The 144,179-nt window shown below is 28.4% G+C and overlaps 4 protein-coding genes and 2 non-coding genes across 16 annotated transcripts; 2 read left to right on the plus strand and 4 right to left on the minus strand.

Annotated features, from left to right (window-relative positions):
* Positions 1–12,692: 12,692 nt before the first annotated feature.
* On the minus strand, positions 12,693–15,093 carry link. The gene is made up of 2 exons (XM_075312669.1): positions 14,879–15,093; positions 12,693–14,423 (listed from the first exon to the last, which is right to left on the minus strand). The coding sequence occupies exons 1-2, from the start codon at positions 14,888–14,890 to the stop codon at positions 12,852–12,854; spliced, it is 1,584 nt and encodes a 527-aa protein (XP_075168784.1). The 5' UTR covers positions 14,891–15,093; the 3' UTR covers positions 12,693–12,851.
* A 3,855-nt stretch (positions 15,094–18,948) lies between these two features.
* Positions 18,949–21,889, minus strand: Roe1 (grpE protein homolog, mitochondrial Roe1). The gene is made up of 4 exons (XM_075311124.1): positions 21,706–21,889; positions 21,173–21,509; positions 20,013–20,165; positions 18,949–19,947 (listed from the first exon to the last, which is right to left on the minus strand). Exons 1-4 carry the CDS (start codon positions 21,780–21,782, stop codon positions 19,837–19,839), a joined length of 678 nt encoding a protein of 225 aa, XP_075167239.1. The 5' UTR covers positions 21,783–21,889; the 3' UTR covers positions 18,949–19,836.
* A 20,903-nt stretch (positions 21,890–42,792) lies between these two features.
* Positions 42,793–120,647, plus strand: Nadk1b (NAD kinase 1b). 10 transcript variants are annotated; one of them, XM_075313715.1, is made up of 6 exons: positions 44,517–44,534; positions 49,117–49,474; positions 113,220–113,537; positions 113,599–113,995; positions 114,062–114,319; positions 118,459–120,647. In XM_075313715.1, exons 2-6 carry the CDS (start codon positions 49,173–49,175, stop codon positions 118,750–118,752), a joined length of 1,569 nt encoding a protein of 522 aa, XP_075169830.1. In that variant the 5' UTR covers positions 44,517–44,534; positions 49,117–49,172; the 3' UTR covers positions 118,753–120,647. The 10 variants fall into 10 exon arrangements, with proteins under 10 accessions (XP_075169832.1, XP_075169830.1, XP_075169829.1 ...); XM_075313711.1 differs by lacking the exons at positions 44,517–44,534; positions 49,117–49,474 and adding exons at positions 61,820–62,105; positions 90,959–91,393; XM_075313713.1 differs by lacking the exons at positions 44,517–44,534; positions 49,117–49,474 and adding exons at positions 62,193–62,210; positions 90,959–91,393.
* TRNAD-GUC (transfer RNA aspartic acid (anticodon GUC)) lies at positions 91,575–91,646 on the minus strand. Its single transcript has one exon. It is a non-coding gene; the product is annotated as a tRNA-Asp (tRNA).
* On the minus strand, positions 96,404–96,475 carry TRNAD-GUC (transfer RNA aspartic acid (anticodon GUC)). The gene has a single exon. It is a non-coding gene; the product is annotated as a tRNA-Asp (tRNA).
* Positions 120,648–141,830: 21,183 nt separating the features above from the next.
* LOC142241023 (uncharacterized) lies at positions 141,831–144,011 on the plus strand. 2 transcript variants are annotated; one of them, XM_075312768.1, is made up of 3 exons: positions 141,831–141,966; positions 142,032–143,668; positions 143,737–143,872. In XM_075312768.1, the coding sequence occupies exons 1-3, from the start codon at positions 141,939–141,941 to the stop codon at positions 143,740–143,742; spliced, it is 1,671 nt and encodes a 556-aa protein (XP_075168883.1). In that variant the 5' UTR covers positions 141,831–141,938; the 3' UTR covers positions 143,743–143,872. The 2 variants fall into 2 exon arrangements, with proteins under 2 accessions (XP_075168883.1, XP_075168882.1); XM_075312767.1 differs by having other exon boundaries at positions 142,032–144,011.
* The last annotated feature ends 168 nt before the right edge of the window (positions 144,012–144,179 follow it).

Raw genomic sequence — 144,179 nt, forward strand, 5'->3', positions numbered from 1 at the left:
ACACCTTGTTGTAAAGTTTTTTCATTATATACATAAAAGTTATCGTAAACTTTAAATCTACTATTACCATACAAATTTGTTAGATAAACTGTCAGTAAATTATTGGGAATATTATCATTTGACTCGTTTATCCTTTTTATGTTATTATAATATTCTAAAGTTATTATGATATTACTAAATTAAAATAGTAGATGTGAATAGCTTTGTGCACTGAAAAAATATTGTCGTCTCCTTAAAATACGAACGCGAATTTTGGTTATAATAGCATTTGTGAATTTCTTTTATATAAACTGTTTTCCTTGTCCAAAAGACGATAAAGTCGTTTTATCCTTATAATTAAGTGATTCAACTTAAAAATGGGTATGTTTTCATGAAAGAAGGAAGAATTAATGAAATAGTCTTTAAATGTGAGGAGTTTTTGCATCTTAACCACAAACCAAAATATCGTTCAAAAATAGAAGATGTTTTTCAACACTTTATTTTAAAAACGTATATATACAATAATTTCTACTTGAAGTCGAGTCTGAATTTGGAAATTTAAGATGGCATTAGCGCGTTTTTAAAGCACTTTGATAGCTCATGAAGAAAAGGAAAATGTTTTTACTGGGAAATGTAAACTATAGGTATTTTCTACAATTTAAATAAAAGTAATGTATTTCGAATTTTTCACAATTTCAAATCCAAACTAAAATTTTATTTAAAAAAATGACAAATCATTTTTTACCAAATCCAAAGCATGCTTAGATCATTTAATATTTTAAAATAACAAGTAAATAAAATAGAGGTAGAGAGAGGAGGTAGCTCCCACAAAACGAAGGACTTCCAGTAAAAAATTTGTGATAGTAATCAAAATGTATCGAATACGCAAACAGAGCTAATATGCCTTAGATATTGTTACAGTCTCACAGAAAAAGAATTAAAATGAAAATAATATGCATTGTAAGTGAAATAAAGCCTTTAAGTTTGTTAAATTTCAATAAAAAATGTGACTTTTGATACAAAAAAATTAGCTTTTTTTCTAGCTATTTTTTAGCATTTTTTAGCTTTTTTTAGCTATTTTTTTGGGCAAATCTAGCGGTTTTTGGTGAAACAATTCTGGCAACGCTGGTGTACCCCAAACTTTTTATTCCATTTTTTCTCTCTGTAAAACTATGAAATTTTATTAAACAACAGGAAAAATGATTTTTTATATAATTTTTCTTCAATTTGACAAAAATTATTAACAAAAAATATTTTTGTTAAAATTTTCTAATATAAACCTACATTTTCTTTCATGGTGGATTCACTTTTTTCTGGGTGTGTGGGCAATTGAGTGTAATGAGTGCGCCATCTATTGGAAAAATAATGATGCTGCTAATAATGGTGGCTTTTTTCAAAATTTGTAATAGGCGATTTTGCGATATTTTAAAATCGTGATTTCCACAGACGGACGGACGGACGGGCAGACGGACGGACGGACATAGCTAGATCGACTCAAAATTTCACCACGACCCAGAATATATATACTTTATGGGGTCTTAGACCAACATTTCTATGTGTTACAAACGGAATTACAAAGCTAACATAACCCCATCCAGTGGTGGAGGGTATATATAGCGCTTTATTTTGTTTCACCTGTGCCATCCTGTGCCACATATAGGATATCATTTAGTCGACTTCACTCGTCTTTAGCTAATTTCTTGTCTACATCCCCATAGATTTCTAGGGTTTACAATATTCGAAATAAATTAATAGCTCTTAAATAAAAAAAAAACAAACTTAACTAAAACATATGAGCAAAGAAAATCATTCGCCCCCATTCGGGCCCATAAATTAATAAACCATCATACGAGTATGCTCATAATACATAAATCTATACAAGTACAAGTATGGTATATTCATAAATAAATTCATGGACATTCACATAAATTTAACAAATATTACGATCGAGAAATCCTTCAAGTATATAACGCTGAGAGCCTAATACTACGGCCTCCACTAAGGTCATTCAAATTGAATTTTGTATGAGAAACCTTCAAGTAATTTGAAATAGAGTTCAATGAACCCTCCTCCCTCCTAGCAACCAACAAATGGGTTTCAATCATATTTAATTACGTACAAACACAGACTATATTTATGTGACCATAGAGCAGCAACAAACATAAATTTATTTTAGTTTTTATATACATATGTGAGGAAAAAAACAACAAACAACTCAGGCGTTGTATATAAAAACAAAAATGTTTATTTGTTCTTAAAACACCTATCCATCCATGCTGTTGGCCTATTTAAATGTAGAATGAAATTCTCTCAATTTTATTATTTTGGGTTTTTTTGCAATAGTTAAGGACCAAAAGACTAACAACTAATGTCTAGTTCTCAAAGACTAGGATGTATATAAATGGTATGTTAGAGAAAAAGATCTATTTCCATGATTCATGTTTTTTATTCATTTACTGTGTTCTCGTCTATCCATATATATCCCCAGAAGTTAATTAACTTAACAAATAGTCAATTTTAAATGTATAACAAATCAACAGGCAAACAGCAACTCAAGATCAACGGTCACGCATTGACCAAAAAGCAAGAGCCTATAAAATTTTGTGGGTTTTTCTTTCAAAATTCCCCCGAAAAAAACTTTTATCTAATCGCACGCATTTAAGTCTTCAACCAAAAAATAGGGTCAGGTCATTAAAATGTGCGTGCGTATGAGATTAGTGCGTTTGGACTAACACAGTGGGTTGAAGAAAATTATATTTTTGTTATGAAAAAAATTGAGGCCATTCACATTAGGCTCGAAATCTACTAAAAGTGGATTCGATATCCTTTTTTAATAAGGCAAATGACATTTGAAATCTGGGTAATATGGATTTTGGAAGTGTAATTTGAATGAGGTATAATGTTAACGGTAAAATCAAAATTTCGATTATTTTAATCGAAAATTTAAAGAGGACTTATTGTAATCATAGAAATCGATGAATTTTTATCGAAAATTTGACACGGACTCATTGTAATCATAGAAATCGGTGATTCGAACTTTGATGTTGGTCAAAATTGACTAAATGAATTTTTATAGTGATAAATAGAATTTTAATGAAAAACTGGAATTTTATTTTAAATGCAATGTAGCCTCTTCAAAAAAATCAAAATTGGTAACGTAAAACGTCTCAGAAGTCGAAAAAGACAAAATTCAAAATTTTCAATCTTCGAAAAATTATAAATTCCAAATTTGTAAAAAAAAATTGAAAAACTCCAATTTTCTATTCTTATTTAAGACAAAGTATCCCAGTCTAATTTAGAGCAAATTATCCGCCTATTAGAACATTAATGAAAATACGGAAAGTTCGTATTGAAATTCAAATGTGATGTAGCTCTTTTTACGAAAGATCAAAATGGGCGACCTTAAACGTTGTAAATGTGTAAAACAAACGTTAAAAGTCGACTTTCCCAAATTTCGAAAAAGTCAAAAGTCGATATTTCGCAAATGTGACGAAAAGACGAAAAATTTACTTTTCTAAATTATCAAAAAAAAATATAATAATGTTGGCAAAGGATAAACATCGACATTTCAAACTTCGCAAAAGTGACGAAAAGGCGAAAAATTTACTTTTCTAAATTTTCAAAAAAAAAAAAAAAAAAATAATGTTGGCAAAAGAGAAACATCGACATTTCAAACTTCGCAAAAGCTACGAAAAGTCGAAAAATTTACTTTTCTAAATTTTCAAAAAAAAAAAATAATGTTGGCAAAGGATAAACATTACATACCCAAATTTCGAAACAGCCAAAAGCCAATTTTTCAATAATTCCAAAAGTCGCATCTTAACAAATTAAAAACAAGTTAAAGTCAATTTTCCTAAATTTTGAAAGATACAAAAGTCGACTTTTTCAATAGCCGTAAAAGTCGAAAAATTGTAAGTTCCAAATTTGTTTGCAAGAAACGAAAGTCAACATTTTTATACCCTGCGCCACACTATGGAACAGGGTATTATAAGTTAGTGCATATGTTTGCAACACCCAGAAGGAGACGAGATAGACACGTGGTGTCTTTCGCAAAAATGCTCAGGGTGGGCTCCTGAGTCGATATGGCCATGTCCGTCTGTCCGTGAACACATTTTTGTAATCAAAGTCTAGGTCGCAGTTTTAGTCCAATCAACTTCAAATTTGGCACAAGTATGTGTTTCGGCTCAGAACAGAACCCTGTTGATTTTGGAAGAAATCGGTTCACATTTAGATATAGCTCCCATATATATATTTCGCCCGATATGGACTTATATGGCCCCAGAAGCCAGAGTTTTACCCTAATTTGCTTAAAATTTTGCACAAGAAGAACAATTAGTACTATAGTCAAGTGTGCCAAATTTTATTGAAATCTGTTCAGATTTAGATATAGCTCCCATATATATCTTTCGCCCGATTTACAGTCATATGACCACAGTAGTCAATCTTTTACTCCGATTTAATTAAAATTTTGCACAGGGAGTAGAATTAGCATTGTAGCTATGCGTGCCAAATTTGGTTGAAATCGGTTCAGATTTAGATATAGCTCCCATACATAGCTTTCGCCCGATTTACACTCATATGACAACAGATGCCAATTTTTTGCTCCGATTTAGTTGAAATTTTGCACAGGGAGTAGAATTAGTATTGTAGCTATGCGTACCAAATTTGGTTGAAATCGGTTCAGATTTAGATATATTTCCCATATATAGAGGCCAATTTTTAACTCCGATTTAGTTGAAATTTTGCACAGGGAGTAGAATTAGCATTGTAGCTATGCGTACCAAATTTGGTTGAAATCGGTTCAGATTTAGATATAGCTCCCATATATATGTTTGTCTGATTTCGACAAAAATGGTCAAAATACCAACATTTTCCTTGTGAAATCGCCACTGCTTAGTCGAAAAGTTGTAAAAATTACTCTAATTTTCCTAAACTTCTAATACATATATATCGAGCGATAAATTATAAATAAACTTTTGCGAAGTTTCCTTAAAATTGCTTCAGATTTAAAGGTTTCCCATATTTTGTTACTAACATTGTGTTCCACCCTAGTGCATTAGCCGACTTAAATTTTGAGTCTCTAGATTTTGTAGAAGTCTATCAAATTCTGTCCAGACCGAGTGATATTTAAATGTATGTATTTGGGACAAACATTTATATAGCACCCAAAACATTTGACGGATGTGATATGTTATCGAAAATTTAGATCAACAAGGTGGTGCAGGGTATAATATAGTCGGCCCCGCCCGACTTTATACTTTCCTTACTTGTTTAAATGTGAAAAAGGGAAAAGTCGACTTTTTTAAATTTTTAAAAAGTCGTAAAGTGATTCTTTTTTAAGGCTGAAGATCGACTTTGCCATTTGGAATTACAGCAAACTTCTCATGTACGAACCGAATGTTTTTGTTCAATTTAAATACCAAAAAACATCCGATTTTCCATCAGGAGAGTGCGAAATCATCGACTTCTCCATTTTGGGCGTTTTAATGCTCGATCTCAATAATTGAAGATCGACTTTGACATTTGAAAATCCGAAACGAATGCTTAGGTTCGATTTAAATGCCAAAACGCGTGATTTTCCTTTATAAATGCAGTTGTTTTCGACGTCCATGTCGAACGAAGCATTCGTTTCGGATATGAGAAATAGCCTGTAATTCGAAAAGTAAAAATCTAGAGCCCACTCCTGCTTTTTGTAATTATGTGGATTTTTGGATTTTTTATTTTAGAAAAACATATGGGGATAAGCTATGAATATTTGTAAATAAAGCCCGGTGCTAAGTTCGTGTTTCACAAGTGGAAATTTAAATGGAAATACTAATAAATACAGGACTTGGCAAAACCTATGATACCTTGAAGAGAATTGTCGAAATTATTAATACCATAAGTTTTTTTCCTCTTAATAATATAGTAAAGAAAGTAACTGTGAAATTGTTTGATTTTCACTTGTGAAACCCGATCTTAGTACCAGCCTTAAAATATATTTTTTATTAGGGGAAATCGTTTCAATTTCTTCCCTGGTTATTTTACTTATTTATAGTAAATTATATGCCACTGTGCACGCTTACACTGTGTATTGTTATCAATATGTGATAATGAATGGCTGCGTTTGCCTACATGATAAAAAACGAATTCCAAAATTGTTTTGTCAAGTGGTTCCAAAAAAATGCGTACATTTGTTAGTGTAAATTTGACATTTTAGTGTCTTTTTCAAAAAAAAAAAAGTTGACACAAGCTACACGCACTTTTGTGTGACCACGAATATCGCTATTGAATATTATGATAGCCCATCAAAACCTACCACCATTTGTTTATACAAAAAATTATAGTTTTATTTCCTCTCCTAGGGTTTGATTGTTATTAACAAAACTATTATTTTAAACAATATTATTTTAATAATTCCCCAACACAAAAAAACGCCAAACGCAGAAAGCACAAATAAAGGCCTTAAATGATTAGTTTTGATTTTGTTTAATTTAAACATTAACTAAAAAATTAAAATAAACAACTAGTGTCATAACATTAGGATATCAGAATTTCGTAAATGTTAAAAAGAAAATAATTTCTTTCAAATACTAAAGAAATATTTTGATTCGTACTAAATTTAGTTATAGATGTGAACAGTGGATCCATGGGATCTAGCTCGATTGACTCCAACACAATATGTGGTTTTTGTTTTTTTGATTTTAACCAGACGCCCCCATTTCGTGTACGAGGATCCCCCATTTTTACCAGGTTTTCAGAAAATCTAGGAAATATACTTTTTTGTTATCTCAACTCATGTTACATTTCCAAGGGAAAGGTCATTTACACTTGTGGTGCACGTGTGTGTGTGTGCTTGTGGATTGGAAACACTTGATAATGACTGCATTCCTCCAGAAATCTCGTTCGTAGTTCCGTTTTGTGTTATAAAAATGCTAAGACGATCGACCCTTTTAATTGTGTGATCGTAAACCACCAAAAAGAAATAGAGAATAGGCAGAGAAAGAAAACACTATGAATTCATTGGTTATACTGTAGTTACATTTTCATAGTAGGCTTATAATTTTTCGAAATACTAATGCCCTTTCCTCTGTAGAAATTTCGATGCATTATGCGCATGGAATTTATTACGAGGCGGGAGGAGTTCGATATGTACTTTGGCTACAAAACAAAGAACTATAATTTTTGAAACGTGGAAATTATTTTTCAAAATACAGTGAAACCCCTCAGAAGTGGATAATCACGGTTACCGATATTTTGTCTACATTTGGCAGCTATCCAGTTATGAGTTAGGTTAGGTTAGGTTGGGTGGCAGCCCGATGTATCAGGCTCACTTAGACTATTCAGTCCATTGTGATACCACATTGGTGAACTTCTCCCTTATCACTGAGTGCTGCCCGATTCCACGTTAAGCTCAATGACAAGGGACCTCCTTTTTATAGCCGAGTCCGAACGGCGTTCCACATTGCAGTGAAACCACTTAGAGAAGTTTTGCAACCCTCAGAAATGTCACCAGCATTACTGAGGTGGGATAATCCACCGCTGAAAAACTTTTTGGTGTTCGGTCCAAGCAGGAATCGAAACCACGACCTTGTGTGTGCAAGGCGGGCATGCTAACCATTGCACCACGGTGGCTCCCTGGTAGTAAACGTGTCACAAAAATTATTCCCTTTTGAGAGGTATTCGCTTTATAGAGAGTCCAAGTGTGAGATATTTCCCTATAATCCCATTTTAATTCAACAAACATGGCCCAGATATGGCCAAACTTTTTTAATCCATTTGAAACCTCTCATTTTCTGGTAACCTGTTAAATAGGTCTATAATCTCCTCATTCGATACTTTTTCAGTTGCAGAATAAAAAAAGGAATCCCTGGATGATAAACGAACTGATGCAACATTGACAAAAATGACCCAGCAATGTACCAACTTTTTTAACCCCTCTGAAAAAAATCATCTTCTCGAAGCCTTCGTGACGGATATTATCTCCTCATTCATTCATTTTTTTAAATAGAAAATAAAATCAAATCCCTCAGATGACATACAAGCACCTTTGACAAACTTTCCTAAACTCTTTTAACCCGTCTGAAAACAAAAAGGAGCCTAGTAAATAGGCCTCATTCAATCCTCTGTTAGTTGGAATACAATACGAAGTCCCTGTGGGCCAAATCAGTGGTTGACACAAGAACTGCCGCATCATTGACAAGCATAGCCCAATTATACTCAAACTTGTTTAATCCGTCCCGTTTTCTCTTAGCCTGCGAAATAGGCCTTCGTCGGATATGATCTCTCCCATTCAATACTGATTTTAAGTTAGATAATAAAAATGCGACACCATTGACTGCACTATGCGACACCATTGACTGCACTATCCGACCAAATTAATCGTGGCTGTGGGGTAGGTATGAGCCGGGAAGGAATCACAGTAAAAGAAAATTTCCCTTTTTTTAAGTGGGATTATTTTTCTTCAATTCAAGTCGTTCCGAATCAGTCTAATAATTTAGCGTAAAACATTCCTGGGATCGTTTTCACTTCCGTGCAGACAGTCAAAGTGGATTTCAAAAACCAATGCCATTCACCTTTTTGACCTTCTTCGAAGCATATTCGCCGGGTGTCGTCCCCTTTTTGCTCGGATTGAGGTCAAATAGCTTCAATCAATGCTCTAATATGGTCTAACAGTTGAACCGAATGCTCTCTTATGTCCATAATTTCGAGCATGGTATGACCCAAGAGATTTTTTAAAATGCTGACTATCTCAGATATCTTGAGCGTATTAAACCGGCGGTCTGGGAAATGGTCATCTTTGTGAGACATTTTTTTATTTTGGTTTTTAATGATCTCCATCTACAAATTTTTGGCAAATATGTGTGTTATTTTTAAGGCTCGCTTAGATCATTCAGTCCATTGTAAAACCACATCACAATGGACTGAATAGTCTAAGTGAGCCTGAATCTTAATCGGGCTGCCACTTTAACATAACCTAACCATTGTAAAACCACAAGTGGTGAAGTTTTCTCTTATCAATGAATAATGCACGCTTCTTTGTTTGGCTCAATGACAAAAGACCTTATTTTTTTCTACCGAATGCGATCAGCGTTTCACATTACTGTTGAACCGCTTAGAGAAGCTTTGAAACTCTCAGAAACGTCACCAGCATTACCGCTTTAAAACTTTTTGGTGTTTGGTTGAATTTGGAATTGAACCCATGACCCTTGATGTGCAAGGCGGACATTCTAACCTTTGCATCACGGTGGCTCTCGTGTCCTTTATGGAATCAAATCAATAGATCAGTTATATGCGAATTATTTCAGAGAATCCTTGAACTTGAAGTGTACGCATATAAAAAGTTTCATTGCCGCAAACTTCTGTGGGCGAAAAGTGAGGTAAATTTGTTTGTAAAATGAAAGATCTCTTTTTAGTCCCTTTCCGTTTTAATTTCCTCAACCGACTCAAAAAAAACGCTGAAAATAGCCAAGACCCACGCGGAGCCAAATCAGATGAATACGGTAACAATCGGTATTGGTTGAATTCTCGACGAAGTTGTCTAGAAAAACAAGTGCATTGTGAGATGGTGCATTAATCGCCATTCAAAAACCAACAAAACCAATATATTTCAGGCTCACTTAGACTATTCAGTCCATTGTGATACCACAGTGGTGAACTTGGACTGAATAGTTTAAGTGAGCCTGAAATATCGGGCTGCCACTATACCTAGGTTAGGTTTGGTTAGGTGGCAGACCGATATTTCAGGCTCACTTAGTTTATTCCGTCCAAGTTCACCACTATTCAGTCCATTGTGATACCACAGTGCTCTACTTCTATCTTATAATCGAGTACTGCCCGATTCTATGTTCAGCTCAATGACAAGGGGCCTCCGAGTCCGAACGGCGTTCCACATTGCAGTTAAACCACTTAGAGAAGCTTCGAAAAACTTAGAAATTTCACCAGCATTACTGAGGAGGGATAATCCACCGCTGAAAAACTTTTTGGGTGTTCGGTCGAAGCAAGGAATCGAACCCACGACCTTGTGTATGCAAGGCGGGAATGATAACCATTGCACCATTGCCATAAACTTCTGTGGGCTAAAAGTGAAGTAAATTTGTTTGTAAAATTTAAAAAAATATATATATATTTTTTTAGTCCCTTTCCGGTTCATCTTTTATCTCCTCAACCGTCTCGAAAAAACGTTGAGAATAGCCAAGACCCACACGGAGCCAAATCAGATGAATACTGTGACAATCAGTATTGGTTGAATTGTCAAGAAAATCAAGTGCGTTGTGAGATAGTGCAATATCGCCATTCCAAAACCAACAAAACCATAATTCCGGCCCTTTTAAATGAATTTTTCACGAAATCGACGCATAACTCGCCGAATCCGCATTGCGAAACCGCGAATGCGATTCAGATTATCTGAGACTTAGACGAGCATTGCTACCTTTGCGTAGTTTGGTTGGCATTGGGACCATGGATGAGTCTCATATGAATCTCGATTGGAGTGCCATCTCCAAACCCAAGTTTCCAAATTGGGATTAGTCATGTACATCCAAAATGCTTGTATTTTGATTTATAAAATTCACATTCATGTCTGCAAAAAAGTGATGAACATTCCCCAATCCGTTCGGATTGGATTCCCAGAAACACATTGTCTTCTCTTTGAAGTTAGCCTTTGGTGGCAAGAAGGAAGACCATATAGAGGAATCAAGGTGGTTTCATTGTTGCCGGAAGATTGGGAAGATCAAACTGTAATGTTTTCTTAAAGTTATAAACAAATCTTATTTGTTTATGAGCTAATGAAAAACCGCAGCTTATGAAAAACTGCGCGTTTTTGATGAGGACGTTAACTATGAACCACCTCTGAATCAAGTTAAATATGGCATTGCACTAAAACGCCTACTATGTTTTTGTAAAATTTATTAATGCAAAGCCAAAAATTTTACAAAATATACTCTCGAATATGATGATTTTGTACTTACATTTAGATTTAGATGGAGGCATGAAGGCGGCAACGATGAAGTCAATCAGATGAAAATGTTCACTTTGGATATCATATTGGAAAATACGAACGCGCGCGTTTATAATCTTAATTATAAGATTTTTCCGTTCCATTACTCGATACTTGAATATTATTTACACACCGAATTATTACGCCAACGTTAAAATACTTCGTATTTATAGTTGAAGTTCCGAGCACGGTTAAAAACACCTTTGTCATGCTATTATATAATTATCAAAAACAACTAATTCTAACTGTAAATTCCAAAGTACTTAAAAAAGTACCATTAATTCATTTATATCAACCCTGTTAATAGCCGTCAGCTGTCGGCGGCAAGACAAACTATTTTAGAAGAAGAAGAAAAACTGACATAAGTCATTTCCGTTTGGCTTCTTTCAACAACTAGCACTTGGGAAAAGTGGTTGTGTCTCGTTGCGATTTTAAGTAAAAAATACTGTCCAATGCACGCTCATTTGTTTAAACAATTGTGCCAGAACATTTGAGTGCTATTTAATGGACAAAGATTAAAATTGAAATTAGTAAAAGGAGCTCAATGGACGACGGCATCCATACATGGTGTCTTTTTTCCTGGGTTTCGTTTCGACATTTACTATGTATGGTACATGTGGACAAATAGTGATCGCCATTTTTTTAAGTTGTAATTAAATTTTATAAATTACATCTAATGCACGTGGCGAAAGATTAAATGTAGTATTTAATAACGTGTTTGTGTAATAAACTCGCACTAACATGTTTTGAGGTACTACTACAATTTGGATTATAGCCCATTCACGTTAGGCTCGAAATCTTACTAAAAGTGGATATGAAATCTGTGTAAAAAGTGGATTTTGGAAATGTAATGTGAACGAGTTATTCAATTTATCAAGACCACGTGATTTTTTTAGAAAGTTACTATTACCGTCTAATGCACGCTCATTTGTTTAATGTTTTCCCCAGAACTTTTGAGTGCTATTTTGTGGACGAAGATTAATTTTGGAATTAGTAAAAGGAACTTATCGGAAGAATTCATCCATACATGGTGTATTTTCCTGAGTTTCATTTCAACAATTGAAAAATATTACCCAAGCACAAAAGCATTGGAGAAATGCTCAGATTCAACACATTTTCAAACCATTCATGTTTGTTGAGAAAGTCGATTTCTTTATGTTTCGAGCCTATTTAGAGGTCGTATTGAAAGCAAGCAAAATTTTAAGTTAGGGTCAGTTTAATGTATGTTGAGGATGGAGAAAATGTCATCCTTGTTTTTATTTGGTTATCTATACAGAATATGCGCATTTTTATACCCTGCGTCACACTGTGAACAGGGTATTTTAAGTTAGTTCATATGTTTGCAACACCCAGAAGGAGTCGAGATAGGCATATGGTGTCTTTGGCAATATTGCTCAGGGCTGGTCCCTGAGTCGATTTAGCCATGTCCGCCCGTCCGTCTGTCTGTGAACACATTTTTGTGATCAAAGTCTAGGTCGTAATTTTAGTCCAAACGACTTCAAATTTGACATAAATATGTGTTTTGGGTCACAATAGAACCCTATTGATTTTGGAAGAAATCGGTGCAGTTTTAGATATAGCTCTACTATATATAGCTTTCGCCCGATTTCTAGTAATATGGCCCCAGAAGCCAGAATTTATATCCGATGTGGTTTAAATTTTACACAAGCACATACACGGCACACTTGCAGAATTTGATTGAAATCGCTTCAGATTTAGATATAGGTCCCTTTCATGCATCTTTGTTTTTTTTTCTTTTGTACAAACATTTTTTTTGTTTTATTAAAAATTCTTAATTTCTATTCCTATGCCTTAATTAAATCACTAATAAATCTTATTTAATATAGTATAGGTATAAACTTAAGGTTATATCCCAATATGCGATCTCCCATTTTTATTTCAAAGTTGTAGTTGAACTTAACAGTTTCTTTAAATCTTCATCTTGTTCTATAGCTTTTTGCACGGCCATCATAACTTGAGCCTCTAGGGGAGATGCACGATCATAACCTATGGGAAAACGACTAACTTTGTTAGCCAATTCCAACAGTTTAGGTTTGCTTGCTAGAAAATCTTCAATTTTCTTTGGTGGAATTTTTGTAACACGAGCCAATTGTTTGACATGAGGTATAAGCATTTTTGGAGTATTTAAATGGACTACTGTTGAAGATTCCAAAGAGCTAGAGCTAGTAGTGGTTGATGATGGCTGCTCGGATGGGGTGGCTGGAGTTGTAGTGGTACTCGTTGAATTTGCTCGCCTTATAGGCACTGGATAATTATATGGTATTGGATCTCTTACCAAAATTGGCAATTCTGTAGAAATTTCAGGTTCTTGAGTTTCATTGGTGATTTCGATTTTTTTACCTTGTATTGTCATGCGATTTAAGTCATCGGAATCATTGAGTTGATTGTTATTCTCTTCAGAAATTTTATTTGTCTTACGGTCAGTTGTTTTCTTTTGCCATAAATTATTTAAATGCATAAAATTGACTAAACGTTCCATAAGGCCAGGTTTGGCATTGGAAATTTCTTTTAATTTCTTAATAATTTTTGGAGTTTTCCGATTTTTTATATTAACAGAAGATGTCAAGATTTCTTCTTTAGCTTCAGTCTTATCATCATTTGCATTTAGTTCTTCATAGTCACCATTGGAATCTTCATCTGCTGTGGTTATGACTACTAAACCTTCATCATTGATCCTTAAGGGTTCTTCGATATCTCCCAAATCAGCAATCTCTTCATCATCATCATCGCCCTCTTCATCGTCATAGGTTTTATCAGCATTATCTGTATAATCGGTAGATTCAATATAAGCCTTCATTAATGCCACACCCTGTTCATTGGCTGTTAGCTTCTTAATATAATTCAAAGTTTCATGGGGACTATTGGTACCCAATAATTGACCCAATTCAGAAATACTTGGTATTTCATCTAGACTCTTGAGTCCCAATTTATTTTGGGCTATATCCAAAAGTTCTCGAGGAAATTCATCATCTGTCACAAAGGGTACGGTATCTATTCCAAATTTGGATTTGGTATTAAAGTTATTTATTGGGGTGGAAGTGATTTTGGGTTTGACCGTAGTGGTGGTGGTAGTAGTCGTCGATGTTGTTGTTGTTGTAGTGCTAGTAGTTGTACTAGGTTTTGTTGTTGTGGATTTTGTCATTTGGAATTTTGCTTTGGACCATGTATTAATGGATATAATTTGTCCTGGTGGCGGTGGTGGAATTATATGATATCTAGGAAAATGTTGCCACAATGGAAATGGTGGAGGCGCCAATCTTAATTTAGTAGGAAAATTAACTGAATTTGTTTGTTGCTGCATGGGCGTTGATGGCGTTGTTGGTGGAGACGGCGGTGGCATTAACTTATCAGTATCCACAATAATTGCACTATCCTGACCAAAAAATTTAGGCACAAATCCATAACGTCCTTCTGTTATTTTTAATATTAAAAATAAACAAAAAATCTGAAAATAAAAATTTCAAATGTTTAGTAATGGCGAGAAAATATTGGTCTAAGACGCTATCAATAAATAATTCTTGATCTGAGACGGACTCAGCCATGTTCCCTATCTTCCAGATGAAAGGGTATATCAGCTTGAAACTATGCCCACAACCAAACCCCCGATTTAATTTCTTGTGTGTCTCTAAATTCGGAACCAGATCTACCAACTCAAACCAAAAATGAGGAACGTTAAATTATACCCATCTTAACCATTAACTTTCTCAAGCGCTATGGAGACGGCTTTCCTTCCTTCAACTTGAAATTCGATACCAGATGTTTTTTAAAATGATGAAAATATGAATCAAATAGTTTTCTTTCATTTAATTTAGCATTTCATATTAATTCACTCCCAAAACTCGTTTATTTTTTTTAAATTTTTGTTGTTGTTAATTTTTCAAGCACTTTTCTGTTATTCACCTTTTGAAACATTTTCACCACAATTTTTTTGGCGTATTGAAAAAAATTTCTAATAATTTTATTCCTTTAAATATTCTGCAAATGTAATCTTTTCTTAGTACATAGCTATCGTCTAAGATGTTGGCTGGTTGAAGGACTACTGAATAAATTTTCCAAAATTTGTCTATGCTACTTTAAGCTAAGTTTTTTTTTTTGTTAGAACTACGTTGGCGGGCTTCAATAAATGAACTAACTGAACGGACAGACAAATCCTATATTGGCTGCCTCTCACACATAATGACCTGCATTTTAGGGTTGTGCCCTGCCACAGATACCGTTTCTTTTCTTTTATTAATGAATCCGGATTTTTTTGTTTCCCTCTCATTTGTCTTTACTTTGTTGTAGACACCGTCGTTTTTGTAGAAAGAATTTTCTTTAGAAAATTACTATGGCCATTTTAACACATCTTTTACACATTAATTTTATTACCTCGGTATTCAGTTTGGGTCTATTGAATTTGTGACTCATACTCATACGTTTACTCTTCAAAATTCATCTCAGGTCGATCTCCCATTGTTTTTCCAGTTAATAATCTTGTAAAACTTCAGGTAGGTCCCGTCAATAGAAATGACCATTACTTGGGTCGTGTAATCCAATGCACAGTGGTTTGGAAGAGCATGACATCAATAAATAAAAACTAGCTTGCAAACAAGGACATAGGCCGAACCTCTAAAAATATTAAGAAAATCGTTTCAGAATGATAAACAGGATTAATCTAAGAAAATTTTGTCAAAATTTTATTTCTATGAAAAATTTTGTCAAAATTTTATTTCTATAGAAAATTTTGTCACAATTTTATTTCTATAGAAAATTTTGTCAAAATTTTATTTTTATAGAAAATTTTGTCAAAATTTTATTTCTATGGAAAATTTTGTCAAAATTTTATTTCTATAGAAAATTTTGTTAAAATTTTATTTCTATAGAAAATTTTGTCACAATTTTATTTCTATAGAAAATTTTGTCAAAATTTTATTTTTATAGAAAATTTTGTCAAAATTTTATTTCTATGGAAAATTTTGTCAAAATTTTATTTCTATAGAAAATTTTGTCAAAATTTTATTTGTATAGAAAATGTTGTCAAAATTTTATTTCTATAGAAATTTGTTTCAAAATTTTACTTCAATAGAAAATTTTTTCAAAATTTTATATCTATAGAAAATTTTGTTGAAATTTTATTTGTCAAAGTTTTATTTCTATAGAAAATTTTGTTAAAATTTTATTTCTATGGAAAATTTTTCTCAAAATGTTATTTCTATGGAAAATTTTGTCAAAATTTTACTTCTATAGAAAATTTTGTCAAAATATTATTTCAATAGAAAATTTTGTCAAAATTTCATTTCTATAGAAAATTGTGTCAAAATTTTATTTCTGTAGAAAATTTTGTCAATATTTTATTGCTATAAAAAATTTTGTCAAACTTTTATTTATTTATTTATTTATTTATTTAATCAACCAATGCCCTTCTGGACAATATGTTGATAGAATTCAATCAATAGAGCTCTAGTATTCCAAATAAAAACTTAACCTTATAATTAAAATAAAAATTATTGCTATAGAAAATTGTCAAAATTTTATTTCTATAGAATATTTTGTCAAAATTTTATTTCTGTAGACAATTTTGTCAAAATTTTATTTCTAATGAAAGTTTTATCAAAACATTTTTTTTATACTGAAAATTTTATCAAAATTTTTTTCTAATGAAAATTTTGTCAAAATTTTATTTCTATAGAAAATTTTGTTAAAATTTTATTTCTATAGAAAATTTTGTCAAAGTTTTATTTCTATAGAAAATTTTGTTAAAATTTTATTTCTATGGAAAAATTTTCTCAAAATTTTATTTCTATGGAAAATTTTGTCAAAATTTTACTTCTATAGAAAATTTTGTCAAAATATTATTTCAATAGAAAATTTTGTCAAAATTTCATTTCTATAGAAAATTGTGTCAAAATTTTATTTCTGTAGAAAATTTTGTCAATATTGTATTGCTATAAAACATTTTGTCAAACTTTTATTTATTTATTTTTTTAATCAACCAATGCCCTTCTGGACAATATGTTGATAGAATTCAATCAATAGAGCTCTAGTATTCCAAATAAAAACTTAACCTTATGATTAAAATAAAAATTATTGCTATAGAAAATTGTCAAAATTTTATTTCTATAGAAAATTTTGTCAAAATTTTATTTCTGTAGACAATTTTGTCAAAATTTTATTTCTAATGAAAATTTTATCAAATTTTTTTTCTACTGAAGATTTTATCAAAATTTTTTTCTAATGAAAATTTTGTCAAAATTTTATTTCTATAGAAAATTTTGTCAAAATTTTATTTCTATAGAAAATTTAGTCAAAATCTTATTTGTATAGAATATTTTGTCAAAATTTTATTTCTATAGAAAATTTTGTAAAAATTTTATTTCTATAGAAAATTTTGTCAAAGTTTTATTTCTATAGAAAATTTTGTTAAAATTTTATTTCTATGGAAAATTTTGTTAAAATTTTATTTCTATGGAAAATTTTTCTCAAAATTTTATTTCTATAGAAAATTTTGTCAAAATATTATTTCAATAGAAATTTTTGTCAAAATTTCATTTCTATAGAAAATTTTGTCAAAATTGTATTGCTATAGAAAATTTTATCAAAATTTTATTGCTATAGCAAATTGTGTCAAAATTTTATTTCTATAGAAAATTTTGTCAATATTTTATTGCTATAAAAAATTTTGTCAATATTTTATTGCTATAAAAATTTTTGTCAAACTTTTATTTATTTATTTATTTAACCAACCTACGCCCTTCTGGACAACATGTTGATAGAATTCAATCAATAGAGCTCTAGTATTCCAAATAAAAACTTAACCTTATAATTAAAACAAAAATTATTGCTATAGAAAATTGTCAAAATTTTATTTCTATAGAAAATTTAGTCAAAATGTTATTTTTATAGAAAATTTAGTCAAAATGTTATTTCTATAGAAATTTTTGTCAAAATTTTATTTCTATAGAAAATTTTGTTAAAATTTTATTTCTATGGAAAATTTTTCTCAAAATGTTATTTCTATGGAAAATTTTGTCAAAATTTTACTTCTATAGAAAATTTTGTCAAAATATTATTTCAATAGAAAATTTTGTCAAAATTTCATTTCTATAGAAAATTGTGTCAAAATTTTATTTCTGTAGAAAATTTTGTCAATATTTTATTGCTATAAAAAATTTTGTCAATATTTTATTGCTATAAAAATTTTTGTCAAACTTTTATTTATTTATTTATTTAATCAACCTACGCCCTTTTGGGCAACATGTTGATAGAATTCAATCAATAGAGCTCTAGTATTCCAAATAAAAACGTAACCTTATAATTAAAACAAAAATTATTGCTATAGAAAATTTTCAAAATTTTATTTCTATAGAAAATTTAGTCAAAATGTTATTTTTATAGAAAATTTAGTCACAATGTTATTTCTATAGAATTTTTTGTCAAAATTTCATTTCTACAGAAAATTTTGTCAAAATTTTATTTCTACAGAAAATTTTGTCAAAATTTAGTTTCTACAGAAAATTTTGTCAAAATTTTATTTCTATAAAAGTTTTAAAATTTTTTTTTATAGAAAATTTTGTCAAAATTTCATTTCTATAGAAAATTTTGTCAAAATTTCATTTCTATAGAAATTTTTATTTTATAGAAAATTTTGAAGGGCCTCATCGAAAATACTAGCAAACAGTAAAAAATCTACCATTTTTGGTCCAATTCTGCCAACTGTGGTAACCGTGAATAGGATACGAAACTATTTTTAAATCTTAATTCGTAAAATCTAAAAACAGATCTTAATTTTTCCCTACAGCCCACGGTCTTTTGCTATCCAAATTTACGCCATGTTTGTACATGACCCATTGTGGTTTGTTTCGTTTTTTTTTTATGGTTCTTCAATTTCTACGCTCCATCTGTTGTTTCGTTTTTCAAAATGATACGAGGATATTCTTCAAAGATCTTCTTTGCACGCAACAAAGCTAGTTCAAAAAATAAATGCCGACGCCTACTATTTTACACAAATGCCTGATTGTTTATTTCATACCATTTACATCTCAGATTACACTATGATTGGTTCTTGTGTGTTTTAAGAGTTCTTGGGTTAAACCATATTTGCTGGTAAGTAGTTTACTTTCCTAGTATACATCGGTATATTTATTACTTGTATGTATTGTGTATTGAGTAGAAATTGGGAGATTAGTCAGGTAGGTAGGTAGTAGCTTCAGGGTTAATGGATTTCCATTTAATTGCTTTAAAATAGTCATAAGAGTTCAGATTTCATTTCTAAAGAAAGAAAAATGAAAACATACATAGACAACAAACGGGACATTGATGATCAATTTGGATAAATTTTAGTGGTGGCAAAAGAATATGTTACTCAAAATACATTTTATGTTTGTTAAACAAACAATAAGGTTTTTATTCAGTTGTTGTGAATGTTCGTTTTTTTTTTTTAACAAAATATCTAAATTCTTAAGTTATGGTTTTTTTTTTATAAAAAGAAGTTTTTTCTCCAATTATACGCTGTTACAAACTCGAAGCCTTCTTTTTTGGGCAAATAATTTAAATTCCAATAAATCAAGCTCTAATCTGTTATACGTTTAGAATTCTAGAAAACCTCTTTCTATACTCAAAAAATATATATTAAACTATTTACATATAAAGCTTAGATTAATGAAAATTGTAAAACAAAAACTTAAAATATAAACAAGGATAATCAATTTTGAAATAATAAAAAACCATTGAAAATCCTTTTAGAAACAAAAAATGTAAAAAAAAGTTTGGAGAAATAGTTATTAACATCAAAGTTCCATGTTGTAATCGGATTTTAATTTGCATTGCAAATTACATTATTTTGTTTATGTCCCTGAACCAGTCGTAATGATTTTTGACTTTTACGAAGATTTGGATACACCAACCAAAGCAGGTCGTATGACACGATCATGTAGTTTATAACCTAATTTGGTAACTTCAATGACTGTATCAGGATCCACAGAGGCATCAACCTGAAAGACAAAATAATTAAAATTTATTTTTTGTGCGTCCTTAAACGACATATCCATTTAATTACCTTTTGGAACAAGGCTTCATGCATATTAGGATTGAATTTTTCATTTAAAGGATTCATAGCTTCTAAACCATGGCGTTTAAAGACTTGCAGTAATGAGGCATTTGTCATTGTCAGGCCCTCGTATAAGTTCTTCAAATGGGGATTATTTTCCAGCTGAGAAATTATTAATTAAATAAAAATTTAATACGATGGTTAAGTGATTGATGATTTTGGAGTATAGAAATAATTTAAATAAAATTCATGGTTCATGTTAACTGGTATCATATAAAGGTGGGTATTAAGTTTATGTTTATCAGCTAAAATCGAAAATAAAACTGTAAAAACAGAATAAATTTATATCGTTTTGTTGCAAATTTTATTATGACCAATACAACAACGTTTATTTATTATGTTTATGTTATTTTCTGGAAAATAAATTATTAGGGAAAATGACAACTTAATACAGGCCGTAAGCCAAAAAAAATTGATTTACGGCCATTTTCATGTAGCTCCGTTAGGCTTTAACCGCCAGTTAGCAGAAAGTAATTTTAACTGAAAATTTTCAGCTGTTACGTTCCTAACTGACATTTGGAATATATAGGCAAGATGAGAGATATGTCCATAGTACTTTTTAAATTTTTGTTAGCTAACGTAGCACTGGTTAGGTTGGATATAGTGACATCCCGATATTTCAGGCTCACTTAAGCTATGGTCACACTAGGCAAATATTTCACCAAAACGAGTGTCAAACATTTTTCTAGAACCATTTTCCAAATATCTGAATACGGTTTTAGAAAAATAATCCCACCATGATGTTATATATCCATTATGAGCTAAATATGTTTTCTGGTTCGGATGTGGCGATGGATTCTTTTTTGATTTCTGTCAAATATTTGCCCAGTGTGACCATAGCATTAGACTATTCAGTCGATTGTGATACCACAGTGGTAAACTTCTCTCTTGTCATTGAGTGCTGACTGTGACGTAGCACTAACGTAGTTTCATGAAAATGGAGGGTTAAACTTAGTTATTCGGTAATACTCCTACTCTTGTAAATAAACTAAAATAAAATAATATCCATAGTGAACACATCCAACTATGGATATTATCAAATATTTAATTGTTATATAAACCAATTATGAAACGTTCAAAACTAGTTTCCAATAATCGAAATTACTCACTTGATCTTGAGGTACTGCTTTTGTGGCTTGACCCAAAGTATCGGCTACTTCTAGTAAATCCTTGCAAAACGATTGTATACCAAATACCTTGGCATCTGCAATTTGTTTATTGAGACGGACTCTTAAATTCTCACTGTCCGCCAAGGAACGACGATATTTATCCATAAGTTCATCATTTTTCTCTTTCAGCGTAGTAACTTCTTTATTTGTAGCTTCCAAATCTTCGGTGAGTTTCTTAATTTGGTCAGCAGGATTTGCTGCATCCGACGTTGATGTCTCTTGTTCTGAAGCCGGTTTCTCATTACTATACTGTCTGGCGGTGGAAATAGACAAGAGGCTGTAAATATAAATAAACTATTAATTAGAGTATTCCAAACCATCTATATTCGTATTACATTTAAGTATTAGGAAAACATGAATTTATGCGGGTTACTTTATTACGTCACATTCATTCATGTTCAATGTTATCGCAAGTAAGTTGCCCTTTTGATTTACGCAAAATTTGTCTAGTCTTTTGAAATCAAACGACTTACTTCTTCCATTGAGATTTGGTGCTTAACATTGAGATTAGTCGGCTACTATGTAAATGAACTATTTGTTTTGTTGCCATGTTTGTACTTTTCTATTGAAATTTCACTAAAACTTTGGTTTTATTTGATAATTTGTGGTATAAAACCAATCTGAAGTTCTCTTCCTCCACAATCTTCTTTCAATGTGATTTCTTGACATAAGAACGATTGGGGGTTTTGACAATTCTAATGGATGAATCTAAATGCTAGCGTATATGCGTGGCGTAAATGTCTAAAGCGGCGATGTACGCAAACACATTGTGATAATGGACGTATTTTATTTCTTGATTGATTAAAAATCTTGCAATAAACTCAATAATCTTTCAAAAACATTAAATGAAATGGTTAGATTCGGGTCGCCGCTTAATACAAAGGCAAAAAATAGCATGTGTAGTACATTATCTTAAATGACTGCTTTCGAACCACTTAGAAAACTTTTAAAACATAAATATTACCAGCAGTACTTATAGGGAAAAAGCACAGCTGAAAAAACATTTTGGTGTTCGGTCAAAACTGCGTTAACACCACCGACATTGGATATGCAAGGAGAGCATGTTAACCAAAGAACTACTACCCTGTAAGCATTTCAGAGATCCATTTCATCCTCATCGCTACCACAGACTCGTAATTGACACTACAACAATCGCCAACTGTGATGGGGGAATCGTATTAAAAGGTACGAAATGTACATGAATGTATTTTGCCATCACTATTGTTACAAGAGCCATTTTATATTTTGTGAAACACCAAGCGCAGCTAGCTCATTATAATTTATTTAAATAAAAATTAAGTGCTGAAAACATACCCAGCAAAAAAATTGGAAGTTCTTCTAAAGACGCAAATTTAAAAGCACTTCCAAAAATGTCCTTTATTTTAACTACACAGGAAGTTCTTTTAATACAATTTTTTATAACTCGCACTTTTTATATGTTTAATAGATATATATTTTTTTTTTTTTGTTTCAAATAGGTTAAGAACAGAGCAAGAATTCAAAAAATTGTACAAATTATTCAAATTTTGTCGAAAAAAATGCTAAATTCATTCTAGAAATATGGCAAATTTGTGAAAATATTTTTTTGGGTCAAACGTTTCAGACAAGCGTTAGAATGCATTAAAAATCATAAAAATTATTTATTTGGCAAAATATTAAACATTTTTTTAATTCACATCTAAAACACTGAATTCGTATCACACCTTAAGAAGTGATACAAATTCAGTGCAACGGCTGTTGAAATGGTACACATCCGTCCTATGACAAGCCCATGTTAAATTCATCGCTTCTGCGCCAATTTTGCACCACTTCTGGATCCAGAAAGAACATTTTCACTACTTTTTTGGAGACCCTTTTTTTCCTGGGTAGTTATTACGTTTAAAATTGTGAAAGGTGAATAATTTTCGACTTTCCAAATGGAATAAAATAATAGGGTTTCCTTAAGAAGTGATACAAATTCAGTGCAACGGCTGTTGAAATGGTGGACATCCGTCCTATGAAAAGCCCATGTTAAATTTATCGCTTCTGCGCCAATTTTGCACCACTTCCGGATCCACAAAAGAAAAATGTTTACTACTTTTTTGGCAACGCTTTTTTGTTTGATGGGTAGTTATTACGTTTAAAATTGTGAAAGGTGAATAATTTTCGACTGTCCAAATGGAATAAAATGATAGATTTTCAGATATTTTTTTTTAGACCCGCTGCCTCCTTCAAGAAAGACGCTGGAGCATCAGCCGAATATTAGCAGAATTGCAACTCATAAATCAACATAATTCCTTTGTTAAGACATTATGTTCAATGTGTTTTTATTCGTATAACCCCCCTTTTTAATGAAACTCCGTTAGTGCTCCCTCCCTGCCAACATTTTTTGAATTTGCGCTTCTAAGAATTCCCGCTTCTGAGAATTCCCACCACGTCGAAAACAATCGCCGTCACTATTGAGAAGTTGTACCACGCCAAGTTACTACAAAAAGTATTGCATGAGTGCAATTATTAGGTGCCTTTTTTTAATAAATTTAGAACGACGCCACTAAGAGCCCCTACAACAATCAGAAAAAGTGAATTTTAAGATAAGATTAGGATTTTAGATGTTTAAGGTGGGTATTAAGTTCGAGTTTAGCCGCTAAAAACGTCATTTTTTCACGAATACTTTTCTTTAATAATCCATTTTAAGGAATACAAACTTTGTGAAAATTTGCTTTGGGCTTTTCCCCATCAAGTTATAATAAAATTTGCAACAAATATGTATAATTTCATGCATTTTTCTTACTGATTTAGTTTTCACTTTAGCGATTTTAGCGGCTAAAGGTGGGTATCAAGTTCGACTTTTTTCACTAAAGTGAAAACTAAAACAGTAAAAAAGGCATAAAATTATACATATTTGTTGCAGATTTTGTTATAACTTGATGGGGAATATCCCAAAGCAAATTTTCAAAAAGTTTGTATTCCTTAAAAAGTATTATTAGAGAAAAGTAATCGTGAAAAAATGGCGATTTTAGCGGCTAAACTCGAAGTTAAAGCTCACCTTAAACTCGAACTTAATACTCACCTTTATTATTCAATTTAATAAACATCTAAACAATCGTATTTTACTTGACCACAATGATTCTTGTACAACTATCTTAAAATGCACTTTGTCTAACAGTTTGAAGGGACTCTTATTGGCGTCGTTCTAAATTTATCTAAAAGACACCGAATAATTACACTCATGCGATGCTTTTTTTGTAGTAGCTTGGCGTGGTACAACTTCTCAATAGTGAGGTCACTTTTGCGACGAGTTTTGGATATCGTATACGACTGTTTTCGACGTGTTGGGGATTCTCAGAAGTGTCGCCAAATCCGAAAAATGTTGGCAGGGTATTTATCCTACCGATAAAACGGCTGATCTCATTCAGAATTTATACTAACCGGTATATAATACATCCTCCGGTTAAATATCGGAGGATTGCAAACCGGCCATAAGCGTAATAATGTTTTTAGTGCCGATTTTTTGATTTTCGTTAAATAATTTATAGGAAGTTGTTTACTCGAAGTAGCTTTTCTAACAATAGTGATGACAAAATACTTTCACACGTATTTGGTATATTTCCCATCGCCGTTGACGATCGTAATAGCACTAACTTTAAGAGTACATGGTAGCGATGAGGATTAGATAGAACTTTGAAATATTAACAGATGAGTGAATTATCTCGCATTAATTCTGAATTCCCACACCCAGAGAAATGGTTGGTTGCAATTCGATAATTACAATGAGGAAATGATGTCAGTAACTTATTTTTTGTTACAAGAACAATGTTTTAATTATTTTCCCTGTTATACATCCAACACGACCATAAAAACTTTCACAGGATCAAAACGAAATTCCCATAACCATTCAATTGGTTACCGATACCAATGCCGATAAATTTGGTTTTATGCTGCATAAAATTGTTGAGCTAACCACCAGCATAGTGAGACCTACATCATGGGAATCAACAAATGGCTGGTACAACCAAAAGTTGAGTATACTAATAGAATCTTAGTTCAATTATAGGACGGGCGTAAGGTAGTTGTTGCAACAAATAAATATTTATATCAACATAGACATGGTAAATGGTATGACGCTACAAAATTTGCAAAACGGGGAACAGCATTTACTTGATAATAGTCCGCAATACATTGAATAAAGTTTATCCCATAGAAAAGAAGTTGCCTTCAGGTAAATATCGCACCGATTTATAAAAAAAGGAATATTGCAAAAGTTTCCATAAAAATTGCAGGCTTCATACACCAACAAACACAAATACTTTTTACGGCAAGCGAGCTTTTTATACCCTCCACCATAGGATGGGGGTATATTAACTTTGTCATTCCGTTTGTAACACATCGAAATATTGCTCTAAGACCCCATAAAGTATATATATTCTGGGTCGTGGTGAAATTCTGAGTCGATCTAAGCATGTCCGTCCGTCTGTCCGTCTGTCCGTCCGTCCGTCTGTCCGGCTGTCCGTCCGTCTGTGGAAATCACGCTAACTTCCGAACGAAACAAGCTATCGACTTGAAACTTGGCACAAGTAGTTGTTATTGATGTAGGTCGGATGGTATTGAAAATGGGCCATATCGGACCACGTTTACGTATAGCCCCCATATAAACCGATCCCCAAATTTGGCTTGGGGAGCCTCCCGGAGCAGCAAAATTAATCCGATACGGTTGAAATTTGGTACGTGGTCTAAGTATACGGTCTCTAACAACCATGCAAAAATTGGTCCATATCGGTCCATAATTATATATAGCCCCCATATAAACCGATCCCCAGATTTGACCTCCGGAGCCTCTTGGAGGGGCAAAATTCATCCGATCCGATTGAAATTTGGTACCTGATGTTAGTATATGGTCTCTAACAACCATGCAAAAATTGGTCCATATCGGTCCATAATTATATATAGCCCCCATATAAACCGATCCCCAGATTTGACCTCCGGAGACTTTTGGAGGGGCAAAATTCATCCAATCCGGTTGAAATTTGGTACCTGATGGTAGTATACGGCCTCTAACAACGATGCAAAAATTGGTCTATATCGGTCCATAATTATATATAGCTCCCATATAAACCCCCAGATTTGACCACCGGAGCCTCTTGGAGGAGCAAAATTCATCCGATCCGGTTGAAATTTAGTACGTGGTCTTAGTATACGGTTTTTAACAACCATGCAAAAATTGGTCCATATCGGTCTATAATTATATATAGCCCCCATATAAACCGATCCCCAGATTTGACCTCCGGAGCCTCTTGGAGGGGCAAAATTCATCCGAACCGGTTGAAATTTGGTACCTGATGTTAGTTTACTGCCTCTAATAACCATGCAAAAATTGGTCCATATCGGTCCATAATTATATATAGCCCCCATATAAACCGATCCCCAGATTTGACCTCCGGAGCCTCTTGGAAGAGCAAAATTCATCCGATCCAGTTGAAATTTGGTACATGGTGTTAGTATATGGTCTCTAACAACCATGCAAAAATTGGTCCATATCGGTCCATAATTATATATAGTTCCCATATAAACCGTCCCCAGATTTGACGTCCGGAACCTCTTGGAGGAGCAAAAGTCATCCGATACGGTTGAAATTTGGTACATTTTGTCAATATATGGCCTCTAACAGCCATGTAAAAATTGGTCCATATCGGTCTTTAGTTATATATATCCGATGACTTATTACACAAAAATTGGTCCATATAAAATAATCTACCAAAACTTTATTTCCATAGAAAATTTTGTCAAATTTTATTACTGTAGAAAGTTTTGTCAAAATTTCATTTCTATAGAAAGTTTTGTCAAAAGTTTATTTCTATACAAATGTTTGTCAAAATTTTATTTCCATAGAAAATTTTGTCAAAATTTTATTTCTATAGAAATTTTGTAATCTACCAAAACTTTATTTCCATAGAAAATTTTGTCAAATTTTATTACTATAGAAAGTTTTGTTAAAATTTCATTTCTATAGAAAGTTTTGTCAAAAGTTTATTCTATAGAAATGTTTGTCAAAATTTTATTTCTATAGAGAATTTGGTAAAAAATTTATTTCTGTAGAAAATTTTGTCAACATTTTATTTCTATACTAAGTTTTGTCAAAATTTCATTTCTATACAAAATTTTGTCAACATTTTATTTCTATACAAATTTTTGTCAAAATTGTATTGCTATAGAAAATTTTGTCAACATTTATTTTACTTCCATAGAAAATTTTGTCAACATTTTATTTCTATAGAAAATTTTGTCAAGTTTTTATTTCTATAGAAAATTTTGTCAAATTTTTATTTCTATAGAAAATTTTGTCAAAATTTTATTTCTATAGAAAATTTTGTCAAGGTTTCATTTCTATAGAAAATTTTGTCAAAATTTTATTTCTATAGAAAATTTTGTCAAACTAGATTATATACGTATTTAATCGGCCTTTTTTTGTTTAATATATACCCCGTATGGGCTAACTTACAATTTAGAAGACAGTGTTAAAAAGTTTTACTATACCTTGCCATCGGCAAGTGTTATCGCAACCCAAGTAATTCGATTGTGGATGACAGCCTTTAGTAGAAGTTCCTACGCAATCCATGGTGGAGGGTACATAAGATTCGGCCTGGCCGAACTTACGGCCGTATATACTTGTTTTTATTGTATTAAGAATACAGGACGAGTGTAAGTCGATTTGTATTTATATCTAGAGGCTTAAGGAAGAAATTTCTGGCAAGTATATATTGAATTAGGTTCTTTAGTTCGACCACATAATTGCAACCTAATAACCATCTGTCATTGGTATACAAACATTACCTATAAAAAATGTAAATTTTAATGTAAATTGATCTCACATATATGTAGATCAAAAGCCTTTGTTGTTAGCACCTTTTGTATTTATCTTCGTAGTTTATTATGATTGTAAATCTTGTATTAAATTAATAAAATCTCAATATAATCTGCCCTTTCATTTGATATTGGAATTTGGTTAGGATAATAGTAAAGAAAATCGAGGGCGGTTGCACCAACAAACGAAACAATTAATATGAAATTGCGACAACCAATGCAAAGTTGATCCAACATACTACCATGTAGTTACAATTGCCAAATGTTAGTTGTGCTGACAGATATCATTGATAGTTGATGGAACCACCTGCTTTCGGTTGGCAAATAATTCGGTTGAGGCAACGAATTTGTTTTCTGGGTGCAAATGTATATTTCTCTATTGGATAAATTTCCTAGATATTATATAAAAGAAATGCATTATTTTAAAAATCATTAGAACTTGAAATAAGTTAAAGAGATTCAAACAATAAAAAGAATTCATTTACGACTCAACATGAGTTGTAACACTCAATCTCGGTAATTTATTGTTTTACATAAAATATTTATGCATCAGCTCTTTAGAGTACCTTGGTTTGCCATGATTCTATCATAAATAAAACACGTCACAACTAGACACGATTTAGTGTCACTTCTTAAGAAAATTCAATTAAGATTTCGATCAAACAAAGGTGATTACAACAAAACGATATTAACATATTGTTGTTGATCTTAAACATTTCTGAATAGATTCATGATCTCCAATGTTTTTTTTCCCAAGTTACATAATCGCCAATAGTTAATTTATTATGGCATATTTCAAAGTAATTATGAAAACAAATGAACTCAAATGAACAATCATTAATCTTCAGTGCGAAAAATTGTTAATAAAATGAATTACACCAAATTTATATTAAATAATTGGCATTAGGGAAAAACCCCCAAATTCGTCAACAATTTATAGAAATAGTTTTTGCAATGAAGTTGCTACTTGTCAACGTTGATTAATTTTGGGAAGTAACTATTCCAAAATTGTACTCAAAAAATTGCAAAATGCAATTCATAGATCTTGAGTATCGTTGTCTAGCAGTTGCTTAGATACATAGAGTTGTTGTTGCTTTTGACTGCAGCATAGAGTTTAAGTGAATGTGCGTTTGAATGTTCTTGTTTTTTGTTCTGGTATATAAATGTTGATCCAATGAGTGTCACGTTCAAGTTTAATTTTATTTAATTGTTTTAGCTTGTAGTTGATATTGCTTAACATCAACACTAGGCTACTCATGAATTTACTGTGGAGCTACAATTCACAAAAAAGTTAGATTTATAGGAAAAAAACAATCAAAAGGACATTTTTTCTTTACCAATTTTCAAAAATTTTCTATAAAAATAAAATTTTGAAAATTTTTTTATGGAAACAAAATTTTGACAAAATTTTCTATGGAAATAAAATGTTGACAAAATTTTCTATGGAAATAAAATTTTAACAAAATTATCTGTAGAAATAAAATTTTAACAAAATTTTGTACAGAAATAAAATTGCGCCAAAATTTTGTAAACTTTAAAAAATTGTATATAGATACAAAAAAATTTTTAGAAAGAAAATTTTGTAAAAATGTTGTGTAGGAAGAAAATTTCTTTATTACATTCCAAAGGGTGATACGGTCAAAATTTGGTCAAGGGAAAACGCGTGTAAATCGGTGAAATCGTTTATTTAAAAAATCAAATTAAATTTTTTTCCAAGTTCAATTAGTATAAAATTCAGGAAAAATATTCAGTTAGGCTTTCGCTTTTCCAAATCCGAATTGCCGGGCCTCACGCTTGACACCTGCCATCAGATTTTGTACAGCCACCTTGTCCACCTTCTTTGCCGCAGAAAGCCAGTTTGCCTTGAACTGCTGCTCGTCCTTAGCATTTTTTTTGGTCTTCTTTAGGTTCCGCTTGACAATAGCCCAGTATTTCTCAATTGGGCGGAGCTCTGGCGTGTTGGGAGGGTTCTTGTCCTTGGGAACCTCCTGCACGTTGTTGGCGGCGTACACCTCCATGGCCTTTTTACCGTAATGACAAGATGCCAAATCCGGCCAAAACTGTACGGAACAACCGTGTTTCTTCAGGAAAGGCAGCAGACGTTTATTCAAACACTCTTTCACGTAAATTTCTTGGTTGACAGTCCCGAAGCTATGAAAATGCTGCTTTTCAAGCCTAAGGTACAGATGGCTTGCCAAACCAGATATTTCTTTACGAACTTTGACAGTTTTATGTGCTTGAAAATATCTGCCACCTTTCCCCTTCCTTTTGCCGTATAAAACTCCTGTCCCGGAAGCTGCTTGTAGTCGGCTTTGACGTAGGTTTCGTCGTCCATTACCACGCAGTCAAAGTTCGTCAGCATCGTCGTGTACAGTCTCCGGGATCGCGCTTTGGTTGTCGTATTTTGTTTATCATCGCGATTTGGAGTGACTACCTTCTTGTAAGTCGATAGTCCGGCTCGTTTTTTGGCTCGATGCACGGTTGTAGACGATACACCCAGCTTATTTGCGGCATCTCGAAGAGAGAGGTTAGGGTTTCGCTTGAAACTACCGGCAACTCTCTTTGTCGTCTCAGCGGCTTCCGGTTTTCGATTTCCCCCCGATCCAGACTTCCTGGCTGTCGACAAACGTTCCCCAAACACTTTAATTACATTTGTAACGGTTGATTTGGCAACTTTTAGCGATTTTGCCAGCTTTGCGTGCGAGTAGCTCGGATTTTCGCGATGCGCGAGCAAAATTTTGTTACGCTGCTCTTCTTGCTTGGACGGCATTTTGACAACTGAAGAGTGAATTCCAAAATCAAAATAGGAGCAACATTCTACACACACACACCTTCAAAATGAGGGGTGTTCAAGTTTTTTAAATGCAAAATTGAAAGAAATACGTCAAGTTTATATTGACCGTACCACCCTTTACAACTTCTCAAGTTTTGGATATCGTATACGACTGTTTTCAACGTGTTGGGGAATCTCAGAAGTGACGTCAAATTCAAAAAGTGTTGGAGTCTTCCGTAGCGATGGGGATAAAATCGAACTTTCAAATCCTGGCAGAGTAGAAACCATTTAATTCGATACAATATTTTTAATATTTAAATGAAATAGTGTAGTCCAGTGTTTCTAAGTTGAGTTATCAAATTTTTCTAAGCTATAACAATTTCGTTTTTTTGGTTTTTCTCATGCTGTAATAAATTAAAGTAAATTTACAATTTTATCGTCCAATTGTCTAATGTCATTTTTGGTTTCTGATTTTTGCTGAGGCGCAAAGCGGCTGACTCGCTGACACTATGTAGTTAACCTTAATAGAAATTTTGCGTAAAATTCAATTAATCGAACTCTAATGTCAGTATTAGGTGTATAGACTATAAACTATTTTATATTTTTGCGAACTAACATTAGATGGGCGTTTTTTCTAACCTACATGAAAACATTTTTTTTTTTTAATATTATGTTACGCACTCAAGTGTAGTGATTAAGCTATTATGGAAATTGGAAGGTTAATAATTTGAAGCTAGCTACACCCAATTTTGTTAGAAGTGAACTGTCTATAAGCGAGTATTTGTTTATGGGTATTTCTTAAAGTAAAGGCCGGTATGCACCTCTAGCGAAATTTTCGGTAGCAAAAATTTATTTAAGTCTACAACAAAAAAACAGGGCTGTGTACACAAATTGTAAAGCAGCTAATCGCTTTTAAAAATTGTTAATATATGTTCCAAATATTCCTCAAATAAATTGTTTATTATTTACAGACCTTTTAAAACTCTTACGCACACAATGATTGTAATAAATTAAATGTTTGCTGCCAAAATATGCTTTTGACAACCCTGTTATTTTCATTAGAGGTGCGTACCAGCTTACGAAATTGAACGCTACCGAAAATTTCGTTAGCATAAATAGCAATGCATTTCTTATGGGAATGAAATTTTTCGCTAGAGGTGCATACCGGCCTTAATCAAAAATTCGGGCGGATTTACTTTGCGGTTAACGGTGTCTCGTCAAATAAAAATCTATTACAATTTCTTGGCAGTAAAAGGAATAGTGTTGCCACTGTTTCCTAATTTTTAAGACTCACCGGCAGTTATTGCTGTTGCTACCTTGGCATCATTTCAAAGTTCATTTTTATCTCCTTCACTACCTTATTTATTCCCATCACTACTCTTATGTGACACTATAACAATCGTCATGGGGAAATGTACCAAAACCAATTTTAAATTATTTTGTCATCACTATTGTTAGAAGAGCCATTTTGATATTCTTTAGTGATCTGTGGCAAAAACTGCCAATAGTTTGGTGAGGCTCTTATTGTCGTCGTTCTAAATTTATCTAAAAAGGCACTTAATAATTACACTTATGCGATACTTTTTTGTAGTAACTGGGCGTGGTGCAACTTTTCAATAGTGACGGCACTTTTGTGACGAGATTTGGATATGGCATACGACTGTTTTCGATGTGGTGGGGATTCTCAGAAACGCCATCAAATTAAACAAATGTTTGCAGGGTCTTGATCGAGGCAGCAGTTTGGTAAAATATTTGAAAAAATTTAATTTTATTCCATTTGGAATGTCGACAATTTTTCACCAACATACCTTTCACAATTTTAAGCATAATAACAATGTTTTCAGCAATGATTTTTTGGTCTTTTTCGTAAAAATTTATAAGAAGGTATTTACTCTTGGCGTTTCTCAAAATATCAAAATGGCTCTTCTAGAAATAGTGTTGGCAAAATACCTTAAATTTTTTTGGTACAATTTCCCATCACAGTTGGCGATTGTTATAGTGCCATTTAAGAGTCTATGGTAGCGATGGGGATAAAATCGAACTTTGAAATACTGGCAGGGTACTTGACATTCTAATGTCCTTAAATATTTTTGGGGGACTAAAATTGCCCAAGGAACAATTATTTCAAGGTAAGATTTTGCATAAATTGTCATTGATGCAAAATCTTAAAAAATTATTAACCAATTCATTACTGTTCCACACGCCTTATAAATATTATAATCACAAAAATCCTTGATTATTGTATAACACGCCTAGTGGAGATATATAATTAAAAGCATTCTCTTTTTAGATAGGAAGAAAATCTACTGAAAATATTTTTTTTTAAGGAATGTGCGGAATATCTTAAAATCATACAATGCATTATGAAACAACCTGTTTGTCACCATAAAAAAAAAAATTATATGAATAATTCACAACTTCATTGAGGCTAGTTATCAAAACAGCTGAATTGTCAATTTGTACAATTTTTCACTTCCCAAATTGCTCAGATTGAGAATTTTCAAAACAGCATATTGTCTATGATTATTGATTATCCCCGTTTGTCATCAGGTCCATCCCATGGCGGTACATGATTTCTATATTGCATATCATTGAGGTAGAGTAAGGTCTGTTGCATGATTAATAGCCATTGATATTCATACATGCATAATACCTCTCCCACCGGACCTTAATATTCCTTATTCTCTGGGTTATTTTTCAATCAATATTGTCCAGGTTGAAATGTAAATTGATTTTGGAGAGCAGAAACCGTATCTATGGCCACCACATAGATGCTAGAGTACTTGCATCTTATGCTTACAGTAGTTTTGAATATGTTTCAGTATGCACATCTGAATATTTACATAAACATATTTACATACCTTTCGATACTTTGATATGAAATATACGAAAATGTTGAAGACAACAACCCAGCGAAAATTCTCAAAATATGTAAATTTTTGTATTCAGAAATATTCTGGTGTTTTGTTTATTCTGTGATACCCTATAGAAGGAAAGTGATGTTCTTCTCTTTATCCAATTACCTAAAAAATTTGTTTTTTTTTTTTTACCTTAAATGAATACACTCATAGAAAAAAGACTGCTAAAAACCGCACTCGGTGTCTGCTCAGGGTCTTGCGAACAACAAATTGTAAAATATGTATGTTTTAAAATGTTATCAAACGTATATTTAAGAACCAAAAATACATATTTTTAACAGGTTGGCTGATAAGTCCCCGGTCTGACACATAGATGGCGTCGCTAGTATTAAATGCATATTATTTTTATATAGTACCCACCTTCAAATGATTCGTGTCAAAATTTGACGTCTGTAAGTCAATTAGTTTGTGAGATAGAGCGTCTTTTGTGAAGCAACTTTTGTTATTGTGAAAAAAATGGAAAAAAGGAATTTCGTGTTTTGATAAAATACTGTTTTCTGAAGGGAAAAAATACGGTGGAAGCAAAAAATTGGCTTGATAATGAGTTTCCGGACTCTGCCCCAGGGAAATCAACAATAATTGATTGGTATGCAAAATTCAAGCGTGGTGAAATGAGCACGGAGGACGGTGAACGCAGTGGAAGCCCGAAAGAGGTGGTTACCGACGAAAACATCAAAAAAATCAAATCAAAATGATTTTGAATGACCGTAAAATGAATTTGATCGAGATAACAGAGGCCTTAAAGATATCAATGGAACGTGTTGGTCATATCATTTATCTATATTTGGATATGCGGAAGCTCTGTGGAAAATGGGTGCCGCGCGAGCTCACATTTGACCAAAAAAAACAACGAATTGATGATTCTGAGCGGTTTTTGCAGCTGTTAACACGTAATACACCCGAGTTTTTCCGTCGATATGTGACAATGGATGAAACATGGCACCATCACTACACTCCTGAGTCCAATCGACAGTCGGCTAAGTGGTGAACCATCTCCGAAGCGTGGAAAGACTCAAAAGTCCGCTGGCAAAGTAATGGCCTCTGTTTTTTGGGATGCGCATGGAATAATTTTTATCGATTATCTTGAGAAGGGAAAAACCATCAACAGTGACTATTAAATGGTGTTATTGGAGCTTTTGAAGGTCGAAATCGGGGCAAAACGGTCCCATATGAAGAAGAAAAAAGTGTTGTTCCACCAAGACAACGCACCGTGCCACAAGTCATTGAGAACGATGGCAAAAATTCATGAATTGGGCTTCGAATTGCTTCCCCACCCACCGTATTCTCCAGATCTGGCCCCCAGCGACTTTTTCTTGTTCTCAGACCTCAAAAGGATGCTCGCAGGGAAAAATGAAAAATTGGCTGCAATGAAGAGGTGATCGCCGAAACTGAGGCCTATTTTGAGGCAAAACCGAAGGAGTACTACCAAAATAGTATCAAAAAATTGGAAGGTCGTTATAATCGTTATATCACTCTTGAAGGGAGCTATGTTGAATAATAAAAACGAATTTTGACAAAAAAATGTGTTTTTCTTTGTCAGACCGGGGACTTATCAGCCAACCTGTTAATTATTCTTGCACTTAAATATCTTTAAGAGCCATGCTTGCTTTTTCAGCAAACAATGACTGCTTTCCCTTTTAGCATATTTTCTGCAGATTTTTCTGCTGTGTCTACGGAAAAATGTATCGCCTACCGCCTATCTCTAAGCTTACGCTGGATGTCCAATGCAACAAAGTAAAGCGTTTTTTATTTTCTTTAAATTTTTGTTCAAAAGTAAAAACGTCGGAAATAACATCAAATTATAGAATAAGTTTAGATTTATTCGAATTGACTACCTTTGGTACGAATTATAGCCTTCAAACGGTATTTTGGCCCATTCCCAACGACGCTCCCGCCTGTGATGATCGAACCTATGATATTTTTAAGTGCTAACCTTACTTGCCAAAATGCCCCTAGAGCAAAAGTCCAGCGGATTGAAATACGAGGATTTTTATGGCCTTTCCTGGCCTTGGTTGCCGTGTACTGAGTACGATAGTGCTGAGTCCTGTTAGTGTGTCCTTGGTCTGTGACCGAAATGTTTGTTTGTACAGGTCTTTAGAACATTTTCCGGATAATATTCGGAATTTATTGTGACCCAACGGTCGATGAATACGGGGTGTGAGCGGGGTGTGACCATCAATCGTAAGGGCGGTCAGTGTTATCAGTATTAGGGATTTTTCTCAAAATTGGAGATATTTTTTCGTGAATGGTGTGTCCTTGGTCTGCGGCCGAAATGTTTGTTTACCCAGGGCTTCAACACTGTCTTTAGAAAATTTTTCGTATAATATTTGAAATTTATTTTGATCCAACGGTCGATGAATACGAGCGGGGATTTACCATCAGTCGTTATGGCGGTCAGTGTTGCCAGTATTGGGGATTTTTCCACGAATTGGGGATATGTTTTCGTGAGTGCAGACGAAATTTCTGAGTTGGGGATTTGGTGGGGAATTTCCATAAATTTGAGTTTTTTTGTGAGGATTTTTTAGAGAAATCTGTAATATTTAACAAAAATTTTATTTTTCTCGGAAATTTTGTCAAAATTCTATTTCTATAGACAATCTTACCAAATTTTTTTTTCTACTGAAAATTTTGTCATAATTTTATTTCTATAAAGAAAATTTTGTTAAAAATTTTTTTCTATAGAAAATTTTATATCTATATAGAAAAATTTGTCAAATTTTTATTTCTATGTAGAAAAATTTTGTCAACATTTTATTTCCATAGAAAATTTAGTCAAAATTTTATTTCTATAGATTTTTTTTTCTATGTAAAAAATTTTGTAAAAATTTTATTTCTATGTTCAAAAATTTTGTCAACATTTTATATCCATAGAAAATTTTGTCAAAATTTTATTTCTGTAGAAAATTTTATCAAAATTTTTGACAAAATTTTCTATATAGAAAATTTTGTCAAAACTCTATTTCTATACAGAACATTTCCTTAAAATTTTATTTCTATATAGAAAATTTTCTAAAAATTTTATTTCTATAGAAAATTTTGTCAAAATTTTATTTCTATATAGAAAAATTTTGTCAAATTTTTTTTCTATAAGGAAAATTATGTCAGAATTTTATTTCTATAGAAACCTGTGTCAAATTTTTTTTATAGAAAATTTTGTCATAATTTTATTTCTATAGAAAATTTTGACAAAATTTTATTTCTATAGAAAATGTAGTCAACATTTTATTTCTACAGTAAATTTAGTCAAAATGATTTTTCTATATAGGAATTTTTGACAAAATTTTATTTCCGTAGAAAATTTTGTCAAAACTTTATTTCTATACAGAACATTTCCTTAAAATTTCATTTCTATATAGAAAATTTTGTCAAAATTTTATTTCTATATAGAAAAATTTTGTCAAATTTTTTTTCCTATAAGGAAAATTTTGTCAAAATTTTATTTCTATAGAAACCTGTGTCAAATTTTTTTATAGAAAATTTTGTCATAATTTTATATCTATTGAAAATTTTGTCAAAATTTTATTTCTATAGAAAATGTAGTCAAAATTTTATTTCTAAAGAAAATTTGTCAAAATTTTATTTTTATAGAAAATTTTGTCAAAACTTTATTTCTATACAGAACATATCCTTAAAATTTTATTTCTATATATAACTTGTGTCAATTTTTTTTATAGAAAATTTTGTCATAATTTTATTTCTATAGAAAATTTTGTCAAAATTTTATTTCTATAGAAAATTTAGTCAAAATGATTTGTCTATATAGGAATTTTTGTCAAAACTTTATTTCCATAGAAACTTTTGTCAAAATTTTATTTTTATAGAAAATTTTGCCAAAATTTTACTTTTATAGAAAATTTTGTCAAAACTTTATTTCTATACAGAACATTTCCTTAAAATTTTATTTCTATATAGAAAATTTTGTCAAAATTTTATTTCTATATAGAAAAATTTTGTCAAATTTTTTTTCTATAAAGAAAATTTTGTCAAAATTTTATTCCTATAGAAACTTGTGTCAATTTTTTTTTATAGAAAATTTTGTCATAATTTTATTTCTATAGAAAATTTTGTCAAAATTTTATTTCTATAGAAAATGTAGTCAAAATTTTATTTCTATAGAAAATTTAGTCAAAATGATTTTTCTATATAGGAATTTTTGTCAAAATTTTATTTCCATAGAAACTTTTGTCAAAATTTTATTTTTATAGAAAATTTTGCCAAAATTTTATTTCTATATAAAATGTTATTTCTATGTAGAAAATTTCGCCAAAATTTTATTTCTAAACAAAAAAAATTGTTAAAATTTTATATTTATAAAAACAATAGAAAATCTAAATTTTCTGGTAGAATTCTATCAACTTTGACAACGTGTCTACCACTCAAATTTACTACTTGAATATTTATAAGTAAGTTTTCGTTCATAAGTACAAGCTGACCGAAGTTCCATTTTCATATCTCCAGTATTTGGAAGATGATCACCAGTCTCTTCACAATGGACTGAATAGTCTAAGTGAGCCTGAATCTTAATCGGGCTGCCACTTTAACCTAACCTAACCAGTCTCTTTGTGTTGTGGTTCGAAATCTTGATCTTATTGCAGCTTGCTGGATTTGACAAAATTTTAATTTTTAAATTATTATTACTCTGCAGTAGCGTTTTTCTTTATTTATTTATTTTTTTCAACAAAAAAAAAACTTGTCAAAAATGTAACCCCAACATCATATTTTGGGGACAACATCATATTTTGGGGACAAGACCCAAAAAAAGACTGGCAACACTGATGGCGGTGCACAACATTACCATCGACGACGCTGGACTTCAGCTGACCTCTTTGGCAACTAAACCCGATCATTTTGTTTGTTCACTAACTGCTCAATTTGGAATGGCTTATCATCGGATAAACCCCAATTGGGTAACTGGCCACTTTCATGCAAGCGAATGGGAGCCACCGTGGTGCAATGGTTAGCATGCCCGCCTTGCATACACAAGTTCGTGGGTTCGATTCCTGCTTCGACCGAACACCAAAAAGTTTTTCATTGGTGGATTATCCCACCTCAGTTATGAGTGTTTCAAAGCTTCTCTATGTGGTTTCACTGCAATGTGGAACGCCGTTCGGACTCGGCTATAAAAAGGAGATCCCTTGTCATTGAGCTTAACATGGAATCGGGCAGCACCCAGTGATAAGAGAGAAATTAACCACTATGGTAATACAATGGACTGAATAGTCTAAGTGAGCCCGATACATCGGGCTGCCACCTAACCTAACCTATGGGTAGAGGAAATTTCGTTAGAGGTTCATATAGACCTTAAGTATTAATCGGAGGATGAGAAGTTGGCCATTATGATTGTAGGGTATCTTTGCAATTGGTGCATATTTCCCCTTTACATATTGACCAAGCTATTGTTGACCGAGTACTCGTATCGAACTACCGATGGAGAATTCTATTTAACAAATATTGTTACTTATGGTTGTTGTTACTTATCTTGTTGCACATATAGCTCTCTACATATGACTTTATACAGAGATTTTTCTGAAGTATGTATGTTAGTTGTATTTTTCTTTTTTATTGTATTTAAAATTATTTGTGTTGTTGTATATGAGAATTTTGGTATTGTGCTTGTTATTGTTGCTACTGCTGTTTTATGTTTTATTTTTTTGCAACTATATAACGCTTTGCTTGCTTTTGTCGTCATTCTTATTTAATATATTTTACTTTTTAATTTTTGAGAGTTGTTGTATTTTTTTCGTCAGAAAAACATTTTCAGTTCTCATGCATTTTGTAGACGCATCAGTTGAAAATTGACTTTGGACGTGAAAAGATATCAAAAAGCATCTACGCTACGTGTGCGATAAACGATGGACGATACGTCATAATAGTAATAATCAAAAAATAAAATGCATTTAATATAAATAAAAATAAACACTGTTTAAATAAATGGGATAGTCCACAATATCTAGATAATGCATTTGGAATCTGTATGTATGAGAATTATATGATCGGTCGTCGTCGTCGGTTCGTTGGTAATTGGGCTAAAGTGTAGTCATAATTTATGTGCATTCAAAGGTGAAATTGTAAACAAATATGTGTTTATGTTTGTGAAAATTTTTTTATATTAAAAAAAAACATAAAAAATAAATATTGATTTAATTATTAACATATTCAAAATATTTTATGAATCAAAATTAAAATTGTGAATTTTATAATAACAAAAACTCTTTTTTGGATAATAATTAAAATCGAATTAATAATAATAAAATTAAAATTATGTATTGCGCTATAGATAGGTTAGGTGGCAGCCCCATGTATCAGGCTCACTTAGACTATTCAGTCCATTGTGATACCACATTAGTGAAGTTCTCTCTTATCACTGAGTGCTGCCCTATTCCATGTTAAGCTCAATGACAAGGGACCTCCTTTTTATAGCCGAGTCCGAACGGCGTTCCACATTGCAGTGAAACCACATAGAGAAGCTTTGAAACCCTCAGATATGTCACCAGCATTACTGAGGTGAGATAATCCACCGCTGAAAAACTTTTTGGTGTTCGGTCGAAGCAGGAATAGAACACACGACCTTGTGTATGCATGGCGGGAATGCTAACCATTGCACCACGGTGGCTCCCTGCGCTATAGATGAAATGACTTTTAATTGGATATCAAAATAGTTTGACCCACAATGGACTAGATAAATTTTAATTGAATAAAAACTTATATTTTCTGAAAAAAAAATTATAAAAAATAAAATCAATTAAACCTAGGAATTTGCATTGATTCTCTGTTACTAGCATACTTTCCTAGCGCTCTCCTTATATCATGTCACTGGCAGGAAGTTTTACTGTACGCTTACGTATTGCTGACATAGGAAGTGTTCAGATTAGTCAGCGTAGGAAGCAGAGAATGAAGCAGAGAATCGGCGGCGGCTGACACTAACTTTTTGCCTTCGGCGGCGGCGGCTTGACGGCTAAGCCTATATAAATTTGTCCATTCGTCGGCGGACAATTATCCATTATAAAATCAATTTGAAGCAGAGAATGAAGCCGAACCATTTTTGCCGGCGGCGGCTGACACTAATGTTTTGCCTCAGGCGGCGGCGGCTTGATGGCTAAGCCGATATACATTCGATATATTCGGCGGCGGCTTCGGCTGGAAGAAACTGGTCGGCGGCTAAAATCGGCGGCGCGACTCGGCATCTTCATTCTCTGATTTGAAGTTATTCGAATGGTAATGAGATTAGTTGTACAACCAATCTTAAAATCAAATTTACATTTAGTGAAAATTTTCCGAGCTAAATTTTTGCAAAACTGTTATAGCAGTTTCAAATTGATCGATTGCGGGTCGAAGATTCAAAATTTTGGCAAAAATACGGCAATTATAATTAAATAGAAATAAAATTTTGCAAAAATTTTCTATAGGAATACAATTTTGACAAAATTTTCTATAGAAATAAAATTTTGACAAATTTTCTATAAAAATAAAATTTTGACAACATTTTCTATAAAAATAAAATTTTGCAAAAATTTTCTATAGAAATAACAATATTTTCCATAGAAATACAATTTTGACAAAATTTTCTATAGGAATAAAAATTTTGACAAAAATTTCTCAAGAAATAAAATTTTGACAATATTTTCTATAGAAATAACATTTTTACAAAATTTTCTATAGAAATAAAATTTATAAAAAAATTTCTATAGACAAAATTTTTCTATGACAAAATTTTGACACAATTTTCTATAGAAATAAAATTTTTACAAAATTTTCTATATAAATAAAATTTTGACAAAATTTTCTATATAAATAAAATTTTGACAAAATTTTCCATAGAAATAAAATTTTTACAAAATTTTCTATATAAATAAAATTTTGACAAAATTTTCTGTATAAATAAAATTTTGACAAAATTTTCCATAGAAATAAAATTTTCCAAACATTTTCTATAGAAATAAAATTTTTACATTGTTTTCTATAGAAATAAAATTTTTACAAAATTTTCTATAAAAATGAAATTTTGCAAAAATTTTCTATAGAAACAAAATGTTGAAAAAATTTTCTATATAAATAAAATTTTGACAAAATTTTCCATAGAAATAAAATTTTGACAAAATTTTCCATAGAAATAAAATTTTCCAAAAATTTTCAATAGAAATAAAATTTTCCAAAAATTTTCTATAGAAATAAAATTTTCCAAAAATTTTCTATAGAAATAAAATGTTGACAAAATTTTTTATAGATATAAAATTTTGACAAAATTTTCTATAGAAATAAAATTTTGATTGCTTTCTTAGTCTTCCATACCGTAACCCCGTATTATGTGCCGAGTAATGCGGAATATGGGCTTATAAGACTCAGTTTCTAGTCCCAGCTTGATCAAAATTATGCTTGTATTTCTAAGATATTCGATAGCCATTATCAAATTCAGCTCTAATGCTGCCCGATTTTCTCCGCTACCCATCATTCAATTCAGTTCGCGATTGCTTCGGAGCTCTCGTCCCAGCTTCAAGCGGGTAATTGAATTAAGAAATCATTACTTATTTTTTCTTTGTGTGTAGGCCCAACCACTTTCCGATGTTGGACCTATTGTGGCTTTATTCCATGCTTATAGATGCGCATTTCTGACGAAACTGCTGATTGTTTTCGGTTAATATAGTTCCGTTCATAGTGTCAGGTCTACTGCAATAAAAACGAACTTAAGACGACCCATTTACCAAATGATAAAAATATATATAGTAAATCGTAGGTTCAGTCCCATTTTGGGTTTAATTCAATGGTTCTCACAGATATGTCTCAAAAGATCGCTTGTTGGAGTGTTAGTGAGAGATACAGGTGAATCCCCGAACAGTTTGTATGTAAGGCCACGGTGACTCTAGGTATGTTTATATATATTTCGGATCTAATAACAACATCCTATCTATTACTTCAGTCGAGAATAAATGAGTCTAATAAAAATGTACTAATTTGTGATAAACTTTGAAGCGAAGCGAACAAAAAGTAAAGTTAAATTTAAAAAACCTAAAACAGAAAAAAACTTCAGTAAATCCAATAATTTAAAAATGAAGGAAGAAGATTTAATGTTAGCACGTACCATGGTGGCTGAATCACAGGAAGGATCACCGGGAACATCACCAGTTCCTTTGAGGCGTAATCGTGTACAGGATATACTGGAGAGGAGAAGCCAATTTCGGTAAGTAAATATGAAAATATAAATATCTTTTAACGTTAACAGCTGTTTTCTCATATGGAAAAAGAAATGCAAAAAAAACAGATTTTCGTTTATAAATTCACCTGTTTGTGGACGTTCAAGTCAAACGTAATTATTCTATTGGATATGAGAAACTGGCTGTAATTTTTTTTATAACAATTAAAATGTATTTGTAGAAGGGAAAACATAATTAGGAGGTTTCATAAATAATGTCAAAAAATTTTGTTTTCAATCCAAATACCCATTTGTTTGATTCCGAGTGAAATATTGAGAAATAAAGACAGTTTCTTGATATTTCTGATTTTGTAACCATGAGATCATAGACGATGCTGAGACAGAAAGAAGAGTTCGCTTGCCGACAGCCGTTATGATTGTGTTTGTACTTCATATCATATTATTAAGAAATTCATCCAGAACCATTTATCGACAAATCTCATTCACGCAAAATTTCCAATTTTTAATGTTTTACTATTGTGGTATATATGTGTTTGCTGCTTTCAGCATTCTTGTGTGCACTACTATATATAGCACTTCGGTGTTTAATTTTAAAATTCCATTGTTTACATTCATTGTAATGCAAATTTTTTTGGAACAATTTCCTGTGTGTATAAAATTTGTTTTTAGTTTTATGAATGAACTGAAGAAATGACGACAAAACGTGTGGAGAACAAATTTTGTAAAACGAAAATAAGACACACAAAAATACAAATATAAAATACGTAATAAATATTTTATAGTCGATGGAAACACTTATAAGTAAGTCAAATAGAGGGGGAGAAAAAATTTATAGAAATGCTCGCTTTGTCATTTGTTTTTAATCTTCAAATAAGACTTGGTGAATAAACTTAATACCAGTACAAGTTGAAGCTTTTACAATGCAGTAATAATTCCCCCTTTTTAATGGACCTCATGTGTGGTAATTGTAACTATTTTTTTAATATATAATAAAAAATCTATAAAAATCTATATCAAGAAAATCCTAAACATTCAAAACGTTACATCCGTTATTTAGTGCTCGTTGAACACAACTAATAAAATACACCGACGACATCTGGTATATTTGCTAGACACTACTCACTGCGCCATCTATGAATACAAGAGGAAACTATTTAGCTGCCTTTGACAGTTACTCTTTATCTTCTCTCACGCTCTCTCAATTGGACTTTCAATAGAGATGGGATTTTGTTTTAAGCATACAGGAAATAAACAGCAAGTTAAATCTAAATAAGACAATTATGAATAAGCATGAATAAGAAATTTATATTTTATTATTATATTTTTTCATTTAATAGATATATGGAAAAAATAGACAATTGTTAAATACAAAAATATATTGAAAAAATTACTTTTTTGATATCCCATATTATATTTATACCATGATCACTCAGCAAAGAAATGTAAACAAATTGTACCATGTTTTGTGTACCACTATCATAGATGTCATCTCTGATTTTTTGTGTTTCTTGTCGTTTTCGTCGTGTTTATGTGGTCTCTGCGTTCCGTTGGCATTAAATAATTGGTAAAACGGTAATACGGAAACGGAAAAGATAATTTCAAGTAATTAGTGAGCCTATATTCAATGTAAAGTGTTGAAACAATACAAAGAGTTCGATAGATCGAGATACATAAAGTGTTCAGTGCTTAAAGATTCCGCTGAGTGCCATGAAGAAGTTTTGTGAAATTAACAACCACAACAACAAACTATTTCATCAGTGATGGCATTTTGTTGTTTTGTAGTACGAATAGTGTGAGAGTTAATGGCATAAAACCAACCATAAGTGTACGTTAAAACATTATTTCAAGGGCAAATTTGCATTTTTACTAAAAAACTAAGAAACTGGTTGTTGTAGCTTGAAGAATTTTGATATTTTATAAGAAGGCGAAGAGAATAAGAGTAAAGTAATTCTGTTATTTTTATTAGAAACAATTTATTTCTAAAAATAACTCTTTGATAATATACAGCAAAAAATATTGACAAGTGAAATGTTCAGAATATCATCTTGCTAATATATAGTGAAGCTAAATCCTCAAGATTTTTCTAAAATCTCAACCTTTAGATTACAACAAAAATTTTATTTTAGAAAAAGCAACCGGTTAACCGATTATTTGGTGTAGGTAAATTCGTTAAAAAAAAATCCGATTATCCATTGCGCATATACAACGATGAAAAGGAGGTCAAACGGGATTTTTAATAAAACCGTTTATTAATAAAAACAACTATCTGATACAAAGGTATCAAATAACCGTTTGCATTTAATCGGTTTTTCACCTAAACTCTAAATTAAAGATGCAAAAATTGTTTATAATTAGATTTTTATCCAACTGTGCTAAATCTTGGAAGGAAAAAAAATGTTAAAGCATTGATTGCATACAATTTCGTATTCTAAAATTAATTCAGATGAAAATGTAACCTTGGGGAAAACAGGATTTCGTCCAGAAAACAAAACATATTAGCCACCATAACACTTCTATATATCCGTGAAAGTAAAGTTTGTGCAGATATATCCACTATGTGTGGATAATATTCCAGATCATATATCCTTGGATAGGTAATCGGTTCATTTGAACCGGTTTTAAAAATGGTTATTTAATTACCCTTGAGGCTCGACTAAACGGTATCTAATCGGCTAATGTTTTTTGTCATTAAAAAAATTCTGTTTTTGAGTTGCTCCAAATTTCCCATCGATACGATTTTTTTAGAAAATTTCCTATATAAACGAAATTTTCAGAAAATTTCATATAGAAATTAAATTTTCAAAAACAAAAAGAATTATAATAATAAATAAATGAATATATACTGTAGGTTAATGAAATTGTTATAAAATTACCTATAGATAAAGGAAAGAATTTTTCAGAAAATTTGCTATATAAGTGAAATTTTCGGGAATTTTCCTATAAAAACAAAATTTTCAGAAAATTTTCTATAGAAATTAAATTAAAAAAAAAAAAAACTAAGTAGAAACCCCTAACTAGATATTTTGTAAGTTAATGAAGTTATGAAGTTTTCCTATAGATAAAAAAACGAATTTTCCTACGTAAAAGTAATTTTCAGAAAATTTACTATACAAATGATATTTTCAAAAAGAAAAAAAAATAAACTAAGGATATATGAAAATTTTAGGAAATTTCCTATTCTCTCTTTATTTACATATTTTGTAAGTTAATGAAATTCCTTTAAGTTTTCCTATAGATAAAAGACCGAATTTTTCAGAAATTTTCATATATAAAAGTAATTTTCAGAAAATTAAAAAAAAAATACTATAGATAAATGAAAATTTTAGGAAATTTTCTAGTTTGTGTCTTTTTCTATTTAAAGAAATTTCCTCTTTTGGCTACAAATACTTTTTCTTGGGGGAGGTAACCTGTTAACCGATTATTCGTTTCTAAAGTGTAAGTAAATAATGGTTTATAAATCCGATTATCCGTACTCTTTACGCTTGAATAATCGGTATTCCGATTATGTGCCTCACCGGCTAATTTTTATTTCGATATAACAGTTTTTTTCTGCAAATTTCCTATATTAGCGAATTTTTCAGAAAATTTTATATACGATTATCCGGTCACTTTACGCATGAATAACCGGTCACCAGGTTACGCCCACACACCGGCTAATGTTTGTTTCGACATACAACTTAATTCTCTATGGGCCCAAATAATTTTTTTTAGATGCTCCAATTTTTCCATAGAACGATTTCATCAGAAAGTTTTCTAGTTAAAACCGAATTTTTCAGAAAATTTCCTATACAAAAGATGTTTAAAAAAAATCCTATAAAAAAGAAATTTTTATAAATTTCCTATAGTAATAAAATTGAAAAAATGTTCTATAAAAAAAATCAGATAATTTTCTGTAGCTAAATTACAATTTTCAAAAATTTCTTAAATAAAAATAAAATTTTATATTTACTGTTTGAAGAAATTTCCTCTCTTGGGTACAATTACCTTTTCTTGGGGGAAGTAACCTGGTAACCGGTTATTCGTTTATATACGATTATCCGTGCACTTTTCGCATGAATAACTGGTCACCAGGTTACGTCCACACACCGGCTAATGTTTGTTTCGACATACAATTTAATTCTCTATGGGCCCAAATAATTTTTTGTAGATGCTCCAATTTTTCCATAGAACGATTTCTTCGGAAAGTTTTCTAGTTAAAACCGAATTTTTCAGAAAATTTCCTATACAAAAGATGTTTAAAAAAAATCCTATAAAAAAGTAATTTTTATAAATTTACTATAGTAATAAAATTGAAAAAATTTCCTATAGACAAAAGAAAATTTCAGGTAATTTTCTGTGATAAATTACAATTTTCAAAAATTTCTTAAATAAAAATAAAATTTTCTATTTACTGTTTGAAGAAATTTCCTGTCTTGGATACAATTACCTTTTCTTGGGGGAAGTAACCTGGTAACCGGTTATTCGTTTATATACTATTATCCGTACACTTTACGCATGAATAACCGGTTACCAGGTTACGTCCACACACCGGCTAATGTTTATTTCGACATACAATTTAATTCTCTATGGGCCCAAATTTCCCATAGAACGATTTCTTCGGAAAGTTTTCTAGTTAAAACCGAATTTTTCAGAAAATTTCCTATACAAAAGTTATTTTTAAAAAAAATTCCTATAAAAAAGTAATTTTTATAAATTTCCTATAGTAATGAAATTGAAAAAATGTCCTATACATAAAAAAAAATTCAGATAATTTTCTGTAGCAAAATTAAAATTTTCAAAAAAATTCTTAAAAAAATAAAATTTTCTATTTACTGTTTGAAGAAATTTCCTCTCTTGGATACAATTACCTTTTCTTGGGGGAAGTAACCTGGTAACCGGTTATTCGTTTGTAAAGTGTAAGTAAATAATTTTGTAACACGGCTGAACAAGAAGGTTAAATCATGGGCCCATATGATTACAATTTTTTTATTTCGACAAAATTTTAAGATGTCAAAATCATATGTTTATGGTGATTGCAGCTCTCCAAATGACACTGCATAGCAAATGCATCTCAAACAAACTCGCGCATTCATAGCTGGAGAATTGTTCAAAGATGACTTGAGTATCTTGATGACATATGCCAGACCCAAAATACCACGCACATCAGTTTTTAAACTGCATCATAAACAGTTTTTGTTAATAGATGGCGAAGATCCATTTGACTGACTTCCATTCTTAACTTTGGTGGGTATTATATTACATATTGAAATTTGTTGTTTTTGTTATCGTGATTCAACCTCCTTATTCAGCCATGTTTTGTAATATCCGATTATCCTCTACGGATATACTGTTCGAAATGTTTTTGTTTTAAACGTACCGAATAACCGGTTGGATCCACAAACCGGTTACTTTTTATTTCGACATACAATTTAATAATCTATGGCCAAAAAATATTTTTGAGTTGATCCATATTTCCCAATTTCAAATTTCACAAAATTTTCTGAAAATTTCTCTTATATATAATAAGAGAAATTTTCAGAAAATTTTTTTTTAAATTAAATTTTGCAAAAAAATATATAGAAGAATCAGAAAATTACATTGAGAAAAAAATTTCGAAATATTTCTTATAATAAAAGAAAATTTTCGAAAATTTCCTGTTGAAATGAAATATTCAGAAAATTTCCTATAGTAAAAAAAATTTTCAGAAAATTAGCAATATAAATAAAATTTTCAGATACTTTCTGAAGGCCAAGCCTCTCACACAAGAAAGAAAATTTTCGAAAATTTTCTGTTGAAATGAAATATTCAGAAAATTTCCTATAGTAAATAAAATTTTCAGAAAATTACCAATATAAATAAAATTTTCAGATATTTCCTCTCTTGGTCTCTCACACTCACAGTTATAGTTAAATATTACCGTTAATACATATACCATATTTTGAGGCATATTATCACTGTATGTCAACCCTAATTTATTATATGGCCAATATACATCAGTCGTGTGTTGTGGTTGGTTGCGGAAACAATAACAATGGTGGTGCAGTGATTGATACATTAAAAAATCTTTGGAACATTTGATTAAAAATTAAATTCACTTCACGAGCATAATTCTGACAAGAAACAAGTGTATACAAAAAAATATTTAAAAAGAAATTATAGAAATATCTATTGCCATAGATATTTAATAAATTTTCTTGGATTTTGCTAAATTTAATGTGTACCTTGATAGCTCTTTAGTGTACAAAATAAAAAAGAATTCGTGATAATTAATTAATAAATATAAGTATGTCAAAATCACAAGTGAATGGTTTACAAAACGTAAGACGTAAAACTAGTGGCGGAATCAACAATTTGCCAATTACCACTACCATCAGCCAAACAGCTAACACCACGAATCATTCCATAAAAGCTATGGGCGGTGGTGGTGGTGGTGCTCCTCCTACAGCTGCTTTAGAATGCACCCCTAATGCTGCAGTAAAAGACCATTTAGGTATAAATCGTATAACTGCCGGCGGAAATGCATCCTCAGCTCCAGGTCCGGGTGGTACGAGTTCGTCGCCTGATGTTGAAGCAATGCGTGAATGGTGGTAAGTGAATTTCACAATGAATGATGCAAATTTATTTGCATTTTAGATTTGGTACATAATCATATTGAGTAGATTTTTCTACAAGTTGCATATAAATTAAAGAAAATCTTGCATATATAAGTAAAATTTACAGAATTTCCCCTATATATTAAAATTTTCAGAAAATTTCTTATAAAAATACATTATTCTGAAAAAACTAAAAAGTTTTTTTTAATTTAAATTAGAAAAAAAAGAAACATCATAAAAATTGGATTTTCAAAGTAAGAATCAAAATTTTCCAAAGAAATAGAATTTTTAAAAATTTTTATGTAAATATAATTTTCTGAAAATTTTGCTACAATAATTTAATTTTCAGGAAATTAAAAAAACAAAATACAAATTGTCTCTGGTATATGGAGATACACCAAAATTTCACAAATCGCATAAAAATTGCGTGTTTTATATTTCCAAGAACACAAAACGAGAGACCGGATATATGGCATAAAACTGATGAATATTTCCGGATATTGATCTATATGGTGTTATAGCAGAATATAGACTAATGCCAGCTAGGGTTGGTATAGTTTTTTAAAGTTCGAATTACCTCTATATTTCCGAAAAATCGGATAAAAATTAAATCGCGGAGTATAATAAAACCTGGACCGATATTGCGCATCTTCGAACTTGACCTGTTTGCAGACCAAACAAAAAAAAAACAAGTCTGAGCTATATTTCCGCTAAATAGCCCGTTTGGTGGGGGGTATAAAAAATGAAAAAAAAAAAAATAAAGAATATTTCTCTTTTGTTGGAAAGTAACAATAAAATGTCAACCATTTATGATAATTGATTTATAAAGAGGTTAAAATAAATTCTATGCTGCCTTTCTTTGTAATTGACATGTATTAAATATAAGCTAACACATGTGTTCTTTACTTTATAATTTTTTATTTATAATTTCTTATCGCTACAAAATGTTCCAGTCTTAATTTATACAGTGGAACACATTTATAATGCACCACGATTATAAGGGACATGTTTACAGGTTCCAAAGATTTTTCTAGAATTTTCCATACAAATGACGAATATGGTTGTAACGAAAAATATCATCAACAGAAAAATAAAAAGAAATTGTTTTCAAAGTAATTTAATTTCCACAGGACTAGACACTACGGTTATAACGAACTACGCATATAATGAACTAAAAATCGTTTTTATAACAGGAAATTTAAATTAATATTGATCAACCGTGTAGTCTGTGTAAGCATATTTAATTCAGTTGACGAGGGAAGTATTTTCAGCAAATTTCCTATAGAAACGAAATTTTCAAAAAAAAAAGTTGCTATAGAAATGACATTTTCACCTAAATTTCCTTTAAAAATGAAATTTCAAGAAAATTTCCTATAGTAATTAAATTTCCATAAAATAAATATTTCTAAATTATTCCTTTGGAAGTGAATTTTTTTTCAGAATTTGCAAAAAATTGCCAATAGAAATTAAATTTTCCGAAAATTTCCTATGCAAATGAAACATTCAGAAAATTTCCTATAGAAATAAAAGTTTTTGAAAAAGTAAAAAAAAATCCTTTTGAAATGGAATTTTCAAAAAATGTCTTCTAGAAATAGAATTTTCAGAAAATTTCCTATAAAAATAACATTTTCCGAAATTTTCCTGTAGAAATGAAATTTCCAAATGAAATGAAAGTTTTAGAAATGTTCCTATGGAAATGAAATTTTTAGAAAATTTCCTATAGAAATGAAATTTTCAGAAAATTTATATAGAAGAAAACTTCCTACAGAAATGTATATTTCAAAATTTTTCCTTTGTAAGTGGAATTTTTTCAGAATTTGCAAAAAAATGCATTAAGAAATTAAATTTTCCGAAAATGTTTATAGCAATTAAATTTTCCGAAAATTTTTGTAGAAATGAAATTTTCCGAAAATTTCCCATAGAAATTACAAAATTCCCTAAAGAATGTTTTTTTTTTTGACAAAAATTTCCTATAGAAATGAAATTTTGACAAAATTTCTTATATAAATAAAATTTTGACATAAATTCCTATAACATGAAATTTTGACAAAATTTCCTATAGAAATAAAATTTTGACAAAATTTTCTATAAAATGAAATTTTGACAAAATTTCCAATAGAAATTCAATTTTGACAACCTTTTCTAAAAATTAAATTTTGATAAACGTTCTTATAGAAATGAAATTTTGACAAAATTTCCTATAGAAAATAAATTTTGACAAAATTTCCTATAAAAAATAAATTTTGACAAATTTCCTAAAAAAAATAAATTTTGACAAAATTACCTATAAAAAATAAATTTTGACAAAAATTCCTATAAAAAATAAATTTTGACAAAATTTCCTATAAAAAAGAAATTTTGACTAAATTTCTTATAAAAATGAAATATTGACAAAATTTCCTATAGGAGTGAAATTTTCAGAAAATTTCCTATAAAAATGAAATTTTGACTAAATTTCATATAAAAATGAAATTTTGACAAAATTTCCTAGTGAAATTTGAGTGAAATTTTCAGAAAACGTCCAATAGAAATGAAATTTTCAGAAAATTTCATATAGAAATGAAATTTTCAGAAAATTTCATATAGAAATGAAATTTTCAGAAAATTTTCTTAAGAAGTGAATTTTCAGAAAATTTCCTATAAAAATGAAATTTTGACAAAATTTCCTATAGGAGAGAAATTTTCAGAAAATTTCCTATAAAAATTAAATTTTGACAAAATTTCCTACAAAAATGAAATTTTTACAAAATTTCCTATAGGAGTAAAATTTTCAGAAAACTTCCAATAGAAATGAAATTTTCAGAAAATTTCATATAGAAATGAAATTTTCAGAAAATTTTCTTTAGAAGTGAATTTTCAGAAAATTTTCTATAGAAATAAAATTTTGACAACATTTTCTATAGAAATAAAATTTTGATACCATTTTCTATAGGAGTGAAATTTTCAGAAAATTTCCAATAGAAATAAAATTTTCAGAAAATTTCCAATAGAAATAAAATTTTCAGAAAATTTCCAATAGAAATGAGATTTTCAGAAAATTTTCTATAGAAATGAAATTTTCAGAAAATTTTCTTTAGAAGTGAATTTCCAGAAAATTTTCTATAGAAATGCAATTTTCAGAAAATTTTCTATAGAAATGCAATTTTCAGAAAATTTTCTATAGAAATGCAATTTTCAGAAAATTTTCTATAGAAATGAAATTTTCAGAAAATTTTCTATAGAAATGAAATTTTCAGAAAATTTTCTATAGAAATGAAATTGTGACAAAATTTCCTATAAAAATAAAATGTTGACAAAATTTCGTAAAAATGAAAATTTTCAACAAAAAAAATCCTATAGAAATGAAATTTTCCGAAAAAAGTCATAAAAAAATTAAATTTTATATTTTTTCTTTTTCTTAAATTATTATACTCATCTCCCTGTTGCTTTGTCGGCAAATCAGTAACAATGTCATATCATCAGTGGCACTTATTAACATTGATTTGAATTGATTATATGACGTTTTTTGTCTGGCTATTCTTTAAATGGTGTCTAACCTATTGTGTTGATGCCGTGGAGCATCATTGCGAATTGTTGATGATATGGTTCTTTCATGTAGGCCTTCCGCCTTTCGCACTTAACATTAGATATAACGTTTTGTTTTTCTTTGAGATCTTCAATAATAGCGACAATTTGCAAAAAAAAGAATATTTTTATTGCTTTCAGTTGATCCCAATGACCGTTCAATTTTCAACAGTTTTTCAAATACCCCTTAATGATAATTTCTTGCCAACTCAGCAAAAATTGTGATTTGAATTTAATTTATACTTGATTTTCTAGTTCCATATTATATAAATAAAATTTCTTAATAAATGGGAATGCATGTAATTCTGTGACAGATCAATGATTTTCCTTTTTTTCCTTCATTTCTTTCTTTAAGTTTTACAACCTTAAAAGTCACGCTTAGATTTTGGAATAAATATAAATACATTTTCTACAATACCTTCATTTAGAATCCTATTTTATTTTAATTCAATAGTTAATGAAATCATTTACTTTTTTATTTATTTATTTTTTTGCCTGTAAATAGCGATTGTATGGCCCAATGATTTTAGAAATGTTTTATTTTTTGTTTTACCTCAACACCCCAATTGATATTTATTTATGCTTGAGAAATTGCAGTCACGTTTGGAGAGGTTTTATTGCCATTCATTGAATGCATCATCGATATCGTCATTTTGCCACGACTCTCAAGAACGGTTGCCACTCATGCCAAAAATAATCTACAAAAGTTTGAAGAAAAATGTACCAAAAATCTACCAACCTTAAAAAAATCAAAATTTTATTTCTATAGAAAATTTTGTCAATATTTTATTTCTATAGAAAATTTTGTCAAAATTTTATTTCTATAGAAAACTTAGTCAAAATTTTATTTCTATAGAAAATTTTTTCAAAATTTTATATCTATAGAAAATTTCATTAAAATTTTAATTCTATAGAAAATTTTATTTCTATAGAAAATTTTGTCAAAATTTTATTTCTATAGAAAATTTTGTCAAAATTTTATTTCTATAGAAAATTTGGTCAAAATTGTATTTCTATAGAAAATTTTGTCAAAATGTTATTTCTATAGAAAATTTTGTCAAAATTGTATTTCTATAGAAAATTTTGTCAAAATGTTATTTCTATAGAAAATTTTGTCAAATTTTAATTCTATAGAAAATTTTGCCAAAATTTTATTTCTATAGAAAATTTTGTCAAAATTATATTTATATAGAAAATTTCATCAAAATTGTATTTCTATAGAAAATTTTGCCAAAATTTTATTTCTATAGAAAATTTCATCAAAATTTTATTTCTATAGAAAATTTTGTCAAAATTTTATTTCTAAAGAAAATTTTGTCAACAATTTTATTTCTCTGGAAAACGTTGTCAAAATTTTATTTCTATAGAAAATTTTGTCAAAATTTTATTTCTATAGAAAATTTTGTCAAAATTTTATTTCTATAGAAAATTTTGTCAAAATTTTATTTCTATAGAAAATTTTTTCAAAATTTTATTTCTAAAGAAAATTTTGTCAACAATGTTATTTCTATGGAAAATTTTGTCAAAATTTTATTTCTATAGAAAATTTTGTCAAAATTTTATTTCTATAGAAAATTTTGTCAAAATTTTATTTCTATAGAAACTTTTGTCAAAATTTTATTTCTATTGAAAATTTTGTCAAAATTTTATTTCAATAGAAAATTTTGTCAAAATTTTATTTCTATAGAAAATTTTGTCAAAATTTTATTTCTATAGAAAATTTTGTCAAAATTTTATTTCTATAGAAAATTTTGTCCAAATTTTATTTCAATAGAAAATTTTCTCAAAATTTTATTTCTGTAGAAAAGTTGGTCAAAATTGTATTTCTATAGAAAATTTTGTCAAAATTTTATTTCTATAGAAAATTTTGTCAACAATTTTATTTCTATGGAAATTTTTGTCAAAATTTTATTTCTATAGAAAATGTTGTCAACATTTTATTTCTATAGAAAATTTTGTCAACATTTTATTTCTATAGAAAATTGTGTCAACATTTTGTTTCTATAGAAGATTTTGTCATAATTTTATTTGTATTAAAAATTTTGTCAAAATTTTATTTCTATTTTGTCACAAGTTTATTTCTATAGAAATTGATGTACTTCTTATTTGGAGAGGTATATTTTGGAAAATCTACAAAAAAAATCTACCAATCTACCATTTTTGGTAGAATTCTTCCAAATTTGGCAACCGTGTTCTCAATAACATCGAAGTTATATCAATAATTTTATTCATTCAATAACAATTTAGGCAAAGGTTTATAACACAAAATAAATTTAAGCAACATTTTAGAAAGAAGGGGAATGTAATAAAAGTAGACCTAAATAAAATTTTTAGAATTAGCCAAAAAAGTTAAATGTTTTATTTGTTACATAATACATGAAAAAATAATATTTTGATTAATTTTTTTTATTAAACCTAAATTATAAAAACAAAAAAAACTAATCAAAGATAGAGAATTGAAAAGCGATTACAAGCCAATAAATTTTGGATATAAAAAACAGAAATAAAGAGATTGAAAATGGATAAAGTTTTATTTATAATACATATTAAATATTTTATAAAAAAAAACAAACAAGAAGAGTAGAACATTTTTATTTTAAGTGATATTTAAAATTTCTTTAAATATTATTATAATTTTATATACACCCAGAGGAGGAATATGATCACCTCAAACATGTTTTAAGAGCAAAATGTTATTTTCGCAACCATGTTATTTTGTAGGAAATCATGTACCTGATTTCGGCAAGCAGGTTATATTTGACGAGAAAATATCATTTTAGTGACAAACATATTACATGGTCACCATATAAAAATAACATTTTGCTCTTGAAACATGTTTGAGGTGATCATATTCCTTCTCTGCGTGTACCCTTGTTGGCTAAGAAAGTGAAGGGAATAAATAACATTTTGATCAATACAAAATATTGACAAAATATTCAATAAAAAATTATTAAGAATTTAAAAAAATATCTACCTAAAGGCTACACTAAATATTTAAATTGACAATGTGAACATGTAAATATAAGCACCATGGAAATGATCCAAATACAAAATACATTCTCAATACCCGACATGACATCAACTTATTAAAAAGTAAGAATTTCCTCGCATTTTAATTACAACAGTTTTAATTTGTTTCTATTTTTTTCCAGACAGTTGTTTTAATTTAATGTACGCCTTTTAAAAATATTGTATAATTCCGAATAAATTATTGATATTTTCACTTTTCAGTAGACTCTATGGACAAACCTAACAGGGTTAAAGTTCAAACAGCATAACCAACACGAAGAAATTTATTTCCTTTTAAAATGGAACGACTTGTTGTAAGGTGTGTCTTCCATTATTTCCTCTAAGCGTTTATTAACCTTCGTCTCTATACAATTTTCATAGTATTTCCATTACATTGATTTGTTGTTAAATGACCTAGAAACCAAGTTATTTTCCACATTTACTTAGCCAATAGAGCCACAAGCACAAGCCATTAATAAATAATTGAAAAAAAAAATACTATGTACTATAACTACAAATTATATTCATATAGTAACATTTAATATGTATTGAAGACCTATAATTTTTTTTTTTAAATTTTATATAATTTTTACAGTATATATACACAGAGAGAAGAGTCATTGAATATTATTATTATTCTTTATAAATAAATGTAAAAATATACCTTACTATTGATGACAAAATATAACTGAAGACAAAAATGCAACGTTCTTAAAGATACGATTTCAGGATATCAAAATCCTTTGGTGAATAAACCCTTCTCCGCTCCACTAAGAAAGCGACGAAAATCAGCTTGTTTTCACAGTTACTTTTTGAATCAATTAGTATTTCTCTGAAAAAAGAAAACACTTTTTTTGAAACAATTAGTTTTAACCAACCAATACTTTGGAATTGTTCCATCTAAATATTGCCAAGATTTTATAAACATATAATTGTCTTTATCTATAGTATAGACTTTTTTTATTTAAAGCTTGGTGGAAAACGTGGACATAGTTCCCATGTACCATATCATCAAGAAAAAGTACCTGAAAATGTACCATTTCATCAATAAAAAGCCCCTTTTATCTAAAAATTTCTTCGTTAAAATTATGGTTTTTATAGGTTGTCTTACAATTTTTTTAATAGTCCTCTCTATTATCCCCCAATTCAGATCTCACATTTGCATCCCTATTAAATATTATAGTTTTCATTTCAATGAAAATGATATTAGATTTAATTACGTACATGATCTATTTAATTTACTTAAATGCAAAAATTTAATCAACTTTTAAATGCAGTGAACCAACAAAAGGTTTTCAATCGAAAGTGATTGTCAAGTAAGGCGAATAAAATAAAATATAAGTTCTACTGAATATAATTACTTTCATTCGATTCGAAATGCTGTACGCAAATATTTCATAAAAGCAGGGTGAGTTATTTACTTATCTTTAAAAATAAATCAGTCAAGAGAAGACAACTATTATACATTATTTATATAAAGGGTGATTTGTTAAGAGCTTGATAACTTTTTAAAAAAAAAAACGCATAAAATTTGCAAAATCTCATCGGTTCTTTATTTGAAACGTTAGATTGGTCCATGACATTTACTTTTTGAAGATAATTTCATTTAAATGTTGACCGCGGCTGCGTCTTAGGTGGTCCATTCGGAAAGTCCAATTTTGGGCAACTTTTTCGAGCATTTCGGCCGGAATAGCCCGAATTTCTTCGGAAATGTTGTCTTCCAAAGCTGGAATAGTTGCTGGCTTATTTCTGTAGACTTTAGACTTGACGTAGCCCCACAAAAAATAGTCTAAAGGCGTCAAATCGCATGATCTTGGTGGCCAACTTACCGGTCCGTTTCTTGAGATGAATTGTTCTCCGAAGTTTTCCCTCAAAATGGCCATAGAATCGCGAGCTGTGTGGCATGTAGCGCCATCTTGTTGAAACCACATGTCAACCAAGTTCAGTTCTTCCATTTTTGGCAACAAAAAGTTTGTTAGCATCGAACGATAGCGATCGCCATTCACCGTAACGTTGCGTCCAACAGCATCTTTGAAAAAATACGGTCCAATGATTCCACCAGCGTACAAACCACACCAAACAGTGCATTTTTCGGGATGCATGGGCAGTTCTTGAACGGCTTCTGGTTGCTCTTCACTCCAAATGCGGCAATTTTGCTTATTTACGTAGCCATTCAACCAGAAATGAGCCTCATCGCTGAACAAAATTTGTCGATAAAAAAGCGGATTTTCTGCCACTGATTTTGGTAATAAAATTCAATGATTTGCAAGCGTTGCTCGTTAGTAAGTCTATTCATGATGAAATGTCAAAGCATACTGAGCATCTTTCTCTTTGACACCATGTCTGAAATCCCACGTGATCTGTCAAATACTAATGCATGAAAATCCTAACCTCAAAAGAATCACCCTTTATATAGAGCGAAAATGAAGAAGTAATTGTGAAAATGGCGTTGAACTCAGTATGAGCCCGTGATTCCATTTAAATATATTTGTCCGTCCATCCGCTTGAGAAATTAGATGAATTTTTATACCCGAGTAAAAATTGAGAGATCTACATTTGATACGATTTGATATGAGTAGATACGAAAAATTTTAAGATCTAATCGTATATGGTACAATTACAATTAGATTCGATCATATCTCAATATTGAACTAGATCTAATGTCTTAGATATAATAATATATTTCCCTATATATTTCTGGATCTGATGTTAGATCTCGTCAAATATGCAATTACATATAACTATATCCAATTCTATCTCATAGTATCTGGGTATATCTGCTCAGATCTAAGGGGGGCAATTTTGAGCTCTTATAATTAGTATCCTGTGTAAAAATTGGGGGATCTAATTAGATATGATACGATATCAAAATTGGCCACTTTAGATCTAAGCAGATTTACCTCGATATGATGAGACAGAATTAGATATAAATATATATAATTCAACATATGACGAGATCTAACATCAGATAGAACTATATATAGGGATAGATATAATTATATTTAAGACATTAGATCTAGGCCAATATTGAGATCGGATCAGATCTAATTCCATAGTAATCAGATATGATTAGATCTTACCATTTTTCGGATCTGCTCATATCTAATTGTATCAAATTAGATCTCTCAATTTTTACTCGAGATTTTCATTTTCATGATCATTTCGGATGATCATAAAGAGGAGAATTCTCTAAAATCCCGAATTTGTTCCAATTCCTTGTTTCTAATTCCACACAGGCAGCCATATAATGTGGGTTTAACCTTTTCGAGGTAATTAAGCGAATATGGATAAATGCCTCATTAGGGTATTAATCACGAATTATACCAAAAATGGTAGAGTTTTACTGTTTGGTAGATTGGTAGAATTTTGACAAAATTTTCTATAGAAATAAAATGTTGACAAAATTTTCTATAGAAATAAAATTTTGACAAAATGTTCTATAGAACTAAAATTTTGACAAAATTTTCTATAGAAATAAAATTTTGACAAAATTTTTTATAGAAATAAAATTTTGACAACATTTTCTATAGATATAAAATTTTGACAAAATTTTCTATAGAAATAAAATTTTGACAAAATTTGCTATAGAAATAAAATTTTGACAAAATTTTCTATAGAAATAAAATTTTGACAAAATTTTCTATAGAAACAAAATGTTCACAAAATTTACTATAGAAATAAAATTTTGACAAATTTTTTTTTGGAAATAAAATTTTGACAAAATTTTCCTTAGGAATAAAATTTTGACAAAATTTTCCTTAGGAATAAAATTTTCCTTAAGAATAAAATTTTGACAAAATTTTCTATAGAAACAAAATGTTCACAAAATTTACTATAGAAATAAAATTTTGACAAAATTTTTTTTGGAAATAAAATTTTGACTAAATTTTCCTTAGAAATAAAATTTTGAGAAAATTTTCTATAGAAATAAAATGTTGACAAAATTTCCTATAGAAATAAAATGTTGACAAAATTTTCTATAGAAATAAAATGTTGACAAAATTTTCTATAGAAATAAAATTTTGATAAAATTTTCTATAGAAATAAAATTTTGATAAAATTTTCTATAGAAATAAAATGTTGACAAATTTTTCTATAGAAATAAAATTTTGACAAAATTTTCTATAGAAATAATATTTTGACAAAATTTTCTATAGAAATAAAATTTTGACAAAATTTTCTATAGAAATAAAATTTTGACAAAATTTTCTATAGAAATAAACTTTTGACAAAATTTTGTATAGAATAAAATTTTGATAAAATTTTCTATAGAAATAAAATTTTGACAAAATTTTCTATAGAAATAATATTTTGACAAAATTTTCTATAGAAATAAAATTTTGACAAAATTTTCTATAGAAATAAAATTTTGACAAAATTTTCTATAGAAATAAACTTTTGACAAAATTTTGTATAGAAAAAAATTTTGACAAAATTTTCTATAGAAATAAAATTTTGACAAAATTTTCCTTAGGAATAAAATTTTGACTAAATTTTTCTATAGAAATAAAATTTTGACAAAATTTTCTATAGAAATAATATTTTGACAAAATTTTCTATAGAAATAAAATTTTGACAAAATTTTCTATAGAAATAAAATTTTGACAAAATTTTCTATAGAAATAAACTTTTGACAAAATTTTCTATAGAAATAAAATGTTGACAAATTTTTCTTTAGAAATAAAATTTTGACAAAATTTTCTTTTAATATAAAAAAAAAGTTGCAAAATAAGATCAATTGTTTGATATTTTTTGGTAAAATTTTCTTGGTAGATTTTTTTGGCTTGAGTAGCACCCGCGGTAATAACCCAAAGGATTAGAAATTTTCAGTTAGGTAATTAAGCGGGAATAACTGTAGATCTTCTTTTGCAATAAACAAAGCTTTTAATTAAGGATGTAAAACCTTCAAAGTATATTTTGGCCTATTCTTGATGTTTTAATCCTAAATATAACAAAAACATATTTTAATTAGAATGAAAATTCTACTTAATTTTTTTAGTTTTCTTCTTAATTTTCGTTACATTTTCTGTCTTAATAAGCACGTTTCATCTTCCTTATTAAGTTTTTGTTTGTTTCATTGTATGAATTAGTGTTAGCGTCGAAGATGACCTTAGGTGCCTCAAGGAAAAAGTTCCGAGATACTCAAAGGTCTTTAAATTCTCTCATGCCATCACATGTCTAAAACTTTTATTGTTGAAAATGCAACAAACAAAAGCAAAATATTTTATTATATTTTTGAGATATTTGCATCATCTGATTTCTTAAAATTTTGTCTGATTTCAATCTTATATGAATAGAACCACTGTTCTGTTGACAGCCGACACTTATTTAACATTTGCAATTGAAGCATACAATTTTTCCTATCTGTTATTGTAACTGAGAGAACAAATGTACGTACATACATACATACGTACGTACACATCTGTAGAGGGCTTCTCTGTTATTATTTTCTTTTAGTAATGGCTTTTTGCTTTGTTTTTTGTTGACATCGGCCATTGTGACCCAGCTGCAAGATGTTTTAGTTCGTGTCGTTGTTTCTTGGTCGCTTTGTTTGTGTTTTTCATTAATTTAATATTTATTCTCCGATTGTCGTGGCGGTCGTGTCTCAACAACGTTTAGGTTTGTGGCTTCGCTTCAATTCGTGAGTCGTGTGTGAAGTGCAAAACTTTTTAACTTTTATTTTCAAAATCCACTCACATATGTAAGAGAGCGCTGAAAATCGGTTTACTACACACACACATTATACAGCTGATGTCAGTCGGTTTTGGACACTTTGACGTATTGGTCGATTAGTTTATTGTGCTTGTTTATACTGGAATGGTGATAATCGAACGGTCGGTCGGTCGGCTTTGTACTCGTTTGTTTAGAGATCTAGCCGCGGCGCCGTTAAGTATCACAACAGTTTGGAATTCAGTTGGAATCTTAATTCTGATCTCGTATTAATAAGAGTCGAACTCTTGATTGTCGTTGACGACGGTAACAGTGCGGTTGTTATTGTTTTGACGAAATTAAGATTCGTATCGTTTATCGTCGAGAATCATTGAAACAAGTGGTGAGAATTTTATTCGGTGGTGTTTACTCCTATAGTCTATGGATCTATCGTGCAACGTGTAACTTGCTTTGGAAATAAACCAACGTTTACTTTTGAAATCAAATCGTGTGTTTAATATTTCTCATTAAAACAGTCTCTTTAGACCGTTTGCCCAATCGAATGACCTAACGGCTAATTGATTTTTTTGTTGTTATTTTTTGGGCAAAATTTAAAAATCGCGTGTTATTTGTGATCATCAAAAAATAAAATATATATTCCCTATTATTTTCTTTTTGTTGTTGTTGTGCCAAGAGTGTTCGCCTAGATTAAACAAAGCACCAATAATAATAACAATAACAACAACAACAACGACAAAAAAGAGTAAAACTAATCACAAAAACAATTTCGTAGATTTTGTTGTTATATTTTTTCCTCTGTTTTGAGGTGTTTGCATGTCATCGTTCGATTTTCGTCATTTTGTGTATGATTTTTTTGTTATCTTTGTATTCGATTGGTGGTGTTATGTTTTTTTGTGTTAACATTCGTACAATTTTTTTTGGACAGAAACTAGTTAGTCTCAGTTAAAAAGAAACAAATGCAAAAAAAAAAATAAAAATAAAATAATACACCACACATGGAAAGTATACGTTGAGTTTTTTTGCATTAAATATAAAAACATAAGTTTAATAAATATATTGACTTACTAAAAAAGGTTAGGGAACACAATTTTTTTTGATATACAGAGCAATCTTTCAGAGGTTAAGACTAGAAGTGCCCATATGTAATGGGTACTTTTAGCTAAATGTGGTATCACAATGGACTGAATAGTCTAAGTGAGCCTGAAATTTAATCGGGCTGCCACAAAAAAAAATTTATACAAAAAAAAATATATATTGATCTAATATGCAAGATTATAAACCTATATTTTAAGGCACGCAATTTACGCAATATTAAGGGCGATTTCTTTTTAAATAATGAAATTTTAATAAAAAGAATGTTTATAATCATTGCCTCAAAATTTTTTTTCATCAAATTTAGAACACGAATCTTAGAAATTTGCGTCCCTCCATTAAAGTCGTATGTCTTTGAAGTGAGAAAAACATTTTTGATCTAACGAAATCGTCTTAGGAGTAATTAAGGTATGAAATCTTTAGATTTATAATAAAAACGCTACAAATATAGGCTAAGATTTATTTTGAGATTTTTGCATTTTTGGTATAAAGATTTTTTAGAATTAAGAAAATATTGTTTTGTTTTTGAAATATATTTGGATTTTTATACTGACATTTTTTTGTACGCAGTGCTGCCATTTTGGTCCGTTCGAACCAAAATTGGTCCAAAAGATTTTTAATTTCTCGGTCGGTCCATTTTGGTCCACTTTTCAAAAATTTTTTCGAATTCATTAATTTTTCCTACACTCAAAAAAAAGTTTACTTGGATCCAAAGATTTTGACCTTCCTTTAAAGATTTTGGTATTAATTCCGAGCCAAAGATGCGGCTTCTTTAAAATAAAGACATTTTTTAGCCACATATTAAATCTAGGATCACTAAACTTGAAATTAGAATAGAGATTTCATTTGTCGAATTTTCATTTCTTTTCGCGGTATATTAATATGGCTATTTACGTGCAATCAAATGACACTTTAAAACACCAAATTATAACGGATACTTCAAAGGAAACAAGTAAGGAAAGTCTAAAGTCGGGCGGGGCCGACTATATTATACCCTGCACCACTTTGTTGATCTAAATTTTCGATACCATATCACATCCGTCAAATGTGTTGGGGGCTATATATAAAGGTTTGTCCCAAATACATACATTTAAATATCACTCGATTTGGACAGAATTTGATAGACTTTTACAAAATCTATAGACTCAAAATTTATGTTGGCTAATGCACTAGGGTGGAACACAATTTTAGTAAAAAAATATGGGAAACCTTTAAATCTGAAGCAATTTTAAGGAAACTTCGCAAAAGTTTATTTATGATTTATCGCTCGATATATATGTATTAGAAGTTTAGGAAAATTAGAGTCATTTTTACAACTCTTCGACTAAGCAGTGGCGATTTAACAAGGAAAATTTTGGTATTTTGACCATTTTCGTCGAAATCAGAAAAACATATAAAGGGTGATTTGTTAAGAGCTTGATAACTTTTTTAAAAAAAAAAAACGCATAAAATTTGCAAAATCTCATCGGTTCTTTATTTGAAACGTTAGATTGGTCCATGACATTTACTTTTTGAAGATAATTTCATTTAAATGTTGACCGCGGCTGCGTCTTAGGTGGTCCATTCGGAAAGTCCAATTTTGGGCAACTTTTTCGAGCATTTCGGCCGGAATAGCCCGAATTTCTTCGGAAATGTTGTCTTCCAAAGCTGGAATAGTTGCTGGCTTATTTCTGTAGACTTTAGACTTGACGTAGCCCCACAAAAAATAGTCTAAAGGCGTCAAATCGCATGATCTTGGTGGCCAACTTACCGGTCCATTTCTTGAGATGAATTGTTCTCCGAAGTTTTCCCTCAAAATGGCCATAGAATCGCGAGCTGTGTGGCATGTAGCGCCATCTTGTTGAAACCACATGTCAACCAAGTTCAGTTCTTCCATTTTTGGCAACAAAAAGTTTGTTAGCATCGAACGATAGCGATCGCCATTCACCGTAACGTTGCGTCCAACAGCATCTTTGAAAAAATACGGTCCAATGATTCCACCAGCGTACAAACCACACCAAACAGTGCATTTTTCGGGATGCATGGGCAGTTCTTGAACGGCTTCTGGTTGCTCTTCACTCCAAATGCGGCAATTTTGCTTATTTACGTAGCCATTCAACCAGAAATGAGCCTCATCGCTGAACAAAATTTGTCGATAAAAAAGCGGATTTTCTGCCACTGATTTTGGTAATAAAATTCAATGATTTGCAAGCGTTGCTCGTTAGTAAGTCTATGAAATGTCAAAGCATACTGAGCATCTTTCTCTTTGACACCATGTCTGAAATCCCACGTGATCTGTCAAATACTAATGCATGAAAATCCTAACCTCAAAAGAATCACCCTTTATATGGGAGCTATATCTAAATCTGAACCGATTTCAAATTTGGCACACATGACTATATTACTAATTGTACTCCTAGTGCAAAATTTCAACCAAATTGGACCAAAACTCTGGCTTCTGGGACCATATAAGTTCATATCGGGCGAAAAATATATATGGAAGCTATATCTAAATCTGAACCGATTTCAATCAAATTTGGCACACATGACTATACTACCAATTGTACTCCTTGTGCAAAATTTCAACCTAATCGGGATAAAACTCTGGCTTCTGGGTCCATATAAGTGCCTATCGGGCGAAAGATATATATGGGAGCTATATCTAAATCTGAATCGATTTCAACCAAATTTGGCACGCAAAGCTACAATGCTAAATCTACTACCTGTGCAAAATTTCAACCAAATTCGGCCAAAAATCTGGCTTCTGGGCCATATAAGTCCATATCGGGCGAAAGATATATATGGGAGCTATATCTAAATCTGAACCGATTTCAAGCAAATTTTGCACACTTGACTATACGACTAAGTGTTATGTTTGTACAAAATTTCATGCAAATCGGTATAAAACTCTGGCTGCTGGGTCCATATTAGTGCATATCGGGCGAAAGATATATATGGGAGCTATATCTAAATCTGAACCGATTTCTTCCAAAATCAATAGGGTTCTATTCTGACCCAAATTAGGAACATGTGCCAAATTTGAAGGCGATTGGACTTAAATTGCTACCTAGACTTTGATCACAAAAATGTGTTCACAGACAGACGGACGGACTGACAGACGGACGGACTGACAGACGGACGGACTGACAGACGGACGGACTGACAGACGGACGGACTGACAGACGGACGGACTGACAGACGGACAAGGTTATATCGACTCAGAGACCCACCCTTAGCATTATTGCCAAAGACACCATGTGTCTATCTCGTTTCCTTCTGGGTGTTAGAAACATATGCACTAACTTATAATACCCTGTTCCACAGTGTGGCGCAGGGTATAAAAATGTTTTCTTAATTGTAAAAAAAAATTTAAACCAAAAATGCTAAATCCTCAAAAAAGTCTTAGCCTATCTTAAATTTTAAGAAACAACTTTTCAGTTAATTTAATGGCAATTTCTTTAAATAAAAAATCAGTTTCTTTACTTTGAGGAAAATTTGCCTTAGGTCAAAGACATTCGACGTAAATTTCCAAAATATCTGTCCTAAATTTAATAAAAAAAAGATTTTTGATGCAATGATTATAAACTTTATTTTAATTAAAATTGCATTATTTTAAAGAAAATTGCCCTTCATATTTTGTAAATTGTTCGACCTAAAATTTAAGTTGCGTAATCTTTAGTATCACGTACATTTTTTTCAGTGTAGTGTTTCAATTTTTAATTACTTAGACAATAGTATGTTCAAAACTATGGGATTAGAAGTCAAAATGACGACTTTATGATGTGATTGCAACCCCTAGGTTAGGTTAGGTTAGAGTGGCAGCCCGATTAAGATTCAGGCTCACTTAGACTATTCAGTCCATTGTGATACCACATTAACTAAAAGTACCTATTACATATAGGCACTTCTAGTTTTAACCGCTGAACATTCTCGATTATTTTCTTCTGTTGAACCAACCAGATTGTTCCAAAAACATTAGCAGACTGCTTAAGTTAACGTTTTCCAGGTCCGCCAGTAATCTGAAGCTATATGCCCCTAAAATTTGCTTACGCCTTACACAAAATGCAGGACACTCACACAAGAGGTGTTTTATTGATTCCTTTTCCTCCGCATCATGACAGCTCATACAATAGTCATTATACTTCGCACCAATAGTTTTCGCCTATCAGGCAGCGACCCGTTATAGCAGATATCAGAAGTGATATCTGGCGTCTCGAGAACACTTGCATATCTAGTGTGCGGTTTAAGTTTAAATGGGGCCATATTTGCTTGGTGTCGTTACAACCCTTGCAATTCTCCCATCGAACATTTGCCATCATTTGCCTTCTCACGCAGTAAGAGCTTGCAGGTAGCCAGAGGCATACCAACAGATTCTAGTTCCCCTGGAATATGTAAGGTAGTTCCTAGCCTTGCTAGCTCATCTGCTTCGCAGTTCCCCGGTATGTTCCTATGTCCAGGCACCCATATTAGGTGAATATTGTGCTGCTCAACCATCTCATTGAGAGATTTGCGGCAGTCGATGGCCGTTTTCGAGTTGAGGAACACAGAGTCCAAGGATTTTATTGCAGGTTGACTGTCTGAATTTGGAATTTGGTCCGCTGGAAGGAATATTGGCCCGATTTTTTACAAAAAATTGGTTCAAAATAAAATTTCATTGTGGCAACGCTATTTGTACGTAACAAGAATGTATCGTAATTCTAATTATATTGGTCCTAGATTTAAAGCTAGATAGGACCCTAAAAAGGTCTTTATTTTAAAGATGCCAAAACTTTGGCTCAGAATCAGTAAAGTAAAAACAAAATCTTTGGAACCGGGCATGCATTTTTTTCAGTGCAGACAAGGAATATAATCACCTCCTAGAGCAAAATGTTATTTTTGTGGGAAAATTTTTGCCGCTAAAATTTTGATTTTTCACAAAACATAAAATGGTTGCTGAAATCAAATACATTATGTCCGAGAAAATAATATGGTTGTGATAAAAATGTTACATGTTCACCGTCCTAAAATAACATTTTGCTCTTGGAGGCATTCATATTCCTTCTTTGGGTGTAAAATTATGCTCCGAAACGAGTTTTGGGGTCGTCATATTCCTTCTCTGCGTATATAATCCATCAAATCTTTTTACAACCTAATGAATTTTGCCCTAATTAAATTGACAAACCTATTTTTCATGCGCTGGTTAAGGTTTTAAGAAATGGTTGGTAATGGTTTTAAATTTCAAAAACTTTTCTCCAGCACTGTAGTCTCATGCATTTGTTTTTATTTTGCACACAATTTATATGCCGTTTGGTATAGTTTTGATGTTGTTGATATTTTCGCCTTTTTGGCGGTTATTTAATACAACCATCATCAGTTTAGTCTCGCCGCCATAGTCCATATTCAAGTTGTGTACACAAAAAAAAAAACGCTTGCTAGTTGTGATCTACGTTTTTTTTGTTTTTTCCTCTCGTGTATTTTATGACAATTTTTATTTAGTTTTAAAAGTGACTGGGTGTCGATCGATTTGTATGGGCTTTTCTACAGTTTTTGAATTTTGGAGATTTTGTTGTCTCAATATTTTTAAGTCTTTCTTAAATAACAAGATTTTTGCTAAATATTAATTTCGAGTGTTTGTCTCTAGTATCTCAAGTTTATCACCGGTTGTGAGGCAAAACAAAGGAACAAAAAGCAGTTCGAAAATTAGTATTTATAGTAAAACTAGAAGTATCTAGATTTTTTGTTTGTTTGTTTGGTGATTGCAAAATATGCGTTTTATTTCTGTTCTTATGGAATATTTTGTTATGATTTTGTTCTTGGTAGGGTCATTGAGGTTTTGTTGGATTTCTAAACATGTGCTAGAAATAAATATTTGTTTTATTTTGTATTATTTCCTAAGACTAAAACAGAAATATGTAAAAAATAAATTTACATAAATTTATTTATATATTTTTATGTTTGTCTGATATCAAGGGAGGCTGGTTTCATGTCCACATTAATTTATGTATATATTTATTTTTAACTAAGCAAGTATTTTACGCAATTTACCATTCAAATAAATCATACAGTCCCATATTTTTTTTAACTAATATTGCCACTCAATATCGATTTAGAAGGAAACTTATTTAAATTGATTTTTGTACCCCTATAGAGTAAAAAAGAAGATTATATTTTCAAATTAATACTTACGAAATACATGTAAAAATAGCGTAAGAAACAAAAGATAACAGTATATTAAATCAAAATTAAATCTTATGAAAACAAACAAATTTTTTTAATTAAATTAAAAATCATTTAACCTAAATTAAATTTAAATGTTAAAATTAAATCTTATGAAAGCAAAGGAATTTTATATTATATTTTCAAATGAAATACATAAAAAAAAGTATAAAATTAGCGTAAGTATAATAAGATAACATTAAATTGAGTATATTAAATCAAAATTAAATCTTACACACAAAGAAAATTTCATTAAAAGTCAACCAACGAAAAATTTTCATTGATATAACGAAACATTTTCATTAATACAATGAAAATATTCGTTAATAGTACGAAACGCTACGTTGATTGACAGAAAATTCGTTATAATAACGAAAAATTTCGTTGTATTAACGAATTTGTTTCGTTGGCTGACTTTTAACGACACATTTCGTTAATATAACGAAACTTTTTCTATTAGTGTATGAAAACAAACGAATTGTTTTTAATTAAATTAAAAATCATTTAACCTAAATTAAATTTAAATCCTAAAATTAAATCTTATCAAATCAAAGGAAGTTTTTTGTAATTAAATTAAAAATCATTTAGCTCAAATTAAACATGCCTTTTGGTATCAAATTTAATTTATTTCCTCCTCCTTATTATTTAAAATATTTCCATTCATTTTATACAAATATTTTATATTTATATTTATTTTTAATTTTTTTTTCATTTTATTTTATATTTATTACATCCTCAAATGACTTAAAGGTTATGGAGGTTTCAAACTTATTTCTTCTTCTTTATTAATTCATATTTATTTTTAATTTCCAAATACTTGGTGACGTATGAGCGTTTTTAATTCCCATAATTTTAATGATTATTTTATTTATATAAATCATACAACACATTGTACCATATTAATTATCATTCTATTAATCTCAGGTATATTAAAGCTCGTTCTAAAGCAATTGAAATTAAAAAATATTGAGGTTTTGTCTATAAATATTGCGAATATTCACATGTGATAACCATGCAATAACAATTTGTTATTTTTTTTTTAATTACAAAAAAAAAATTATTAAGATTTTTAATTGCTTGCTAATGAAAATTAGAAATGTTAATTCTTAGAATTTATTTATATGAAACGTGATGTTAGCTAATGACATTTAGTAACGTTTTTGAAAACGTGATATAAAAATTAGATAAAAATTATAATTTGATTATTTTTAGTTCGAATTGGAAATTGTTATACTCAACTATTTTTTCAATAGCGAAAATTTGAAAAATATCGTATTAAGAAATCAAAAATATAAAACATATTATGAGTTTTGTTTGTTTTAAAGTTAGTAAAGTCTCTATTCATAATGAAATTATAAAAAGCCCTCTTTGGTCAAGGAATGGGTTAAAACACATTATATTTTTTTTAATGTAAGGGAAAATAAATCCGTATATGAAAATTCGTTTCAGCGCCACCTATATGTGAAAAAATGAGTTATATACGAATACAATTTTTTTTTTGCGATATAATCATCCGTAGAAATTGGCATAAATTGGCCAAACGGGAAGAGATAGAAAAGCCAAATTTTAACCAAAGATAAACTGAAACGATAGCTTTCGATTGGAATGAAAACCTTTTGCCAGAAATCTTCCGAATCGGAGTAATGTTGCATATACGAAACAGAGAGAAAAGTGACCACTGTGGCCAAATGGAAAAAGATGGGGTTCCAGATTTATATGTGAAAGATAGATCTTTTAGTGCTCTATCCGATGGTAAAAACGGATACAGCAAAATGTGTTTGGGAGTCTCAATATATGGCTTGGAAAAAAGTGGACGCACTTCACCTCAAGAGAAAAGTGACCACTGTGGCCAAATGGAAAAAGATGGGGTTCCAGATTTATATGTGAAAGATAGATCTTTTAGTGCTCTATCCGATGGTAAAAACGGATATAGCAAAATGTGTTTGGGAGTCTCAATATATGGCTTGGAAAAAAGTGGACGCACTTCACCTCAAGAGAAAAGTAACCACTGTGGCCAAATGGAAAAAGATGGGGTTCCAGATTTATATGTGAAAGATAGATCTTTTAGTGCTCTATCCGATGGTAAAAACGGATATAGCAAAATGTGTTTGGGAGTCTCAATATATGGCTTGGAAAAAAGTGGACGCACTTCACCTCAAGAGAAAAGTGACCACTGTGGCCAAATGGAAAAAGATGGGGTTCCAGATTTATATGTGAAAGATAGATCTTTTAGTGCTCTATCCGATGGTAAAAACGGATACAGCAAAATGTGTTTGGGAGTCTCAATATATGGCTTGGAAAAAAGTGGACGCACTTCACCTCAAGAGAAAAGTGACCACTGTGGCCAAATGGAAAAAGATGGGGTTCCAGATTTATATGTGAAAGATAGATCTTTTAGTGCTCTATCCGATGGTAAAAACGGATACAGCAAAATGTGTTTGGGAGTCTCAATATATGGCTTGGAAAAAAGTGGAAGCACTTCACCTCAAGAGAAAAGTGACCACTGTGGCCAAATGGAAAAAGATGGGGTTCCAGATTTATATGTGAAAGATAGATCTTTTAGTGCTCTATCCGATGGTAAAAACGGATACAGCAAAATGTGTTTGGGAGTCTCAATATATGGCTTGGAAAAAAGTGGACGCACTGCTCCTGGAGAGAAAAGTGACCACTGTGGCCAAATGGAAAAAGATGGGGTTCCATATTTATATGTGAAAGATAGATCTTTTAGTGTTCTATCCGATGGTAAAAACGGATACAGCTAAATGTGTTTGGGAGTCTCAATATATGGCTTGGAAAAAAGTGGACGCACTTCGCCTCAAGAGAAAAGTGACCACTGTGGCCAAATGGAAAAAGATGGGGTTCCAGATTTATATGTGAAAGATAGATCTTTTAGTGCTCTATCCGATGGTAAAAACGGATACAGCAAAATGTGTTTGGGAGTCTCAATATATGGCTTGGAAAAAAGTGGAAGCACTTCACCTCAAGAGAAAAGTGACCACTGTGGCCAAATGGAAAAAGATGGGGTTCCAGATTTATATGTGAAAGATAGATCTTTTAGTGCTCTATCCGATGGTAAAAACGGATACTGCTAAATGTGTTTAGGAGTCTCAATATATGGCTTGGAAAAAAGTGGACGCACTGCTCCTGGAGAGAAAAGTGACCACTGTGGCCAAATGGAAAAAGATGGGGTTCCATATTTATATGTGAAAGATAGATCTTTTAGTGTTCTATCCGATGGTAAAAACGGATACAGCTAAATGTGTTTGGGAGTCTCAATATATGGCTTGGAAAAAAGTGGACGCACTTCGCCTCAAGAGAAAAGTGACCACTGTGGCCAAATGGAAAAAGATGGGGTTCCAGATTTATATGTGAAAGATAGATCTTTTAGTGTTCTATCCGATGGTAAAAACGGATATTGCGAAATGTGTTTGGGAGTCTCAATATATGGCTTTGAATAACGGTTTATATGGGGGCTAATATATAATTATGATATGATACTGATATGGACTAATTTGTTCATGATGGTTGGGGACCACACACTAATTTCACGTACTAAATTTTAACCGTATCTGAAATTTGGTGTTTCACAAGGCTGCGGAAATCAAATCTGGGGATCGGTTTATATAAGGGCTATACCCAAATGTGGTCAGATATGGCCCATTTGCAATACCATCCGGCCTACATGAATAACAACTACTTACGCCAAGTTTCAAGTCGATAACTTGTTTTGTTCAGAAGTTAGTGTGATTTCACCATACGGAGATAGGTAGATCGACCGCACATTTCACGACGACCTAGAATATATAGACTTTATAGGGTCTGAAACCAATATTTCGATGTGTTAAAACCGGAATAACGAAGCAATGGCGAAAGGTATAAAAACACAAATTATTTGAATTACTTGATTTCTTCGGAACTTGTTAATTAATATTCTATTTGAATTAAAAATTTTACTGATTTTGGTCGAAACATTCTAGACCTCGCTTTACGTGGCAGATACGTTAAGTTTTCAGTTTTTAATTGAGGAAATTATTTGTTTTTTGTTCCAATTTTAATTTATTTATAATTAATTGTCGGTTAGATGAATTAATATTCTTATAATGTTACAAAAGTTTAAATTTTTCATAAATTTGCGATTTTAATTATAGTTTGACTTTCCTTTAGATTTACGTCAAAGTTTTATTAAAAAATGTGTAGTACACTGAAAAAAATATTTACGTGATATTAAAGGTTACGCAACCTAAATTTTAGGATACGAAATTTACAAAATATTAAGGACAAATTTCTTTAAAATAATGAAATTTTAATTAAAAGTTTATAATATTTGCTTCAAAAATTTTTTCATTAAATTTAGGACACAAATTTTGTAAATTTGCGTACCTCCGTTAAAGTGGCATGTCTTTGAACTAATGCAAATTTTCCTTAATGTAAAGAAACGATTTTTTTATTTGAATATATTGTCCTTAAATTAACTGAAATATTGAAACTTTAGGTTTAAGGTAAAAACGCTTCAAATATAGGCTAAGACTTATTTTAAGTACGTGAGTACTTAAAATAACGTGAGTACTTTTATTAACAAACCGCGAAAAGATAATGAAAAATTTGATAAATGAGATTTCTTTATTTTAAAGAAACCGCATATTTGGCTCGGAATCAAACCAAAATACTTAAGGGAAGGTCAAAATCTTTGGATCCAAGTAATCTTTTTTTGAGTGTATGTAGGTTTGTTTCCGAGAAAAATTTTGTTTATTGAATTAAAGTGTTAAAAAACATTCACTCATTTTGTTTACAATATGTTTGAATTTTATTAAAAAGTTAATTTTTTATATGATTGTGTTTTCAATTTAAAATATGTTAATGATATTTCTGTGAATCTTTTCTATTTTTCTCTACGAGCAGTGCCCCCATTTTTTTCCAACCCATATATTGAGGCTCTCAAACACATTTCACAATATCCGTTTTTACTATCGGATAGAGCACTAAAATATCTATCTTTCTCATATAAATCTGGAACCCCATCTTTTTCCATTTGGCCACAGTGGTCACTTTTCTCTTGAGGTGAAGTGCGTCCACTTTTTTCCAAGCCATATATTGAGACTCCCAAACACATTTAGCTGTATCCGTTTTTACCATCGGATAGAGCACTAAAAGATCTATCTTTCACATATAAATCTGGAACCCCATCTTTTTCCATTTGGCCACAGTGGTCATTTTTCTCTTGAGGTGAAGTGCGTCCACTTTTTTCCAAGCCATATATTGAGACTCCCAAACACATTTCGCAATATCCGTTTTTACCATCTTTTTCCATTTGGCCACAGTGGTCACTTTTCTCTTGAGGTGAAGTGCGTCCACTTTTTTCCAAGCCATATATTGAGACTCCCAAACACATTTCGCAATATCCGTTTTTACCATCGGATAGAGCACTAAAATATCTATCTTTCACATATAAATCTGGAACCCCATCTTTTTCCATTTGGCCACAGTGGTCACTTTTCTCTTGAGGTGAAGTGCGTCCACTTTTTTCCAAGCCATATATTGAGACTCCCAAACACATTTAGCTGTATCCGTTTTTACCATCGGATAGAGCACTAAAATATCTATCTTTCACATATAAATCTGTAACCCCATCTTTTTCCATTTGGCCACAGTGGTCACTTTTCTCTTGAGGTGAAGTGCGTCCACTTTTTTCCAAGCCATATATTGAGACTCCCAAACACATTTTGCTGTATCCGTTTTTACCATCGGATAGAGCACTAAAATATCTATCTTTCACATATAAATCTGGAACCCCATCTTTTTCCATTTGGCCACAGTGGTCACTTTTCTCTTGAGGTGAAGTGCGTCCACTTTTTTCCAAGCCATATATTGAGACTCCCAAACACATTTCGCAATATCCGTTTTTACCATCGGATAGAGCACTAAAATATCTATCTTTCACATATAAATCTGGAACCCCATCTTTTTCCATTTGGCCACAGTGGTCACTTTTCTCTCCAGGAGCAGTGCGTCCACTTTTTTCCAAGCCATATATTGAGACTCCCAAACACATTTAGCTGTGTCCGTTTTTACCATCGGATAGAGCACTAAAAGATCTATCTTTCACATATAAATCTGGAACCCCATCTTTTTCCATTTGGCCACAGTGGTCACTTTTCTCTTGAGGTGAAGTGCGTCCACTTTTTTCCAAGCCATATATTGAGACTCCCAAACACATTTTGCTGTATCCGTTTTTACCATCGGATAGAGCACTAAAAGATCTATCTTTCACATATAAATCTGGAACCCCATCTTTTTCCATTTGGCCACAGTGGTCACTTTTCTCTCTGTTTCGTATATGCAACATTACTCCGATTCGGAAGATTTCTGGCAAAAGGTTTTCATTCCAATCGAAAGCTATCGTTTCAGTTTATCTTTGGTTAAAATTTGGCTTTTCTATCTCTTCCCGTTTGGCCAATTTATGCCAATTTCTACGGATGATTATATCGCAAAAAAAAAAATTGTATTCGTATATAACTCATTTTTTCACATATAGGTGGCGCTGAAACGAATTTTCATATACGGATTTATTTTCCCTTACATTTTTTTTAAGAGAGATTGAAAATTTCCAAAGATCCCTTTAACATACTCGGATTCTTCCAATTTAAGTAAAATGAATTGATATAGGGTAACTGATAACATAATCTACTCTATATTTATATTCTCTTTAAAAACATATGAGCTTTACTATTGTGTGCACAATTGCTGGTTACATATAACTATCGTAAATATGTTTCTTGAATAAACAAATGGGACTTCCTTTTGATAGTTCATAACTTTCCACACACCCAAACACCATATGAATTTAGATAATCACAAAGTTAACCCCTTACAAAATTCAGTTTATTTAGATCAGTTTGTTTTTTAAAACTTTTGATTTTAAACATAGTTATTTGTTATTTCTAAACATAAAATTAATATTATCATTGCCTCATTCAATATGGCTATATTTTAAATATAAACTCTTGAAACGATTATTCTAAGGTTTAGTCTATAAAAGATACACGAGGCAAAATTAAAAAAAAAAAAAAAAAAGTATGAAAAAAACAAGTATATACGGCCGTAAGTTCGGCAAGGCCGAATCTTATGTACCCTCCACCATGGATTACATAGATTACATGTACTAAAGACTATCATCCACAATCGAATTACTTGGGTTGCGGTAACACTTGCCGATGACAAGGCATCTTAAAACTTCGGTAAAACACGGTGATAGTTCTCAATTGTAAGTTAGTTCATACGGTGTATATATTAAAAAAAAAAGGCCTATTAAATACGTAAATAATTCAGTTTGACAAAATTTTTGATAGAAATAAAATTTTGACAAAATATTCTATAGCAAGAAAATTTGACAAAATTTTCTATAGAAATAAAATTTTGACAACATTTTCTATAGAAATAAAATCTTGACAAAATTTTCTATAGTAATAAAATTTTGACAAAATTTTCAATAGTAATAAAATTTTGACAAAATTTTCTATAGTAATACAATTTTGAAAAAATTTTGTATAGTAATAAAATTTTGACAAAATTTTTTATAAAAATAAAATTTTGACAAAATTTTTTATAGCAATAAAATTTGACAATTTTGACAAAATTTTCTATAGACATAAAATTTTGTTAGATTATTTTTGGGGATCGGCTTTATATAACTATAGACCGATATGGACCAACTTTGGCATGGTTGTTAGCGGCCATATATTGGCGCAATGCACCAAATTTCACCAAGTACCAAATTTCAAGCGGGTCGGATGAATTTTGCTCCCCCAATAGCTCCAGAGGTCAAATCTGGGGATCGGTTCAAATGGTGGTTATATATAATTAAGACCGGTATGGACTAATTTTTGAACGGTTGTTAGAGACCATATAGTAACAGCACGTACCAAATTTCAACCGGATCGGGTGAATTTTGCTCTTCCCAGGGGATCCGGTGATCAAATCTGGGGATCGGTTTATATGGGGACTACATATAATTATGGACCGATATGGACCAATTCCTGCATGGTTGTCAGAGACTATATACTAACACCACGTACCAAATTTCAACCGATGAATTTTGCTCATCCATGAGGCTCCGGAGCTCAAATATGGGGATCGGTTTACATGAGGGCTATATATAATTATGGACCGATGTGAACCAAAGTTTGCATGATTGTTAGACACCATATACTAACACCATGTACCAAATTTCAGCCGTATCGGATGAAATTTGCTTCTCTTAGAGGCTCCGCAAGCCAAATTTGGGGATCGGTTTATATGGGGGCTATATATAATTATGGACCGATTTGGACCAATTTTTGCATGTTTGTTAAAGACCATATACTAACACCATGTACTAAATTTCAGGCGGATCGAATGAAATTTGCTTCTCTTAGAGGCTCCGCAAGCCAAATTTGGGGATCGGTTTGTATGGGGGCTATATATAATTATGGACCGATTTGGACCAATTTTTGCATGTTTGTTAAAAACCATATACTAACACCATGTACCAAATTTCAACCGGATCGGATTAATTTTGCTCCTCCAAGAGGCTCCGCAAGCCAAATCTGAGTGTCGGTTTATATGGGGGCTATATGTAAAAGTGGTCTGATATGGCCCATTTGCAATACCATCCGATCTGCATCAATAACAACTACTTGTGCCAAGTTTCAAGTCGATAGCTTTTTTCGTTCGGAAGTTGGCGTGATTTCAGCAGACGGACGGACGGACGGACATGCTTAGATCGACTCAGAATTTCACCACGACCCAGAATATATATACTTTATGTCTTAGAGCAATATGTGTTACAAAAAATAACGGGATATCTCAAAAACTGTTCCATAAAAAATTTTTAAACATTTTTTTCGAATTCAGTGAAAAAAGAGCGAAAAACTAGAAATAACGGGATATCTCAAAAACTGTTCCATAAAAAAACTTTTTTAAAATTTTTCTCGAATTCAGCAGATCAAAATACATCAATACATCTCATCAAGTGTAGATGAAAACAAAAATTTTGTAAACTAGTGTTATTAATATAGGGAAAATAAATCCGTATAGGAAAATACATTTCAGCGCCACCTATATGTGAAAAATGAGTTTTATATGAATACAAAATAATTTTTGCGATATAATCCTCCATAGAAATTGGCATAAATTGGCCAAACGGGAAGAGATAGAAAAACCAAATTTTAACAAAAGATAAACTGAAACGATATCTATCGATTGGAATTGGAAAAACCTTTTGCCAGAAGTCTTCCGAATCGCAGTAATGTTGCATATACGAAACAGAGAGAAATGTGCCCACTGTGGCCAAATGATGAAAGATTCCAGATTTATATGTGAAAAATAGATTTTTTAGTACTCATCCGATGGTAAAAACGAATATTGTGAAATGTGTTTAGGAGTCTCAATATGTGGCTTGGGGGCACTGCTTCTCGAGAGAAAAGTGACCACTGTGGCCAAATGGAAAAAGATGGGCTTCCAGATTTATATGTGAAAGATAGATCTTTTAGTGCTCTATCCGACGGTATAAACGGATATTGTGAAATGTGTTTGGGTGTCTCAATATATGGCCTGGAAAATAGTGGAGACGCTGCTCCTCGAGAGAAAAATGGCCACTGTGGCCAAATGGAGAAAAATTTATATGTAAAAGAAAGCTCTTTTATATGGTTTTCTATCTTGCATGTTGAGTAGTTTTTGCACAGTGGGCTATTTAGAAAAAATAATACATTTTTTTTGCAAGTGGGTTTTCGAATAGTTCTCTACTCTTTTCACTTTTTGTAGACTTGATTAGCTTCTCTCTGATTCTAAAATTTACTATAAAATTTAAAATACCAGAATTGAGCTTTAATTTCAACATTTGAGAAAAACGAAAAATAATGCTGCCTCTAAGTACTTGTCTTCCATGGCCTTTAAGAGTTTTTTTCTAAACAGAAAAGTCACCAAAGTACATCGTAATCACGCATGTAAAATAATTGATGACTACTTTCCCTATTTGTGTCCATTTTTGTCAAACATAGTCATTATTAATGACATGACATTTTATAGACCCAACATCTAATATCATGGGTTGATATAAATTACTATAATAATTACTAAGCTATTTTCAAGAAAAATCATTTTCCTTACGTTTGCCCACATACCATACCTTTTGTTTTTTGTCTAGCCATGCAACATTTAACCGGAAAAAACATTTGAATCGAAAACTTTCCCTTTAACATTAAAAATCAAACAAACCCAAGAAAATATAAGTGAAGCGAAGTACTACCCACCACAAAAGGCTTTCTCTTTTTTTTTAATGGTTTGAAGTAAACTCCTCGTTTTGTCTTTCAGCTATTAAATTGGGTATAGTAAATTGAAACATTTTATGTACTTCATTATATCGGCTGGTCACTCACCCGTTCTTTAAGGTGGTCAATATTAAAGCAGCATGTTGTCAACCAATTAAAGTTGACATAATTTCAGTTATGCTCTTATGAACTAAAATGTTTTGTCATTGCCTTAATGAAAGCACCAGCCGCCGAAAGGAATTCTGGAAAAATTCCCTATTATGAAGATGGAGAAAAGAAAGGTTTAGTTTATGGTTATTGCTAAAATGCTTTAAATTAAAGACGGGAGACAAAAAACAGGAGGGAGTAAATTACTTAAGTTAAGTTGTAACAGCCCACTGATCTATATTCCAGTCATTACAGACCGTATCCATATATTAGCCCATATATGGTTCAAATAAACATGTTGCTCAATTGGCCACTCAAGTATGAGCAGCTCTGTGTAAGGACGGTTATATGAACAGACTGACGGTTTTCATACTGTTTAGTTGGTAGTTTGTTTTTGTTTTTTTTTTTTTTAGCACGCCATTTTAACTTGGACTTTGTCATTCATATATCTCGAGAGGCTTTTGTTGTTATGGGATTTAAGTAGCTTATTCCTGGTTTGTAATTTTTCAAAGGTGATGAAATAAGTCATTATTTTAATGCAAAGGTTGTGTTTGGAAATTATTTAATTTTTATAGTTGGTCATAAAATTTAATATTTGTTTATAAATACTGCCAAAGGACTAAATCATTATTTAGGCATTAAAACAAAAAGTCTAAATATGTTAAATTATATAACTATTAATTTTGCTACAACTATATGAGTAATAATAAATTTTTCTCATACCTAAAATATGAATCGGCCTTCTTCCTTTGAAAAATTTGTAAAAACATTTCCTTTTTTCGAAAATTAAAATATTCCTGGAAAAATTATAAATAAAAAAATAATTTTTTTATTATCACAAATCTCATCTGTAATATTTTTTTTACTTCTTTGTTGCAGTATTTCATAACATTTATTTATGACTCATTCAACAAGTCTTTCAATTGAAAATGTTTTGTTTTTCAATTGCGTGTTTGTAAAATGTATAATGAAAATATCACCTTTGTTATATTCTTCATAAGTCAATCAACCAAGGCCGTTTCATATGCCTTTATATTGTAGAAAATTAATTATTTTATTATTATCCTTTAGATCAAAAATTCATTAAGTATACCGGAAGTGTTTCGCTAGAAACAGGTGGTCAAATGAACTTTTTTCTTACTATGAAAATTATAACGAATAAAAAGAATTTTTCTAGAGAAATAAAATTTTGATAAAAATCTCCATAGAAATAACATTTTGACGAAATTTTCTATAGATATAAAATTTTGAAAAAATAATTCTATAAAAATAAAGTTTTGGCAAAATTTTCTTTAGAAATAAAATTTTGTCAAAATTTTCTATAGAAAAAAAATTTCCAGAAAATTTCTGTAGAAATAAAATTTTGACAAAATTTTCCAAAGAAATAAAATTTGGACAAAATTTTCCAAAGAAATAAAATTTTGACAAAATTTCCTGTAGAATTAAAATTTTGAAAAAAATTTCTATAGAAAAACAAATTTTGACAATATTTTCTATAGAAATAAAATTTGGATAACTTTTTCCATAGAAATAAAATTGTCAAAAATTTTTCTTAGAAATAAAATTTTCTACAGAAATAAAATTTTCAGAAAATTTCTATAGAAATAAAATTTTGAAAAAATTCTCTATAAAAATAAATTTTTGACATTTTCTTTAGAAATAAAATTTTGACAGGATTTTCTATAGAAATAACATTTTGACAAAATTTTCTATAGAAATAAAATTTTGATAAAATTTTCTATAGAAATAAAATTTTGAAAAAAATTTATGGACATAAGATTTTGATAAAATTTTCTATAGACGTAAATATTTGATAAAATTTTCTAAAGAAATTAAATTTTGACAAAGTTTTCTATATAAATTAAATTTTGACAAAATTTTCTTAGAAATAAAATTTTTACAAAATTTTCCAAAGAAATAAAATTTTGACAAAATTTTCTAAAGAAATAAAATTTTGACAAAATTTTCTACAGAAATAAAATTTTGACAAAATTTTCTATGGAAATAAAATTTTGACAAAATTTTCTATAGAAATAAAATTTTGACAAAATTTTCTATAGAAATAAAATTTTGACAAAATTTTCTATAGAAATAACATTTTGACAAAATTTTCTATAAAAATAAAATTTTGACAACATTTTCTTTAGAAATAAAATTTTGACAAAATTTTCTATAGAAAAAAAATTTTGACAAAATTTTACAAAGAAATAAAATTTTGACAGAAATTTCTATAGAAAAAAATTTCAAAAAATTTTCTATAGGAATAAAATTTTGATAAAATTTTCTATAGAAATAAAAATTTTAAAAAATTTTCTATAGAAAAAAATTTTTCAGAAAATTGCTATAGAAATAAAATTTTCTAAAAAATACAATTTTGATAAAATTGTCTAAAGAAATTTAATTTTAACAAAATTTTCTATAGGAATAAAATTTTGACAAAGTTTTCCAAAGAAATAAAATTTTGACAAAATGTTCTATAGAAATAAAATTTTGATAAAATTTCCTAAAGAAATTAAATTTTGACAAAATTTTCTATATAAATTAAATTTTGACAAAATTTTCTATAGAAATAATATTTTGATAAAGTTTTATATAGAAATAAAATTTTTATAAAATTTTCTATAAAAATAACATTTGGACAGAATTTTCTATAGAAATGAAATTTTGAAAGAATTTTCTATAGAAATAAAATTGTGACAAAATTTTCTATACAAATAAATTTTTGACAAAATTTTCTATAGAAACAAAATTCTGAGAAAATTTTCTAAAAAATAAAATATTGTGAAAATTTTCTATTGATATAAACTCTTAAGAATGTTTTCTATATATATAAATTTTTGACAATTTTGACAAAATTTTCAATAGAAATAAAATTTTGACAAAATTTTCTATAGAAATAAAATTTTGACAAAATTTTCTATAGAAACAAAATTCTGAGAAAATTTTCTAAAAACATAAAATATTGTGAAAATGTTCAATACATATAAAATCTTAAGAAAATTTTCTATATATATATAAAATTTTGACAAAATTTTTTATGGAAATAAAATTTTGACAAAATTTTCTATAGAAATAAAATTTTGAAAAAAATTTATTGACATAAGATTTTGATAAAATTTTCTATAGAAATAAAATTTTGTAGTGATATGGCAAGGATTTAAGGTCAACGCGTATGCATCCGATCCAGTCCTTTCCCCATCTTCCATCCATCCATCGATGTAACTGTTATTCTCTGATATCTGTTCTGCACTGAAAAAAAGGCATACCCGGTTCCAAAGATTTTGTCTTTACTTTAAAAAATTTGGTATTGATTCCGAGCCAAAGAAGCGGAGAATACAAGTAAGGATACTTTTAAGACACAATTCTCTTTTAAAATCGGGTTTTGTGTACTTGCTTCTAGGAAGCAAATTTTAATTTTTCGATTTTTCAGCTTTTGTTCTTCATATGCTATCAAAGTCCTTTAAAAACAAGTTAACGACTACTTCTAGTAGAAATTATGCTGTGTTTCGAGTAAAAGCGTAAAAAGCGTCTAAAGTGTTGAAAAACATGTCCTATATTTGAACGATTTTTTACAAAAAGACAACAAATTTAAAGACAATTTCATTAAATTTAAAGATTTTTTCTAAATTATTAAAGCCAAGTTGACCTTAGCCCAAACATTTTTTCTTTCACGTTATGATATCCATTTTTAAATCAAATCACTTAATTATAAGGACAATACGACTTCATTGAAAAGTTTATCGACCTTTGGTCAAGGAAAAAAACTTTATACTAAAGAAATGCGTCTTCTATGCTAAGCAAAATTTGCATTCGTATTTTAAAGACATGAAATCTTTGACCTCACGACAATATTTTTTTCAGTGTGGGATTCCTTTTTTCTCAGGATAGTCTTCTGGCCCTAGAATATCATTCTCGGCGGTCATAGCCATTCAAGGTATACGATCATGCCGGCTACTCCCACCGTCTCTCCTTTTATTCTTTATGACTGAGGCAACTTCATCGAACAATTTTATATGGAATATGGATATAATTTCAGAAGCTCTATATATTTATTAAAATGAGAATTTTTCAATTTTCACGTCAATAATATTAGCAATACAGGGTTAATGCTCTTTTTATCTTAAATTTTTATCAATCAAGGACAATCAACAAATTATTACGCAATTTCTTGCAATACATTCTTTATTGAATTTCTTGGACGATAAGCAGTAAAGGCATAGATTGTCTTTCAATATCGCATTTTTTATAAATAGATTTTATAATTTAGATGTTATAACTTGATATCTTATTCTTTTTGAAATTGATGCATGCCATATTAACCAGCGCCACCTATTTTCAGACTTGAGAAATTACAGAAATTCTACTTTCCACTCCTAAGTATTATTTTCCAGTCAATATAAAGTTTTCTATCGTCTTTTGGCGTATATGGATAAGGTTAGTTACCATTGAGTTAAATATAAATAAATAGGGAAGCAATCATTAAGTGATACCATTGGTAACAAGTGGTATAACAATGGACTTTGCGAGTCTAAGTGTATCAATCAAAACTGGGAATCACTTTTATCTAAACTAACCTATCTAACACCTAAGACATTTGGTAAGGAAAGTAGACTAAAATGTATGAAGTATTATTAATATTAGATAGACGATTTTTACCTGTGCCTCTATATGATATATATGGAGTGCTTTGCTATATGACCGTATAGATGGCGCTGTATTCTATAATAAGCAACAAAGTACACGAGAAGCAAAACCATTAAAACTTTTCCTATGTTTTTTTAATATTAAGCGAAAACATCTTATAATACAGTATTATGATAATTTTTCTTTTATGTTTTTAATTTATATAAGAATAAAACCATAATAAAATCTGCATTGAAAGGAAAATTTCCTTATCCCAAATATTTACTCATAAACAGCACTACACTCATACACACTGGAAAAATAATGTTAGTCATGATTAGTCAACAACCAGTTTTTTTTTATGAAGCTACTGAAGATGTTACCATAATCGCTATCAGATTTCTGTTGCTGTTGTTTGTTGTTTTTAATGTCCGTGTCTTTTTGTGGTTTGAAAATAAAAAAACACGTAAAGTGTACACAATAAACATAACCTTGATCTGTTTAATCAACAATGCCAAAAAACCACAAGCATTCCAACGTAACGATGATCATACCCACAAAAAATGGACAGACAAACTAAACGTTTTTTTATTGAATATAAATACCAATATTTTTTTGCCAAAACCAAGAAAGTAAAAATAACTGATAATGAAAAAACTAAATAAAAAAAAAACAAATCAAGTATTTAAATGATGTTTATGGGTAATAGTTGTAAAACTACTAGGCTTTTTGGAAGATGTAAACAAACAAAAACGAATGGGTAGTTTTGCCACATTCCTTTTAGCAAACGACAAAAACACAACATTGGATACGGTTTGTGATTTTCGTCATTAACAAGAACCTTCAGATCAGTTGTGTCAGTATTGCACAGAGGGCTTAGCACAGTGTTTAAATCAAATCCCTATAGAAATAAATTTTTCACAAAATTTTCTATAGAAATAAAATTTTTACAAATATTTCTACAGAGAAATAAAATTTTAAGAAAATGTTCTATAAATATAAAATTTTAACAAAATTTTCTATAGAATTAACCCTTCTGTGCGTGATGTGATCCCGCTGGACTTTTTTGATTTTTATTGCTACATAACTTTATCTTTTGCATGATTTGCAGCGTGATGGCTTATGACTTCTTGTATAAAAGGGTTTTAAGTTGAAAACTGTAAATTTTTATGTGATTGAATCATTAAATCGATTTTTATAGGTATTTTAAAAAGTTTAGTGCGATTCTGCGTGATGAGGTCCATTGGGACCTACCACTAATTGCATCAGTGGTTTTAGCGCAGTTTAAAAAGTTGCATAAAGATAATGCGATTTTTATATTTGGAACAATTAATAACAATAACATCCTTTCAGAAAATTCCGTTATTTAGAAGAACTTGTCATTTTTGAAGTTTCCATTGGTTTCATTGCTTCATAGTACATAATTTTATGTGTTCCGAGGATATATCCACTATAGCGAAACTACAAGTGGAAAAAAAGTTATTTGAACTTCATAGAAATCATGGTCGATCTAAGTTTTTATATTTCTATACATATTCCAGACCCATAGGCTCCTGGAATTTGGCAAAATGTTCCTCAATTTTGACCAAGTTTGAAGCAACCACTGCACATAATACTGCGAACAAAACGAACGTCACTACAAAAAATCGTTTTGTTTTTCCTTCAAAAATCCAGTTTGTTCAGAACATTCAACTTCTAAAACAATATATTGTTGCTTGGTACGTATAAGGATACTTATAGGTACCACGCCTTTGACAAACATCAGGGCCTCTAGAATACTAATAAAAAATTTAAACATTATCTGTATTCTATTAAAAATTAAAAAAAAAAACTCTAAATTTACTAACGAATATCTATAGATGCAATTTGTGAGTCATAGAAGACTCCACCCATAGTAAAAAATCGAAAAATATCGTAGGGATAACCTCTCTACCATTCGTTTTTTATTATAGGTCCCACGGGACCTTATCACGCTGGTATCGCATCCGGTGTTATCACATACACAAGGGTTAAAATGTTGAGATAAAATTTTGAGAAAATTTTGTATAGAAATAAAATTTTGACAAAATTTTCGATAGGAATAGAATTTTGAAAAAATTTTCTATAGAAATAAAATTTTGACAAAATTTCCTATAAAAATAAAATTTTGAAAAAATTTTCTGCACAAATAAAATTTTGACAAAAGTTTCTATAGAAATAAAATGTTGGCAACATTTTCTATAGAAATAAAACTTGGACAAAATTTTCTATAGAAATACAATTTTGACAAAATTTTCTATATAGAAATAAAAATATGAGTAAATTTTCTATAGAAATAAAATTTTGATTACATTTGCTATAGAAATAAAATTTTGACACAATTTTCTATATAAATAAAATTTTGACAAAATTTCTATATCTACAATTTTTTATAAAAATGTTTATATATACAAAAATGTTGACAAAATTTTCTATAGAAATAAAATTTTCACAAAGATTTTTATAGAAATAAAATTTTGATCAAATTTTGTATAGAAATAAAATTTTGACCAAATTTTCTATAGAAACAAAATTTTGACAAAATTTTCTATAGAAATAAAATTTTGACAAAATTTTCTATAGAAATAAAATTTTGACAAAATTTTCTACAGAAATAAAATTTTGACAAAATTTTCTATAGAAATAAAATTTTGACAAAATTTTCTATATAAATAAAATTTTGACAAAATTTCTATATCTACAATTTTTTATAAAAATGTTTATATATACAAAAATGTTGACAAAATTTTCTATAGAAATAAAATTTTGATCAAATTTTGTATAGAAATAAAATTTTGACAAAATTTTCTATAGAAATAAAATTTTGACAAAATTTTCTATAGAAATAAAATTTTGACAAAATTTCCTATAGAAATAAAATTTTGACAAAATTTTCAATAGAAATAAAATTTTGACAAGATTTTCTATTGAAATAAAATTTTGACAAAATTTCCTATAGATATAAAATTTTGACAAAATTTTCAATAGAAATTAAATTTTGACAAAATTTTCTATAGAAATAAAATTTTGACAAAACTTCCTATAGAAATAAAATTTTGACAAAACTTCCTATAGAAATAAAATTTTGACAAATTTTTTTATGGTAATATAATTTTGAGTAAATTTGCTATAGAAATAAAATTTTGACAAAATTTTCTATAGAAATACAATTTTGAGAAAATTTTCTATATAAATAAAATTTGGACAAAATTTTCTATAGAAATAAAATTTTGACAAAATTTTCTATTGAGAAATACAATTTTGAGTAAATTTGCTATAGAAATAAAATTTTGACAAAATTTTTTATAGTAATATAATTTTGAGTAAATTTGCTATAGAAATAAAATTTTGAAAAAATTTTCTATAGGAATACAGTTTTGACAAAATTTTCTATATAAATAAAATTTGGACAAAATTTTCTATGGAAATAAAATTTTGAGAAAATTTTCTATAGAAATAAAATTTTGACAAAATTTTCTATGGAGAAATGAAATTATGAGTAAATTTTTTATAGAAATAAAATTGTGCCAAATTTTCTATAGATAAATAAAATTATGAGTAAATTTTCTATAGAAATAAAATTTTGAGTATAAAATTTTGACAAAATTTTCTATAGAAATACAATTTTGACAAAATTTTCTATATAAATAAAATTTGCACAAAATTTTCCATGGAAATAAAATTTTGAGAAAATTTTCTATGGAAATAACATTTTGAGAAAATTTTCTATAGAAATAAAATTTTGACAAAATTTTCTATAGAAATAAAATTTTGAAAAAATTTTCAATAGAAATACAATTTTTTCAAAATTTTTTATAGAAATATTTATTTGTGATTTTTTTTTAAATTGGTAGTTTTGTGGTAAAATTTTTCTAAAATTTTGGTACATTATTTTTGGGACGAGTGTTAACCGTGCTCTTAAGTCACTACGCCAACCACTGTGCACTGATATCTATTATTTAATTAATGATATTTTTATGAGCCGCTAATAACAAAGTGGCAAACATAATTAAAGTATGAACAAACAAAATTACCTTAAAGCAAAGCAAACATACCATGTGTTTAAAAATCGATTATGGCATCGAATAACCACAAATATCAAGTCAAGAAGTTTCCCTATCACCAAATCAAACCACATAACAGCGGACCACATTATTTTTCAATATAACAGGGCACAGTATGGCACTACCACACATCATCAGCATCATCATCATCATCAACAAACGTCAATAGCCTCCACTTAGTATTCAGTTCCGGTATAATTTTGGAAGTTTATACGAGTTTGTTGGTTTTGTTAAATTTTTGCAAGTTTACAAATCATTTTTTTTTTTGCTATTTAAAATTCCGCAAAAACTCTCTTTTGGGAAAGATTTTTGTTTAACAACAAGATCTACACCTACATCTATGGCACCTTCTTTCCATGGAGATAGGGGTAGAAAAATCTTTGGACTGGTTAATGACCCTAGCAAAAATGGCATTCAATAAAAAAGGATGACCAGTTTCTTCTTCAGCATAAAACTTATCTTGCATTGATAGTTCATCATGGTTTATGCAAGAATTGGGAATATAAATGAATAGAAATGTAAATTATCATTTCGTATGGAATTTATTTTGCATTTAGCGCAGAAAATTTTCATGACTACCTGTTCCGTTATTTTAAATATATTAAGAAATGTGAAAATTATTAAACAGGACAATATTACGCACCTTTACAGTTTCTTTTATATATTTTTATTTTTAAAGGGGTGGTTGCAATTTCTAACTGCCAGCATAATCTATATGTTTCTTCAGGGTTCTTACACTGAAAGCAGAGTTTTGTTTTGACGCTCAATTTTATTTTACAACAAACGGGAATTTCGTTTGTCTACAATTTCTTTAGTATTTTTTCTTTGTGTGTATAATCCGCTTAAATTGGATTTTGTTTGAAAATTAAATTTGATAAAAAAAAATTGCCAAGTCATTTTAAATATGTTGTTTGACTTTTGTTTATTGATTATGTGATAATTATGGCCCCATGGTTTGGCTCACTTCAGTGATTATAAAGCGATAAACAGTTTATGATTGGCTGAAATTATTTTAAACTTGACACGAATAATTGAGAATGGCTAGTTTTGTCAATATATTCCAGTCACACAAAAGTTTGAACATAATTTAAATCAATTAGGAGAAAATATAAACAAAAATTCAAAAAAAAAGTTATAAAATCTAATCTTTTAGAAAATCTAAAACAGTGTAAGTAATTTATTGTTTTTATATTACAAGGAAACAAAAACTGAAGCATTTGTAGATATAAAGCAAATACTTCAAATGAAGGCCTCTCTAGAAACCGAAATTAATTTCGCGTACTGTTCTCTCTTTTTTGTTCACTTCTTTCGATCCTCTTCAAACACACACATATTTGTGCTCAACTTCAATTTCATTCTCTTGATGTGATATTGCTTTCTTTCTCTCTCCCTTACAAAAATAGTTTCGTCTTATATACGCTCTTCCTCTCTCTCGCTAAAAATTCCAAATATATTAGATATTTGAATGTTATTTCTAAAAAAAACATTTTTTAAATCCATATTACATTTAAGAAATTTCGATTCCTTAATTATAATAAGTTTAAACAAATGGATAAATGTGTTCCAAATATTTTGTACACGGACGAAAAAGACTGTTTTTCATAAGTTTGGGTGTAAAAATTATATGTTTGATACTCAAATTTTTTAACACAATATTTATAAGTGCAAGCATATAATGTTCATAAACTAGCATAACATTTTTGGGACATATATGTTAATATGTTAGAACATATTATGTTTGGGACATAAAATGTTTGTAAATATAATATGCTTGGATGCAAACATATATTAATTTGGAAATAGCCTATAAACATAAATGTGTTTAGAAAGACAGACCAAGAGAGTATGCTGCAAGTAAAAGAATGGAAGGAACCAATTGGCGCCTTTTATATATATATATACACAAAAAAAATTTCATTAACATTTTTTCTACCAATGTATGCCTAAGGTGAAACATAATATGTTACAACAATACAAACAATATTTTGATTGGTCCAATCCTGAAAATACATATGATTGAAGCAAAATGTGTTTGGGGCATATGTTACAGAAGCGATTTTTTTGAGAGTGTAATTGATTTATAAATTTTGAATGCTTCCATGTGAACATTGTTTCTTTTCAAACACATAGATATTTTTAACTCACAATTGTATGGAAATTCACAGGGTGGATATAGTTTGAAATGCAGCGTTTCCGGTACAAGATGCCTAACAGTAAATAGGGTATAATATAGTATATAGCCTACAGTAGCCTTTCCTAATGTCGATGGTGTAGCAACTCAAAGCCTGATGCCAAATTCGTTTAATTAAAATTGATATAATTTATAAACCAATATTAGCTATAGCTTTCAAACTTATTGAGTCATTTCTCCTTTTATTTATTAAAAACGGCTTAAAATTGACGGGCTGGTTTCTCTGTCGATATTCCTACAGTCCACATCTACTATACTGCTAAACGCACAAATAAATGGTGAAGACTAATCCACTTACATACCTTCTAATTTTATTCGGCCTAATACTTATAATAATTATTTTTCACATTACTATGACTTATCTTTAATCAATGAATGTCATTTTAGATGACATTGTTAGCATGATAATTTATTAACACCATATCTAAGTAGCTATAATCAAGCTCAATGTTTGCATTAATCTAAGTGAGGGTATATATAAAATTAATAAACATTAGGCGATGGCATGCATAACCGCTATTTACAGAAATTATATTTAAAATAAAATTTGAAAAAGTAATAATAACAATGTGTTTTATATAAAAAAATTGTTTTTTTTTTTTTAATTTTCCAATTTGCATAGGCCCCTGATTTATATTCTAAAGAAAAAAGTGTAAATTTCTAAATCCCTAAACAAATATACTCTACCAAATTAACTTACAATGTCCTGCCTTTCGGATATCGATTTGGCAACATTACATAGAACTCGCCTGGAGGAACGTTTCAATTATAAATTATCATTTCAACAACCCCATCATATGTATGACAATGTCTATAGTCCAAGACCTTGTCTAAATCGTAATAATACAACGGAAAAGTGTCAGTTGAAATCGCCCCATTTGGTAGATTTAAATGACAATTGTGTTATGGATAATTTGTGTAAAAAAATTAATCGTTTAAATTTTTTAAATAAACAAAAATTGTTAAATCGTGGCGAATCATCATCAAGTCTGGAGGAGGAAGATGATTACAACTATTTTTCGTCTACAACAAGAAGACGACGTTCGGGAACTTGGCCGTAAGTTAAAAAGTGTATTTACAATAAAAAATATTTAACATACATAAAATAGGGAAAAAACTAAAAATAAAGGAACATTTTTGTCCTTTGTTTTTTATTACATTTATATTAAAAAATATTCCAAAAAATGAAAAATATGAAAAATGTTGAAACAAAATTTGAAGAAAAAAAGTTATTACATCTCCCCGACGGGGAATTGAACCCCGGTCTCCCGCGTGACAGGCGGGGATACTAACCACTATACTATCGAGGATGTTGTATATGGCAAGTTTAAATTTCATTAAAAATATGAGCTTTAGAGGCAAACTTTTTATTGCAAACTAAGCTTTTTATAATTTTGATATCTGAATCAGTGGTGCTTTTAGCTAAGGCATAGTAACGCAAAAAAAAATAAACAATAAGCATCTGCTTGGAGGAAGTCAATAGAAAAGTTACCGAACCATACCATAGTAACATTTTGATAAAATTTTCTTTGAATTGCTTAATGGCCTGTTCCTTTATATCGAACGAAAGCTTTCTTTCGTATTCCAAACGAAAGAAAATTGATTTTTGTTCTTTTATTTCGAAAGGCAAGTCACTTCATATTTTGTTGTCGAGTAATAAACGAACATATACAATAAGTGTCAAGAAAAAAGTAAAAGCAATGTTAACATTTGAATGAATTCTAAGGCCAAAAATTTAAAAATACTCATTTTTAATAATCAATGTATTCTCATACAAACGAATCGAACTTTCAAAAATGGAACAAGTATATACGGCCGCAAGTTCGGCCAGGCCGAATCTTATGTACCCACCACCATGGATTGCGTAGAAACTTCTACGAAAGACTGTCATCCACAATCGAATTACTTGGGTTGTGGTATCTTAAAACTTCTTATTCCTGCATGGTTGTTGGATACCATATACTAACATCACGTACCAAATTTCAACCGAATGGGAAGAATTTTGCTCTTCCAAGGGGCTCTGGAGGTCAAATCTGGGGATCGGTTTATATGGGGCCTATATATAATTATGGACCGATATCGACCAATTGTTGCATGGGAGTTTGATGCCATATATTAACACCACGTACCAAATTTCAACTGAATCAGATGAATTTTGGTCTTCCAAGAGGTTCCGGAGGTCAAATCTGGTGATCGGTTTATATGGGGGCTATATGTAATTATGAACCGATGTGGACCAATTTTTGCATGGTTGTTAGAGACCATATACTAACATCACGTACCAAATTTCAGCCGGATCGGATGAAATTTGCTTCTCTGAGAGGCCTCGCAAGCCAAGTCGGGGGATCGGTTTATATGGGGGCTATATATAATTATGGACCGATGTGGACCAATTTTTGCATGGTTGTTCGAGACCATATACTAACACCATGTACCAAATTTCAGCCGGATCGGATGAAATTTGCTTCTCTTAGAGGCCTCGCAAGCCAAATCGGGGGATATGTTTATATGGGGGCTATATATAATTATGGACCGATGTGGACCAATTTTTGCATGGTTGTTAGAGACCATATACTGACACCATGTACCAAATTTCAGCCGGATCGGATGAAATTTGCTTCTCTTAGGGGCCTCGCAAGCCAAATCGGGGGATCGGTTTATATGGGGGCTATATATAATTATGGACCGATGTCGACCAATTTTTGCATGGTTGTTAGAGACCATATACTAACACCATATACCAAATTTCAGCCGGATCGGATGAAATTTGCTTCTCTTAGAGGCCTCGCAAGCCAAATTTTGGGGTCCGTTTATATGGGGGCTATACGTAAAAGTGGATCGATATGGCCCATTTGCAATACCATCCGACCTACATCAATAACAACTACTTGTGCCAAGTTTCAAGTCGATAGCTTGTTTCGTTCGGAAGTTAGCGTGATTTCAACAGACGGACGGACGGACGGACATGCTCAGATCGACTCAGAATTTCACCACGACCCAGAATATATATACTTTATGGGGTCTTAGAGCAATATTTCGATGTGTTACAAACGGAATGAATAAGTTAATATACCCCCCATCCTATGGTGGTGGGTATAAAAACCCAAATTCATTCGAATTCGAATGACTGCCTTTCTTTCGAACTGGTTTGCCTTCGATATACAGGAACAGGGCATAAATAAATGGAAATAAATAAATAAAGTTTTGATAAAATTTTCCAAAGAAATAAAACGTTGATAAAATTTTTTACAGAAATAAAATTTTTCATAGAAAGTAAAATTTTGACAACATGTTCTATAGAAATAAAATTTTGACAAAACTTTCTATAGATATAATATTTAAACAAAATTTCCCATAGAAATAAAATTTTCTATGAAAATAATATTTTTACAAAATCTTCTATAGAAATAAAATTTTCTTTAGAAAAAAAATTTGACAAAATTTTCTATAGAAATAAAATTTTGACAAAATTTTCTATAGAAATAAAATTTTGACAAAATTTCCCATAGAAATAAAATTTTCTATGAAAATAATATTTTGACAAAATCTTCTATAGAAATAAAATTTTCTTTAGAAAAAAAAAATTGCCAACATTTTCTATAGAAATACAATTTTGATAAAAGTCTCTTTAAAAATAAAATTTTGACAAAATTTTATAAAGAAATAAAATTTTGGCAAAATTTTATATAGAAATAAAATTTTGACAAAATTTTCTATAGAAATAAAATTTTGACAACATTTTCTATAGAAATGATATTTGTAACAAAATTTTCTATAGAAATAATATTTTTAACAAAATTTTGTATAGAAATAAAATTTTTACAAAATTTTCTATAGAAATAAAATTTGAACAAAATTTTCTATAGAAATAAACTTTTGTCAAAATTTTCTATAAAAAGAAAATTTTCAATGAAAATAATATTTTGACAAAATCTTCTATAGAAATAAAATTTTCTTTAGAAAAAAAAATATACAAAATTTTCTATAGAAATAAAATTTTGATAAAAAAGAAATAAAATTTTGACAAAATTTTCTTTAGAAATAAAGTTTTGAAAAAAAATTCTATAAAAATAAAGTTTTGACAACATTTTCTTTATAAATAAAATTTTGATAAAATTTTCTATAGAAATAAAATTTTGACAGAATATTCTATAGAAATAAAATTTTGACTATAGAAATAAAATTTTGACAAAATGTTCTATAGAAATAAAATTTTGACAAATAGTTTTTTGGTAAATTTTTCTCCAAATGTTGGTAGGTTATCCTTGGCTCGAGTGGCAACCAATCCTTTTATTTATTAAAAACGGATTAAAATTAACGGGCTGGTTTCTCTGTCGGTAGTAACTCAAAGCCTATAGCAGTGTCGTCGCCAAGCGATATTTTGACTTAAAAATGCTAAATTCATATTTAACGATTTTTTCACAATAACTTAAGGTGTTTCGTTCAAGTTGCTGTAATTAATATGTTAAATAGCTTTCAAAGAAATAACTTTTTGACAAAATTTTCTATAGAAATAAAACTTTGACAAAATTTTCTATGAAAACAATATTTTGACAAAATTTTCTATAGAAATAAAATTTTGACAAAATTTTCTATAGAAATAAAATTTTGACAAAATTTTCTATAGAAATAAAACTTCGACAAAATTTTCTATGAAAACAATATTTTGACAAAATTTTCTATAGAAATAAAATTTTGACAAAATTTTCTATAGAAATAAAACTTTGACAAAATTTTCTATGAAAACAATATTTTGACAAAATTTTCTATAGAAATAAAATTTTGACAAAATTTTCTATAGAAATAAAACTTTGACAAAATTTTCTATGAAAACAATATTTTGACAAAATTTTCTATAGAAATAAAATTTTGAAAAAAATTTCTATTGAAATAAAATTTTGATAAAATTTTCTTTGGAAATAAATATTTGACAAAATTTTATATAGAAATAAAATTTTGAAAAAAATTTCTATTGAAATAAAATTTTGATAAAATTTTCTTTGGAAATAAATATTTGACAAAATTTTATATAGAAATAAAATTTTGACAAAATTTTATATAGAAATAAAATTTTGACAAAACTTTCTATAGAAATAAAATTTTGATAAAATTTTTTATAAATAAAATTTTGACAAAATTTTCTATAGAAATACAATTTTTACTACATTTTCTATAGAAATAAAATTTTCACAAAATTTTCTATGAAAATAATATTTTGACAAAATTTTCTATAGAAATAAAATTTTCTAAAGAAATAACGTTTTGATAAAATTTCTTAGATATAAAATTTTGACAAAATTTTCTATAGAAATAAAATTTTGACAAAATTTTCTATAGAAATAAATTTTTGATAAAATGTTCTATAGAAATAAAATTTTGATAAAATTTTCTTTGGAAATAAATATTTGATAAAATTTTCTATAGAAATAAAATCTTGACAACATTTTCTATGGAAATAAAATTTTGACAAAATTTTCTATAGAAATAAAATTTTGACAAAATTTTCTATAGAAATAAAATTTTGACAAAATTTTCTATGGCAATGTCGTCGTCAAGCGATGTTTTGACTTCAAAATGCTAAATTCCTATTTAACAATTTTTTTCACAACACCAAAGTTGTTTCATTAAAGTTGCTTTAATTCATAAACTTACAATACCGATAGATTTCAAATTTATTGAATTAAGTTTAGAATAAACCAAAATCATAGGAATTTATATCTAGTAGAGCTACCTGTGAGGCAGGTTAGATATTGGCCTATGTTTTTATATGGGCCTATTATTTTACAAAATATCGCAGTTCTCCTTTTATTTATTAAAAAATGACATAAAATTGAAAGCTGGTTTCTGTGGCGATATTCCTACAGTCCCCTTCTACTATACTTCTAAAAATACAAATAAATAGTGACAAACTAATCTCTTTGGATCGGTGAGACTTATGTGGAAATATATTTTATTTTAAAAGTTCAATTTAGCATTTGCTACTGCAATAACTTCTTCCAGATATGTCCTTGCAGTAGGATATTTTAAAAATATTAAATTTATAAAAAAATAAAAAAAATTTATACATCTCCCCGACGGGGAATTGAACCCCGGTCTCCCGCGTGACAGGCGGGGATACTAACCACTATACTATCGAGGATGTTAGGTGTGAGGCAGCTCATTGTTAATAACAGCTGCGTACAATATGTATACCATCATTAAAATGATTGTTTATATAGGAAAGCTTAAAGCTTTGCTCTTCGAATATACGAGTATAAGCGCACTCATTCTCTTACTCACCTGTCCACATAGTGGTGAGCAAAAATTCGCATTGTTGTTATACACTCGTAAAAAAATGTGTCTATGTCATTACTAACCTAGGCAACAAAAACGAACATAAATCAATGGCACACAATGAGAAGAAATATTTTAAGAATTTAAAGACACAATGAGAGAAGAAAAAATATATAAATAAAAAACAAAAAACAATTAATATTCTTTAAATGTTTTTTGTTTATATATTTTTTTTTTTTGCAAATCATTCATATGCATACAAAGATTTGGTACCAGCCTGTATAAGTTGCGAATGAATGATGAAGGGTACTTCATTATGAAAACAAAATAAAATATGAGCTTGTTTCAAGAGATTTGTTTATATTTTCTACAAGCATTTAAATATATAATATTTCCATGTTGTTAGACATACATAGGTGTAGGAGGACAGATTGATGAAATCTTTATTTTTTCTTTTGAAAATAGATAGTTCTTTATAAGTATAAGTAAGTATAATTTTATAGTTAATGATAAATTAAATGTAGCGACGTTGAACTCATTACAGCAAAATAAAATAAATTAAAGTTTAACATATAAAATTTTATAAATTTAAGTTAATGACAAATAAATTAAATTAATTTGAATGCATACACTGAAAGATGAAAAGAAAGAATTCTTTTCGCAAAAAGAAGGAAAATTTTGTTTTTTGTCCTTGTTTTTTATTACCAAATTTCTATTTTAAGTATTACTTTCATAACTTCGGCTATAGGTCGATAAAAAAAACGTTAGTTTGACTTTTTTATTTCTAATATTTCGATTGACTAATCATCTAAAAAACATTATTCAAAAAAGAAATAATTGAAATTAATTCCACATGTCTTTATATTACTTAATTTTTTTTTTTTCTTTTTCTTTCTATCTTTTTTTGTAGTCTCTATAGTTTTTTTTAAGTATTTTCAAATGTTCTTCCCTTGAAGGTTTAGAAAACCATTGCCTTCAACCCAAAGAATTCTTCTTCTTCTATTAGTCAATATTTAAAAATTTCCAAAGTTTCTGTCTGCTATTGAATAGCATATTCAATGAAAATAAACGTATATCGTATTTAATTATTAATTCCATTTCATATATTGTCACATTATAATAAGGCAAAGCCAATCACCGGTAGCTGCTACTGTTGTTGCTGACGCTTGGTTTGCCGTGGAACAAATTTCAACCTTCCGAACAAAAAAATTGTTGTTCTGCACTAGACACCTATTCTGCCTGAAGCTATGGTTCTTGCCATATGACAATCTAAAGCTCGAAGGTTTCACATTGAAAAACCAGCCATGGGTTTAGTAAATTAAAAACATTTCAAAAGTTCAGTACACTACCGGTACCAAAGAGATCGGCCATAACAACGATATCGCCTATAAAGGTGGAGAAAATTCGAAAACCGGTTTAGTGATTTAACAAAACGGAAGAAAATTTTTCAATTAAAACTGCTTGTGGCGTAAAAAATTGAAAAAGTTCTTAAGAAATATGAAAGGATTCATAAAATTGGTTAATTGAAATATGTGTATGTAAAATGATATAAATTTATAAAATTAATTTACAAAACTAAAGATTTTGACTCATTCTAGAAAAAAATAAAAATATAAAAAATATATTTTTTTGGTAGAGAGGTTAATTAGTTAGAATTTCTTTATTAAAAATAAAAAAAATTAAATTTCAGGCTGCTTATACCAAATATCCCATTTTTAAAATATGTTTTCTAGAATTTTCTTGTATCACATTGGCAACAAAACCCAAGTAAAATACATTTTACCCATAAATACGCATGCTGAATTTTATTTACGTCAATTAATTAATCGGGTATATATTATAAAAATTTATAGAAACACTTAATATGCTGATTACTTTAATATATTCTTAAAGTGTCTTAAGGTCTGATCATTTTAAAAAGTGAAAATATTTATTTCGAGTTGGCGAAAACATATTTAAGGCTTATGAGTCATAAAATATATTAATATTTATTATTATTATTTAATTAGAATAAATTAATATATGTTTTATGACTCATAATAATGTGAAGCATAATCAAATTTATACTGGTATACATAGACAAAAATTTTTTTCTGAGTCAATGACGAAATTAATTGATCCAATTTATTTTTTAATTGAAATTGCTTTAATCACGACAATTACCGAATTAATGGAAATTAAAAATATTCTTGATTAAAAACTGATTTTAGTTTTTTCGACACTTTCAATTAATTTTTTAATGGGACCAATTAAAAATTTAATTTATATTTGCCATAAAACTCAAATAATTTTTTATGGATTAATTAATAATTTATTTATAAATATTTTTGTTAATTTTTCTATGAATTGAAGCCAAAATATTATTATACCAGTATGCATATATAAACTAATTATTTCCAAACAGAATTTTCAAATACATATTTTGTTATTTGGAAGTATTTTTTTTTTTAATTTAATTAAAATTTTAATTGAGATAATTACCCAGCAACAAAATTTGGGAGTTCTTCTAAAGGCACAACTTTAAAAGTACTTCCAAAATGTCTTTATTTTAAGTACATAGGAAGTTCATATGAGTCAATTTTTTATAACTCGTTTCATATTTCATATTTTTTATGGGTATATTTAACTTTTTTGTTTCAAATAGCTTAAAAGCAGATTAAGAATCAATAAAATGGTCCAAATTTGTTAAATTTTGCCGAAAAAAATGCTGAATCCATTCTAGAAAAATTGCGAATTTTTGAAAATATTTGATATCAAACGTAGCGTACAAGCGTTAGAATGCATTAAAAATCATAAAAAAAATTAAAAATTATTTATTTGTCAAAATATCACAAAATTTCTTAATTCACATCCAAAACACTGAATTCGCATCTCACCTTAAGAAGTGATGCAAATTCAGTGCAACGGCTGTTGAAATGGTGAATATCCGTCCTATGACAACCTAAAATTTGGAAGTTCTTCCAAAGGCACAACTTTAAAAGCACTTCCAGAAGATGTACTCCCAATGATGTTCTTTGTTTTAACTACCCAGGAAGTTCTTTTAATTCAATTTTTTGTAACTTGGATTTTTCATACTTTTAATGGGTAATTTTAACTTTTTTTGCTTCAAATAGGATAAAAACAGAGTAAGAATTCATAAAATGGTACAAACCATTTAAATTTTGTCGAAAAAAATGCTAAATCCAATTTGAAAAAATTGTGAATTTTTGAAAATATTTGAGGCCAAACGTTTCCGACAAGCATTATAATCTATTAAAAATTATAAAAAATTATAAAATTTAGTTATTTGACAACATATCACAGAATGGAGGACTTCCGTCCTATGACAAGCCCATGTTAAATTCATCGTTTCTGCGTCAATTTTGCACCACTTCCGGATCCATTTTCATTACTTTTTTGGCGACGCTTTTTTTGCTGGGAAGCCCATGTTAAATTCATCGCTTTGCGCCAATTTTGCACCACTTCCAAAAAGAACATTTTCACTACCTTTTTGGCGACACTTTTTTTGCTGGGTAGTATATAAATTAAATTAAATTAAATTAGTATGCATATATAAACTAATAATTCGTAGTATATTTTAATTTAATTAACATTTTAATTTAGATAGTTAATAATTAAATTAAATTTTTAATTGGTTCAATTAAAAATTTAACTGATTTTTGTCATAAAACTCTATTATATTTTTACTAGATAATCAATAATTTATTTATAACAATTTTTTTTAAATTTTTCTTTGGATTTGAGCCAAAATATAATGACTCTAGTATAAATTTATAAACTAATTATTTCCGAAACAAAATTTTCAAATACATATTTTTTTCATTTGGAAGTATTTTTTAATGTAATTAAAATTTTAATTGAGATAATTAATAATTAAATTAAATTAATTTAATTAAAAACCTAACAACTTTCCATTGATCACTTTCATAATTGACTTTATTTTTTAATTTGATAAAAAAAGTTTATTGGTATCAGTTATTTTTTTTTTTCAAAATTCAATCAAATTTTTAATTGCTAATATTTTAGCGATATTTTTTTCTGTGTATCTGTCAAACTAGAAATAAATTCTATATGACATTTATTTAATTGACATTGACACCTTCTAGTGAACAATTATGTTTGTGTATTGCATCATTAATCGTTCAAATGATACAGGTAGTAGGGCCCAATGCGATGGTGGTTGTCCAAAAAAAAATATCAATAATATTTTTTGAAGTAAAATTGAAATTAAATTTAAAAAACAAATCAATGAAAATTCTGACTAATTATTCAATCAACAAATTTTAATTAAAATGCAATTAAAAAAGGCTGATTTGTCCGGTAGTGAAATGCATACCTTTTTGCGGAAAAAATTACACTGTTTAGGCTGCCTTGGTTCCTTTCCCCCCACAGATTCGAAGAGTTTGAAATTTACAGAATAATGTCTCTACACAGTTTTGTTTGTGAGGGAAATGTCAAATGGTTCACGTAAAACATTCTAAGGGCCGGTTTCTCAATGTCTTATTATTTATCGTGCCGATAAAACAGCTGATCCCATACAAAAATCTTACTAACCGGTGGTCTATACTCCCGTTAACTATTAATGGGAGGATGAGAAACTGACCATTAGACAACTAAAAAAAGTACAAAAGTACTAAATTTGTCAACACTGGTGGTAAGAAGCTTTTCCAGAGGGAGAGTGAGGGAAACACCCGTTGGTCGCAACGGATGTAAATGATTTGATACAAAGTGGTATCAAAATTAAAAGGTAACGTGAATCAATTTATTAATACCAAACGGTAGTGGTCATGTACCGCCATTTTTCTACCAGTGTAGATTTCGATATAGAACTATATAGTTTCGATATCAGAGTGTATCTGCAATCATGTTTTTTAATTGTAATTAATTCCCAAATTATCTATCTAAATCAAAAATTTTTTATTGAAAAATCAATGCCACCTTTGAGATTTTTTTTTCTTCTACTTAAAACAATACTGAATCATCTATTCAATCTTCTTGTATAAATTTAAGATAATTAATCCCCCGAAATTGTAAAGCTAATTACACTCCATTGGCCACTTCAAACTTTTTTGCCACCATTTGAATATACCAATCATTCTAATTAATGGTAGCCAATAAGTAGGTCATTTTAAAGTTCATATGGGTTATAATGATTTCTCGCATTACTTGCAATTTATCGCAAACAAATAAATGTGTTGAAAGCTCTACAAAAAAAAAATCAAATATAAATAAAATTATACATTACCCATATTTTTGTTTTAATTTGCCAGAGGCCAAAAATTTACAATGGCTATCAATCTATTGTTTTGTAGAGCAATTACCATAAGGGTTACCCCTATGGGCGCAAAGATCATTCATCACCAAAGCGAATCTGTATTGATTACCACTTCATTCAATATTGGCATTGTTGCCCAATACTTCAATAATATTTCTATAAGAGTTGATTAATTACCATAAGTCGACTCTGTAAATAATATATATTTTTTAGGAATTCCTATCCACTTCTTTTTGTTGTTTGTTTTTAAGGCAATAGGATAAATAAAATTATTCACGGGTATCACCTAAAACCCAATTTTTTTTCTTTTTGAAATTATAAATACCCTCAGATCGTCTATCCGTCTATCAAGTTGGTAGGCAATACAAACAATTGTGGTAATAACAGATAGCAAGTAATACCAGAGTAATGGTTATGCTTTGAAAAGTGATAATGAAATTGTTAATGCCGATGACATTTACGGAGTCTGAGGTGTTGCTGCGGCTGATCTACCGCTCTTGAAATCACTTCAAGTCATTCCGAACTAAAGTAGGTGTTATTGAACGGCGTGTAACACTTTATGAAGGGAGGTATGATAATTATGGGAAAATTAGTAGATCCAGAGGTTTAGGTTTAATAGATTTAGAGGGACTAGAATGAAGAGTTCAAGCTCATGAGAAATGGGGTGAAACCTCAGCATATGTGATATCTAGGCATTTCAGAAAGGGCGCAATTCAATTGCGAGGAAACAGACATGAAGACTTGTCACTTTTTCACCTTCTGTGTTGTGTATGTAGATGATGTGAGCGTTGAAATGAGGTACCTCGCGCACTTACCGAAAAAATTGAATCTAAGAATATTGACTTAATGTTGGGTACCTTAGGTCCCTTGTATTCTTCTGTCTTAGCAAATTTCACTCCTGGACGAATTTTCGTCAAAGTCATCCGTAGTGAAAACGTCCGCATGTGTCATAATTTGAATATTTTTCATTGCTAAGGAGACCAATATTCCAAAGTAAAAAATATTAAATTACTTTTGAATGTTTGTTTTCATAGAGTGACTAAAATACTTCACTTCATTCGGAGTTCGCCTCAGAGAGAATAAAAATACAAGAGGACGAACATTTCAAATGTCAATCGTATAGATGTCGTGCAATGCCTGCAACGTTGGTATTACTGACGTTGCGGTCGAAGCGCTGTTATGATAAATTGTTTATAAAGGCATCGTCAGTTATAATTTCAAATTGTCTGCCAAAAAAAATAATAGTGTGAAAAGATTTATATAAAAGAACATTTTTTACTACAAAGTTGGTTCTAAATCCTATTTTTCTTACGTTTCATAAGGCCGGCAGAGAACAGAACTGGGTGATAGCGACGCAAACTGTATGATATTTGAGAGAAGCGCAGACAAAAACTGCATGATATTAGAGAAATTTTCCTCATTACTGCCACCTACTGACGCAGTTTCACTTCACAGTTTCGTCCTCTTGTCTTTTTATTCTCTCTGTTCGCCTATCAGCCACGGTTGTCACAGTTGGTAGAATTCTACCAAAGATCGCAATTTTCTATAGAAACAAAATTTTGAGAACATTTTCTATAGAAATAAAATATTGAGAATATTTTCTATAGCAATAAAATTTCGACAAAATTTACTATAGAAATAAACTTTTGAGAAAATTTTCCAGAAATTAAAATTTTGACAAAATTTTCTATAGAAATAAAATTTTGGAACAATTTTCGAAAGGAAGTAAATTTTGACAAAATTTTCTATAGAAATAAAATTTTGGAACAATTTTCGAAAGGAAGTAAATTTTGACAAAATGTTCTATAGAAATAAAATTTTGACAAAATTTTCTATAGAAATAAAAAAAATTTATATAGAATTAAAATTTTATATAGAATTAAAATTTTGACAAAATTTTCTACAAAAATAAAATTTTGCGAAAATGTTTGAAAAAAAAATAAAATTTTGACAAAATTTTCTATAGAAATTAAAATTTTAATAAAATTTTCTACAAAAATAAAATTATGAGAGAAGAAAAAAAAAAATTTATATAGAAATAAAATTTAGATAATATTTTCTATATAAAAAAAATTTAGAAAATTTTCCTTAGAAATAAAATTTTGAGAAAATTTTCTATAGAAATAAAATTTTGACAAAATTTTCTATAGAAATAAAATTTTGAAAAAAAAATTCTATAGAAATAAAATTTTAACAAAATTTTCTATAGAAATAAAATTTTGACAAATTTTCTATAGAAATAAAAATTTTGACAAAAATTTCTATAGAAATAAAATTTTGAAAAAAATTTCCATAGAAATAAAATTTTGACTAAATTTTCTATAGAAATAAAACTTTGAGAAAATTTTCTATAGAAATAAAATTTTGAAAAAATTTTCTATAGAAATAAAATTTTTAAAAAATTTTCTATAGAAATAAAATTTTGACAAAATTTTCTATAGAAATAAGATTTTGACAAAATTTTCTATAGAAATAAAATTTTGACTAAATTTGCTATAGAAATAAAATTTTGACTAAATTTGCTATAGAAATAAAATTTTGAAAAAAATTTTTAAAGAAATAAAATTTTGAAGAAAAAAATTTTCTATAAAAAAAATTTAGAAAATTTTCTATAGACATAAAATTTTGACTTAATTTTCTATAGAAATAAAATTTTGACAAAATTTTCTATAGAAATAAAATTTTGAGAATATCTTCGAAAGAAAGAAAATTTTGAAAAAAATTTTCTATAGAAATAAAATTTTGACAAAATTTTCTATGGAGATAAAATTTTGACAAAATTTTCTATAGAAATAAAATTTTGAAAAAATTTTCTATAGAAATAAAATTTTGACAAAAAAATTTTCTATAGAAATAAAATTTTGAGAATATCTTCGAAAGAAAGAAAATTTTGAAAAAAATTTTCTATAGAAATAAAATTTTGAAAAAAATTTTCTATAGAAATAAAATTTTGACAAAATTTTCTATAAAAATAAAATTTTTACTAAATTTTCTATAGAAATAAAAGTTTGAAAAAATTTTCTATAGAAATAAAATTTTGACAAAATTTTCTATAGAAATAAAATTTTGAGAATATCTTCGAAAGAAAGAAAATTTTGAAAAAAATTTTCTATAGAAATAAAATTTTGAAAAAATTTTCTATGGAGATAAAATTTTGACAAAATTTTCTATAGAAATAAAATTTTGAAAAAATTTTCTATAGAAATAAAATTTTGACAAAAAAATTTTCTATAGAAATACAATTTTGAGAATATTTTTCGAAAGAAAAAAAGATTTGAAAAAAATTTTCTATAGAAATAAAATTTTGAAAAAAATTTCTATGGAAATAAAATTTTGACAAAATTTTCTATAGAAATATAGAAAATTTTTCCAAAATTTTGAAAAAAAATTCTATAGAAATAAAATTTTGAGAAACTTCTATAGAAATAAAAAAGATTTGAAAAAAAATTTTCTATAGAAATAAAATTTTGAAAAAATTTTCTATAGAAATAAAATTTTAAAAAAATTTTCTATAGAAATAAAATTTTGAAAAAATTTTCTATAGAAAAAAAATTTTGACAAAAAATCTTCTCTAGAAATAAAATTTCGACAAAATTCAATGGAGAGATCAAAATATATAATAAAGCATTTCTTTCGACGACAATTTTTTGGTTTTCATAATAACCACAAAAATGATCACATACTTCGAAGTATAATTTTTTAAATTAGGTAGATGTTTGGTAAAATTTTCTACAAATTTTGGTAGATTATTTTTGGCACTAGTGGTAACCGTTCTACCAGCCCCAGTGTGCTTTGACCAACATTTTATGTTGACGATTCGTTTATAATTGAAACGTTTAAATAGCCACAAGCAATAGTTAGTGAACCATCAATAAAGCCGCCTAGTCTCAGTAGAGTTGGCTTTCGAGAAAGTAGTGGACATAGAACTCCTGCTTTTCCATATTTGCATCGGTAGAGTGCCAAAAGTACGTCTCTCCGATAGCCTATCAGCACCACTATACCTTGATCATCATTTAAAGTTTACAATTCGTTTTTTATTGAACTGGGAGGTAAATCACTTACGGAATGATCTTTCAAGGTCTAAAACAACCACTAACAACATTTAGTGAGCCTTCTATAGAACCGAATAGTTCATGCAATACAGTCTCTGTAGACATGAACTTCGAGTAGGTTATAGAGAAAGAGAGCTTATCGTTTTGAACGTTTGTTTTTCTAGAGTGACTAAAATACGTCTCCTCGTTAGGAGCTCGTCTTGTCCGTTTATTATTGAGAAGAAGATAGATTATTGTATGATCTTTCAATATTTAAAAAGTCCATCAGCAACAGTTTGTTTGCCTTCAACAGACCCGACTAGTTCATGCAATACAGTCGACCTATAGAAGGATGTTGTCGTTTCGAGTGCATCCTCAATACTAATTCTAAGATAGATATCTATCAGCCTCTCCTCAGTCGGCAGAAATTGTGAATAAGCTTATTGGACAAAGAAGAGAAGGTTTCCCGTTTTTGTCTATTCGTTTTCCTAGTTCATGCAATACAGTCTCAGTAGACCTATAGACTAATTCTAAGATAGGTATTTAAACGCCTCGAGTCTCGAGTCTATAGAAATAATAAGAAGGATATGCTTTTTGGCCAGAAACATAGGAACTTTTCCTTTTTCTCTCTTCGTTTTCCTGGAATTAAAAGACTTTGTACATCGCCGATAATCACGGGATAATTCTGTTAATCACTGCTTGTATTTCTACCGGAGTATTTACATCAAGTCCGGAGAACTTAAAAGATTCAAAGCTGCCTACAAACCATTTTTTTCTGGGTTATAATATATTTGGTGGGAAATTGTCATCAGGAAAATTATACTATAACTCCAACAACGTCTTTTTGTGGAGGTCCATTAAACAAGGTCCAGTGGCAACTTTTGAGCCACTATTTTTTGAGTAATGTGCCATATTTCCTTAGAAATTTTCAACGCTAACGCTAATTTTTTTTCACAATTCTATAAAAAAAATTATAAAACTGGATAAAATAATGAAATTACACTTTTTTAAAATAACATATCACCTTGTTTTAAGAATGACACTTTTAGTGCCACATGACACTACTGTGTCATTTTTTATTTCGAATGCCTCTTTTTTGCATCAATTTTTTAGATTTTTCTCATTTTTATAAATGTAGTATAAAAACTGATATATGTAAATGAACAGATTTAATCCTTGTTTATTTTTTTTTGTCTGAGAGAGGATCCTTTCTGTGCCTCTATTAATTGCGACTTACACTTTTTGTACCATTTTTTAGAAATTTTCAACGGGAATATAAATAAATAGATTAGATTTGCTCTAGGGGCTCACTGTTTATAGCGTATAGCACGAAATTTTTGAAAGTTTTTTCTCAGTCTTTCTTAAAGAAATTAATTTTCAAACAAAATTTTATATAAAATCTGATATAAATAAATTGATTTTTTTTTTCACTATGAGGGGACACTTTTTATGCCACTATTTATAGCGGATAGCAGGATTGTACTTTTTAGAGAAATTGTTTTTTTACATACATTTTATATAAAATTTGATAAAAAAGAAAATATTTCTCCTCTATTAAAGACATCTGTGACACTATTAATTGCGGATATGTTTGATACTTTAAAGCGAATATAATCTTACAGTATGGTCGCACTGGGCAAATATTTGGCAGAATTCAAAAAAGAATTCGTCTCCACAGTAAGACCAGCAAACACTTACCTCACACTGAATATATTACTTCACAATGGCAGTATTTTCCACAAATGGTATTCAGATATTTAAAAAATGCTCCAGAAAAAAGTTTGACGCTCATTTCTGGCAAATATTTTCCTAGTGTGACCTCACCCTTAGCCTTTTCAAAGCAATATTATTACTCTAAAAAATATTTCCTTATTTTAATAAATCTACCTCTTTAAAACTATTTAAACTACTGGGAGATTTGTTGATCTACTAAAGCCAACAAAAGCTTTGTGGGGTGCTGTGAGTGTTAGCTCCTTCAAAACTCTTTCCCAATTTATCAAATGTCATTATTATGTTCGCTCTTTGTATACAATTGAAAACTGTATGATCTTCAATTTTACAAAAAAAAAAAAAATAATCGTAAACTTTTTTTTACGATATTTGAAAAACAAATGAAGCTTGGTGGCCAACTCAGTTTACTGTGGCCTACCAGTATTAATGTAACCTTCGTCTACAGCGCACAGCTGGTTTTTAGTGTGGCGCTTTCCACAATACTCAAAACCTATAAATCTAAATATTTACTCGGTTAATATTAATTTTAAATAAAATCACGTTAACATTGTTTGGAGATATAAAAATAAATTACGAATAAAAAAGTGTATCAAACAGTGTATCATTAAAATTCCTCTCGTCAACCATTCATCGTTTTCTTCCTACACAAATATGATTAATTAAATTTTTTACATTGCTGTTGTGTGTTTTTTTTTATTTTCGTTAAATTTTAAAACTCACTTTTATTGAGATTTATTTAATTTGTTATTAAATCGTACTTTGGAGTAAGCACGCGTTGTGTGTATCATCAAGAACAGCAACAAAAATTACATTTCGGTGCTGAATCTTCAAAACAAGTTTAACCACTTTGTTTTGTTTATACAAAAAAATTTAAAAAAAAAAATCTTAATATTGTTATTACTTAATTTGAAAATAAATCAATAGCATTTACAAATAACCAAACCAAACACAACAAAAAAAATTAATTTCATAAAAAGTTTTAATAAAAACGGTCGCTAACAGGTGTTCAAGTTCTAAAGAAACGTGAACACCATGCTTCCTCTTCATCGTCGTCATCAACATCTGTTGCAAGAAGCTTTTCTCATGGATTCCCATCAAAATAGAGATGAACATTTATTGGAATCAAAAAATGGTGAAAAGTTTGAGACAGATTTAAATTCTACAGTCACAGCAATGGGAAATGTTTCGATGTTGGAAAAAATACATCCATCATTGCGTACACTAAGGTTTGAAAATTTCTTTTTATTTATTTCTTTTTTTTTTTTTTGAGGCATACTTGTAAGAAGGATTTTTTGCACAGGAACTTTTTTGTATAACCTTCCCATGGCTTAAGATGTTTTTAATCTCATATTGTTTATAAATCCTAATATCAATGGAATTATGCCAAGTCTGGCATAAATCTGCATGTTACTAGATAAATAGCAAAAAAGGTTGCTAAATTTTAAAATAAAAATTAGGTCACTTGGCTTTTGATAACAGTTAAAGATAATATGTGTGAAAATAAATTAAGAAGTAAACGTGGTTTCATTTTTTTTTAATTTAAAGTATGAACAATCAAAAATTTGCTATATATTCGCCCGGCTCGGAATTCATTTGACCTAAAAAGTCTAACCGTTAATAATATTCAAAAAGTGACACAAAACGTCTCACTCACAATAAGAGATGGAAAACTCCTTATTGAAAAGTGACACATTTTCATAAATAAAAACTACAAACCAAATGAATTTATATACATTTTGCAAATTGTAAAAATTTACCTAATACTCATTATACTCTTGGTAACCCCTCCTCGTTACAGACACTTGAGGAAAGTAAACCGGTCGTTTTATCTATTATAGACAATTTTCTCGTCATACTTTCAGGCGGTACACATGTCTACTTGAAAACATTTCGAAATTAGAAATGAAAAGTGCTAAAAAATTTAGTATTCGGCGGATATTTCACAAGAAGTGACATAAAAACAAAACAACAACTGAATTTTGTCAAAATTTTATTTCTATAGAAAATTTTGTTCAAATTTTATTTCTATAGAAAATTTTGTCAAAATTTTATTTCTATATAAAAATGTTGTCAAATTTTATTTCTATATAAAAATTTCGTCAAATTTTATTTCGATAGAAAATTTTGTCAAAATTTTATTTCTATAGAAAATTGTGTCAAAATTTTACTTCTATAGAAAATTGTGTCAAAATTTTATGTCTATAGAACATTTTGTAAAAATAAAGGAAATTTTATCAAAATTTTATTTCAAAAGTAAATTTTGTCAACATTTTATTTCTATAGAAAATTTTGTCAAAATTTTATCTCTATAGAAAAGTTTTTCAAAATTTTATTTCTAAAGAAAATTTTGTCAAAATTTTATTTCTAAAGAAAATTTTGTCAAAATCTTATTTCTGTACAAAATTTTCTCAAAATTTTATTTCTGTACAAAATTTTCTCAAAATTTTATTTCTATAGAAAATTTTGTCAAAATGTTATTTCTATAGAAGTTTTCTCAAAATTTTATTTCAATAGAAAACAATTTTATTTCTAAAGAAAATTTTATTTCTATTGGAATTTTTTTCAAAATTTTACTTCTATAGAACATTTTGTCAAAATTTTATTTCTAAAGGAAATTTTGTCAAAATTTTATTTCAAAAGTAAATTTTGTCAAATTTTATTTCTATAGAAAACTTTGTCAAAATATTATTTCTATAGAAAATTTTGTCACAATTTTATTTCTATAGAAAATTTTGTCACAATTTCATTTCTAAAGAAAATTTTGTCAAAATTTTATTTCAAAAGTAAATTTTGTCACAATTTCATTTCTAAAGGAAATTTTGTCAAAATTTTATTTCAAAAGTAAATTTTGTCAAAATCTTATTTCTATACAAAATTTTGTCAAAATTTCATTTCTATAGAAAATTTTGTCAAAATTTTATTTCTATAGAAAATTTTGTCAAAATTTTATTTCTATATAAAATTTTGTCAACATTTTATTTCTATAGAAAATTTTGTCAAAATTTTATTTCAAAAGTAAATTTTGTCAAAATTTTATTTCTATAGAAAATTTTGTCAAAATTTTATTTCTATAGAAAATTTTGTCAAAATTTCATTTCTATAGAAAATTTTGTCAAAATTTTATTTCTATAGAAAATTTTGTCAAAATTTTATTTCTATAGAAAATTTTGTCAAAATTTTATTTCTATAGAAAATTTTGTCAAAATTTTATTTCTATAGAAAATTTTGTCAAAATTTTATTTCTATAGAAAATTTTATCAAAATTTTATTTCTATAGACAAGTTTTTCAAAATTTTATTTCTATAGAAAATTTTGTCAAAATTTAATTTTTATAGAAAATTTTTTCAAAATTTTATTTCTATAGAAAATTTTGTCAAAATTTTATTTCTATAGAAAATTTTGTCAAAATTTTATTTCTAAAGGAAATTTTGTTAAAATTTTATTTCAAAAGTAAATTTTGTCAAAATCTTATTTCTATACAAAATGTTCTCAGAATGTTATTTTCTAGAAAATTTTGTCAAAATTTTATTTCTATAGATAGTTTTCTCAAAATTTTATTTCAATAGAAAATTTTTTTCAAAATTTTATTTCTATAGAACATTTTGTCAAAATTTTATTTCTGAAGGAAATTTTGTTAAAATTTTATTTCAAAAGTAAATTTTGTCAAAATCTTATTTCTATACAAAATGTTCTCAGAATGTTATTTACTAGAAAATTTTGTCAAAATTTTATTTCTATAGAAAATGTTGTTCAAGTTTTATTTCTATAGAAAATTATGTCAAAATTTTATTTCTATAGAAAAATTTGTCAAAATTTTATTTCTATATAAAATTTTGTCAACATTTTATTTCTATAGAAAATTTTGTCAAAATGTTATTTCTATAGAACATTTTGTCAAAATTTTATTTCTATAGAAAATTTTGTCAAAATTTTATTTCTATAGAAAATTTTCTCATTCATTTTCATTTCATTTTTCAAATTCTTCTATATTAATTTGATTTTTAAATACAATTCATTTAATGAGATTTTATCACAGTAGATATTGGGTTAGGTTAGGTTATGTGGCAGCCCGATGTATCAGGCTCACTTAGACTATTCAGTCCATTGTGATATCACAGTGGTGAACTTCTCTCTTATCACTGAGTGCTGCCCGATTCCATGTTAAACTCAATGACAAGGGACCTCCTTTTTATAGCCGAGTCCGAACGGCGTTCCACATTCTAGTGAAACCACTTAGAGAAGCTTTGAAACCCTCAGAAATGTCACCAGCATTACTGAGGTGGGATAATCCACCGCTGAAAAACTTTTTGGTGTTCGGTCGTAGCAGGAATCGAACCCACGACCTTGTGTATGCAAGGCGGGCATGCTAACCATTGCACCACGGTGGCTCCCCTAGTAGATATTACAACAAATGAGACTCTGGCTGGCAATATAAGCTATGTCATTTAAGATACATATTATTAAAGGCAAAAACAGGCTAAAGATAGAAAATTTTCTAAAAAATTTATTTGTATATATAAATTTTGTCAAAATGTTATTTCTACAGATAGTTTTCTCAAAATTTTATTTTAATAGAAATTTTTTTCAAATTTTTATTTCTATAGAACATTTTGTCAAAATTTTATTTCTATAGAAAATTTTCTAAAAAATTTAGTTGTATAGAAAATTTTGTCAAAATGTTATTTCTATAGATAGTTTCCTCAAAATTTTATTTCAATAGAAATTTTTTTCAAAATTTTATTTCTATAGAACATTTTGTCAAAATTTTATTTCTAAAGGAAATTTTGCTAAAATTTTATTTCAAAAGTAAATTGTGTCAAAATCTTATTTCTCTAGAAAATTTTGTCAAAATTTTATTTCCATAGAAAATTTTGTCAAAATTTTATTTCCATAGAAAATTTTGTCAAAATTTTATTTCTATAGTAAATTTTGTTCAAGTTTTATTTCTAAAGAAAATTTTGTCAAAATGTTATTTCTATAGAAAATTTTGTCAAAATGTTATTTCTACAGAAAATTTTGTCAAAATTTTATTTGTATAGAAAATTTTGTAAGAATTTTATTTCTATAGAAAATTTTGTCAAACTTTGGGTTCTAAAAAGTTCAATGGCTTTGCCTTCTCCAGTTGACTTGTTGCTAACAAATCTCGATAGCTTGATATTTGTTAACACCTTCCTATTATTTTGACACGTTTCCAATATTTCAAAAAATATATGCATAATTCGATGAGTCCAGTGTCGTCATTATTTTGGTAAATGTTGTTTTTTTTTTGCTATACAAATATTCTCACGTCAAGTTAATAATTTATAATTGAATTTGTTCCTGATCCACATTTTTTTTTTTTTCATCGATATACTTAACAAAAGATTATCACTGTTGTTAGGTGAATCAGATTTAAAATTAAAAAAAAAAAAAAAACAAATAAAATATTCAATACAAACTTGATGCCATTGTGTAACAATTTCGAGAATTACAAATTCGTTAACCAAATCGTTTTATGGGCCATATTATTTTTTTTTTTAATTTTCTTTTGAGCAAGAAATCAATTTGAAAATCTTTTCTTTTTTCTCTTACAGGCGTACACGAAGTTTAAATGCCCCTTCCCCATTCCAACAATTCGGACCATGTGGACGCATTATGAAAAATCCAGCTATGGTTATGCAGATACAAGATCCAGCCAGTCAACGTTTGACTTGGTACAAACCACCTCTCACAGTCTTGGTAATCAAAAAAGTCCGAGATTCTACAGTAATGGCCCCCTTTGTGCAGCTGGTCGAATGGTTGGTTCAGGAAAAACATATGGTGGTGTGGGTTGAATCGGCTGTATTAGATGATCTCTCACTGCAGGAGGATAAGAAGTTTCAAAGTATCAAAGAGAAATTGGTAACATTCAAGTGAGTATGCAACGTTGAAGAGAAAAGTCCAGGTTTCAAATATGTTTTTGATATTTTCCAGAGATGGCCGGGATGATCTCACCGATCGCATTGATTTCATAGTTTGTCTGGGTGGTGATGGCACTTTACTTTATGCTTCACTGTTGTTTCAACAATCAGTCCCACCAGTAATGGCTTTCCATTTGGGCTCTCTGGGTTTCCTTACACCATTCCAATTTGATAATTTCCAAGAGCAAGTAACCAATGTCTTGGAGGGTCATGCTGCCCTTACTTTACGTAGTCGTTTACGTTGTGTTATCTATCGTAAAAGTGATAGACGCAAAGATTCCGAATGCCAGCAAAATCAAATGAATTGTAGTCTCTCAGCTGATAGTGGGGTATCGATGGATTCATGTGGAGGTTTACATGGAGCATCAAGTGGCAAGGGTTCCAGCAGAGCTCCTTCAACAAATATTTTGGTAAGATTTTCTATTAAATCTTTAGTTGAATTTTTAATTTATTTCTTTTGTTTTTTTTTTCCTCAGGTCCTTAATGAGGTGGTTATCGATAGGGGACCCTCACCCTATTTAAGCAATATCGATTTATTTTTGGATGGCAAATATATTACATCTGTTCAAGGTGATGGCTTGATTGTCTCAACGCCAACGGGCAGTACGGCATATGCGGTGGCGGCTGGTGCCTCCATGATACATCCGTCAGTGCCCGCCATTATGGTCACACCCATTTGTCCACATTCTTTAAGTTTTCGTCCAATTGTTGTACCTGCTGGTGTAGAATTGAAGGTAATTGGAAATGAATACAGAAGAGGTTTTTATTTGATATCGATTTTCCCCCGAATATCTTGAACGCTTACTGGCATTAGTTTTTATTACTTTTTGTGTCCTCTACCAAAGGATGGTTGGTAAATTAAATTTGTTATTTTGATCATATAATGGATAATGGATATCGGGATGTCCATCTGTCAGTTGTAATTATGCAAATTTTCCGTAATACAAAACCTTATAGGCTTTGTATTACGGAAAATTTTTGAAATTAATAAAAAATAAATAAATAAAGCCTTCAATGGAAGCCACCTTGGTGGCAGACCTGGCTTGCATACAGAGAGACCAGGGTTTTATCCTAGTTTTGAGCAAACACCAAAAAAATTTTCATCGGTGGATTATAACCTCTCAGTAATGCTGATTTCGTTTCTGATTTTTTCAAACTTTCTCTATGTGGTTTCACCGTAATATGAAACGTGTCACCGGACTCGGTTAAAAAAACAAGGTCCCTTGACATTGAGCTAAAAATCGAATCGGGCAAAAATGGAGCCATCGTTCTGAAATTTAGTACAAATTCGATTTTTTGTATATAGACAGGTCAAGTTTGTGCAGATGCTCCCATAACGGCTCCATGCAATCTAAATATCTTCCGATTCAATTTCTTGACCGCCCAGAAGGCATGTTTTAAATCTGATTTGACTCTAAAGTTTGGTATCTGGAGTTCCCTTTAGCGTCAATACACTGTACCACAGATAGCATCCTCTAAGACCAATCCTCCGATTTTATTTTTTGACCATCAAGGTTACCATTTTCATCGCCACCTGATACAAATATATCGCAAATGGGTACTGCAAATGAAATCTTTGTCAGATGGAATGGTACTTTTATCGCAAGTTGAAACAAGAGTATCCATGGATTCTAAAATGTTCTTTTGCAAAATTTTATTTCCATAGAAAAAATTTTATTTGTATATAGAAAAATTTGTCAAAATTTTATTTCTATAAAAAATTTTTTTTTAATTTTTTTTCTAAAGAAAATTTTGATAAAATGTTATTTCTATTGAAAATTTTGTCAAAATTTTATTTCAGTAGAAAATTTTGTCAAAATTTTATTTCTATAGAAAATTTTGTCAAAATTTTATTTCTATAGAAAATTTTGTCAAAATTTTTATTTCTATAAAAAATTTTGTCAAAATGTTATTTCTATAGAAAATTTTGTCAAAATGTTATTTCTATAGAAAATTTTGTCAAAATGTTATTTCTATAGAAAATTTTGTCAAGATTTTATTTCTATAGCAAAATTTTTTCAAAATTTTATTTCTGTTATAGTAAAATATTGTCAAAATTTTATTTCTGTTATAGTAAAATTTTGTCAAAATTTTATTTTTATAGAAATTTTTTTTTTCAACATTTTATTTCTATAGAAAATGTCAAAATTATATTTCTATAGAAAATTTTGTCAAAATTTAATTTCTATCTAAAATTTCGTCAAAATTTTATTTCTATAGATAATTTGTCAAAATTTTATTTCTATAGAAAATGTTGTCAAAATTTTATTTCTATAGAAAATTTTGTCAAAATTTTATTTCTCTAGAAAATTTTCTCAAAATTTTTATTTCTATAGAAAATTTTGTCAAAATGTTATTTGTATAGAAATTTGTTGTCAAAATTTTATTTCTATAGTAAAATTTTATTTCTATAGCAAAATTTTGTTAAAATCTTATTTCTATAGAAAATTTTGTCAAAATTTTATTTCTATAGAACATTTTGTCAAAATTTTTATTTCTATAAAAAATTTTGTCAAAATTTTATTTCTATAGAAAATTTTGTCAAAATGTTATTTCTATAGAAAATTTTGTCAAAAAGTTATTTCTATAGAAAATTTTGTCAAGATTTTATTTCTATAACAAATTTTTTTCAAAATTTTATTTCTGTTATAGTAAAATATTGCCAAAATTTTATTTCTGTTATAGTAAAATTTTGTCAAAATTTTATTTTTATAGAATTTTTTTTTTCAACATTTTATTTCTATAGAAAATGTCAAAATTATATTTCTATAGAAAATTTTGTCAAAATTTAATTTCTATAGAAAATTTCGTCAAAATTTTATTTCTATAGATAATTTGTCAAAATTTTATTTCTATAGAAAATGTTGTCAAAATTTTATTTCTATAGAAGATTTTGTCAAAATTTTATTTCTATAGATAATTTGTCAAAACTTTATTTCTATAGAAAATTTTGTCAAAATTTTATTTCTATAGAAAATTTTGTCAAAATTTTATTTCTATAGAAAATGTTCTCAAAATTTTTATTTCTATAGAAAATTTTGTCAAAATGTTATTTGTATAGAAATTTGTTGTCAAAATTTTATTTCTATAGTAAAATTTTATTTCTATAGCAAAATTTTGTTCAAATCTTATTTCTATAGAAAATTTTGTCAAAATTTTATTTCTATAGAAAATTTTGTCAAAATTTTATTTCTGTAAAAAAATTTGTCAAAATTTTTTTTTCTGAAAAAAAAAAAATTGTCAAAATTTTATTTCTGTAGGTAATTTTGTCAAAATTTTATTTCTGTAGGTAATTTTGTCAAAATTTTATTTCGATAGGAAATTTTGTCAAAATTTTATTTCTATAGAAAATTTTGTCAACATTTTATTTCTATAGCAAAATTTTGTCAAAATTTTATTTCTGTAGCAAACTTTTGTCAAAATTTTATTTCTATAGAAAATTTTGTCGAAAAGATTTTTCTATAGATAATTTTGTCAAAATTTTATGTCAACAGAAAATTTTGTCAAAATTTTATTTCTATAGAAAATTTTGTCAAAATTTTATTTCTATAGAAAATTTGTCAAAATTTTATTTCTGTAGATAATTTTGTCAAAATTTTATATTTGTAGAAAATTTTGTCAAAATTTTATTTCGATAGAAAATGTTGTCAAAATTTTATTTCTATAGATAATTTGTCAAAACTTTATTTCTATAGAAAATTTTGTCAAAATTTTATTTCTATAGAAAATTTTGTCAAAATTTTATTTCTATAGAAATTTTTTGCAAAATTTTATTTCTGTAAAAAAAAATTGTGAAAATTTTATTTCTGTAGGTAACTTTGTCAAAATTTTATTTCTATAGAAAATTTTGTCAAACTTTTATTTCTATAGAAAATTTTCTCAAAATTTGATTTCTATAGAAAATTTTCTCAAATTTTTTTTCTATGGAAAATGTTGCTAAATTTTATTTCTATAGAAAATGTTGCCAACGTAGGAGAGAAATGTTTTGCAAAATCTACCATTTTTGGTAGAATTCTTCCAACTGTGGCAACTTTGCTCACCTCCCCTTCAAATCATTTTTCAAATTTCTTATTGTACACAGATAATTTACGTGCATGCACACAAAAAAATTTTTTTTCTGATTCAATCACGAAATTAATTGATCCAATTAATTTTTTAATTGAAATGTCTTCAATGACGAAAATGATAGTATCAATCATAGTTTTAATTGGGCATAGAAAAAATTCTTGATTAAAAAATTAATTGATTTCATTACCAAATTGCAATTAATTTTTTAATTGATTCAATTAAAAATTTAATTGATGATGATTGCAAAAATCAATTAATTTATTAATTAAAAAAGGTAACTATTTTCAATTACATTTTGAATTGGCTTAGAATTTTTATATGGATTAACAATTGATTGTTTGAAAAAAAATTTTAAAAAATGTTCATCACTTTTTTAACTGACTTAGTCTTCCGAATTTGATTAAAAAGTTAATTGTATCAATTAATTTTTTAATTAAAAATTTTTAAATTTTCAATCATTGACTTAATTAACTTAATGCCTCTATCATGATTAAAAAGTTAATTGTATCAATTAATTTATTAATTGAAAAAATTTTCAACTTCAATTAACTTTTTAATTGGAAATATTTTGGTGATATTTTTTTCTGTGTGGTGATGGCTATGGCCTAAATTCGCCATGTGCCATAGTCATCACTGCGTTTTTAGTTCTTTGAAGTTTTTGTTTTATTTTTTAAATTCTTACTATATTGTTTTTTTTTTGCGTAAATAGTCAATACAAACCTAATAAAATTCTTTAGTTTATGGACAAATCTAATTCTATAATTTGATTTTAATAAATTTCCCAATTTCTCAAAATTTTTTCCAGATATCTGTATCACCTGATAGCCGCAACACATCATGGGTATCATTTGATGGCCGTAACCGGCAAGAATTATTCCATGGCGATAGTTTAAGAGTAACCACATCAATATATCCGGTACCAAGTATATGTGCCCAAGATCAAATATCAGATTGGTTTGACTCCTTGGCTGAGTGTCTACATTGGAATGTACGCAAGAAGCAAAAATGTTTGGATGAATTATCCGATTTAACAGCATCAGGGTCTGAAGATACTTTGGATGAATTGGAAAGAGGCTCTGATTCATTGTTAGATAGTTAAAATTTGTTATTTTTCGAAAAACAAAAATTGAATCAGAAGCAGAAGCAGAACAAAAACAAACAAAAAAGCATATTAACATTTCATAATTTATTTAATAAGTTCTAATACTTATAACAAAATACAAAAAAAAAGAAAAACAAAAGCTTAATATAACAAAAGGCTTTAACATTTGGTGTTATGTGGCTTAAAGTTGAGCTTTAAAATTGGCCATTTGAAGCTTTTGTGGGGCCTAGGCATGTATATTTTTTTTTGTTTGTTTTATTATTATTAGTATATTTTATATTCTATAAGGATTATAAAACAAAAGCAATTGTATTATGTTTATATAGGAAACGATAAATTAGAAAAACAAAAAAATGAAAAACATATGGAAAAATTGTTGCCAATTAGTTTAATTGTAATTGTTTGTTCTCTAAGCAATAAGAGACGATTGATTATTTAGTGCAAAATAAAATTGAAAAAAAAAAATTAAAAAAAGAAACTTGTTAGAAAAGCTCAAATTATGTTAATATAATAAAAGCCAGCTTAATATGGAAATGGAACTTATTGCTTAAGATTATTATTATAACAAAAAAAAAATTATCATGGCAATATGATTTAGTTTAATTTTTGTCTATATATAGGCTTTATTTCACAATTTCTATGAAAATTGGTTGCTAGATATTTTTTTACTATCAGTTGTAAAAATTTTTTGTTAATATTTTTGTTTTGTTAAATATAAGATATTTTTTTTTTGCTTTACAATACTTTAATATTTATATTGATTTTATTAAAAAAAACTTTATCCTAAACGAATGCTTATCGGGTTTATGCTAAAACTATCCTCATTTATAAGGTTTGGTGTATTTTTAGCACCAGACAGCTCAATTATCTAAAGTAACCTTATCTTGTGTGGTTGTAAATTTTCCCTACGGTAAATGGATCAACCCTAGAACCTGTACAGGATTAGGCCATGGTGTGTATTGACCAGTCCCAGTTTAGATCAAAACATATGGAAGGGAACAGTCACTTTAAGAAGGGTTAGCTATTGCCGGGATACGTATACACTTTAGGACATGACACGTCCTATGAGAGATTAGAAGGAACACCCCTTTGGCAGGTCCCCATGAACCAGTTTTTGTTTAGCAATATTTTGATTGACACATACAGTCCACAACAACTTCATTCTCTGGAATCGTATATCCATTTAGCACTGTTGGTGTCAGTTGTGGCTTTCCACATCCTCTCCTGAACCCCCAAATTTTATTCAAGATTATAAAAATTGTATATCAGTAAATATATAATTCCAATTCCAAAATATCAAGAGAATATAGAATTTATTAATACTTTTGAAAATTAAAAAAAAAAAAATGTCATAGACGGGAGCATGGGTAACAGTCCAGTAAGAGGTCCGCAATTGGTGCTGCAAAACAAAAGTGAAACTATTTTAACATTTATTTGAAAAATGTACCTACGGGTTTTGCAACATCTATCACGATACTCAGATTTACCACACGATGAAGAAAATTTATTTTTTTTTTACTTTTTTAAATTTTTATCAAAATTCCTTTTCCTTTGCTTATGGCTTTTCTGCCACCTCTCCCCAATGACCCTTCAAAAATGAAAGTGTTACAGTTTCATCATGAAAAAATACTTAAAACCATATACATTCAAAACTAAAGAAAGCAAAACAAAAGAAAATATATAGAACCAACAATACGTATATGTATATTTTTATTAAACTAATTTTTTATATATATACATGTTATATAATTGATTAATTACTTATGTATGTAGTAGGTCAACGTGTTTTTTTTTTTATTTTCTACTAAGTTTTACAAGAATTTTTTATTGAACAAACAAAAAAATAATAACAAATAAAAATAAACAAAAATACTCCTATTGCTATAAAAATATTTAAAGAATTTTTATTTAAAAAAAGCAAGAATGTTGAAGTACAAAGGTGTGGATGCTGTGCTTGGTGATTCTTCTTTTTCAAACCCAAAGAAAATTGGTTTAAATCAGAAATTTTAAGAATTTACGTTTTTTCCAAATTTGGAATAATCGATGAGATAAAAATGTCGATGTTTCTAAATTTTGGAAATTTGAAGAGTATAAAATTTTGCACTTCGAGTTTTGTTGCAAAAAAGTCGATTGGCTGATTTTCGATTAGCCCAACAACAAAGATGTAACCAAGAAAGCAATGGCAATGTACTTTTTGTATCTGAGAGTAGTGTAAAATCGGATCAGAAGCAATGAATTTTGCATGGGAAAAATATAAGTATTAAACTTTTTAGTTGCCACAGTTGGTAGAATTTTACCAATAATGGTAGATTCTTTGGTAGATTGGTAGAATTCTAGATGTTTTTGTAGATTTTCCTCCCCAACTAGGAGGTACTTCACAAATATCCTCTAGGAATAAAATTTTTACAATATTTTCTATAGAAATACATTTTCTATAGAAATAACTTTTTTAAAAAATGTTCTATATAAATAAAAAATTTTATGGAAATAAAATCTTGGCAAACTTTTATATAGAAATAACATTTTGAAAAAAAATTTTTATAGAAATAAAATTTAAACAAAATTTTCTAATTATTATTTCTATAGAAATAATAATGACAAACTTTTCTATAGAAATAAAATTTTTACAAAATTTTCTATAGAAATAAAATTTTTACAAAATTTTCTATAGAAATAAAATTTTTACAAAATTTTCTGTAGAAATAAAATTTTTACAAAATTTCTTATAGAAATAAAATTTTTACAAAATTTCTTATAGAAATAAAATTTTGGCTAAATTTTCTATAGAAATAAAATTTTGACAAAATTTTCTATAGAAATAAAACTTTTGGGTGTAGTGAACTGCCTGAATTTATTCTGATAATTGGTTGATAGTTTTGCTGCAAGTAGAGGATGCTGATGAGGATTGTGGTAATTCCGAAAAAAAACAACAATAACAAAACAAAACGAATGAAATAAAATTTTGACAAAATTTTCTATAGAAATAAAATTTTGACGAAATATTCCATAGAAATGACATTTTGACAAAATTTTCTATAGAAATAAATTTTTTACAAAATTTTCTATAAATTTTCTATAGAAATAAAATTTTTACAAAATTTTCTATACAAATAAAATTTTTACAAAATTTTCTGTAGAAATAAAATTTTTACAAAATTTCCTATAGAAATAAAATTTTGGCAAAATTTTCTATAGAAATAAAATTTTGACAAAATTTTCTATAGAAATAAAATTTTGACAAAATTTTCTATAGAAATAAAATTTTGACAAAATTTTCTATAGAAATAAAATTTTGACAAAATTTTCTATAGAGATAAAATTTTGACAAAATTTTCTATAAAAATAAAATTTTGACAAAATTTTCTATAGAAATAAAATTTTGGCTAAATTTTCTATAGAAATAAAATTTTGACAAAATTTTCTATAGAAATAAAACTTTTGGGTGTAGTGAACTGCCTGAATTTATTCTGATAATTGGTTGATAGTTTTGCTGCAAGTAGAGGATGCTGATGAGGAATGTGGTAATTCCGAAAAAACCAACAATAACAAAACAAAACGAATGAAATAAAATTTTGACAAAATTTTCTATAGAAATAAAATTTTTATAAAATTTTCTATAGAAATACAATTTTTACAAAATTTTCTATAGAAATAAAATTTTGTCAAAATTTTCTATAGAAATAAAATTTTGTCAAAATTTTCTATTGAAATAAAATTTTGTCAAAATTTTCTAAAGAAATAAAACAAAATTGACAAAATTTTATTTCTTTAGAAAATTTTGACAAAATTTTCTATAGAAATAAAATTTTGACAAAATTTTCTATAGATTTAAATTTTGACAAAAGTTTCTATAGATATAAAATTTTGACAAAATTTTCCATAGAAATAGAATTTTTGCCAAATTTTCAATAGAAATAAAATTTTGGCAAACTCTTCTATAGAAATAAAATTTTGATAAAAGTTTCTAAGAAATAAAATTTTTACAAAATTTTCTATAGATATACAATTTTGACAAACTTTTAAATAGAAACAAAATTTTGACAAAATTTTTTATTGAAAAAAAAATTGGCAAACTTTTATATAGAAATAAAGTTTTGACAAAATTTTCTATAGAAATAAAATTTTCTATGGAAATAAAATCTTAGCAAAATTTTCTATAGAAATAAAATTTTAACAAAATTGTCTATAGAAGTAAAACTTTGACAAAATCTATAGCAATACAATTTTGAGAAAATTTTCTGTGGAAATAAAATTTTGACAAATTTTTCTGTAGAAATAAAATGTTGACAAAATTTTCTGTAGAAATAAAATTTTGACAAAATTTTCTATAAAAATAAAATTGTGAGAAAATTTTTTATAGAAATAGATAGAGGTTTGTATAGAAATAAAATTTTGATAAAATTTTCTATAAAAATAAAATTGTGAGAAAATTTTCTATAGAAATAAAATATTGACAAAAACAAAATTAAATATTTCTTTATAATAATAACCACAACAATTTGATAAAATACTGCAAAATAATATCTTTTGTTTGGTAGTTTTTTTGGTAGATTATTTTTGGCTCGAGGGGCAACCGTCATTATAACATACCCCTGTCTAAATTGGAAATATTCGCATATATTTTACCACAGCATATTGGTTTGCATATTTCCAGTAATCTAAATTGATTGCATTTTTGGATTTACGTTAAAAACTAATGACTTGAGAAGAACTTCCAAACGCAGGCCATTTAAAAGTCCGGTGACAGTGAGAATTTCATAAGATCACGCGACTCATACCTCATATATGCACAAAATTGTTTGGAAATCTGAGTTTCTACTTCTGCAGCTGCAGCTGGCAAATGTGAGGCAAAAACTATCCTGCGGCTAAAACGTTAATGACACCCTTATTCTGGGATTGACCCAGATTTGAAGATGAATTGAAAAATGCCTCCACTCGGTCAAATGTGAAAAATATTCACAATTCTAAAAATTTTGTTCTTTCTTTCAGACTAAAGTACTTGTAGTCCAAAATAAGGCTCCATATTAATCAAACCAAAGGCAATAGATTAAAAAAGTTCATATTTTTGTCTTTGATATGGAGATACATACATACGAGTAGATCAACTCATAACATCACAAAAAATATGTATATATGTACATTCTATGCCTTCCAGTTAGTTTTTGTATGAATGCACTTTTAGAACGCGTAATTAGTCTCCATCTTATTTATCGGGTAATGGCCTCAATGGTAGTCACTAATTTCTTCGAGGACAATAGCAACAACAACAACATTGGATCAACTGAGTATAAAAATTGTTTAAAGAGATTGAGAGAGAGGAGGGAGTCAAATTGAGAAAATATAATAATTTTGGTGAGTAAGTGAGTAAAAAGGTGAGTAAGTTCACCATTGTGGTATCACAATAGACTGAATAGTCTAAGTGAGCCTGATACATCGGGCTGCCACCTCAGGGATGGAAAATGCAGCACTATAGTACTTTTTTCAATACTTTTTCACCCTGGTCAGTACCGTAGTACCCCCGCGAAGGATTTAGTACGTTTTGTGGAGACATTTTTGAGTCGATATCAGATTTATGGTACAATGGCTTTGACAAAATATTTTAATATTTTGAGAAAGTCTTTATCAACCTTATTTGCTAATAGTCTTTTACAAATATGGCAAAACAGACATGTTTATGTGGGAAGAAAATCTCGATTTTGTAAAAGACATAGTCAAAAACGGGATTTTATTGAACTTCAAGAATGTTTTAGTCGAACAAAGAATGCGATTCTATATTATCGATTTTTTATTTCGGTAGAAAATGTTGTCAAAATTTTATTTCTATATAGAATTTTTGCAAAATTTTATTTTTATAGAAAATTTTGTCAAAATTTTATTTCAATTGAAAATTTTGTAAAAATTTTATTTCTATAGGAAATTTTTGCAAAATTTTAATTCTATAGAAAAAATTTTGCAAAATTTTATTTTTATAAAAAATTTTATTTTTATAAAAAATTTTTGCAAAATTTTATTTATATAGAAAATTTTGTCAAAATTTTATTTTCTTTAAGTCTCTTGACAATAATCTTCCAGTGAAATTTTTGTTGACATTTAGTAAAAAGTACCTTTCCGCTCAAAAACTACCTTTTTTGTACTTTCTTAAAAATTGTATTTTCCATCCCTGTGCCACCTAACCTAACTAACCTTGGCTTTTGCCCATACGATGGAAAAAGGTGAGTAACTTGAATGTACTCTCATACAAAGTTTACGCTCACACAACCACATCAGTGCTTCCGCTACTACTTCAATCGAAGTATTTTGCTTCATTTTCACAAAATTTACTTCGTCACTTCTTCTTCCAAAAATCTGCTTCACTTTTTGTTCTGCTTCAAATTTTTAAATTTTTCCCCATATTACCTAATTGTTTTTCCTATTCCTTTAATTACGATGAACATAGCGGTTTTAATCATTGAATTATTAACCGATGTGGACCAATTTTTGCATAGTTGTTAGAGACCATATACTTATACCATGTACCAAATTTCAGCCGGATCGGATGAAATTTGGTTCTCTTAGAGGCTCCGCAAGCCAAATCGGGGGATCAGTTTATATGGGGGCTATATGTAATTATGGACCGATATGGACCAATGGTTGTTAGAGATCGTATGCTGAAACCATGTACCAAATTTCAGTTGGATCGGATGAAATTTGCTTCTCTTAGAGTCCCCGCAAGCCAAATTTGTGGGTCCGTTTATATGGGGGCTATACGTAAAAGTGGACCGATATGGCCCATTTGTAATACCATCCGACCTACATCAATAACAACTACTTGTGCCAAGTTTCAAGTCGATAGCTTCTTTCGTTCGGATGTTAGCGTGATTTCAACAGACGGACTACTTCAATTTTATTCAATCTACTCCACTTTTTTCCAAAATCTACTTCACTCAATTTTTTACTAGCGGCAGCACTGAACCACATACTAAACATGGCAAATTAAATGGGAACGTTCTTTAAGCGAATTGAAAAACAAAAACATTTTGCACACTGCCAATTATAAAGCTATAACTGTACATGAGTTTAACATGAATCTTCAATAACACATAACAAACAGTCTACACAGTTACTCGATAATTTGGTAAAGGAATAGAATTGCAAACACTCAGTATGAAATCAAATTGTAATCTCATACGACAAGAAAGCAATTTCATTGCTTACAAACACTCTATTCAGAAATGTAAATATCATACATACCCAATTGTATCCGCTTGTGCATTTAAGTATACAAAAATTAATCTTGAATTTAGCGTTGTCACTATCTTTTACGATTATCTATCATTTCTTATTAACAATATGAAAGAAAAGAAAATGAAATACATATACATAACACACATTAAACACAGATTTCACACAAATAAATAAATAAAGTGATCACAGTATTGGAACAAAGAATCAACTGCACACCAAAAGATCAAAACGAGAACTAACTATGTCGATGTATATGCATCAAATTAAAAAGTTTCCAAATGGAAACGGAAGCTCACTCTCCAAAATTTCCAGTAACACTCTCTCTCCAAAATTGCAAGAAACTCTCTCAATAGAGAACGCAAAATAGGTAACTCTCCAAACAGTACAAAGGTTTTGCAAATTCACCGAGAGCACAAAATCATACCCTCTTGGAAGATTTGCCACGCAAATGCACTCTGACTAAAACAAAAACAAACACAACAATCGACAAGTGTTTGTTGTTAGTGGTTTATTGATGCATTTAATGCATAGATATGTGTAAACACAACCATAGCGAATAACGGTAGACGGATACTTGTTAACATAGATGTATAGGTGATAATATTTTAAAAATCGATGTTGTAAATGCACACAGAAAAAATAGGACTTTTATTAAAGACAATTTCGTTAAATTTGAAGAATTTTTCAGAATTATTAAAGACAAGTTGACCTTAGTCCAACAAAATTTTTTCCTATGACACTAAATCTATGGCCTCACGACAATAAATAATCAAAATTATCAATGAAAACAAAACTATTTCCATAATGTCTTGCCGAAATTTAGAGGACCAAGAAACTGCCCATCAATTGAGTTAATTTATCTGCTTTATATTGAACTGTTTTAATAAAGTACCGCCAAAATTTCAACTCGAAAAGCGAACATAGTAAAGTTGAAGCTCTGTTTAACGAATAACCTATTTAACGAAAATCCAATTTAATGAATGTCCAAATTCTTAACATTGAGTATTCTAAATAACGAATGAATGTACAAAATTTACATTCGATTTTACGAATAAGAAAAAATACGACTTCACTGAATTTCAATAACCGGGTAGCTAGGATAGATTAGGTTAGGTCCGACATTTCGAGCTATAAAGTCCATTGTGATACCACAGTTGTTTTACTTTTCACTTATCAATGAGTGCTGCCCTATTCTATGTTTAGATCTATGATAAGGGAGCTCCTTCTTATAGCCGAATAGGAGCAGTGGCTGATGTTGTATGTAAGATGTATTTTAAGGATGATGATACTATGGGCACTACATGTGCCGCTTCACTCCTTTAAAAATATATATAGAGCAAGTGGAAAAAAGTGTACAATTGAAAAAAGTAAGTTAGAGCGCAGAGCTAGACTATTGACGTAGATCAGTCGTTATTTATCAGTGATTACTTCATTTTTTTTTTTGTATTTTATATAATTTAACCTCCAAAATTTCCGTTCGATTTAACGATTTTTTTGTAAATAACGAACGGGCCTGACAATATATCGTTCATAAAAACCGAGCTTCAACTGTACTTACCTTTAGCATCAAATTGTGGTGAGTGAGTTTCCATTTCCATTTGGTCACGACAGGGATAATAAATTATGTTGACGAAAAAGTACTAAAAATGTACTTTTCGAAGCCAAAAGGTACTAAAATTACATAATATCAAATTTAAAGGCTATTGTAAAAGTATACGTATATTAAAATCTAGTCCGATTTGGACAATTTTTTTTTGGTTTTTGGCAAAATTTTAATTCTGTAGAACATTTTGTCAAAATTTTATTTCTGCAGAAAATTTTGTCAATTTTTTTTTATTTCTGCAGAAAATTTTATTTCAGCGAAAATGTTGTCAAAATGTTGCTTCTATAGAAAATTTTGTCAGAATTTTATTTCTATAAAAAAATTATGCCAAATTTTTATTTCTATTGAAAATTTTGTAAACATTTAATTTCTATAGAAAATTTTGTCAAAATTTTATTTCTAAGAAGAAGAAAATTTTGTCAAAATATTATATCTATAAAAGATGTTAAAAATTTCTATAGACAATTTTTTCAAAATTTTATTTCTATAGAAAATTTTGCCACAAAGAAGTATCTCTCTGCAAAATCTACCAAACGAATGTGGTATAGACAATATTCCTCTCAAAAATGTTGAGATCCTGTAATAAAAACTAAAATATCCTAATTTGAGAATATGTATATTTCTTCAATGTCCGCTTTTTATAATTTTTAGAGTTGAGTTGATATGTGAGAAACGTTTACATTTAGAGCAGAATAACTCTATATAGAGTAATTGTGATGAAAAAGTACCAAATGACTCGCGGTCGTGCCACGGTGCTTTTGGCGGTCGAAATGTATCAAAAAAAGCACAAAAGTGTCAACTTTATCAACCCTGGCTCACGAGTCAGTTACTTAACATCCGATCTCCTAATTTAAACAGCAGTCTTAAGAGAGTCTCTACAAATTGTGGAGAGTGAGTTACCGTTTCTATTTGCGTTTACGAGTTAACATAATTGATGACCTCTACTCAACAGGCCTATTAGTTTGTTTTGCAAACTAAGTTTTTTAGTTCGTTTCGTGTTCTTTCGGTGTTCGGTTGTCGTTACGGTGTTGCGGTAGTTCTGCTTCAATCGTTTTATGTATGCATTTAGTTTTGGAAAACTTATTTTATTCTTGTGTACTTGATCTCAATAGTGTGTGTGTGTGTGTGTGTGAATATCAGTGTTATTCAATTTACTAACAATTACTAAGGAGCTAGCTAAATTCAATACAGACTCCCATACAATACAGATTACCATAATTTCAGTGTATAAAGGTAAGTAGGTTTAAACATTTATTATTATAAAGAGTACTTGTACTTGAGTAATATTTAGCAGTAAAATATTTTTTATGTTGTGTTACATACATGGTTCATTTCTTTCAAATAATATTCTAATTTCTAATAAAGTCCCAGCTTTTTATTGGATGTGTACGATTTTTACATTAGTTTGGTGATTTTCAATACACATTTCACATGTGCAAATTTGCCATGTCATTGAGTAAGGTTTAAGAGAATTTCTATAAATTATTTCTCATGATTACGAGTCAATTGATTGATATCCGAGTTTATGAGAGTCTCTACAAATTTTGGAGAATGAGTTTCCGTTTCCATTTGCTTACGAGTCAATTGGTTGACATCCACTCTCCTCATTTAATCAAAAGGCTTAAGAGAGTCTCTACAAATTTTGGAGAGTAAGTTTCCGTTTCCATTTGCTCACGAGTTAGTTGGTTGCAGCGTTGCCTTCTTGGTTCGATCGGACCAAAATTGGCCAAAAAAAACTTTAATAATAAATAATTTAATAATAAATAATAAATTTCTCAATTTGGTCGGGTGGTCGGACCAAATGTAAAACGGTCATTTTGTTCCATTTTCAAGAATTTGATCAAATTTATCCATTTTTCTAGTGTTTTAATTTTTTACACACTCAGTCTCTTCCATACTGACCACCCACGTCACTATCAATCACACCACACCCATCAAATTATGCATACAAACATACTACAGAAATTCGGAGGAAACTTCCGAATTCTATTGTATATAGAACCCAGTAAAAAAAGCGCCGCCAAAAAAGTAGTGAAAATTTTATTTTTGTGTCTGGAAGTGATGAATTTAACATGGGCTTGTCATAGGACGGATGTCCACCATTCCAACAGCTGTTGCACTGAATATGCATCACTTCTTAAGCCACGATTCGAATGCAGTGTTTTGGATGTAAATTAAAATATTTTGTGATATTTTGATAAATAAATAATTTTTAAAATTTTTTTATGGTTTTGTGCATTCTAACGCTTATCTGAAACGCTTGACCTCAAATATTTTCAAAAATTCGCAAATTTTCTAGAATAGATTTAGCATTTTTTTCGAAAAAAAAATTAAAAAAAATGGTACCATTTTATTAATCCTTACACTTTTTTAACTTATTTGAAACAAAAAAAGTAAAAATTACCCTTTACAAATATGAAAAAAGGCAAGTTATAGAAAATTGAATCAAAAGAACTTCCTGAGAGTTAAAATAAAGAACAACTTTGGGAGCACATTTTTGGAAGTGCTTTTAAAGTTGTTCCTTTGGAAGTACTTCCAAATTTTGTTTGCTGGGAAGTTAAATTGGGAGTTTGGTCTTCATGAGGCCTACACCAATGTAAACCAAATTCGAGCCTCCAAAAAATGTATTTTTCCAAATATTGAAAAAGTTAAAATTTTGAAAAGTCGACTTTTTGCAAAAGTCAATTTTGCAAATTTAAAAAAGTCAAAAAGTCCACTTTTCGATTTTGATTTCAACCTCTAAATCTTACTAGTCCTTTCTGTCTCACATTATTTTTAGTAAAATTATTGTGTTAAGTAATAAATTACTTTTTAATGCATTTTGGTCTGATCATGGAAAAAATTTGGTCCAAAATAAAATTTCGTTTTGGCAACGCTGGTTGGTTGATATCCGCTCTCCTAATTTAAGCAACCGGCTTGAGGGAGTCTCTACAAATTGTGGAGAGTGAGCAGTGGTGCCAATCTGGTGCTTTTAGCACCAAATTTAATGCTTCTTGATTTCTAAAAAGCACCAAATTGCCTTTTTAGTGCCATTAAAAAAAAACGCACCAATTTGGTGATTTCTGGCGTTTTCATTTAGGGCTTTTGGTGCTTCTTCTCCAACTTGAACAGTATTGAGTTTGATTGACGACATTTTTGCATTCAATTTTGCAAGTTTTAAAAAAGTCGATAAGTCCACTTTTCGATTTTGATTTCAACCTCTAAATCTTACTAGTCTTTTCTGTCTCACATTATTTTTAATAAAAGTATTGTGTTAAGTAATAAATTACTTTTTATATACCAGAGAGAATAAAAAGACAAATGGACGAAACTGTGAAGCGAAACTGCGTCAGTAGGCAGTCATGAGGAAAATTTGTCTAATACCATTCAGTTTTTGTCGGCGCTTCTCTCAAATATCATACAGTTTGCGTCGGCGTCACCCAGTTCAGTTATCTGCAGGCTTTACGAAACGTTAGGTTAGGTTAGGTATAGTGGCAACCCGAGATTTCAGGCTCACTTAGACTATTCAGTCCATTGTGATACCACAGTAGTGAAAATAGGATTTAGAACCTACTTTGTAATAACAAATGTTTTTTATATAAATCTTTTCATTCTATTAAATTTTTTGGCAGACAATTTGAAATTATAACTGCCGATGCCTTTATAAACAATTTATCAAAACAGCCCGTCGACCGCAACGTTGGTAATACCATCGCCACGGGCATTGTGCGAATCTATATGGTTGACATTTGTTGTTTTTGTTTTTGAGAAATTTTCGTCCTCTTGTGTTTTTGTTCTCTCTGGATATACGCTCTCCTAATTTAAGCAATCGGCTTAAGAGAATCTCTACAAATTGTGGAGAGTGAATAGTGATGCCAATCTGGTGCTTTTAGCACCAAATTTAGTGCTTATTGTGGTGGGAACAGCTAAGTTGGAATTTTTAATATACGTTTGGTACTTTTTGCCCCTCAGGAGTTGGCATCGCTGGGTATGGCAAAAATATGGCTAAAAATAGGTTATATAAAAAAAATTATAATTAAAAACTATCGAAAATTCTTGCAAGAAAATAATGAAAAAGCTCCAGAAAAATCAATTTTTTTACAAAAGGCTTCTTGTATATTACCTGGATGAATCATGAAATAAAACATCTTTGTAAATTTAGAGTGTAGCTCAGTTTTATTCACCAACAACTTGTGTGTGTTATATCATCATTTTTCGTATTTAAATTGTATCGTCATATTACAATAATTATATTTATGCAACTAATTATATATTTAAATAGTTATGCATATTGGATATCATATCTTTTGGTATAATAATCCAAAATTTTTAAGTTTCAATGTACGTATAGTATTTGGTTTTTGTTTTTGTTTTTTTTTAAGAATATATGTCATAAATACTTAAAACTATGGATTTCTTGTATATTATTGGAAAGGGAGAAATACATAAAGTACATGGACAAACTTTTATTTATTTTATTTTTTTTTATTTATTTAGTTTTTGTTTTTTTTTGTGTGTATATATTATATTTTTTGGGGAAAGGGGATTTTCCATTGTTTAGCATGTGTAGGATTTTTAAATATATATTTTTTTTAATTATTATTATTTTTTTTTTAATAATGCATATATAACGTCAAAGTGGTTTCTCCCATTGTAATTATTTTCAAAGTTTTAAAGATTGATTTTTCAAAATTTTTAATAATTTTTGTTTTTCTATTTTTTATTTACGTTTAGTATATTTTGACTATTATGCTCAAAATGCAAAACAATTTAGATTTTTCTTTTTTTATTTAAGGAAATATTTTGTTTTATAAGATTATAAATTTTGTTATGTTATGGTCACAAAGATTCTTATAAATTAATTTTTTTTAATATATATTTATTGTTATGTTTATATGAATATGGAAATAGATTTAAGATTTCCTTTGGTATTTTAATATATCAGTGAATAGTGTGTTTGACCCCATACCAGCTTTTTTTCATCTTCATTGAATATGTGCGATGTGCAATAAGAATAGTTTAGACATTTAAGATAATTTTAGGATATAACATAATTAATTTTTTTTATATAAGAGTAATTTATATAAGGATATTTGTAGGTATATTTCTTGCTATATTTTATTTGATTCTTTTTTCATTAAATATATTTCCACTTATATTGTCTAATTCACACAATAATACTCACAAAACGCCATGTTTGCAATATAAGACTATGCTAAGATATATATGTATTTAAATTTTGTTTATATTTTCTTCTATATATATATGTTATTTAGAGAAAATTTCAACATTTCAAATGGTAGATGAAAACCTTTTAAACTTTTTTTTGAATATAAACAACCCCTTTACAAAGTTGTCTCCTATTTAAGGACATTTACATATTATAATTATTTGGGTTAGTTCATTTATTACCCTGTACATAAGCTTTTTGATTTGTTTTTTTATTAATATATAAATATTTTATTTTTAAGATATATGTATATGAGATGTGTTTTTTTGTTATTTTGTATTATAATAATATTAAATGATTGCATTTTTGTGGCAATTCTTGGCTTTTATACTTTTTTTATAATAAATATTTCAAACATCAACATTTTTAGCTATATAATTTATTATATAATATTTATTAAGGATATATATTTATTTATTATGTTTTTTTTTTTAATCTGCTCAGCAAGTATTTCAGCTATGTTTTCATATATACACATATCATTTTTCGATTTTTGTCACATTAACTTTTATGAAAATACCTGCCTTCAACTACAAATGTTTGCTTTTCAACTTTGGTTTTGCATAATTTAACCCCAAAATTTACAGTAAACATGGTTAAATTGTGTTTGAGAAATTATTTTCAATTTATACATATAAATATTCGAAAAAACTTAAAACCTAAGAATATCAAAGATTTTCTGAAATTTGAGAAATATATTTTTTTTTCTCTTGATTTATTTTGCTAATTCTTAAATTATTTGGGCAAAGGAAATTCAAGATTAAATATAGCAATGATTTGAGTAAATGTTGTTAAGTAATTAAAAATATTTTATTTATTGAAATACGATATGAAATTAATGAATTTTTCCCTGAGGAAATTGTTTGGAAATTGCTGGGATTTTGTTTTAAATTAAACTATTAAAATTAAAATTGTAATTATAAAACTAAAATATTGAAAATATTCTGCATGTATGTATTTTCTGCAAAAAAACTAATTTGAGCAACCTGAAATTTGCATTCTTAATAGAATTCTTTAAAAACTATTTTTTTAATATTAAACGGCAGACTTGAGATTTATATAAAAATAAAATAGTAAATAGTACTATTTTATTTTTTTAAAGAAAATTATTAAATAATTTAAAAAAAATGGGAGCACCCAGAAACTTTTTTAATTTTAATAAAATAATCTATTAAAATTTTATAAAAGTACAAAAATTAAACAGGTTGTGCCTTATATAATTGAAAATATTCTGTATGACTGTTAAAGTTAATTTTCTTTTAAAGATAAAATTTTTACAATATATTGTTCAAAATAAAATTTTCATTCTTAATAGAGTTTTTGATAAAAAATTAAAAAAGGCTCACTTTGCATTTATATAAAAATAAAATCGTATTATATAAAGAATTAAATGAGTAATAACATAAAAATAAAAAGTTTTTTTTTCGAAATAGCTGGCAATTTTTTCAATTAAAAACGACTTACATTATAAAAAAATTTTGATATATAAATAATTATATGAGTAATACCATAAAAATAAAAAAGTTTTTTTCGAAAAATTTTTTTTTTCAAAAATTTAAATAATGACCTTATATTTCATTGAATAGAAGATATTGGTTAAATTTTTTATTTTTTTTTAAGTTGCTAAATAAAATATTAAAATATTATAAAAGTACAAAAATTAAACAGGTTGCGCCTTATATAATTGAAAATATTCTGTATGACTGTTAAAATTAATTTTCTTTTAAAGATAAAATTTTTACAATATATTGTTCAAAATAAAATTTTCATTAAAAAATAAAATCGTACTATATAAAAAATTAAATGAGTAATACCATAAAAAAAGTTTTTTTTCGAAATAGCTGGCAATTTTTTCAATTAAAAAAGACTTACTTTATAAAAAAAATAATGATATATAAAAAATTATATAAGTAATACCATAAAAATAAAAAGTTTTTTTTTTCGAAAAAGCTGGAAATTTTTTCAATTTAAAAAAAAATTAAATTAAAAAATTAAATATTGAAAGTATTATGTTTGACATTAAAAGTCCATTTTTTATAAAATATATAAAATTTTGAATAATATATTGGACAATATAAAATTTACATTCTTAATAAAATTTTTCGTAAAAAAAATATTTTTGCTATTATTGAGTGTTATATATAAAAATAATTAAATATTCAATAAAAATAAAATGGGAAAATTATATAATTAAAATTAAATGAGTAATACCATAAAAATAAAAGGTTAGTTGCGAAATAGCTGACAATTCCTTTAATTTCAAAAACAAACAAAAATAATCTTTCAAAATTAAAATTATATAGAAAAAAAAAATTTAAGGAATTTTTGCCTAAAAATAAAATATGGAAAATATTCCGTATGACAATAAAAGTTAATTTCTTATAAAATATATACAATTTTGAACAATATATTAGTCAATATACAATTTTCATTCTTAATAAAATCAAATAAAAAAAAATAAATTTCCTATTAAAAAGTCAGTTTGAATTTATATAAAAATAAAATAATATTATCGAAAAAATATTTAATTAATTTCATAAAAATAAAAATTATTGTAAAATAAAATAGGAAAATTATATAATTAAATACACTATTTCCCATTTTTTTGTAAAATTTAAATATTGATCTTATTTTCCATTCAATTGAAAATATTAATAAATTAAAAAAAAATATATATTCAATGAAATATTTACGTAATGCAATTATATATTTTTTTAATTTTTTTATTCCAATATATTTTGATTGTTTATATTTATCGGATTTAGGTTTTTATAATATTTTTTTTAAGCTTTCTGTATCTACGATTTAAAGGTAAATACAATATTTCCCAATTTTTTTTCAAAAATTTAAATATTGATCTCACATCCTAGTATATTGAAATTATTAGAAACATTTTGCTTTTTTCAACAAAAAAAAAATGTAAAAGAAAATATTATGGTATTACTTTAATATTTTTCTTCTATATTTTTTTGTTTAATAAAATCTAATTTTAGAATTTTTTAGATCTTTCTGTATCATCGATTTAAAAGATAATATAATATTTCATATATTTTTTCCAAAATTTAAATACTAATCTCATATCCTATTGAATTGCAAGAATTGGTAATATTTTACTATTTTTTTAGTTGCTAACAAAATATTAAGGTAATACAATAATATTTTTCTTAGACATTTTTTTAAATAAAATCCAAAACCTTGTATCTGATTTTAGATTTTTTTAATATTTTGTATATATCTTTCTGGTTTATCATTTAATGATAAAACGAGCTGTAAGAGAATATTTTAAAAAGGTATTGCCTCTTCACATTTTCTAAAATAATTTTTTAGCCATAAAAAATATTTACGAAGATGTAAAGAAGTAAAATATTAATGGAATTAATTTTATAAGTGTTTATAAAAAAAAATATATTTTGTAAATATATTTCCCAATATTAATATAGAGTACAGCATGTAACTGATATAAGATCATCTCCTATAAGCAAATACTATTTTTCTTATAAAAATTTATTGTTTATAATAGAAAAATTTTGTGTTTTTTCCGAGTTTCTTATATCTGTTATTTACTGTATCTCTTTAAAAAAATCAATTATTAAGTTGAAATAAATCAAAAGGATTTTTTTTTTAGTTTTTTGTCTTTGAAGGGATTTCATTACATCAGCCAAATTAATAAAGTCTCTTCACAAACAAAAAATTAGGAATATTATCTAAATAGAATAAGATCTCTACATTTCTCAATATTTATGAAGTTGATTTACACCATAATTTTGAGAAGTATCAATTACAGCTTGAATCTATTGTGAATTTCTATATAGTTTTCTTTAAAAGAAAGAAATTTTTATCAATAATTTAAAAAAAGTATAATAATACAAATTTTTTCCCAAACATTTGCATTTTTTCCTTTATGGAATATTCATTGAAATATTCTTGCTTTTGTTTCCTTTCCGCTATATTCCTTGAAAATTTCTCTATGGGTTTTTATCAACAAAAATTTTGCAGCCATTCAAAAATTTTGTTTCAAAAACCTTAAAATAAATCATTGATAATTATCTAAAATTTCCTTTACCTTATTATTTCTAAATCAATTGCCTTAAATACTAAACTACAATATTCCCTTTTTTGTGTCAGATAACTTGTGCTGTAATTTTACAAAGAATTTTGTATTAAGCTAAATTTTCTATATATAGATATTTTTTGGTTTACAATTTGTAGATATATTTTAAGCATGCTATTTTAAACATAAATAACAATAATAATATAGATGAGATTTAATTAAGTTTTTTTCCGAAAACAGATACACACAAATGTATCATATTTTCTTTAGATAAAATTGATTTTTTTAAAGAAGATTTTTATCCAGGGATTTTTTGTTTTCTTGAAAAAAAAATCCCTTTCGCCAATCAGTGCTCCATTCAAATTTGTAAACATAACTCAATAAGTTTCTAAGATAATTATTGGTGATTAGATAACGAAAATTTGATAGGAAAGTTCAAAGGATTTGGGAAAATATCAAAGAGATTAAAAATTCTTTTAACACAATAGAATTTCCTTTAATACTCAAGATGTTAGCTCTTATGTTCAATGATTCTTCAAGTATAGAGAGAAAAAAACGTGATTTCTCTTGTTAGTAACTTGGAGAGAAAATTCACCAGCCTTTGCATTCAACACCTAGAGAAGATTTAAAATTCAAGATATAAACAAAAAGAGTGTTTAAGTGTGACAAACTCAATATACTCGCTCTCTCTCTAGTTCTTAGCCCATACAAAATTATAAAAGAAATTCATTATTATCAAAAGAAATAATGTCTTTTTTATTAGCTTGGCATGGAAGAAATTCAAACCATTTCGAAATCCAGTCGAATGACAGCGTTTATTTTAAATGTGAGAAATACGGTATTGTTTTGCTATTTTTTGTATAAATTTCTAACGATTATCACCAACAAAGTTGGTTCAGTTCTAGGTATTCTTATCGATATATGTAAAAAAACGCCTTTCTATTAGGCTGGAATATCAAATCTCCTGCCTATATTCATAAACAACTTAATTAGGTAACAGTGTTGTCACAATGAGTTTTTATTTTGGCCCATCATTTTTCCAAAATTGGACCAAAATTCGTACCAGCGGACCATTTTTCCAAATTAACTTAATATCATTTGAAAGTTACATTTTTTTCAAAAATTTTTTTACTTCGATAGAAAATTTTGTAAAATCTTAATTTCTATTCAAAATTTTTATTTCTATCGAAAATTTTGTCAAAATTTTATTTATATAGAAAATTTTGTCAAAATTTTATTTCTATAGATAATTTTGTCAAAGTTTTATTTGTATAGAAAATTTTTGAAAACAATTATTTCTATAGCTAAATTTACCAAATTTTTATTTCTATAGAACATTTTTGCAATATATTTCTATAGAAAATTTTATCAAAATTTTATTTCTATAGAAAATTTTGTTAAAATGTTGTTGCTATAGAAAATTTTGTCAAAATTTTATTTCTATAGAATATTTTGTCAAAATTTTATTTCTATGGAAAATTTTGTCAAAATTTTATTTCTATAGAAAATTTTGTCAAAATTTTATTTCTATAGAAACTTTTGTCAAAATTTTATTTCTATAGAAAATTTTGTCAAAATTTTATTAGTATAGAAAATTTTGTAAAAATTTTATTTCTATAGAAAATTTTGTCAAAATTTTATTTCTATAGAAAAATTTGTCAAAATTTTATTTCTATAGAAACTTTTGTCAAAATTTTATTGCTATAGAAAATTTTGTCAAAATTTTATTTCTATAGAAAATTTTGTCAAAATTTTATTTCTATAGAAAATTTTGTCAAAAAAATCTTTTTTTTGGTCAAAATTTTATTTCTATTGAAAATTTTATATAGAAAATTTTGTCAAAATTTTATTTCTATAGAAAATGTTGTCAAAATTTTTTTCTATAGAAAATTTTGCCAAAATTTTTTTTCTATAGAAAATTTTGCCAAAATTTTTTTTCTATAGAAAATTTTTGAAAACAATTATTTCTATAGAACATTTTTGCATTATGTTTCTATAGAAAATTTTTGTAAAATTTTATTTCTATAGGAAATTTTATAAAGTTTTTATTTCTATAGAAAATTTTATTAAAATATTATTGCTATAGAAAATTTTGTCAAAATTTTATTTCTATAGAAAATTTTGTCAAAAAAAATCTTTTTTTTTGTCAAAATTTTGTTTCTATAGAAAATTTTGTCAAACTTTTATTTCTATAGAAAATTTTATCAAATATCAAAAATATATAGAAAATTTTGTCAAAATTTTATTTATATAGACAATTTTGTCAAAATTTTAACTCTATAGAAAATTTTGTCAAAATTGTATTTCTATAGAAAATTTTGTTAAAATTTTGTTTTTTTTGGAAAATTTTTCAAAATTTTATTTATATAGAAAATTTTGTCAAAATTTTATTTCTATAGAAAATTTTGTCAAATTTTTTTTTTCTATAGGAAATTTTTGAAAACAATTATTTCTACAGCAAAATTTTCCAAAATTTTATTTCTATAGAACATTTTTGCATTATCTTTCTATAGAAAATTTTATCAAAATTTTATTTCAATAGAAAATTTTGTGAACATTTTATTTCTATAGAAAATGTTGTCAAAATTTTATTTCTATAGAAAATTTTACTTCTTTAGAAAATTTTGTCAAAATTGTATTTCTATAGAAAATTTTGTTAAAATTTTGTTTCTATAGAAAATTTGTCAAAATTTTATTTCTATAGAAAATTTTGTTAAAATTTTGTTTCTATAGAAATTTTATCAACATTTTATTTCTATAGAAAATTTTATCAAAATTTTATTTCTTTAGAAAATTTTGTTAAAATTGTATTTCTATAGAAAATTTTGTCAAATTTTTTTTCTATAGAAAATTTTTGAAAACAGTTATTTCTATAGCAAAATTTTCCAAAATTTTATTTCTATAGAACAGTTTTGCAAAATATTTCTACAGAAAGTTTTATTTCTATAGAAAATTTTGTTAAAATTTTATTTCTATAGAAAAATTTGTTAAAATTTTATTTCTATAGAAAATTTTGTCAAATTTTTTTTTTCTATAGAAAATTTTTGAAAACAATTATTCTATAGCAAAATTTTCCAAAATTTTATTTCTATAGAACAGTTTTGCAAAATATTTCTATAGAAAGTTTTATTTCTATAGGAAATTTTATCAAAATTGTATTTCTATAGAAAATTTTGTTAAAAGTTTATTGCTATAGAAAATCTTGTCAAAATTTTATTTCTATAGAAAATTTTGTCAAAAACATTTTCTATAGAAAATTTTGTCAAAATTTTATTTATATATAAAATTTTGTCAAAATGTTATTTCTATAGAAAATTTTGTCAAAATTTTATTTCTATAGAAAATTTTGTCAAAATTTTATTTCTATAGAAAATTTAGTCAAAATTTTATTTCTAGAGAAATTTTTTGAAACCAATTATTTCTATAACAAAATTTTATTGCAATAGAACATTTTTGCAATATATTTCTACAGAAAATTTGGCAAAATTTTATTTCTATACGATTTTATTTAATTTAATTTTAATTTTATCAAAATTTTCCAAAATTTTATTTCTATAGGAAATTTTCCAAAATTTTATTTCTATAGAAAATTTTGTCAAAATTTTATTTATATAAAAAGTTTTGTCAAAATTTTATTTCTATAGGAAATTTTATCAAAATTTTATTTCTATAGAAAATTTTTTGCAAAATTTTATTTCTAGAGAACATTTTTGCAATATATTTCTATAGAAAATTTTGTCAAAATTTTATTTCTATAGAAAATTTTATCAAAATTTTATTTCTATAGAAAATTTTGTCAAAATTGTATTTCTATAGAAAAATTTGTTAAAATTTTATTTCTATAGAAAATTTTGTCAAAATTTTATTTCTTTGGCAAAATTTTGTTAAAATTTTATTTCTATAGAAAATTTTGTTAAAATTTTATTGCTATAGAAAATTTTGCCAAAATGTTATTTCTATCGAAAATTTTTTTCAAAATTGTATTTCTATACAAAACTTTGTTTAAATTTTAGTCCATTAGAAAATTTTGTCCAAATTTTATTTCTATAGAAAATTTGTCAAACTTTTATTTCTATAGACAATTATGTAAAAATTTTATTTTTTTTTTCAAAATTTTGTTCCTATACAAAATTTTGGCATAATTTTGTATCTATAAATTTGTTTTAATGTTTATTTCTGTACAATATTTTGGCAAAATTTTATTTCTATAGAAAATGTTGTTAAAATTTTATTTCTATAGAAATTTTTGTCAAAAATTTCTTTCAACAAGAAATTTTGCCAATTTTTTTTATATATAATTTTGAAAAAATTACCAATTTGACAAAAATGGACCAAAATCAATCAAATTCATGTTGGTCCGACCTTCGAACCAAATTTAAGTTGGTGGACTAATTTTGGTCCGATCGGACCAAAATGGCAACCTTGTTAGGTGCTAATATCAAAGATAATTGAGAAGAAGATACAGTCTTGTTATAGCAAAACTGAAGCACCAGAGGACTCTGCCAACAAAATATCATAAAGTTTGCGTCGACGTGTCTCTCAAATGCACTGCCGTTTGCGTCGGAAAATAATCTAACATTTGTGTTTTTCATAAATTTCTGAATAAAAACCCACAAAAGCAATACCAAAACGATATAGAAAATTAAAATAAAACGTATGTCTATTTTAAAGCGAATATTCATTATGGTTTTATGTGAATATTGCCGTTTTAAATTTATTCCTGGGCAGAGCTGCTTTGGAAAAAATTGACAAATAAAACTATTTTTTTCTCAAAGCCCTCTACACCTTGACATTTGTTTTCTCTTTATAAGAGCACAATGCTTAATCTTGTTATACTCAATTATCTTTGCTAATATCAAATTTTCATTTTTCAACACTGAATCATGACAGTTTCAAAATTTATTTTCACATCGGACCGAAACGGCAACCTTGTTAGGTGCTAATTTCAAATTCTCATTTTTCAACACTAAATCATGACAGTTTTATACATTAATTTTCACATTTAATTTGTTATAAAATTTAGAATAGTTTTGTAATCCACATATCGTTTATTTATAATAAAATTTGCTATTAAATTTTGGCCAATTTCCAGCAAAATGAATTCAAAATGTAGACGTAATATATGTAAGATTTTATCGTGGAAACTTAGAAACTCCACATTACCATAGAATTTCATATACATATTCCAGATACTTTGGGAGAGTTTCATTCATCCAAGCAATCTGCAGTAGCTAAATTGAGAGACCGAAAATATTCGGATCCCTTTGAAAAGGACCCTTTCAAAATTCAATCTTATAATTTTCGTTATGCTGATAGACCCATATTTCCGGTAAAACCAATGCCACAAAAATATACCAAGGAAGTCACAAAGACTTTTGATACCTATTATTACAATAACAAAGATTTTCCTAGATCTGTAAATAACTCAAGAGATTTCAAGCAAGAGAAAGTGACATCAAGATTCCATCAATATCGTAAAAGAAAATTTCTACAGAATGCTTCGACACAAAGTTTGAATAGGTTTTGCAGTAGTAATCATACAGATGTTTCGACATTAACGAATTATTCCAGAACATCTGATAATCCACAAGAGAGATTACAAAGAAAATATTCGACAACATCTAATCGAAATTTTTCGTCCTTATCGCCTAGATCGATTATATCATCTTCCTTATTGAAAAGATCTAATATCAATGATGGTTTGGAAAATGCAAGATATCATTCTAGAGAATCAGTTCCATCTACCGTTAAAGATTATTTGAGAGTAGAACCTTCCACTAGCAAAGTTTCCAATAGAAGTTCTTTAAATTCCACAAGTAATCTCAAAAGATCATTTACTGAGAATAATTTGGAATTTAAAAAGAGTTCTTATCTTATACCAAATAATTACAAAGCAAATTATGAAAAGAATGGATATACTTCTCCTAATCAAGAAAGATCTAAGACCACTATGGAAATTATAGAAAATAATTTTACTAAAGATTATCCAAAAAACGGTCCTTCGACTTCATCTTTAATCAACAATAACTTTAACTCTTTTAAACAACAACCTCAAAGTCATCATTCTTTTGAAAGTATACGAAGAAAACGTATCAAAAATTCAGGTTGCGAAATTAATATCAATATTAAAAGTTTAAATGACGATAGCCAATCGAAAAATCTTACCATACAAATACAAGAAAAGCCTTCTTTAGATAATTTAGCTAATGATCATATCAACAACTTATCCAGAGAATCATATATAACATCAAATATAACCTCCAATATAAAATTGAATATAAACTCTTCATCTTCAAAATCATTGGTAATCGATAAGAAGATATCCAATATTACAAAGGAACGTTCTCAGGATTTACGAAAATATTCAAACAATGGCATTTCTCATAATACTCAAGAGTTAGCTCTTATGCTCAATGATTCTCCAATTAAAGAGAGAAGAAAACGTTTACCTTCAATGGTCTCTCTTGCAAGTAATTTGGAGAGAAAACCCACCAGCCTTTGTATTCAACAACAAGAGAAGATTCAAAATTCAAGAGATAAACAAAAAGAGCGTTTAGGAGTACTAAATTCAATTTACTCTCCTTCTCAGCCTATACAAACAAATTATAAAAGAAGAGCATCAATATCAAAAGAAAGAATGCCTTCTTTATTAGCTTGGCATGGAGGAAATTCAACCAATACGAAATCCAAAGGAGATAGTTTAAGTCATAATAAAACTTCTCGAATTCCCGAAAGGAATCTCAGCTATACCATTATCAATTCAAAAGAATCTGCTATACCATTATCTCCAGGATTTAATGAAGTATGCACATCTCTTACCTCCAAGGTAAATACTACCTTGAATTCTCCATCCAAATTATTTGTTAAAAATTTAATTTTACAAAAATTTCGTAGTTCTAAACAGCGGTTGCGGTATAACAACATACCTAAGGTTTTATCAAATTATCCTTCACAATTCCATCATAGTAAGAGACAAAAGAGCAGTTATAGATTTTTGGCAAAATTACCTTTTAAAATTAACATAAATGTTTTAGCTGAAAAGGTTAAATTGTTTCAAGAAGAACTATGACTCTGTAATATCAACAAAGACCACGAAGATGAAAGTAAAATATATTTAGTTTTTTTTTACATATATACAAAATTATAAAAATTAAATATTTTTTACTTTGTTCAAACGGATAATTGTCATATACGAAGTGGATATTAAAATAAATACTGAAAAAAAAAAATTAATACAAGTAGTTAATTTAAAAAAATTATTTTTTAAGTATATCAATTATTTAGTGCCAGTTAAGTTAATTTAGTTAAGTTTTTAGAGACCTAGCTAGTACCAATCA

This window comes from Haematobia irritans, chromosome 5 (assembly GCF_050003625.1).
Source record: "Haematobia irritans isolate KBUSLIRL chromosome 5, ASM5000362v1, whole genome shotgun sequence".
NCBI classification, from domain to species: domain Eukaryota; kingdom Metazoa; phylum Arthropoda; class Insecta; order Diptera; family Muscidae; genus Haematobia; species Haematobia irritans.

Excerpts from the sequence above, each read along its gene's own strand:
- Roe1 (XM_075311124.1), bottom strand. The coding sequence starts at position 21,782 with ATGGCAACAAAACAAATAGTTCATTTACATAGTAGCCGACTAATCTCA. Across the intron at positions 21,510-21,705 it reads ACCAAATCTCAATGGAAGAA|CCTCTTGTCTATTTCCACCG; the intron begins GTAAGTCGTTTG and ends TTATATTTACAG. Across the intron at positions 19,948-20,012 it reads ATGAAGCCTTGTTCCAAAAG|GTTGATGCCTCTGTGGATCC; the intron begins GTAATTAAATGG and ends TTTGTCTTTCAG.
- Nadk1b (XM_075313711.1), top strand. The coding sequence starts at position 91,038 with ATGTCCTGCCTTTCGGATATCGATTTGGCAACATTACATAGAACTCGC. Across the intron at positions 91,394-113,219 it reads CGACGTTCGGGAACTTGGCC|GCGTACACGAAGTTTAAATG; the intron begins GTAAGTTAAAAA and ends TTTCTCTTACAG. Across the intron at positions 114,320-118,458 it reads CTGCTGGTGTAGAATTGAAG|ATATCTGTATCACCTGATAG; the intron begins GTAATTGGAAAT and ends AATTTTTTCCAG.
- LOC142241023 (XM_075312767.1), top strand. The coding sequence starts at position 141,939 with ATGAATTCAAAATGTAGACGTAATATAT. Across the intron at positions 141,967-142,031 it reads AAAATGTAGACGTAATATAT|ATACTTTGGGAGAGTTTCAT; the intron begins GTAAGATTTTAT and ends TACATATTCCAG.